General features: G+C 43.1%; 1 protein-coding gene and 1 long non-coding RNA gene across 5 annotated transcripts; one reads left to right on the top strand and one right to left on the bottom strand.

The window, feature by feature from the left end:
* Positions 1-24,970: 24,970 nt before the first annotated feature.
* On the bottom strand, positions 24,971-40,466 carry LOC137423528 (uncharacterized). Its single transcript, XR_010983734.2, has 2 exons — positions 39,826-40,466; positions 24,971-26,924 (listed from the first exon to the last, which is right to left on the bottom strand). It is a non-coding gene; the product is annotated as an uncharacterized LOC137423528 (long non-coding RNA).
* Positions 40,467-40,477: 11 nt separating this feature from the next.
* DAB1 (DAB adaptor protein 1) lies at positions 40,478-137,833 on the top strand. 4 transcript variants are annotated; one of them, XM_068110765.2, is made up of 12 exons: positions 40,478-40,692; positions 42,963-43,102; positions 44,595-44,693; positions 79,889-80,020; positions 80,801-80,974; positions 104,330-104,389; positions 114,112-114,174; positions 133,363-133,573; positions 133,816-134,108; positions 134,876-135,059; positions 135,252-135,397; positions 135,635-137,833. In XM_068110765.2, exons 1-12 carry the CDS (start codon positions 40,545-40,547, stop codon positions 135,683-135,685), a joined length of 1,701 nt encoding a protein of 566 aa, XP_067966866.2. In that variant the 5' UTR covers positions 40,478-40,544; the 3' UTR covers positions 135,686-137,833. The 4 variants fall into 4 exon arrangements, with proteins under 4 accessions (XP_067966866.2, XP_067966874.2, XP_067966880.2 ...); XM_068110779.2 differs by lacking the exon at positions 40,478-40,692 and adding an exon at positions 40,955-41,252; XM_068110773.2 differs by lacking the exon at positions 104,330-104,389.
* The last annotated feature ends 6,346 nt before the right edge of the window (positions 137,834-144,179 follow it).

Raw genomic sequence — 144,179 nt, 5'->3', positions numbered from 1 at the left:
GTTTCAAAACTTTTGACAGAAAGGGTAGGTTGGAGATGGGTCTGAAGTTGTTTAGGGTGTCAGGGTTTAGACCAGGTTTTTTTAGAATGGGGGTAACAGCAGCAATTTTGAGGGAAGGTGGGACGATGCCTGTAGACAGGGAGGAGTTTATTGTTGCAATGATAAGTGGAGAGAGAGCAGGGAGGGAGGCTTTGACAAAGCTGGAGGGGATGGGGTCAAGAGTGCAGGTGGCAGTTTTCATTCCTATGAGGAGTTCAGAGAGGTCAGTAGGGGAGATTGGGGAGAACCGAGACAGGGGATGGCAGGACAAGGGGGGGCAGGTGGTTGGAGGGGGAGCGGGTGCGGCGGTGGTCAAGCTGTTGTAGATGTTGTCAATTTTGCGTTGGAAGAAAGAGAGGAAGGAGATGCAGTTGTCTACTGTGAATGACTGGGTGGTGGTGTTCAGGGGGCGGAGGAGTTTGTTTATTGTCGAGAAGAGTGCTTTTGGGTTTTCGGAGCCAGAGTGGATAATTTGAGAGTAGTAGGCAGAGCGGGCGCGGGAGAGGGCATCTTTGTAGTGTTGTAGGTGGTCCTTGTAGGCTTGGGAGTGAACTGTGAGACCCGTTTTATTGCGGAGTCTTTCAAGTTGGCGAGCACGAGTTTTCATCAGGTGGAGTTCAGGGGTAAACCAGGGAGCAGAATGGGTGAAAGAAACTGTTTTGGTTTTTACAGGCGCAAGCTGGTCAAGGCAGGAGGAGAGAGTGTGGTTGTAGTAGTCAGTGAGGTCGGAAGGGGTGTGGAGGTCAATGAAGGGAGAAGTGGACATTTTTTCAGAGAGGGTGGATGAGAATGAGGTAGGTGAAAGAGCGTTTAGCTTACGGAAGTTGATTGTGCGATAATGCCTTGGTGTTGGGGCGGGGATGTTGATGGTCAGAGTGATGGCTAAGTGGTCAGAGAGGGTGAGGTCGGAGCCATAGAGATGGTGCAAATTTAATCCAGTGGAGCAGACAAGGTCCAAAATGTGACCACGGATATGGGTAGGAAAGTCGACATGTTGAGTGAGGTTAAAGCAGGTGAGTAAATCAGTGAAGTCAGTGGTTATTGTGGAGTCAGTGGAGTCCATGTGGATATTGAAATCACCAAGGAGGAGGATTGAGGGGGAGAGGGAACATAGCTGGGTCAGAAAGTAGGAGAAGTCAGACAGGAATGATGGGTGTGGTTTGGGGAGGGCGGTAGACGACAGCCATGACTGACTGCGTGTGACCATAGAGTTTTAAAGCCAGGTGTTCAAATGATGGAGCAGATGAGATGGAGATGAGGTTGGTCTTGATGTCTTGACGGTGGATAACGGCAATTCCACCACCTCGGCCCTCCGAGCGTGGTTTATTGACGTAGGAATATCCATTGGGTGTGGTGAGGTTAAGTGTGTAGTAGTCCAGTGGTTGTTGCCAGGTCTCAGTGAGTCAGAGAAAGTCCAGTTTATTATCCAGGATGTATTCGTTCAGGATGAGGCATTTGTTGTTGAGGGACCGGGTGTTGAACAGGGTGAGCTTGATGTTGTTTTGAACAGCAGGGATGAATTCAGGTGATTTAGCCAGGGTTCGTAGGCAGGAGGTGCGATCGTGTGCGTTGCTGTGACCAGGTGCGCTGGGACGAAGAGTGAGAGTGCGCTGAGCCGACCAGAGGACGGGGATGGAGTGACCTGATTGCAAATAAACAAACTTACGACCGGAGCCACGGTGAATGTACCTGGGTCGTCGGAGGAGTCCATTTGATTTAATGGCAGAGATGCATGATGGGGTGGAGCGGGGTACCGAGCAGAAGAAGCCCTGCGGCGGAGTACCTCAGAGCCATGCCAGGCAGGAGCGAAGGGACGAGTACGAGGCCAAGGTCGAGGAGGCAAAGCGGCAAACGCAGTGGCAAACGACTGCAGCCGCTAATGAAGACCACAGCGGCAAACAGCCACCGCCGCAAACAACGGGAGCGGGCCTGAGGAAATAGTGGAGGAGCCGGGCAGGCGAAGCCAGGAGCAGAGCCGGGACCGAGCAGAGGGCAGACCCAACGGTCAAAAATCCGCCACGACCACCAGAAAAGCAAACTATGTACAATGGCCCAGTCGGAGAAGCGGCGAACAAGTAACGCCAGCGTCCTCTCCAGACCGGACCAAGCGGAAAGGGAAGTTAACCAAATGGGGCAGCAGATAGAGGGGGTCAGAATGGGGGTAGAAACCAACTGGATGCTCACAGGGAGGAAATGGAGCAGATGAGGGTGGCATCTGGGCAGGAGATGCAAGTGATGGGAGAGGAGATCAGAAGAGGGGTGAGTGAGGAGGTCGGAGGAGTGCGCGAGGAGGTGAGGCACTGTAAGGAGCACATGGAGAAGGAGGTGAGAAAGGGGACTGTAAAATTGCAAGGGGGCATAGAGGACCTGACGCAGGAGGTGGAACAGCTGACGGAGGGACAAAAAGAACTAACGGACCAGGTAAAGAAGAACACAGCGGTAATAGGAGGTTTAAAAGCGACACAAAATGACCTAAAAAATGACTTGGTAGCGACGAAGAGGGAATGTCAGATGGTACGTGAGGGACTGACGAGGTTGGACGAGGTGATAGAGGTAATGGAAACGAAGGACCGCAGGTGAGGACGCACATGGAAACGGTCAAGGTAGCCTTAGAGGATGAGCTTGAGGAGACGTACCGGGGAATAAAAGAGGTGAAGCAGCAATTAGAAGAAGTGGAAGAAGGGGTGAGCGAAATTAAGAAGCGACGGGAGAGGGGATAAGAAAGAGATAAAAGAGGAAATAAAAGAATTGGTCCGAAGTCTGTGTTCGGATCGTGATGATGTGCTCATTAACCGGATGAGGGATTCGCAGGTGATGGAGGAGAAGCGAAGAGGAAGAGGACCCGGTGTAAGTGGTGACCAGTATGGTCGTGCGTATGATGCGCCAGGGGATTTAATGAGCTTGGGGGTCGAGATGGACCCGGGTGTTCGTGAGAGGCCATTTGTGAAGTGTTATTTTCGTAATTTTTTCTATAATACATCTATTATTTGCAGGTGAAGTGGAAATTTAATGATGGCTGGTAATTCAACGGACGAGGAGCGCAAATGGATTTTGAAACAGTACTGGAAGACAGAGAATAGTGAACGTGTGCGAGAGCAGTGGCGAGAAACATTTGCAACGTCTCCACCGATGAGGCTCACGATTTACCGGATACGTGACAAATTTGAGAGGACGGGGTCTATCCACAACTCGCCGAAGATGTGGTCGACCAGTCACCGTGACAACGCCAGAGAATGCAATGCAAGTCGCCCTGGCATTTACCCAGAGCCCTCAGAAATCGAAAACAGGGCATCATCTGAATTGGGTATTGAACGCAGATCGTTGGGTCGTTTGATGCACCGTGCAGGACTGAAAATGTATGTGCCACGATTGATACATGGTTTATTAGAGGATGACTCGGATCGGCGTTTACAATTTTGCGAAGCCATCCTGAACGAGGAACGAGAGGGTGACAGCATTCTGCGCAAAATCGTATGGTCCGATGAAGCAAACTTTAAGCTATCGGGTGCCGTTAATCGGCACAATTGTGTGTACTACGCAACTGAAAACCCTAAAGTCAGGATTGAGCAACAGCTCAATCAACCTGGGGTGACAGTGTGGGCTGCCTGTTCTGCAAAGGTGTCGTTGGACCTATCATTCTGCACAGGACTGTCGATCAACACGTGTATCTGAACATGCTGACGGATACAATCATACCACAGGTACGCGAACAACAGCAGCAGGACGACTTCTACTTTCAGCAGCATGGGGCGCCACCGCACTTCACACTCACTGTGCGTGCGCTACTTGACAAAGAATTTCCCAACAGGTGGATTGGACGTCGGGGAGCCGTTGACTGGCCACCACGTTCGCCGGATCTCACCCCTATGGACTTCTTTTTCTGGGGATGTGTAAAAGACAGGGTTTTCGCACGCAAGCCACGTTCTGTTGATGCCATGATTCAGTTCATATGGGAGGCTTGCCAGGAAATTGATGCTGATAAAGACCTTTGTGCCAGAGTGTGCATGGGTGTCCACACTCGACTAGTGGAGTGTGTGAATGCCGGGGGCAAACAGTTTGAACATTTGAGGGATTAATATGTTTATTATTGATATGTTTATTATTGATATGTTATTATTGATATGCTTGTATAATCAATAAAATACGTTTTGTGCGCACGTTTTGTTTTTCATTACTGTATACCTACTTTTGCAGCCCCCTGTATATATATATATATATATATATATATATATATATATATATATTATACACACACACACACACACACACACACACACACACACACACACACACACACACACACACACACACACACACACACTCACGTGAAAAAGTAAGTACACCCCATGCAAAGTTTTGACTTTTCCAACATATTTCAACATACAGCTATTTGATCTTCATTTCAAAAATATTGATAGATGAAGGTGATATAATATAACAAATATCATGAATCATTTACATTTTGTAGTCCATTGTATAATTTAAATAAACATAAATGCAAATTTTGCATGTGGAAAAAGTAAGTACTCATATGGAGTATGCCTTTTATATTAATGATATAATTCATAATGACGCACTGCTAGATGGCTCCCCTAGAGCTTTGCAGGCAAGGCGGACATGCATGGCGATGACGTTCGCTCATTATGTTGGAGAACCAGATTACAGATACCAATTAGTAACTCCCAACCGCATCCAGGTCGACTCCATATGATGAGTGGATACCAGAGATAATGTTACCGTGTGGCAGGCGGGTGCTTATCGCTCCCAGTAAGGTGCAGCAGCAGCTGCATGGGACACCTTGCTGGCGGTTCCCCACTGATGATATGAAGGTCGCAGAATGACTGATATTTAAAAAACCAAAAGGTTTTCAGAGTTACAAGTGTATGGAAGGCTCACTGCGTTGCCCTGATGAAGCCCCAACAAGGGCAAAACCAGGTCGGTAACTGTGAGTTTTGCACGCACTTGTGACAGTATCTGAATTTATAATCCATAATGATGCACTGCTATATGGCTCCCCTGGAGCTTTGCAGGCAATGCGGACATGCATGGCAATGAGGTCATGACGTTCGCTCATTAGGTTGGAGAACCAGATTACAGATACCAATATATATTATATATGTATATATATATATATCTATATATATATATATATATATATATATATATATATATATATATATATATATATATATATATATATATATATATATATATATATATATATATACATATATACATATATACATATATACATATATACATATATATACATATATATATATATATTATATATATATATATATATATATATATATATATATATATATATTATATATACACACACACACATACATACTGGCGGGGTCACACGTGGGAATCCCACGGGCATGGATGTGTGTGACATTTCGACATATTGAGTTAGATGCTGCACCTGCACATTCAGTTATATAAAATGGTTACTGGCAATTGATCACATCCACAAATGATGTAATCCACACAATTTATGTACTTTACATAACGTTAATAGGAATACATCGCCGTGTAGATGGGAAATACAGTTTGTTTGAAATAAATCACAAAATATCAGAAGAAAGTTTTAAAATTTTAGAACTATTCTCACTCAGAGTTAAACATCACCGTAATATTATGCGGTTGCTTCAACGTTTTCGGTGAATTATATGTCATTCCCATCTACACGGGCATGTATTCCTATTAACGTTATGTAAAGTACATAAATTGTGTGGATTACATCATTTGTGGATGTGATCAATAATTGCCAGTAACCATTTTATATAACTGAATGTGCAGGCGCAGCATCTAACTCAATATGTCGAAATGTCACACACATCCATGCCCGTGGGATTCCACCCGTGGGAATCCCACGGCATGGATGTGTGTGACGAATTTTAAATATATGTCGACCTGTTATTTTAGGCGGTGTATTTTCGTTTATCATCATGGCGCGATTTAAAAAAATATATCTCTGCATTTCCTCTCCAATACCTCCTCACACTTTACACACACACCGGCCCATGTTTACATATACACACACACACACACATATACACCCACACACATATACACATACACACACACGTACATCGACACACATGCACACACACACACACACACACACACACATATACACATATGCAAATATGTATACACATATGTATCCACATATACACATATATGCACATTATACACATATATACATCTCCACACACACACACACACACACACACACACACACACACACACACACACACACACACACACACACACACACACACACGACGGATCCGTTGATTTAGGACTCAAGACTCATGACAGAGAGAAAGAACAACTGATATATTTATTTGATTCGTCAAACACACAAGCTTGGTGGAAAGCAAAATGCTTAAAACGGAGGCCCACAATGACTTGGATTCCAACAAGATGCTCTGAAATAATTCGGTCAAGCTTTCATTTTATAAAGGGAATATTGGGGTGTGGTTTTAGCTCTCGAGACAAAGGAAAGACAGAGTAGTCTTCAAGGTCATTCATGGGTCAAACAACATGTTGACGACTTTCCAGAGTCCTGGTTTTTGGGGGGAAAGTTCAGCAGGTCGTAAAAATTGTCAAACATGAAAATTGATCTAACAGTTTCAACGGGGACTGGAAAAGATAGGTTGGTCTTCACAGAGGGATTATATCATCAGGGTCTGGATTTACAAAGCATATAACTTTTTATAACAAGTTTCCAAAGGAATATTTAGACAGTAAGAGAACATGCCATCACAGTAACTTAATTCTTTAACAGGAAATATAATGGATAAGGTTTACAAAGCAACATATACAAATTAGTTATTTTTGGTAATTGAGCAACATCTTTAGCCTAATACTGGGATAACAGGTTTCCAAAGAACATGAAAGTATTATGAGTATACAGAAATCAATCAAAAACAGAACATATATTTGTTTATACTTGGTAATTGGTAAACATTGAAAACACAGGGGGGGTGGGGGGGGGGGAGGGGGACATCAAAGCCCCACATACCGCCCTTTTGGATCTAAGATACAAATGTTATCTACGAGCCAATCAGAGGCCTTTATTAGGAAGACAGTCAATGAAAAACCAAAACCGAACCGAAAGACCACGCGAATGCGGCCCCAGTGGGCATGCCCCGTACCCAAAGCACCTCGCATAGCACCCAGCAGGACGATTCGCGTGTGTGTGTGTGTGCGTGTGTTAAGTGTGCTGGCCATAGAGACATGGCTATCCAATAGCGCGTCGGATCCACAACGAAGGCGACTGGTTCAGCAGGGGTCCACACCTGAGAGGATCTCCCGGCTCACCCTTTGGCCTCGAAGGTGCAACCGAGACCCCTCCCTAGCTGGAGCTCGCCCAAGCATCACCAGGTGCAGTCCTTGTAGATCTTTGGCGCTCAGTCGATATTCATGTCCATAAAGCCTTGAATGTGCGTTCTGCCGGGGAGTACATATCAACGTCAGTATCAAGTGGCTTAGACCTGCGGCCTAGACGGCCAGCGGTCAGAGCCTTACATTCCATAAAAAAAGAGAGAAACTTCCTTTAAGTAGTCGTTTGCGTCTGCATGCGACATGTTGGGATCCAGGATAATCGGCTTCCTGGCAGGCTGGCCCAGCAATGCATCTGGGTCCGGAGCCGAGTCAAAATCCAGGGCTGGGACAGCAAGGGTTGAACTGCTGTGAGCTCATGAGACATAAGTGACAAGAGAATTACTAGACTGGGGCTGTGAAGACCAAAGCAAGTCCACATCCGGATCCAAATTCAATTTTTCAGTATAATCAAAATCATTTTCAAAATCGTTATTGGCAACATTAAAAATGGAAGAACATTCTTCAGACGCGGAGATCTCATCATTGCTGCTCAGTGACTCGTTCGGGTCATCGTTCCAGGGTCCGCAGTCCACAGTCACGTCGTCAGCCGGAGGTTCATTTGGGTCCATGGTCAGCTTGATCCATCATGGCCCCTTCCGGTGTTGTCTTCTGCATTGTCCATCCTGTGGAACATTTACTCACACATGCAAGGACTAAATCCTTGATTAGTATTCCTAGCCCGCCTGCCCCACCAATTGGCATTTAGTTACCTCATCTCTATTCATATCTGCATTTCCTGCGTCATGTCTGGAAATTCAAATGTTATTTTTACTTTCCCCAATTTCCGAAAATACCTTCCTTTCTGGACAATAATTCAATTGATGTGATTCCAGCGTACCTGGTGGAGTTCTGCTCACCTGGTCTGCAGAGCCGTGATCCAATCTGCACCAGCCCCAACCTGTGTTGTAGCAACCTAGCACAATTTGTTAAATAAAAGCCACAACTTTCCATTCGTCGTCACACTCTTCCCAGTGCTGTCAGTCAGCTGTCAGTGCAGGCCAACCACCAACACTTCCTTATCACTAAGACAGCATTTCACAACCACTTTCCCTTATACCCTGCCTTACCATCAACTTTTTACAACCCTTTGTCCTTCCTTCTTCACACTCCCTCCCGAACCTTGCCTCCAGACACAACTCACATGAGTCTCGAAGGCCAACTCTGCCATCCTCATGCAGACATCAGTATCTCACTTCCCCCGTTACTCTTTTGGCATCGCAATGCTCTTAAACAAACGGCTTTAACAACACCTGTTACAGTGAATATATTTCCCTGCTCCCTCCCCTTACTCAGGAGCCATCATTTTGATAAAATCATTTGAGATAGAATCATTTGAGAACACGTCCCAATGGCAATCCATTCTGCTCAGCCTTGCGTGCTCCTAACATAACACTGGATTCCAACCTACTTCTGTGAAACTGCAACCCCCAACCACATGGGGTGCCAGCCACCCAGATCCCCAGCAACGCAACCCAACCCCAACACAAGACCTCCACCACGAACAACACCGTCAGGTTGTGATCGACATCCCACATCACTGCAATCGACATCCCACTCATGTCCCCGACAACCTCGGTCTTGGGGGGAGACGGTCGCAGTGCGTGGCATTCCCCTCACGTCACCTACGCCGCCCTCGTTCCCCGGTCCACACAACAGCAGCCCCCAGTGCCCATCAAAAAGTGCCCACTCCACAACCCACAATTTTTTCGGGGCACACACCTGCCTCTTTGAAATCCATGTTTCAGAAATATAACTCCATGGCCTGCTAGACGACCAGACAGACACAGGGACACACATCGGTGAGTTATCGCCGGCATTCTCAACCAACTCCCTATTCCTGCCCTAATTTTGGTGGTATATGTTGACAATCTGTGCGTCCTATCCTTTGGTTGGCGGCCCTTCCTGTCCGCCCTTGCGTTGCCCCGAGCAACGTCAGTGTCCGCCCTTTGGTGGCCTCCAAATTCTTTATCTCTTTATCTATTTATCTCTCCAAATTCTTCCAAATTCTTTATCACCGAACCCGCGGATGTGAGGACACCTCGCGTTTTCCAAATTCCCTACAAGAATTCCCTACAAGGTTGTTTCAGCCTCTGGCCCAATGGCTGTCCCAATATCCCAATGTAAATCCCATACAAATTGTTTCAACTCGACTTTAAATGACAACGACTTTTTCCACCAACACACCACCATTAACCTACCCCTATTATTTATTTATTTTCGTAAATAAACAAATAATAAAAATAACCTGGTCTATTTATAAAAATAGTGGAAATAAATATTGAAAATAAAAATAAAATAATACAATAGTTCTCATATGTCTTACCGTCTGGTCAATTTTCCTCACCCACTGTGATTTACTCAAAATATCCACCAATATCCACCACAATTTCCAATTCCCTCTACCTACTTTTAAGCTACTCTACCGGGTATTCGTGAAGGGGGTCCATCTTTCCCAACCACTTCCTTCACACCTGCTACTTCACGTTGTCCACCATACTCACTCCACAACCCTCTAAGATTCCTCTAAGATTTGTCCATAAACCTCAGAGATACACACAACCTGTATCAAAGTACCCCGAACAACCCACAACCAATATCAACCACTGAAGCCGCCTTCCCGACTCCAGGCAGCCACACACAGCCACATACATCTCCACCCACGTCACATAAGACAACAGACAACAAGACAACAGGTGTGTCCACCACACAGAAACCTTTGGCAATGCAACAACCGAACTCCCAGACAACCAACAACAAAACATCCAATCCATCTCCATGGCTCACCAAGCAGCTCAATGTCCCTGTCTATCTCTTTTTTCCATCTACACTGTTTACAGCGAGTCCCATTCATTTTTTAAGTCACATCACATTAACCACATGGACCCAGAGCATATGTAATAACCACTCAAACTTAATCCAGCTTCACATCCCGATTTCCCAAAAACCTCGTTAAACTTCACCCCCATTCTGGAAAAACCCTGGACTAAACCCTGACACCCTAAATAACTTCAGACCCATCTCCAACCTACCCTTTCTGTCAAAAGTTTGGAACGTGCTGTGGCCACTCAACTCAAACATCACCTCTCTGCCAATAACCTGTATGAAACATTCCAATCCGGATTCCGCTCCAACCACAGTACTGAAACTGCTCTCCTCAAAATCACCAACGACCTTCTCTCCTCTGACGCTGGCAACCTCAACATTCTCATCCTCCTCGACCTCAGCGCCGCCTTTGACACCATCGATCACACCATCCTTGACCAGCTTGCGCCTATAAAAAACCCAAATCAGTTTCTTTCACCCATTCTGCCCCCTGGTTTACCCCTGAACTCCGCCTGATGAAAACTCGTGCTTGCCAACTTGAAAGACTCCGCAATAAAACAGGTCTCACAATTCACTCCCAAGCCTACAAGGACCACCTACAGCACTACAAAGATGCCCCCTTCCGCTCCGCCTGCTACTCTCAAATTATCCACTCTGGCTCCGGAAAACCCAAAAGCACTCTTCTCTACAATAAACAAACTAAATAAACAAACAAATAAATAAACAAACTCTACAACGTGACCAAACAACCTCAAATACAACTACGAACAAACTCCTCAGCGCCCTGGATACCACCACCAGTCCTTCACAGTAGAAACTGCATTTCCTTCCTTTCATTCATCCAAAGCAAAATTGACAGCATCTACAACAACTTAATCACCACAAGTCGCTCCCCCTCAAGGTGTCCCCCAAGGTTCAGTTCTTGGCCCCCTCCTCTTCATCCTGTACCTATCCCCCCTCGGTCACTTAATCCGTCGTGCACCATGGCCAATGCACCATGGTCTCCAATTCCACTGCTTCACCGATGACATCCAGCTTTTCATCTCCACCAAATTGTGCTCCACCGCCACCCACTCTATCCTGACAAACTGCATAACTGAAATAAAATTGTGGCTTCAAATCAACTTCCTCAAACTTAACTATGATAAATCTGAAATAATCATCATTGGCCCAAAATTACTCACCAAATCCACCCATAACTTTGCCCTCAACATCGACGGTTTCCCAGTATCCACATCCACTCACAACCGGAATCTTGGCACCATCTTTGACCAAACCCTCTCCTTCGACAAATACACCAAACAGATCACAAAGACAGCCTTCTCTATGTTTCACCCTCGATAATCATCAATAATCACCAAACCTCAATAATCCAATACGGTCAGAACTCCGCTGCCCGTCTACTCACCCATTCCCGGACCCGTGACCACATCACCCCCGTCATTATAATCTTCACTGGCTCCCCAATTCCCCAGAGAATCCAGTACAAAATCCTCCTCTTGACCTACAAAGCCCTCCATAACTTGGCCCCATCCTACCTGACTGACCTCCTCTCCAGACACACTGTAACTCACAGACAGACAGACAGATAACAGAGGCGTATCACAAGCCCCAGCAAAGGACATCACCTATTCACAGTATTTATATGCCAACCTATATCTGGAGCCTCACAAGGCAAAAAAATCGGACAGGTTCACTGCATTCCACGCAACTGCAGCCTCACGCACACGTGACGAACACGAACCACACGGGGTGCCATGCTTCACCATGCAGCCCGATCTCTATTTGGTGCGCGCCCCAAAATCGGCAAGTTATGATAACCCACAATGCACCTGGGCACCCACCCTCTTCAAGAAGGTACCAACCCTTTTGATACCACGACTTGGACCATGCTACTTGCATCTCCTCACACCCTCTCAAATGTCCTCCATGTAACGTGAATAACCCCAGAGCTCGATCAAACTCATCACTGTACTCACTCAGCACGATTAAATTAAGTTCCCGGCAAACTGTACCGGACGCTTCCGGTCGGCACCAGAAATCTGTTTATTTCCTGAGTCCCCTGAATCACCTATTAAGACGTCCACCACAACAACTTACAAATTTCAGAAATCGATATTCTTCTATCCACAAATTACGTCCACAATTTCAGTTTTAACCAACAATATATTTCCTTTTTCCTGATTTAAGTCCTATATCCTGCCGTTGAATCAAATAACCCAGTAGATTGACTCAGCCTGTCGTCCTTCCAAGGTTTTTAGTGAACTAACTCTGACCTCATTCCCATGCGTATCTCGAACAAAGGTCAAATGAACTTCAAAAAGGTCAAATTTCAAACGAAGAAAGGTGCATCTTGCCTCTGCAAGAACTCCCGCCAAAATCCCACAGCCTCTCTTGGGAGGCGTGCTCTACCATCTCCGTGCCTGGAACAATATCCTCCCAGGTACACACAATCCGCTCCCAGGCTTCGTTACACACCTGACCACCGCACACCTTGGCACAAGCCACACCACATACCGACAGTTGAAACCTCGACCGTCCTCCTTCCATGGATGAGCATTCTACCACATTATATTTTCCAATCCACCACGTCTCCAAAGTTTCCTCCATCCGCCTGTGAGGCAGCTTGTCCCGCATAATCTGCCCTCAGACCCATATGCATTTTGATAACTTAATCTTACCACCATCGCTCGAATGCAAAGCCAAAAGGTCTTCATCCGGCGCATCGATCAACACAAATGCATCGATGCATCTTCCAGCCGCCACTCCGCATCACATCCGCACCGTGGTCTTGCAAATGCCATTCCCTATTTCATACCCTCTAGACAACCTCATTTACCTCATTCAGAGAGACCTCATCCACACTGTACCTCATTTACTGTAGATAGGATTTCCAGTTGACACCGGAAATTCATTACTGCCCTAAAATCCTGCATCCGACCACGCCAAACGTCTCATTTTATATACCTCGCGTTACATTACATTTATTCTTTTCCAGTCCCCCTTATAATTCCATCTTAAACAATGTATTCCTTATTACAATGCATGGCATGTCGCAGGCGCCCACCATTCTGACATGGCGTTAGCATACCGCATTAAAGACAAGAACGTCTGACCCGAACGTCCGACATCCAGCGTCCGACATTCAGCAAAGTCGCAATGACCAACAATGCATCTGGGCACACATCCTCCGAGCAACCTCATAGCAGTATTCTCCCCCTGTGCGGGACACATCCCCTCTGAGAGTAGGCAAGTTATCACCGGCACTCTGAGCAAATCCCATGCCCCGAACCCAATTCAACAAACTCAAAACCCCTGCTCTTATTTCCCATCCAACAACAACTACCACAACAACTGCCCAAAACCGAGAGCCCCCCATACAGCGCACACGTGACTCGCGGCTCGCTTGGCTCCAGCCCGAGTGCGCAATAACTATACCCAAACTTCCATGGAGCCGCACGGCGGAAACCACAGGTTCGTACCACACTTTAATTAAACGAACATCGCCAGGATCCTCGGATAGACGCTAAAATCGACATACACACGTCAATGACGAATACACAATACACACGACAAAAATCCGATTTAAATTCAGAGATCGCCGATCGACCTGGCACAACCAACTCAACGCGATGACGTCATGATGTTTTTTTGGTTCGTGCGCACTTTCGTGCTTCCACACAAATCCCAACACTCCCGCCTCGCAGTTTCCTGCGAGGGCTGTTGCCGCGGCAACCAGACTGCACGCCGCTCTATTCGCGTTCACGGCGGGGTTTACCTCGCGTCGGGACGTGAGTCTTTTCAAATGAGTTTGGCACCTGCCAAACAGTCAGCTGTCAAAACATTGAGCTGTCAAAACATTCAGCTGTCAAAACATTCAGCTGTCAAAACAGTCAGCTGTCAATCAGCTGGTCATTAACTCATCCCTAGCTCGTAATCATCGCAAAAAACAGGATCTCTGACCCTTGACCTCTCTGACCCAAAATGCACTACATGACATCATCATCATCATCATCATCACCCCTGAGATAACATCATCCTAAAGGTGAGCTGCCTCAGGGATACACCAATACACGAGTCGCCAATACACAATATAATCGTTGATTGCATCCTCTCCTGTCACACTCTGTACCTGTTGCACACCTTACCAGCGGCCTCTCACGAACACCCGGATCTACACCAACCATGCACCTCCCAACTGAAACTCCCAGACAAAACTCCCATGTCTCCCGATGCAACGCATTTGAATCATACCACGTGACTGACAAACCGGCTCGCATTTCATGCGTTTCCTTATATCCGACCAACTTGACACTAACCACGTACATTCAGAGCATCTTGTGCAACAATCCACATTCATTTATATATCTCACTTCATTCAAAGGAAAAAGAGGGATTTTTGGGACAAGGGGAGGAAAGGGGTGAGAAGGGTGAGGCAGGGGAAGGTGGGGTCAAGGGGGGGGGGCTCGCTGCGCAGGGGGGGTGTTGCCTGAAGCCCCGGGACAGAGCTTAGGGCTTGGAGGGTAGGGTAGGGGATCGATCTACCTAACCTTTCCACGGGGTCTTGATCTTCAACGAGCGGCATTAGTCGCGCGTTGGCTTACCTATCTATCTTGTTCCTTACTCCTTATTCCCGCCTTGTCCTGCAGTATATCCTGCAATTAGTTTGCCTGCTTCCTCAGGCCATCGAGAGGCTCGCCCGCCTCACAGCCCTCTAGCCTAACTCCAGAGGTTCGCCTGCCTCATCTCAGCTCTCTATGTGCTAACCGTATCTTACCTGTCCAGGTAACCGCCAGGTAACCAGGCAACCTTACTCCTTATTCCCGAGAGATCTCTCCCCGCATATAGCCGCCTAATCAGAGATCTCTCCCGCATATATGCTCCCTTTATATGCTAACCGTACCTTACTTTTGCCGGCGTCCTTACGACGCTTCTAACCTTACTTTACGAAACCAATCTATTCCTTATCCTCGGCGCCCTCTTGGGGCACCTTACTCCCGTCCCGTAACGTTACCCGACGAATCCTATAAACAGCCAGTTCCTCCGGATCCCAAAAACGGCTCGTTCTTAAATTTTGTTCGAGGATCAGGCTCGAGCAGGGAACGGGCAAACGGCACCGAGCGACAGAGTGAGTTCCAATTTAGCCTAAAATCCCAGTCTATAACAAAATAAACCCAAGGCTCACCTCACCCAGACCGATCAAACCAGCTGGTGTTTTTTCCCACTCACTCGCACCTGGAGCCGCGTCCCGAGTCTGCCGGAGCTGACTCCTGCCTGGCTCGCCATTTGACGGATCCGTTGATTTAGGACTCAAGACTCATGATTGAGAGAAGGAACAACTGAGATATTTATTTGATTCATCAAACACACAAGCTTGTGGAAAGCAAAATGCATAAAACTGAGGCCCACAAGGACCAGGATTCCAACAAGATGCTCTGAAATAATTCGATCAAGCTTTCATTTTATAAAGGGAATATTGGGGTGTGGTTTTAGCTCTCGAGACAAAGGAAAGACAGAGTAGTCTCCAAGGTCATTCATGGATCAAACAACATGTTGACGACTTTCCAGAGTCCTGGTTTTTGGGGGGAAAGTTCAGCAGGTCGTAAAAAATGTCAAACATGAAAAGTGATCTAACAGTTTCAACGGGGACTGGAAAAGATAGGTTGGTCTTCACAGAGGGATTATATCATCAGGGTCTGGACTTACAAAGCATATAACTTTTTATAACAAGTTTCCAAAGGAATATTTCGACAGTAAGAGAACATGCCATCACAGTAACTTAATTCTTTAACAGGAAATATAATGGATAAGGTTTACAAAGCAACATATACAAATTAGTTATTTTTGGTAATTGAGCAACATCTTTAGCCTAATACTGGGATAACAGGTTTCCAAAGAACATGAAAGTATTATGAGTATACAGAAATCAATCAAAAACAGAACATATATTTGTTTATACTTGGTAATTGGTAAACATTGAAAACAAAGGGGGGGAGGGGGACATCAAAGCCCCACACACATACACATACACATACACATACACATACACAAAAACAGACACACAAACACATGTACACACACACACGTACACACACACACGTACACACACACACACACATACACACACACACGTACACATGTCCCACATGTATATATCCCACATCCCACATGTATATACATGTTTAAAGTGTATGTGCCCTTCCCCCCTCCCCCGCCCGGCAACGCTGGGTACTTCTGCTGGTAACTAATAAAATAAAAATGAAGAAATATCTCTCGGTTTCATGAAACTCGGTGGAATTGGATGAAATTCACTCGGTGAATTCACTCGGTGTATTCGGTTCGGCTCGGTTCACTCGGTTTAAAGAAAAAGTGATAATGTCGACATGTTGCTGTCTGTGTCATGTTGGGCGGTGTTTGATACTTGTTGGCTGTTGGGTGGTGTTGGGCGGTGATATGGTGTATTTTAAAAAATATATCTCTGCATTTTCCCGCGTTGCTGACACCGAGTCGTTCTTCATCGACTGTGTCATTCATTTTGGAAATGGAAGTTTCCACGCAACGCATGAATTGTCACGAGTCAAGAGGAAGTGTCTCGTCATCATCAAATGACAAATATATTACATTGTGAAAATTAAAGATTTCAAATAAACCTATTTAAAGTGTATGCGCAAATAACTAATAAATAAAGAAACGAAGAAATATCTCTCAGTAATTTCCTGAACCATATTTTACTTCCGGCTAATAATGTTGAATGAAATAAAAACGAAGAAATATATGTCGTTTTGTGACGACTGTCATCAAAAGTAAACGGTGAATTCACTCGGTTTATTCGGTTCGGCTCGGTTCACTCAGTTTAAAGAAAAAGCGATAATGTCGACATGTTGCCGTCTGTCATGTTGGGCGGTGTATGATAAATGTTGGGTGGTGTATGATACATATTGGGCGGTTGTTGGCGGTTGGGCGGTGGGCGGTGATATGGTGTATTTTTTAAAATATATCTCTGCATTTTCCCACGTTGCTGACACCGAGTCCAAAACCATCGATAAAAATGAAATCAGATGGTGAGTTAGATTGGAGATAAAGGCGTGAGAGAGACTCAATGGCCTTGAAGTTACAGGCCTTTGAGAATTCATTTCGTTCTATAAATGGCAACTTTCATCGGATTTTCTTCCCGTTTTTTTTCAACCGAGTCTAAAACTATGTTAGCGACTGTGAAAAATGAAATGATATATCGAATTTGATTTGAAATAAGACGGAGAGAGAGCAAGACACCACGGGCCTACAAAACAGGCCTCAAAGCTATGCGAGTTAATAAAATGGTGGATATTTGTTTATATGAAGCGAAGCCTCTCCTAGAATGGGTGGAGCTATGGGTGGAGCTACTCTGCAAACCGAGTAAGCCACACCCCGGACAGACGCCTAACAGACAGACGGACAGAATCATCTACGGCTATTATAATATAGATACACATATATATATATATATATATATATATATATATATATATATATATATATATATATATATACATATATATACATATATGTATGACATATGCTGATGATGCAGAAGACCTGCCTGAGTTCGAAGACTGGTGTCACCAGAGAGGAGAAGACATTCCCAACTTTCAGTACTGGGCAACTGTGCTGGAACTAGAGATGTTGGTACTGGTCTACGTGCATTCTCTGCGGCAGGCTTCATTCACGATGTACCTTGATGCCCTGACGGAACTGGTCCCATGGTCCCCTGGTTCCATGCCTTAGACCACACACACTATACCAGGTGGGACATGTGTTCACCTGAGGGACATGGTTGCACTCCCAATGAAGCACCCAGATGTAGCCAGAGAATTCAGGGCTGGCAACTTCACTGTACAGAAGATGAAGAAGGTGTTCTCTTCGATCCCAATCGACCAGGCGCATGAACAGAATAACGCCTGCATCAAAGGAGATGGTGGAGCAGTCGGCCTCACTGACAACCCAAGTGCCCTGCGGCGTTGGATGATTGCCGGGCCAGAAGTTGCCAGGGCCATAGAAGAGTTCCAAGATGGCCATCAACACTGGGGGAGGCGAGAGGACACACGTCATCACGACCAGACACCAAGTGTGCAGACCTCTTTCGCCAAGGATGTCCGCGCCCTTGTCAGCATCATAGAAGAGCTTGGCAACCCCTTTGAGGAAGAGAGCATGGATCTGGTTGTCCTTGACACAAAGGAAATTGCAGGTCCTGCTGCAGTTGAGACTCAGGAATGTGAAGAAGATTGGCCAAGAGCAGTTCCAGGCTTTCACCAGAGAATGCCTGGTGGAAAGGACCAAGCCAATTGATGATGCAATTCGTCGGAACAAGCTGAAGGTGTCATTTTGGAAAATGGCTGCCACAGCCATCAGGGGCTGAGTTTGAGATGGCCCAATATCCAAATCTGTTCATAATAGGATAGTCTACTAGTGTGCCAAATTTGATGCTTTCCTCACAAAATGCACAATTGTTATGCTAAGTTGCCCCACTATATATATATATATATTTTTGATACGCAATATATATATATGTATATATATATATATATATATATATATATATATATATATATATATATATATATATATATATATATATATATATATATATATATATATGTATATATATATATATATATATATATATATATATATATATATATATATATATATATATATATATATATATATATATTGCGTATCAAAAAAAAGGTAATCCGAATTCAAGGGGTTAATATGCAAAGGTTATTTATTTTGACAATTTACATGTGGTTTACTAATTAAGAGGAGATCCTCAGCTTTCCATTGATACCTTCCATGCATCATTGCTGTCACACATGACCGAGTACATGTTCATTGAAAATGACAAGTTCAAATCGCATTTTGACAAGTTTGGTTAATCGATGCAAGTCAGGATAATTGGTGCAAAATAAACGTCAAATGTGAACTTTTCTCAGGAATGATTGGCCTTTATGCACCCGCACCTTCAACATGTCCACCTCCCCTTTCAACACAAAGCTCACAGCGGTGGAGCAGGCCCTGAACTGCTCGTCTCACCATAGTCGGGTCGGTGCGCAAAGCATCCACTTCATGTCGAATACGGCCCTGCAATTCGTCAAGATCACGGGGAGGAGTTACGAACACCTTGTTCTTTAAATGTCCCCAAAGGAAATAATCACATGGTGTGAGGTCAGGTGATCTTGGCGGCCATTCCACTGCATGGTTGAGGGCGATGACTCGGTCTCCAAAGAGTTCCCTCAGTCGATCTCGGACAGCGATAAGACGATGTGCTGGGGCGCCGTCATGGGCCCACCAGAGATATCTGAAGACACCACGAACCTGTCGCTCAAAGTTCTCCACCAGCTGCGGTAAAACTTCATCATTGATCATCTGCAGATACCTGTTACCATTGACATTCCTTTGAAAGAAAAATGGTCCGATCACCTGACCACTTCCACAAAGTCCCAACCAAACAGTCCACTTTTGTCGAGTCATGTTGGTGTCAAAATTAAATTCTGGGGGTTGTCCTGTCGGTGCATATTCAAGAACATTATGGGTATTGACCTTGCCATCCATGGCGAAAGCAGCTTCGTCGCCGATAACGAGATACCGCAGGAAATTGACATCTGCTTCACAACGTGCTGTCAACCATCTGGCAAGCACCAGCATCCTGGCAAAATCCCCTGGCGTAAGTTGATGCCGGATGTGAACCTGATATGGATGTTGGTGGAGGTCCAGTTTTGTGATTCGGTTGAATGTTGCCGTAGGCAATCCCGTCCCATTTCGTCTTGCGCTGGTATCCCTCGGATGCTCCAAAACTTGCTGCCTTACTGCTGCAATGTTCATTTCCGATCGCCCAGTGCGCCTCCGACCAGAATTCTCCTTGTTGCGGTTGAGGCTAGTGCCATGCTCTTGGTATTTTCTAACATTCGCCCAGATGGTTTTGGCTGCTGGAGGCTCCCGTTCTGGGAAACGTTCCCTGAACGCATCACGAGTTCGCTGCAAACTTGCAGTTTGGTGTAAGCGTCGTTACTGAGGAATGGGCATATTTTAGCTGAGAATAATGACTGTATCTGAGCTGCTGTGTTGTCATGATTTACACCAATCATAATACAAACAATTATTTTGCACAAATGTATTTGTTGTGTTTGTGTATTTTATACGTATTTTATATTTTAAATGTATTTTATAGGCAATTTAGGTTGAAGATTCAGGTTGAATGTTTTTTTTTTCAAGAAAGAACCCCTCAGCACATACATAGGGGAGGGGTAGGTGCAGACTGGAAATTTGGGATGATTACACCTCACCACCACGTAATTCAAAACACCTCACCACCACGTAATTCAAAACACTTCACCACCAAGTAATTTAAAACACCTCACAGCCATAAAACATGTAATAAAAACACCTCACCAACACAAAATTAAAAACACCTCACAGTCAATAAAACACATAATAAAAACACCTCACAGCCATAAAACACATAATAAAAACACCCCACAGCCATAAAACATGAAATAAAAACACCTCACAGCCATAAAACATGAAATAAAAACACCTCACTGCCATAAAACACATAATAAAAACACCTCACAGCCATAACACACGTAATAAAAACACCTCACAGCCATAACACACGTAATAAAAACACCTCACAGCCATAAAACATGTAATAAAAACACCTCACAGCCATAAAACACATAATAAAAACACCTCACCACCACGAAATTAAAAACACCTCACAGTCAATAAAACACATAATAAAAACACCTCACAGCCATAAAACACGTAATAAAAACACCTCACAGCCACAAAATGAAAAACACCTCACAGCCATAAAACACGTAATAAAAACACCTCACAGCCACAAAAGTAAAAAGACCTCACCACCAAGTAATTCAAAACACCTCACCACCAAGTAATTCAAAAAAAGTCACCACCATGTGATTTAAAAACACCTCACCACCATGTGATTTAAAAACACCTCACCACCATGTGATTTAAAAACACCTCAGCACCACATCATTTAAAAACACCTCACCACCACATAATTCAAAATACCTCACCACCACGTGATTCAAAACCACCACAACGTTATTAAAAACACTTCACAACCACGGAAACAAAAGTTTGAGGGAGTCGTTAAATGACAACACAGACACTGCCCAGATGTGTCGATATCTATCTATAATTCCAGTAATCTCTGTGTGTCTGTGTGTGTGTGTGTGTGTGTGTGTTTGTCTGTGACCGCTGTTTCTCGACAACCACGGGTCCGATATACTTGAAACTTGCCAGGTATATTGCTGGGGACCTGAGGATGTGCCTTTTCAAGGTTTCATATTAATCGGAGAAGTAGTTACCGAGCTATGGCGATTTAGCCGTTCGCCGTTCGCTTTGGCTTTGCGAATGGACCAAACCATTTCATGTAAATAGAGGGGGGGGGGGTTCTACCGTACTCGCAAGCCGTTCGCTTTGGCTTTGCGAATGGACCAAACCATTTCATGTAAATAGAGGGGGGGGGGGGGTTCTGTGGTCGTTACTGCCACGTGGTTTCAAAGTTTTTTTTTGTTGTTGTTGTTTGCACGCATGTTTTTTTGCACCCACGTACGGGCACGCCCTAGTATAGATAAATGACTGCACCCGAGTTGCTGTTTTGTCATGGTTTAAACCTGTTAACCTGTTCAGTCATTTATCTATATATCTACATATCTGGGCAGTGTCTGTTGTCACCGAACTACTCCCTGAAACTTTTGTTTCCATGCTTGTGAAGTGTTTTTAATAACGTGGTGGTGGTTTTAAATTATGTGGTGGTGAGGTGTTTTGAATTACTTGGTGGTGAGGTGTTTTAAATTACGTGGTGGTGAGGTGTTTGAATTAAATGGTGGTAAGGTGTTTTGAATTTATGTGGTGGTGAGGTGTTTTGGATTACGTGGTGGTGAGGTCTTTTGAATTTGGTGGGGGTGAGGTGTTTTAAATTACGTGGTGGTGAGGTGTTTTAAATTTGGTGGGGGTGAGGTGTTTTAAATTATGTGGTGGTGAAGTGTTTTAAATTACGTGGGGGTGAGGTGTTTTGAATTACTTGGTGGTGAGGTGTTTTAAATTACGTGGTGGTGAGGTGTTTGAATTAAATGGTGGTAAGGTGTTTTGAATTTATGTGGTGGTGAGGTGTTTTGAATTATGTGGTGGTGAGGTGTTTTGAATTACGTGGTGGTGTGTTGTTTTGATTTACATGGTGTTAAGGTGTTCTGAATTACATGGGGGTGAGGTGTTTTGGATTACGTGGTGGTGAGGTGTTTTAAATTTGGTGGGGGTGAGGTGTTTTAAATTACATGGTGGTGAGGTGTTTTAAATTTGGTGGGGGTGAGGTGTTTTAAATTACGTGGTGGTGAAGTGTTTTAAATTACGTGGGGGTGAGGTATTTTAAATTACATGGGGGTGATGTGTTTTGAATTACGTGGTGGTGAGGTATTTTAAATGACTTGGTGGTGAGGTGTTTTGAATTACGTGGTGGTGAGGTGTAATCGTCCCAAACTTCCAGTCTGCACCTACCCCTCCCGTATGTATGTGCTGAGGGGTTCTTTTTTTGAATTTTATATATTTTTTCAACCTAAATTGCGTATTAAAATGTAATATCACAAACACCACAAATAAATTTGTGCAAAATAATTGTTTGTATTATGATTGGTGTAAATCATGACAACACAGCAACTCAGGTACAGTCATTATCCTCAGCTAAAATAAGCCCATTCCTCAGTAACGATGCGTGGTTGTTGTGTATAAAGGTCAAAGGTCATTCCCGTTAGTTATTCCATATACCACACGTAGCCAATCATAGATTTCTTCCTTGTTCAGAAGTTAGATTAAGGCTGTGTCTTCCATTAATTAACACTCCATTGCACCAAATTCAAACAAGGTAGATTCCCTTCATGTTCCCCTTTCATCAATTGCCAACTGCATTGAGTGGTTTGCTGCATTCTGCCGCTGCTGTGGGGTTGTGGTTGTTTTCGCTGCAAGACTCCATTAGCCACGAGGTCATCTCGGAGCCGAAGGTGGGAGGAGTCAGCCCAGCGCCGGGAACAAGGCGTGGCCTTGCCAACGCCTCCTCTAAGGGCGGGATCGGTGAGCCCTCGCGACCAATCAGGGCCGAGGCGAGCTCACCGATGGGCGTGTCCTGGAGGCCGGCGGCTTGATCGCCCGAGGCGTTATATAAGCGGGCGCGAAAGCCTTTGCGTTAGAGAGAGAAACGGGAGGGAGTTCAAGAGAGTTCAAGAGAGTCCTGAGAGTTGCGTGAGAGAAACGGCAGAGCAGAGAGAGAGAACTCGTCACGTCGACCCCCCCCCCCAGCAGCTTTGACTCCACCAAGCAGCGTTGGCTCCACCAGCAGCTTTGACTCCACCAAGCAGCGTTGGCTCCACCAGGCAGCTTTAACTCGACCGGCGGAGCTCGTCCCGCGGCAGCTCGCACGACCGCAGCTTGGGCGTTGACGGCGGTGCCGACCGTGGCCACGGAGGAACGGAGCTGCCGCTCCCGGCCCGACCAGTACACAGTTCCCGTGGTCCTCCCTCTCCCTCCAGCCATCCACCTCCTGCATTCGTTCCTGCCATCATTCCCCGTGTAAGTGTGCTCATTGTCTGTCTTTGTCTTGTCCTTGGGGTTAAGTAAGACTGATATATATAAGCTAATCATTGCACTGTGTCTCCTGGCTCCTTTCTGTCGTTATTTTCTTATCCTTCTTTCTCCTTGGTTATTTTGATGATTTGTAAATAATAATAATAAATTAGATTTCTTCTTCCTACCTTGCCTTTCTTTCCCTTACATCCGTCGTCATTGTGATTTCCCTCATTGGACACCTGTGGCACGACTTGGCCAACGTTTCAGGATCGGGTTTAGTCTTTGCTAAATGACTCGAACTTCGGGTTGCTAAAAACCGTTCGGCAACTAGACCATCCAAACCGGGGTTCGAGCGGGAGTCCCTGCCTTGCTCGCATTCAGGAGTGGCACTCAGGTCCTTGGGACTTTTTGTGGACCAAATACCCTGGCTGCTCCCGACCGGGAGGAGCGTTGGGACGCCCAGGACACACGTCGGTCAGTCGCGGACAAGGGGACTAATCCCCCCTTCTTAAGGGGAGAAGGCTGACGGAGAGATCCGCAACAATATATATATATATATATATATATATATATATATATATATATATATATATATATATATATATATATATGTATATATATATATATATATATATATATATATATATATATATATATATATATATATATATATATATATGTATGTATGTATATATATATATATATATATATATATATATATATATATATATATATATATACACATACATACATATATTGTTACGGTTATACGCCGCCCTTCTTCCCCTTACCAAGGGGGGATTAATCCCCTTGTTCTTTCTGGGCTTGACGGAACCGAGACTTGCAACGTCCCTTCCGGGCAAACGCAAAGTTGGGTCTCGGGACCAAACCTCGCTCGTACCTAATTCCTTGTGCCGCCACGGAAGCGAGGAAACAAGCCTTGCACGAGCCACGTGAGGTTTGAGTACGCTGAGCGAATTGAGTACCACGTGGTCCGTGCAGTCTTAGTTAGTGGAACCCGATTTGAGCGGTTCGATTCGTACCACGCTTAGCCAATGAAGAAACCACAGAAACGATCGAATGGAAGAAAGGAAGAACACAGGTTTAATTATTTCCACATGTATGAACAATGATCGGGGACGCAGAGACACAGGGCAGCACTTAATCAATCTGATCTTATTCCCGGGACTCGGGTCCGTCACACTCACAAAGGGAATTGCAGATGGGTAGATTTTCAGCCAACGTGTCGACGTGGTCGTCCAGAGACAGCCCCTGTCCGGCTCTCCAGGGTCCCAGCATGTCCCATGAAGATGGCAGCAGGCGATGGCAGGCACCTCGTGGCGTGTCTCCCGAACAATGCAGCCGATGAGGTGGAACGGTAAATGTGAGACTCTCAGCGCAGCTGGCGATTACACAGCCGTTTTTCACTCGTGCGTCTTAATTCACTGCATAGCAAATGGCCTCAAACCCAAACGAGCGTCACTCATTAATAGCGCGTCTTTCAGTTCATGCACGTCTGGCTGCGCCCGCGTATCTTTTACAGTTCTCTGACACTGACAACTCCTCTTCCTCGATCCCTCCAAGTTGGTTAGTGCATGCGAGTTCTCCCTGGGCAAATCCTTTGTTCATCAGCGAGAGTCCTTCTCTCTCATCAGCGAGTCCTTTCGAGCAGTCCTTTCACCAATCCTTTTCGCGCGAGTCCTTTCGAGGGCTTTGTGCAGCGGGTTATATAGCTATGCCCCCGAACCTTCTGGAACCCCCTCGAACTTTCTTACCACGCTCTGTGACGCAATGCCGCCGCCACCACCTCTGAGCCCTGATTGGCGGCTCGTGCTTACCGTCAGCGCTTCTGCCGCTCCGCCTTCGGCTCCGCCCCGACCTTCCTAGCCTGTCTCATGTTAACTCGCCCAAAATGAACCAAAGTTAGCGCAAAGGGGCATGAGGCTAGGGTAGCTGGAAAGTCGGTAGAAGTAGGGCCTATTCTCCTGGCTCTACTCAATGCAGAACTAACAATGGAAAAGGACTAAGCTTACAAATACTAAGACATAACTATACTATCGCGAGGCTACATGTTGCTTGTGTGACTAACTATGAGGGGGAAATTTTAACCTTTATTAAACTCACTGTACAAACTCAAAACCACAACACTGCCCCTCTCCCTCGTCAGACTCGTCCCCGAGTCAAACCTACAAAAACTGGAACGACCGGTTTTGAGAAAGATCTCGGACTAACTTTTAATTACATGTGACATACAGATGTGGTTCCCCCTAACATTTACTCTAACCCGTGTGTGCGACAGTTTTACAACACTAAATATGTCTCACCCACTGCGTTGAGTCGCTAACTAACAGACTCACGCCCACAATTAACCGAATTGTGGAATGGTTTTCAAACTAAACATAAAGCCGGTGGGCAGCATTTTTATATACAAGCACAAAACCTAACCTTATTTACAGTTCTACGACCCAGGACCTGTCCTTTTTGGAAAGAAGATTGGAGGGGAGAGAAAGCACAGCAAAGCACAAATACACATTTCAAAAGTCAATTCACATTTTTGCTGCTGGTGTCTTGCATCTTCTATCTTCTGTGTGCACATATCGAACCGGCAAGTCCCCGGACCGGCATACAGGCCATTCCTGCTCTTCAGGGCCACATAAACTTACAATCTTCTAGTCCCGAGCACACAATAATAAAGATACACAAAAACTGTGTTTATTTATTTGCCAGCAGGGCCAACCCTATGTGGTCCAACTGCGTGACATTGATGCCACTCAAAACAAGTGGTCCGAAGATGCAAGGTGAGTTTGCAGCAAAATGCTACACAGGTGAGGTGTAAGGCCACAAAATCTGTGGGCCATGAGTGTAATATGTGCAGCAAAGTTACAATAAAGGATACGGCAGCAAAGTGCCACGCAGTTCAGCTGCACAGATGTAGCAAAGTGCAGCAGGGTTGCTGCACAGATGTAGCAAGGTGCATCTGCACATGAATGCTGCACAGGTCGATGGTGCTGCACAGTTCCACCTCCAAAATGGTCCTGGGGGGGGAGGAGAGACAAAGCATGACCAGCAAAGCGGAAAGGGCACAAAGGTACACAGCAATACAAGGTAATGCAGCATGAGGGGCACGGAAGAGCGAGCAGAGCAAGCTCATCCCTAACCGTTCGTACCCCCCAACGTCAGCTTACATTACCCTGGCCATTCCTTGTATTTACAAATTCAAATTTGTCTCTGCGTCTTGTCTCCCATATCCCCCTCTAAACGAAATTCGTCTCCCAATCCCTCCCAGGAAGGAAGGAATGGAACAAACACAATGTCCCATTACGTCATGTTGTGTCTTGCTCACTCAACAGTTCACTTGATCTTGGTGCGGTGCTTCATCCTCCTTGGTGAATGGATGTGGATGGCGCGAAGGGAATTCTCTCATCCTAAATACTCTACTGACATTTACTCATTTTAAATACCCAGGGTTATAGCCTGCCAATCGGCCATCTTTAAACTATGTGGTTCTAAAAACCGAATTCCCATTGCCCACCTGTGATGGCATCCAAATTTGGGTCTCACTCCCCAATTTTTCACTCTGTGCCCTTGCACAATTTAGGGGCTGGGTCATGTGGCTCCACTAGCAGGTCCAACTCCCTGCGCACCTCCGCCACTGAAGTCGCCACCTGAGCTTACCTGCTCCTGCGACTACCTAAACTGGGGAAGGCCCCTCCTGGCACTTTATCCCCTGATGCCCTCCTTGGCATTGGGCTACCTGGGTCCTTCCCTTGGATCCTCGGGCCCCACTGAACAACTCACAACTACTCTGACTGGCTCCCAGAGCCTACATGCGGCCTCACCTGGCTGACAAACTACCAGTGCCAGAGTGCCCCAGTAACCACACACACCAATTAAGCCACACGCCCAGCCATTTCACCGACTCATGCACCCAACCAAAGCACTACTTGCCGCTACCTGCACCACAAGTGTCAATATCCAAACAATTTACCTAAGCCCTCTACCTGACTTTACACTACCCCCCCCCCCCCCGGGCTTTCGCGAATGGGTTCCACTCTCCCCCCCATTCAGTCCTTCGCACCAAGCATTCCACACCATTTATTCGCACACCAATTATTTCACACACCCTTTGTCTCGCACACCTTTTGTGCTCCCACACCATTTTCCATACACTTCAAACACAATTCCATTTGTCTCAATACAAATTCTCAAACCCACAGCATCATCAATCTATCTGCTTTTCCCCTAATACTCGTGCTTCCCCGTCATCCCATTAAACTAAGCACACCCTTTGTCATTAACATCCATCTAATCTCTCTACGTCCCCTCTACAGTACAAATGTCACTACTTAAATCTTTTGTCTTCTACTGTCATCTAATTTCCTATCAATTATCCTAGCCATCCCTCGGCTAGCTTCGGTGCCCCATGGAGGTATCCATCGCTGGCCCAACATGTGCCTGTCACTGCCATCCCCCTCTAATGCTCATGAGCCCAGAGTGAGGAATGGTAAAACTACCATTGCTACATGCAGGGTACCATTCCCCAACACTATTGCCATTCATCCACTACACTGGATCCTCTTTGTGCGGAAATACGTCGTCACAGCTCGGCTTCGAAAAGCCGAGCGATTCATGCGGGTGTTTAGTCTGCTGTAGGTTGGGTCCGTCTGTTTTCGATCCAGGGGAGGAGGCATGGAAGGGCCGAGGTGCAGCGGCCCATCCCTGCACGGGGCCTCACGGTCCCACGCACGATGGCCCAACCGCCCACGGTCGGAGCACCGCACCTGCCAGGGGGCGCGGCCCCGAACTCTCCTACCTCCCCTTGAACCTTGCCGATCACCTTTCCCGCCATGGCGCGGCACCAACCATACAGGGCGGGGGCCGGCGCGAATCGTGCATGTCGGTCCTTGTGACACGGCCGTGGCATCGATCCCCGCCGGTCCCTGCCGCACCCAACTCACCGAGGGCTCACGTCGGCTATCCATCACGCTAAACGCACTCCTGCACACTCTGTACAACACGCTCTGGTGTGCATTCTCTCTCACTCTCCTCGGCCATCACACACTCTTTTTCCATACACCCTTCTCGTGCACATTCCGTCATACACTCGCACTCTGGTGCACACTTTTCTCTCGCATGTGCGCCATTCGCCCTCATACACCGCACCATGGACCTTCCATGACCGCCCGGGTTTCGTCTCGATCCCAAGCACGCCAAAACCCTTTTCCCGCCAAACACACTCCCACTCACCTTAGGGACCTCCTTCTCCGGCAGCAGCACCTGCAAACTTTTATTGGGGTTAGCAAGCACGGCATCACGGTGCAAATGCAGACTATGTGCAAATCCCATTTCTTCCCTCTGTGCTCTATCCTCTATTTCGGCCATCTCTTTGGCCCCAATCATTTCTTCTTCAATTTGAATTATTTCTTTTTCTAGCTCAACGACCGCCGGCACGCATAAAATTTCCTTGTCCAATTCGGCGGCCGTCGGCTCTTTTACACCCCGTGTCGCGATTTCTATCCCCTCAGTCAATTTAGCTGTGCTCTGCTCGACCTCGCTCTCCACGCGTTCCTCACATCGCGTTACCTCATTGCGTACCAATGCGACCTCCTCGCTCAACCCGAGCCCAATGTCCTCCCACATTTCTTTTATTCCCCGGATGTATTTGTCACCCATTTCGTTCAATTGGCCACCCATTTTCCTTTCCAATTTTCCCATGTTACATCTTGCTTCGTCCCTCATTTCTTTCAATTTATTTTCTTGGGTGTCCATTTTGCCATTCAGTCGATCCCCCTCCATTTTTATGGATGCCTGTATTTGCGCCATAAATAATTGCATGTACCGTGGCACCGCGGGCTCCGCTTCCATCGCCATGTGGCCGCCATTTTCTACCCCTGCTGCCGGCCCTTCTTCTGCTTCCTCCTCTTCTACCAATTCTTCCCATGGGTCCTGGGTCATTAATTCCTCCTCTTCATTTACCTCATCTTCTACCGCCACCGGCATTCGACTGTCTTGACTAGCCATGGTACAAACTTAAAATTTTGGTTTTTTAAAAACTAAATTTCGTCCACTCGCAATTTCAAGTGCGTGAAGTGCACTCCAGATCCAATCCTCCACGACACCAATTGTTATGGCCAATATGTAAAATTGGTGTCCAAAATTTTGTCTAAAAATTTTGTCCCAGGTTCCAAATCCCCACTCCTGAATGCCAATTGTTACGGTTCTATGCCACCCTTCTTCCCCTTACCAAGGGGGGATTAATCCCCTTGTTCTTTCTGGGCTTGACAGAACCGAGACTTGCAACGTCCCTTCCGGGCAAACGCAAAGTAGGGACTCAGGACCAAATCTCGCTCGTACCTAATTCCTTGCGCCGCCACGGAAGCGAGGAAACAAGCCTCGCACGAGCCACGTGAGGTTTGAGTATGCCGAGTGGATTGAGTACCACGTGGTCCGTGCAGTCTTAGTTAGTGGAACCCGATTTGAGCGGTGCTATTCGTACCACGCTTAGCCAATGAAGAAACCACAGAAATGATTGAATGGAAGAAAGGAAGAACACAGGTTTAATTATTCCCACACATATGTACAATGATCGGGGACGCAGAGACACAGGGCAGCACTTAATCAATCTTATCTTATTCCCCGGACTCGGGCCCGTCACACTCACAAAGGGAATTGCAGATGGGTAGATGTTCAGCCAACGCGTCGACGTGGTCATCCAGAGACGGCCCCCGTCCGGCTCTCCACGGTCCCAGCACGTCCTGCGGAGATGGCAGCAGGTGATGGCAGGAACCTCGTGGCGTGTCTCCCGAACAACGCAGCCATTGAGGTGTAACGGTAAATGTGGGACTCTCAGCGCGGTTGGCGATTACACAGCCGTTTTTCACTCGTGCGTCTTAATGCACTGCATAACGATCGGCCTCAAACTCAACCGAGCGTCACTCATTAATAGCACGTCTTTCAGTTCATGGGCATTTGGCTGCGCCCGCGTATCTTTCACAATTCTCTGATGCTGACAACTCCTCTTCCTCGATCCCTCCAAGTTGGTTAGTGTGCGTGAGTTCTCCCTGGGCAAATCCTTTGTTCATCAGCGAGAGTCCTTCTCTCATCAGTGAGTCCTTTCGAGCAGTCCTTTTCGGGCAGTCCTTTCACCAATCCTTTTTGCGCGAGTCCTTTCGAGGGCTTTGTGCAGCGGGTTATATAGCTACGCCCCGGAACCTTCTGGAACCCCCTCGAACCTTCTTACCACGCCCTGTGATGAAACGCAAGGCCACCACCTTTGAGCCCTGATTGGCGGCTCGTGCTTACCGTCAGCGCTTCTGCCGCTCCGCCTTCGGCTCCGCCCCGACCTTCCTAGCCTGCCTCGTGTTAACTCGCCCAAAATGAACCAAAGTTAGCACAAAGGGGCATGAGGCATGGGTAGCTGGAAAGTCGGTAGAAGTAGGGCCTATTCTCCTGGCTCTACTCAATGCAGAACTAACAATGGAAAAGGACTAAGCTTAGAAATACGAAGACATAACTATACTATCCCGAGGCTACATGTTGCTTGTGTGACTAACTATGAGGGGGAAATTTTAACCTTTATTAAACTCACTGTACAAACTCAAAACCGCAACAATATATATATATATATATATATGTATATATATATATATATATATATATATATATATATATATATATATATATATATATACATATATATATATGTATATATACACTGTATATATACTGTAAATATATATATATATATAAATAAAAAATATATAATGGCTGGTTTATGCAGCAGGAAAGAATACATAAAATAACAGATTTGGAAAAGGATTTTAAATAGCCCACATGGACGCTGGAGAGGCAACTATGGTGGTTTGAGGCATGGAGGAGGATAATGTGGAGGCATTAACAGACTAATCTGAGGTGCACAGCACATTCAGGGGGTTATTAAAGGTAAATAGCCAGAATGAGACATCTTAACAGGACACACCTGACCACTGTATGTATGCTATATACATTCTCTTTGTGGATCGCAACGAGTTTGCATGTCCTCCCAAATTGCTTATATTGCATCTATTATTTCCAATGCAGGTAATAATTTGAAGCCTAATTGGATGATATAACACAGTCGAGTGGATGTTATGACAAGCTTGTCGTTGCTCTTTTTTATTTTCTTTGGACAGGAAAAAATAAATAAACAGTGCAGAACATATATTGTATACTGTATTCAGACGCCAGTACTGCAGTGGGTGCCAGAAAACAAGCCACATCACCTATTGCTGCATGCATTTTGACCAACAGGAAATGCCTGTCACACATGAACCTGTTTGTTGTGCACAAAACACGTCTGGGAGCAGCCAGGCACAATTTAAATAAAAAAACCGCTTCTGGCTACAAAGTTCCTTAGGCTCGGAATTGTGGAGACCAAATACTTTTGTCAATTTCAACTTATTTCTTAGAGAAAATTGTGAATTATTTGAAAAAAGTGCAAGGGTGCCAATAATTTTGACCACGACATATATATATATATACAGTGCATTCAGAAAGTATTCAGACCCCTTCACATTTTTCACATTTTGTTATGTTGCAGCCTTATGCTGAAATCGTTTAAATTCATTTTTTCCCTCATCAATCTACACTCAATACCCCATAATGACAAAGAGAAAACAGGATTTTAGAAAGTTTTGCAAATTTATTAAAAATAAAAAACAGAAATATCACATTGACATAAGTATTCAGACCCTTTGCTATGACACTTGAAATTTAGCTCAGGTGCCTCCCATTTCTCTTGATCATCTTTGAGATGTTTCTCCACCTTGATTGGAGCCCACCTGTGGTAAATTCAATTGATTGGACATGATTTGGAAAGGCACACACCTGTCTATATAAGGTCTCACAGCTGACAATACATATCAGAGCAAAAACCAAGCCATGAGGTCGAAGGAACTGCCTGCAGAGCTCAGAGACAGGAATGTGTCGAGGCACAGATCTGGGGAAGCCTACGAAAAAATCTCTGCTGCATTGAGGGTTCCCAAGAGCACAGTCGCCTCCATAATTCTTAAATGGAAGAAGTTTGGAACAACCAGGACTCTTCCCAGAGCTGGCCGCCCGGCTAAACTGAGCAATCGGGGGAGAAGGACCTTGGTAAGAGAGGTGACCAAGAACCCAATGGTCACTCTGGCTGAGCTGCAGAGATCCTGTGTGGAGATGGGAGAAACTTCCAGAAGGACAACCATCACTGCAACACTCCACCGATCTGGGCTTTATGGCAGAGTGGCCAGACGGAAGCCTCTCCTCAGTGAAAGACACATGAAAGCCTGGTTGGAGTGAGTTTGCAAAAAAGCACCTAAAGGACTCTCAGACTGTGAGAAACAAGATTCTGTGGTCTGATGAAACCAAGATTGAACTGTTTGGCTTCCGTGGGGGTGAGCCACAATATGTTTCTACTGATATTATTTAATGATATCATATTATCGAGTGTGTAAGGAAAGTTATAAATATTTAATAATACATTAAATCCTATTGCGAGTAAAGTTGGGATAAGTGATGTTGCATTGATGGGTTGATTGACTGCCTGGACGCAACTGAGGTTGTGGATCGACTGATTTACCATCAATTGATGTGGATCCATGATCGAGGTTGTGGATCCGCCGTTTGGAGAGGTCCTGGGCTGAAAGGATTGAAACCTCGAGGAACAACGGTGCCCAGCTGATGATCCATGCAGTCGGGAAACGAGTCAATTGCTTACAGGTTAAGGCTTTTGCTTTAGGTGGAGAAACTATGTTTGAGGTTTACAATTTAAATAAAGTTGAATATGGGATGTTGTGAAATTAACATAATTTACAACAATCCTTTAAATTATTTATATTTAAGTTTAGGAACAACCGATACTGTACAATTAATTAAGTGTGTGTGTGTGTGTGTGTGTGTGTGTGTGTGTGTGTGTGTGTGTGTGTGTGTGTGTGTGTGTGTGTGTGAATAAAAGAGAGATAGAATTGTGAGGAACAGAAATGAAAAAACGAGGTGTGTGTGTGTGTGTGTGTGTGTGTGTGTGTGTGTGTGTGTGTGTGTGTGTGTGTGTGCGTGCGTTACATCCACTGCCACTGTACTAACAGGAAATCCTACCAACCCGACTCCTATCATCCATGGATATTTCTCATATTCCCTTTATGTCCCTGGGACCAATTTGCATTTAGGAAGACCACAATTATGGTTAACCATTTTGAAATTGCCACTCTTTCGTCTTAATACTGAACACACCACACACAGCACGTGCACAATGAGCCTCGTTGAGCATTCTTAAGCAATTCAGAAAGTCCCGCGTTCACAGATATGATACGTGATATTCCCGACTCAATCGTTTGTTGAGTTCTGGAGAAAAGACAGAGCAGCTGCTTCCATATAATTGTTTTAATGAAAACTTGAGTTCTGTAGTGATTTCGTGCAGAATGCACCATATGTCAAGCGATGGCAAGAGATATTTACATTAATGTCAGAGCAAATGATATTGATGCACTTCCACTGAATCAAGTGCCACAAATACTCAAGAGAGTGTCTTGAAAAGTACCATTTTTCATTGGTTCAAGAGGCCATTTAAATAGTCTAAGTATGTTCTGTACTGCAGTTGTTTGGACAAAAAAAAAATTCAGGACAATCACCATCATCATTGTGTGTGCTGCAAGTGGCGACTGGTTTGCATCGTTGCTGGGAAGGTGGGCTGTGGCATGCCTCCTGTGAGGTATCTTTTAATTTGTTTCGGGTACATGCTGGCCATAACTCGCCTACTCACCGTGAAAAACACTGTGGGATCTTTGTCGTTCATCAACAATTTATTGGTCTTGGACTGTTTGTTGAGAGGCTGGAGTCACCCATTCGAATACCAGGGCCATTGTAGTCGATTCGGCTTGCATCGAAGCGGCCAAACAAAGTCATCATGGTGATGTCATCAGCCACTTGATTTTGGAGAGGTACGACAAGGTATTTAACGCAGGAAGAGGTCAATAGGCCCATCAAGTCTGCGCAATTACACCAAAATTTCCGTACCCCCCTATCCCCACTACTTCCAGATACCTATCCAACTCAATTTTAAAACCATCTACTTGACTGTACTGTCACTATCCTTACAGGTGGACCATTCCACGCATTCACCACTCCCTGAGTGAAAGACTCCTGCTTCACCACCATCCTAACTTTCCTCTTAAATGGTGACCCCCTTGTCCTGCCCTGCCCTCTCCTTTCTGCTGAAAAATTATTCTTCACCGATTTTGTCTTGACCCTCCATTATCGTAAGCATCATTATCAGATGCCCTCACAATCGCCTCCTTTCTAACATCTCTTCCATTCAGAAGCTCCTCATCGCTTAGCCGAGTTAGGCCCGTTCACCGATCGAGTCGCTCTCCGCTGCACCTTGTGTGGGACAACTGTGTCCTTCCTCAGATGTGGTGACCAAAACTGTGAAACTCTCCGATTCTCCAAGCGAAAGTCTCTCCAAACTCTCCGATTCTCCAAGCGGAAGACACTTGGAATCTTTTACATCCGCTAGCTAATGCTAGTAGGCTGGGACAGACCAGGCTTAATGTCCACACGAAGGACAATGCACTTTGTGATATAAATCACTGCAGCGAAGAACCAATTTGACAGTTTATGCTCGCGTCAGGAGTCTAACCCAGACTGGACAGCTCAAAGGTAAGTTTGATACCTCTGCACAATCCTGTTGGACATCCATTGTGTGCTAATGTCCTTGCAATTCACTTAATGGTACACTGATGTCTATTCATGTCTTTCTCCTGCATGTGATTTTTGTATTAGCTCCTCCAGGAACCATAGATCATTGGGAAAACAGCAAAACAGTCTAATGGGAATGAAAGGAATAGACGATGCAATGGCCGAAGGAATGAAGGTAAATGAAATGCATTTGAAGTTGTCGATCTGAACGCTAATCGCATGGCATCTGCTGAAGGGCTGGACCCTAGGGATGGGAATTACTTCATTCCAGGAGCAGCACGGCCTTACTGCAGAAGAACCTGATTGATGATGTAAGCTTTTGTAATCCTGCGCGACCATTGCAAACCCCATTTTGGGTGGTTGTTCATGATACTAAGAGATGGGATGTTGATGTCAGCTTTCACAATCCTCCATGACGATTGGAAATCATCTTTATGGGCAAAAGCATTTGTGCAAAATGGTACCCGTGGTAAAGTCCGTGACCTCTCGCCGATAATGACTGAATGTAGAAACGTGTCCAGGTCAATGTTTGAAATGCACTTTCTCTTTGGGATTTTTGTCTTCGATGATTTATGCTGATCTCTCTCTCGATCTCACATTGGTAATATCCCTGCGATTGAGGTACCGTGTCTGGGTTGTCTCTCGTTAGGTATCTGGAAGTAGTCGGGATGGGGGAGCAGCAATATGTTGGCATGATTGTGCAGACTTGGTGGGCCTATTGACCTCCTCCTTCATTAGATACCTTGTATTTCCTCTCTGACATCACCATGATGACTTTGAATGGCCACTTCTATGTAAGACGAATCAGCCACAATAGCCCTGGTATTCGAGCGGGTGACTCTAGCCTCTCAACGCCGCACCCAAGACCAATAAATTGTTGATGACTGACAAAGATCTCATGATTGCTTTCATGATGCTTAGGCGAGACAAGACCCAGATAAGTGTCCTGCAAGTCTGTTTGTCTGCCTACAACCGTCAGTTTATGAAAGAGGAACAACTTGATTCCAATTGGCCAGACGGAAGCCAAACAGTTCAATCTTGGTTTCATCATACCAAATAATCTTGTTTCTCACAGTTTGAGAGTCCTTTCGGTGCTTTTTTGCAACCTCCAACCGGGCGTTCATGTGTCTTTCACTGAGGAGAGGCCACTCCGTCTGGCCACTCTGCCATAAATGTGTCTCACTGAGGAGAGGTCTGGCCACCCTGCCATAAAGCCCAGATCGGTGGAGTGTTGCAGTGATGGTTGTCCTTCTGGAAGTTTCTCCCATCTCCACACAGGATCTCTGGAGCTCAGCCAGAGTGACCATCGGGTTCTTGGTCACCTCTCTTACCAAGGCCCTTCTCCCCTGATTGCTCAGTTTGGCCGGGCGGCCAGCTCTAGGAAGAGGCCTGGTTGTTCCAAACTTCTTCCATTTAAGAATTATGGAGGCCACTGTGCTCGAGGGAACCTTCAATGCAGCAGATATTTTTTGTAGGCTTCCCCAGATCTGTGCCTCGACACAATCCTGTCTCTGAGCTCTGCAGGCAGTTCCTTCGACCTCATGGCCTGGTTTTTGCTCTGATATGCATTGTCAGCTGTGAGATCTTATATAGACAGGTGTGTGCCTTTCCAAATCATGTCCAATCAATTGAATTTACCACAGGTGGACTCCAATCAAGGTGGAGAAACATCTCAAAGATGATCAAGAGAAATGGGAGGCACCTGAGCTAAATTTCAAGTGTCATGGCAAAGGGTCTGAATACTTATGTCAATGTGATATTTCAGTTTTTTCTTTTTAATAAATTTGCAAAACTTTCTAAAATCCTGTTTTCTCTTTGTAATTATGGGGTATTGAGTGTAGATTGATGAGGGAAAAAATGAATTTAAACGATTTCAGCATAAGGCTGCAACATAACAAAATGTGAAAAAAGTGAAGGGGTCTGAATACTTTCTGACTGCACTGTGTGTGTATATATATATATATATATATATATATATATATATATATATATATATATATATATATATATACACCTCTTTTTAGCTCACCTGGATCGAAGTTCAGGTGAGCTTATGCGATGGTGCGTCGTCTGTCCGTCCGTCCGTAAACACTTGAAACTTCTTCTCTGAAACCGCTGATGGGATTGTGACCAAATTTGGCACAAGTTATATTTGTTGTGTTGTGACTAAAGTTTGTTCACGGCATGAAATAAACAATTTGGGATCTAAGGGGGTTTACCGGGGGTCAAAGTGCATCCAGGTTTGACCCCCCAAAATAGGTATTTGCTCTTTTCTCTGAAACTACATACACAATTTCAATGAAGCTTCACCACAACCTTTATCACCCGTCATGTACCAAATAGAAAGATTGGGGTCTGAGGAGGTATACAGGGTGGAGGGGGGGGGGGGGGGAATTTTTTTGGTATTTTTATTTTTGGGTACCCCCAAAATAGGTATTTTTTTGGTCTGTATGTTTAAAGTCTTAGGATTATGTTAGTATGATTCTACATGCTGCCTTGTCTTCTGGAAACCATTCAAATTGTTTTAAATACCTTTATTCAGTGCAGTATACGGTTTATTCTTCCAGGTGAGTGCTTGGAGTATGATTGCCCCGTGTTTATTTTAGAGTCTCTTTTGTCTAAATCGTTGTATCAGCTCTACCTATTAGGCATGAGAATATATATATACACTACTGGTCAAAAGTTTTGGAACACCTCAATGTTTCGAGTTTTTATTGAAATTTACGCAGTTTAATGTCTCAATGTAGTCTGAAATTAAGCATAGAACAAATAAACAATTGGAGATAAAAAATAAATCATGGAATCATTTTGTTTAACAAAATTTAATTTAAATTTTGGACTCAGCAAAGTAGCCACCTTTTGCAGATATAACCGCCGAACACACTCGTGGCATTCTTTCTACAATGGAAATCAAATATTGTTCGGGAAATTCTTCCCAACACTGTTGCAGAAGTTCCCACAAATGTGTTGCACTTGTAGGTTGCTTTGCTTTCACCCTTCTGTCCAGTTCTTCGCAAACCAGCTCGATGGGGTTTAAGTCTGGAGACTGTGCTGACCATTCCATGATTTGAAGCCTACCGTCTTTTTCTTTTCCTCGTCGGTAGTTTTGACATAGCATGGAGGTGTGTTTAGGGTCATTATCTTGCTGCAGGATGAAACCCTGACCAACAAGGCGTATACCAGATGGTATTGCATGGCGCTGCAAAATGCTGTGGTAGCCATTTTGGTTCAGGGTGCCAGTCACTTTGTGCAAGTCGCCGACTTTGGATCCAGCAAAAGAGCCCCAGACCATCACGCTTCCTCCTCAATGTTTGACAGTTGGTGTCACACACTGAGGAACCATCCTTTCGCCTACTCAACGGCGTACAAAAACTCTGCGTGATGAACAAAAGATTTCAAATTTTGATTCATCGGTCCATAAGACCTTCTTCCAGTCTTCAGTTGTCCACTGGCGGCGCTTCATGGCCCAGGCAAGCCTCTTTTTCTTATTTTTCCATCTTAGCAATGGCTTTCTTACTGCCACTCGACCTGTCAAACCTGCAGCTCGAAGTCTTCTCTTCACAGTTGAAACTGAGCCTTGCTTACTTCGACCAGTGTTAAGCTGTGCTTGAAGCTGTTGTCCTGTGAGCCACCTATCACGCAAGCTGTTGACTCTCAGAAACTTGTCTTCTGATTCTGTTGTGGCTTTGGGTCTGCCAGACCTCTTCCTGTCAGAGTTTCCTCCAGTTTCCAATATACTATGTCCTGCAGTGCAATTTTGTCCAAATAATGCTTCAGAGGGTGTAATAACAGTCTGTTCCAATACTGCTTTTATACAGACAGGGGGTTTGGAATCAAGTAATCAGCAGAGGTTGGGACACCTGTAGGAATTGTTTGTATAAACTTTCAAGGCTTAATTTACTTACATTGCTGCAGAACAGCTGAAAGTTGTTAATCCATTACTTGTTCTCTGAAGAAGACCTTTTTTACAATATAACTGTGCAATTTACATTATTTCCCCGTTTTTGCTAACCTAAACTTTTTTTTTAACCTCCAGCAGTTTACTGGTGACTTTTGTACCATTTCAGGTTATTCACTGGACTTGAATTGCTTAAATTTCAATAAAAACTGGAAAAATTGAGGTGTTCTAAAACTTTTGACCGGTAGTGTATATAATGTGTGTATGTCTTTGACAATCCTCTACTAAAAAGGAACAGACCTTTACGTTTTTCGCATGCCCCTTACCGTTCATCTTTTGCAGGTGTTCGTGAAAGAAAACGATGAAGGGCTGAAGCGTTTTTTCGTTTCTTTCTTTGTCCGGGGCAAGTACTCGAACAAACAAACGGAGAAGCCATGAAAGAGCCCGCTTTTTAATATTTCACCAACAAAGCCACAGCGGTCATGGAATCTGGAAATCCCCTGCCGCCACTGTTTGTGTCCCACCTGATATGGTGGTGAAAATGTCATGGTTGTGCAATGTGAGTCAGAAAGATGTTTTCCAGGTGCATATCTGAGCAACCACAGGTGTGTGTTAGAGCAAGCAATGGAGATTGGCTCGGTCGCACCACCGTCGCGATTCCTTCAGGTTTGATTTTAAACTTTGTCATATAATAATATAACAGCCACGCAGGTGCTCTGATCCAATATACCTGCACATCCCCCAGCAAGAGGCACCTTACCACGAGCGTGCAGGTCCGCAGCATCAATATCTCTGAAGCATCAATATCTCTGAAGCATCAATATCTCTGAAGCTGTTAATAAGCAAATCACAGGAACCCAGCCAGGTACAGGTGGGCAGTAGCAAGTGTCACACCGAGTACAGTACCACCTGTTGCTCCGGATACCTGCAGTCCTTACTTGTTCCCAGTTGTTCAGAAACGGTTTGCACAGCCCATGGCTCAGCACCAAGCACCGATAAAGCGGAATCGAGCACCCAGCACCCATGATCCGACACGTACCCATCGATGAGCACCATTAGCGATTGTGCATTGCGGGCCCGTTCGCAGGCGGTACCTGCGGCAGGTGTCAACGCCATGTCTAACGAGGCTGGACCGCAGCAACCTGCGGAGCTGCACCTGGGCCGAGTGAGCACCAAAAAGGAGAGACGGAAAGGTGAAAATGTTTCTGTGTAATGTTCACTCAATTCTTCTTGATGTCAATTACAAAGTCGCCCATGTTGGATATATTCATTCTTTTATTATTTATTATTTTTAGCATTTTTTTTTTCTTAAAGAAAAATTCTTTCTTTCATTCATTCGGAACGAGCTGACGGCCCAAAGCGGTTATAGACCAGTAGTTGTGTTATAAACGGCGGTGGACGGAAATTTTAGACTAATGTGAACTTCACCGAAGAATAACGCGACGTTTTGACGTCATAGATTAAGCGACGATTGTTCGTGTCGGTGATAAATATCGCGCACGTTATAATTACCTGCAGAGGTCCAAAGTCAGTTGGAAAGTGACGTAGCGCAGTGGGCGTGGCCAGAAAAGCGCAAGCGCGACACAGGTGTGCGGGTGAAGGTGGGAGAAAGGGCAGAGGAAAAGGTGCTGGAAGGAAAAGAAGAGGGTGTATAGGAAGAGGGTGTACAGGAAGAGGGTGAACAGGAAGAGGGTGAACATCCCAGGTGGCTTGTCCGCATCGAAAAAGCGAAAGGAATTCGATATGACGGGAGGTGAGCGATCCCATCGGAGTCCCAAAACGCAATTGCGGGATCTCGTTCCAATGAATTAATTAGTTATTTTTTACATTTGCTAGTGTGAATGTAAAATTTGATGTTCTTTACTTTTTAGGTGTAAAAAAGTTGTTTAACACCGAGATTAAAGTTTGTTTTGTTTAAAAAAGTTTTTCCGAATCCATCCCTCGATCCCAATTCCCTCCACATCCCAGAGTTCCTTGGCTTTTGAGCAAAGTGCGAGGCTATGTTTGGGATTTGGGAGAGTCAGTTATTCTTTCTGTCCTCGATGTCGATGTTGAACGATCGCTCATGTTTCCACATCCTCTTCCCATCGTTCCGTCCATGAAACTCTCGTGTTAACGATTACAGGAAAACCATATGGGGTTTGTACCGACGATGTTAGCCATAAAATGATGGAAGGAAACTCGGGAGTATAATATACGTATATGGCGTGGACGATGTGCAGTGCAAAATCCCAGGTACACGTTGAAAATGCAAATGATGTCGATTGAAAAGTCGGACAAAGACGACCTTTGATCTCGAGGTCACAGCCCTAACAATATGTATGTATCTACGTTGATCGTGTTCTACTATCTGTCTATGTGTCTGTCTGTCTCTCTGTCTGTTTGTCTCTGCCTCTGTCTATGCCTCTCTGTCTCTGTCTATGTCTCTGTTTCTATCTATCTGTCTTTGGCTCTGTCTATATCTTTGTCTTTGGCTCTGTCTATCTTTTGTCTTTGGCTCTGCATATCTCTTTGTCTTTGGTTCTGTCTATACATCCCTATCTATATCTCTCTCTGTATCTGTCTCTGCATATATCTCTCTGTGTCTGTCTCTGTATATAATCTATCTCTGTATATATCTATCTCTGTATCTGTCTATCTCTCTGAATCTGTCTATCTCTTTGACTCTGTCTAAATGTCTGTCTCTGTCTATACATCTGTCTCTGTCTATATGTCTCTGCTTCTGTTTATCTCTGTCTTTGGCTTTGTTTATACGTCTCTGTGTTTGGCTCTGTCTATATGTATCTGCCTTTGGCTCTGTCTATACGTCTCTGTCCCTGTCTATATCTCTCTCTGTTTCTGTCTCTATCTCTATCTCTGTCTGTCTCTCTGTCTGGATTTGTCTATCCCTTTCTGTCTGTCTCTGTCTCTCTCCCCAAGGCAATTTCTCTTGTGATCTTTGTTCATGGAGTTTCTTTGTCTGCTCTTTGTTTTTTTTGTTGTTTTTTTCCACCCTCTATTTTCTTCATGTGTTCTCTTTTGTAAAACCTGCCACCAATTCCACCATCTTGGCCGGCCTCTGTGCCCTTTATGACGTACCGTACTCGTACAGGTTTTCACCCAACGGAGTGTGCTGCTCGAATGATCAGGTTTTTTTTTTTTTTACCCAAGCTGTACCTCGGTCAGGATCGTAGTCTGTTGTGACGATCCTGTAGTTTTTTTTTTTTTTTTTTTTTTTTCCCTATTCCTATTTGTCGGTTACACTGGGTTAAATATCGTTGAATATATATGTGGAGCAGTGAAGCAAAAAGACTTGCATACAATATTTCTAACAAGGTTTGGCTGCGTTGTCTCCTGGGATCACGATCCGTTGGGTTCACCATGCTAATGCTTTATTCCCCACTACATCCTGATCTTTCAATATACCTCGCCCTCAAAGCCTCTTCTCATTCTGTCCATTGGCGTCCCACCATTAACCCCTCAGGCCATAACCGCAGTGAGCTGGCTCTCATCCATCGTTTCCGTGGTGATGGTGTGCGCTGCAAGGCCAAGCTCATTGGGGTCGAGTCTGTATCCTCAGCGCGGGGCGATCTTATGTGCCAGGATGCCATGCAGCACGCCAAGGTGGTACATTTTATCTATTCACTTTTTTTTATTATTTATTTATTTTTGCTTTGCTTCTCATCCAAAGCTCGTTCTATCTATTCCAACGCAAACCCCTCCAGACCGCCACGTCCCAAATCTGCCCACCTGCTCCCTGCCCGGAAGGCCCTCCTGACCCCAGCCACCCCTTCCTTCCCATACCTCTGAACATGTGCCTGTAGCCATGGCTTTATTGTCAAAATGTATTCCCGTGATGTTTATGTATGAGATGGCTATGGTCAATCAGTGGTAGTGATAAAGATACCACTGCATTAAAATATGGAGGATGTCATCAGGCCCATCAAGCCTGCTTAATGGTGCTAACCTATGGTTGTTTATCCATGCTCTGGTTTTGAAATGCTTTACATTGAGCAAGGCCAAGGAAGCATCACGTACTCTTTTTCAAGTCTTTAGTATGATGGAGCCTGGTTCGAACCGCCGACATCCCAGACCCGGAGCGGATGCTTTAACCATTCATTACCCCAATAATCTTGGTCCAGCGTTGTTCCGCTTTTCTTCATTTCTTGCTATGTGCCTGCTCCCTCCTTTTTTTTCGTTCACACATTCCCTCCTCCTACTCATTCCTTGTTTACTTGTCATAATTATATGCTACGCTTCATTCGTTTTGCCGGTTTGTCCCCTTTTTGCTTTATCTACCCTAATTTGCACTGTGCGTTATTGCTATTTTTTGTATGCAAAGTCGAGGCTCGTGGAAGAGCTAATGCCCTGAATGGATCAGGACGGAACAGGGCAAAAGGAACAGTTAAGAGAGGATAGGGATATCTACAGCAGATTTGAAGCACAAGATAGAGGGAGATGTGGACAAACAATGGGTGTTGGGGAGGACACATGGGGTGAAAAAGATGGATTACAGAAGCAAACTCTCGGGAGTGGAAAACCTGGAAATTTGGAAGGAGCTGGGCTTATTTTTTTAAATTATTATTATTATTTTTTGGTATATTTAGTCCAGGCTCATGTAAGAGCTAACACATATAACGTATAATAAAGGGAGCGGGAGACGAGGGGGAGAGAGACGAACGTGCAACAACAGTAGAGAACAGGGAAATCGGGAGATCTGTGGAAGGGAGAGGGTTGGGGTGGAGAAAACGGGATAAACAAGATGGACACCACAAGGACTTTCAGGAAGGAAAAAAGAAAAACAGGAAATTTTGTGTGGTCGTGTGCAAAACAATTTGATGATTCTCTGCTTTCCTGTATCTGCCATGCGTATGCTTTTTAAAAATAATACATTTTTAAAGCCAAATTGTTTACATATTTGTGCTTTATCAGGTTAAACAACAATGACTAAAACCTGAAATGACGGCCTGCAATGTGTGTCTGCAGATAGATCTGTTGTACACAACGTCTTTATTTGTGAAGTTTGTTTAAAGTGTCACTTTATATTGTTGTTTGTTTTATTGCTTTTAATATAATGTTATCGATATGTTGCTTATTAAGGTCTTTCTTTCGATAGACGATGGCGGCCATTGGGAGACACAAAAACCAACACAAGCAAAAAATCTGCATGTCCGTCTCGTTCTCCGGCATCCGGATATACGATGAGAAATCAGGGGTAAGGAAAGGAAGATGGTGGTAAACTCTGGGTCAATCGTATTCTTTCCTCGAATGATGATACAAGGCCCTGGGGCATGTTCATGTGCATATTAATTTATTTTAATCACACTTTTGTGTTATTTATCAATGGGCACTGAAGCAGACTTTGCCACACAAGTATCCTGTCTTCTCATAAAACAAAACAAGCCTGTTGTTGGCTTTTAAAACGGCTAAGGTGGCTGTCTTAAGATCTCAGGGTCTTGGTTTTGTATCTTTAAAAAAAAAAAAATTTGATATATGTGGGAGAATTACACGCTCAGACCAGGAATCGAACCAAGGTCCTCTGGAAAACGGTGCCAGTGCTGTGCCATCTGAGCTATCTGGGCGACCTTGACTGAGCATGCAATTTTCCCACACATATGATTGCCACTCTTTCCGTCGATGCTTCCGGGGCATTGGTACGGTTTTCCAGAGGACCTGGAGTACAGAGCAGTAGTCTAGAAGTACAGAGCACTGGTACTGTTTTCCAGAGGACCTGGAGTACAGAGCAGTAGTCTAGAAGTACAGAGCACTGGTACTGTTTTCCAGAGGACCTGGGTTCGATACCTGGTCTGGGCATGTAATTTTCCCACATATATCAATTTAATTATTTAATCCTGTTCATTAATCTAATTAATAAATCAAATAAAACAGAGTGGAATTTCCTTAAAGGTTTGGGGTAAGGTGATGCTTGTTTGAAATGCTGCGCTCTGTCCATGCTGCGGAGATGGGGAGGAGCATGGAATTTTAAACCGTTGATCATTCATATAACGTGATTTGTTACCATTAATATATATATTTATAACAAATGTGTGCACCCACGTCTATACGTTGTATGATGTCATAATTATGTAGAAGGTAAATAGATTGATTAACATTGATAGGTGTGCGTAGCTCTAGGCCAACCTGTCAGCCCAACAGATTGATTATATGATGTGACGTTGATGGGTGAAGCGGCCTTGTCTTGTGGCTGTTTCCATTTATATTGATGTGCAAAGTATTCTGCGAGGGAGAACCGAAAGTCATTTCAGCATCTGGAGCTTTTTACACGAGGGATGCAGAATGTAAAGACACTCCGTGCCGAGGGAAATCTCAGACAACTTGCGAATGAAATGGAGAGGTTCTAGTGAATTGTGTTAGGAATTGAAGAAGTAAGATGGCTGAGCATCTGGGAATTGACAACATGAAGAGGACAAACCCTGCGACGCTGGAGAGGGAACCGTGATGGAGGAGGCATGTGTATGGTCTGAAAAAAGGAACAGGATGAGTGATATACCTACCAGTCGTATCTCTAGCAGACCAATTTTCCATTGGCCTTGTTTGTTGCAAGACCTGAGAGTATTAACATGTTACATGTCTGTGCTCGCAACAAACGTTGCTTGACTGGAAGTAGTACATTTCCATGAATTCCCCAATCAGGACTAGATGGTATTCATAGAATACTTACCCTGCGTAGCAACTTGTTGCGAGCCAACTCTTCTGTTTTTGAGCATTTTTTTTTCTTTGATCCAATATGGCTGCCAGACCACGTGAGCAATGACATCATAAATTTATATTCTCTAATATAATTGTTGCATAGATCATGCTCAATAAATTTCAAACTGATCAGACTTGAGCGTTGTCCATGTCAAATTATGACGTCAAAATTACGACACTGACATCATCGTTAACACCTATTCGGCATGCGGAGTTCTTTACAATGAGCTACGTTTCAATTTTTTCCATGGAGCGGTTTTTGGAGATGTAGAGGTGCAACGTTTTTCAGTTTTTCCAGGATGGCGCCTGTACCACGTGACCTCTTACATCATGCTTGTCATTAAAATATTCTACAGGAGGAGGTGCTCCTGTGGTACAAATTTCATGTCCATCAGACTAACAGTGGCAGAGGAATTTATTTTTTCCATACTGATCAGATCAAGTGTTGTACTTGTGGAATTATGACATCATCAACATATCTTATTCCCCATGGGGAGTACTTGACAATGAGCCTTGTTTCAACGTTTTCCATTGAGCGGTTTGGGAGATAGAGGTGTAAAATTCTTCCAAGTTGGCATCTGTATCACGTGACCTATGACGTCATAATTATGAGTTTTTTAAAAATCTGCAGGCGGAGGCACTCCTATGGTAAAGGTTTGTCTCAATCAGACCAACAGTTGCCGAGAAAATTAATTTTAAAAATGCAGACACGTACGCCACACGTACGGACCCGAATGCCTAACCTTGCTTTTCGCTTCGTGAACGCAGGGTAATAATAGGCAAAGGAGTAGAGATAGGCAGTAAGGTTGCATTTTTGGGAATTAAACCAGGAAATGGTGACTGGAATAATGTGTGGATCTTGCAGGAGCTGAGGGATTTTGGCCTTCTTCAGTGCGAGTTGATAAACAATACAAAAATGCTATTTTGGAGCAGGAGGAGAAGCAGTTAAAAGAAAGATGGATACTTCAGACCTGTCTGCTATGGGAGAACAACAGGCCTTGGGCCTCTGTTCATCGCAGGAAATCCCAATCATGCTGAGTGCTTTGAATTACACGATCCAAGAGAGACACGTGTGATGTGGGGGCATCAGCCCATAGGGGACAGCAGTGCCCTGTAGGCTAGACAAGGAAGCTTGATCCAAGTTTGGGTGTTAAGGCCCGGCTGTCTCTATACAACAGCACCTCAATTTCATTCCTTGTGCATATTACAACTGGTTTTGTACAGCAATGGGCAAGAGAGGGCTAGTAATGTCTTCTTTCTGCCTCATCAATATCCTACTGGAATAAATCCTCAATGATGGTCTCAAAATATTTGGCAGTTTTAATTGGAAGAATAAAAAGCAGCCATTTTTTTCACAGACAACACAGACTTTATTTTACATCCATGGTCAGAACTTGTACACCTGGCATCTCTACAGGAAAGCACAACACATGTTATGGAATGAAAATTGGAAGCGAAACAAAGGTTGTGACTTTGGCATGTGTGTGTATTTATGCATGTTTGTATACCAAATATAAAGTTGCACGATCGTGTCTGAACGGAGTAAACGTCGTTACCACAGCACGTATAATACCGATTGATACCTCATTTAAGAGCTCTTGGGTCCGGCCAGTGCATGCTGTGATTTACAACTAGCGCTGTTCAGTCAATTCTGTCCAACATATAATTACCTTTTCGTCCATTTACTTCACCAAGACACCTTCGCAGTCTTAACCGTAATTATGTGGAATTGTGGTTAGGAAGGTACAGATGAGGACTTGAAGAAGAAAGGGTGAGTGGAGGACAGATAGTTGGAGTTGGGGGGGGGGGGGAATAATGGACAGAGTTTGGAATGGAGGGTTGATTTGTTTTTGGGGTCGGGAGGGGGGTTGTGGGATGGAGATGAAGAGGAGAGGGGTTGAGGACATAAAGTCACATTTTCCATTATGTGGAATATCTGCAGTTTCCTACTATTGTGCTGTCGAAGGACATTCCTATCAAGCTCCCTACATATTCCATGTTATCTGCTGGTATGTATAATATATACAGGTAGTGGACAAAAAATGGAAACTCCTGGCTAAATGAGGGAAACCAAGAAAGCAACGGCTTCCACACAGGCGTGGCCCATGTGTTAGCAAATGATATCCAAACTTGCTTGGTGTCATTTGTACAAGTGCAGCACAGACTTGATTGCCTATAATTATGGCTAGCATAGCTGAAAGGGGAGACTTTGGTGACTTTGAAAGAGGAGTGATGTTGGGTGCGTTCAGTGACAGACAGCTCAACTTGCTGAAGTTTCACAAGCAACTGTGTCCAAGGTGACGTCGGCATGGAACTCCGAGGGAAAGTCATCATCAGCAAAGAACAGCAGTGGGTGGAAGTGCATCCTCCAGGATTGTGATATCCATACATTAAGTTGAAGTGCAAGGCAAAGCAGGCGAGCAACTGCAGATCAATCGACTGTAAACTTCAATCTGGGGCATGAGCACCGGGATGACAGTTTATTGCTGGGTCGGGATTTTAACCCACACTAAAAACAGCAAAACCAGCACCAAAAGCGGCCTCCGACGCCCAAATAGACACAAACTTCAACTGATGTAATACTAGCTTGGATCGGTTCGCTGCACTCGCCTCACCACACGTCGTCGCCGCAAAGGCACGGGCTTGTTTTAACTGAGGATAATGACCTCGCTGAGTTCGAGTTGCAGTTATCATGATTTACATCAATCATAATACAAACATTTCTTTTGTACAAATTTATTTGTAATATTGGTGACATTATTTTTACTTGTAATCAAAAAAGGTCCAAGTGGTGTAAAGCTCTAAATGGTCAAGGGTCCAAGCTGTCTAATCAGTCTGAAGGGTGTAAGGGGTCTAAATGGTATTGAGGTCTAAGGGTGTTGAAAGGGACTTAAGGGGTGTAAATATTTAAAGGTTATAAAAGGCTGGAAGGGTGAAGAGATCTAAAGATGTCTAAATAATTGAAAGGGTCTTAAAGGTAAAAGTGGTCTTGGGGGGGGGGTCTTGGAGGGGGGTCTTGAGGGTCTTCAGGATATTGGAGTTTAATGGGTTTATGGGTCTTTGGGGTCTTTTAAGTATTTTGGGTCCTCTGGGTCTTTTGAATCTTTAAGGGTCTTCATGGTGTTTTTGGGTATTGGTGGTCTTAAAGGGTCGTCAAAGGTCTAAGGGATCTCGGTAGTCTAAAGGGTTGAAAGGTATATTCCAACAATCCGTAATTAATAGACGTATATATTTAATAGACTGGAAGCAACTTGTGTTCAAACAACCAGCATTAAAAGACATTTAATCACGGCTTCCTGGACGGACGGACGGACGGATGGACGGATGGACGGATGGACATATGGCTCCACGGGACGTTTTTTTCGGTTTTATATTTATATAGATATTTTGTTAATACTTTATCTATTTACTTTTCAACACATACTGTGATCTAAAAAGGTTGTTGCTGTGATTTTGCTTTGTTTTTTAACTTGTTGCCGTTATAATTTAAGATCTTCATTTAAGAAAGTTCTTTATAAAAGTTACAAAAGAGGGAAAATTGGTGGGGGAGTGGCAGAGGGGTCTGCGTGGTTGTTTGCCCCGCGACCCGTGCTGGCTCTCTTTGCCCCTGCATACCCATGCATTCCGGTATTATAGATGCACATGTACACACAAGGGTGGATTGGTGCACTTCATGCACCTCACCACATGTCACTGCAGAGTCATAGGCATATTTGACCATGCCTGCTTTCTCGGGGAGTGAGGGAAGGTGAGAAATAGTGGGTGTGGGTTCGTGAGGATGATGGTTGATCGGGAGTTGTGGGGGAATGGTGGAGGGGGTGGATGGGGTGAATGGTGCTGGGAGGGATGGTGGGGAAGGTCGACCAACTCTATTTTGTGCTCCGATTGAATATATACTGTATATCAGAAGTCAGAACCCAACACGTATAAATAAAAAGGAACTGAGCACCAATTTATATATTTTAAATGATCAGTTAGAGATGGATGGCAAAGACAACACCATATCAAAAACTGTATGGGAAAGATGAGCTGCCAGCCTTGTAGAGCAGGTGTACCCCCCAATACACCGCTGCACTTGGATTTCAGCCCGGGTTTTTACGTCACATATTTTCTTTCACCCATATCTCGATTTAATGAAGTCAAAGTAACAAAAATTTTTAGCACTGATGATGAAGACGTTTTGTTCACAAATAAAGATGCATGACCATATATGTTTGCTCCATTATTGTGTGTGTGTGTGTGTGTGTGTGTGTGTGTGTGTGTGTGTGTGTGTGTGTGTGTGTGTGTGTGTGTGTGTGTGTGTGTGTGTGTGTGTGTGTGTGTGTGTGTGTGTGTGTGTGTGTGTTTGTGTGTTTGTGTGTGTTTGTGCAGCGTCTGTCTTGTGTTGTGTTGTGTTGTCACTGAACTACTTTCTCAAACTATTGTGAAATCGTACCAAACTTCTGGTGTGCACATAACTCTCCCGTCGGTATGTCCTCAGGGTATTTAAAAAAAAAAAATTTGAATTTGTTTATTTATTTATTTAATTTTTTGGGGAGTTTTTTTTTTTTTCAACTTCAATTGTTTATAAAATGTGATATCACGTATATTACAAATACATTTGTGCAAAATAATTGTTTGAATTATGATTGGTTTAAACAATGACAAAACGGCAACGCGGGTACAGTCATTTATCTATATATACACATCTGTGCAGTGTCTGTGTTGTCATTTAACGACTCCCTCAAACTTTTGTTTCCGTGGTTTTTAATAACGTTGTGGTGGTTTTGAATTATGTGGTGGTGAGGTGTTTTTAAATGATGTGGTGGTGAGGTGTTTTGAATTACGTGGTGGTGAGGTGTTTTAATATCACATGGTGGTGAGGTGTTTTGAATTATGTGGTGGTGAGGTGTTTTAATTACGTGTTTTATGGCTGTGTGGTGTTTTTATTACGTGTTTTATGGCTGTGAGGTGTTTTTATTACGTGTTTTATGGCTGTGAGGTGTTTTTATTACGTGTTTTATGGCTGTGTGGTGTTTTTATTACGTGTTTTATGGCTGTGAGGTGTTTTTATTACGTGTTTTATGGCTGTGTGGTGTTTTTATTACGTGTTTTATGGCTGTGAGGTGTTTTTATTACGTGTTTTATGGCTGTGAGGTGTTTTTATTACGTGTTTTATGGCTGTGAGGTGTTTTTATTACGTGTTTTGTGGCTGTGTGGTGTTTTTATTACGTGTTTTATGGCTGTGAGGTGTTTTTATTACGTGTTTTATGGCTGTGAGGTGTTTTTATTATGTGTTTTATGGCTGTGAGGTGTTTTTATTATGTGTTTTATGGCTGTGAGGTGTTTTTATTACGTGTTTTATGGCTGTGAGGTGTTTTTATTACGTGTTTTATGGCTGTGAGTTGTTTTTATTACGTGTTTTATAGCTGTGAGGTGTTTTTATTATGTGTTTTATGGCTGTGTGGTGTTTTTATTACGTGTTTTATGGCTGTGAGGTGTTTTTATTACGTGTTTTATGGCTGTGTGGTGTTTTTATTACGTGTTTTATGGCTGTGAGGTGTTTTTATTACGTGTTTTATGGCTGTGAGGTGTTTTTATTACGTGTTTTATGGCTGTGAGGTGTTTTTACTATGTGTTTTATGGCTGTGAGGTGTTTTTATTACGTGTTTTATGGCTGTGAGGTGTTTTTATTACGTGTTTTATGGCTGTGAGTTGTTTTTATTACGTGTTTTATAGCTGTGAGGTGTTTTTATTACGTGTTTTATGGCTGTGAGGTGTTTGTATTACGTGTTTTATGGCTGTGTGGTGTTTTTATTACGTGTTTTGTGGCTGTGTGGTGTTTTTATTATGTGTTTTATGGCTGTGAGGTGTTTTTATGATGTGTTTTATGGCTGAGGTGTTTTTATGATGTGTTTTATGGCTGTGAGGTGTTTGTATTACGTGTTTTATGGCTGTGAGGTGTTTTTATTACGTGTTTTATGGCTGTGAGGTGTTTTTATTATGTGTTTTATGGCTGTGAGTTGTTTTTATTATGTGTTTTATGGCTGTGAGTTGTTTTTATTATGTGTTTTATGGCTGTGAGGTGTTTTTATGATGTGTTTTATGGCTGAGGTGTTTTTATGATGTGTTTTATGGCTGTGAGGTGTTTTTATTACGTGTTTTATGGCTGTGAGGTGTTTTTATTACGTGTTTTATGGCTGTGAGTTGTTTTTATTATGTGTTTTATGGCTGTGAGGTGTTTTTATTACGTGTTTTATGGCTGAGGTGTTTTTATTATGTGTTTTATGGCTGTGAGGTGTTTTTATTACGTGTTTTATGGCTGTGAGTTGTTTTTATTACGTGTTTTATGGCTGTGAGGTGTTTTTATTGTGTTTTATGGCTGTGAGGTGTTTTTATTACGTGTTTTATGGCTGTGTGGTGTTTTTATTACGTGTTTTGTGGCTGTGTGGTGTTTTTATTATGTGTTTTATGGCTGTGAGGTGTTTTTATTACGTGTTTTATGGCTGTGAGGTGTTTTTATTATGTGTTTTATGGCTGTGAGGTGTTTTTATTACGTGTTTTGTGGCTGTGAGGTGTTTTTATTACGTGTTTTATGGCTGAGGTGTTTTTAATTTTGTGGTGAGGTGTTTTTATTACGTGTTTTATGGCTGTGAGGTGTTTTTATTATGTTTTATGGCTGTGAGGTGTTTTTATTATGTGTTTTGTGGCTGAGGTGTTTTTATTGCGTGTTTTATGGCTGAGGTGTTTTTAATTTTGTGGTGAGGTGTTTTAATTACGTGTTTTGTGGCTGTGTGGTGTTTTTATTACGTGTTTTATGGCTGTGAGGTGTTTTTATTATGTGTTTTGTGGCTGTGTGGTGTTTTTATTACGTGTTTTATGGCTGTGAGGTGTTTTTATTACGTGTTTTATGGCTGTGAGGTGTTTTTATTACGTGTTTTGTGGCTGTGTGGTGTTTTTATTACGTGTTTTATGGCTGAGGTGTTTTTATTATGTGTTTTGTGGCTGTGTGGTGTTTTTATTATGTGTTTTATGGCTGTGTGGTGTTTTTATTACGTGTTTTGTGGCTGTGTGGTGTTTTTATTACGTGTTTTATGGCTGTGTGGTGTTTTTATTACGTGTTTTGTGGCTGTGTGGTGTTTTTATTATGTGTTTTATGGCTGTGTGGTGTTTTTATTACGTGTTCTGTGGCTGTGTGGTGTTTTTATTATGTGTTTTATGGCTGTGTGGTGTTTTTATTATGTGTTTTATGGCTGTGTGGTGTTTTTATTACGTGTTCTGTGGCTGTGTGGTGTTTTTATTACGTGTTTTGTGGCTGTGTGGTGTTTTTATTATGTGTTTTATGGCTGTGTGGTGTTTTTATTACGTGTTCTGTGGCTGTGTGGTGTTTTTATTACGTGTTTTATGGCTGTGAGGTGTTTTTATTATGTGTTTTATGGCTGTGTGGTGTTTTTATTACGTGTTTTATGGCTGTGTGGTGTTTTTATTACGTGTTTTGTGGCTGTGTGGTGTTTTTATTATGTGTTTTATGGCTGTGTGGTGTTTTTATTACGTGTTCTGTGGCTGTGTGGTGTTTTTATTATGTGTTTTATGGCTGTGAGGTGTTTTTATTATGTGTTTTATGGCTGTGAGGTGTTTTAATTACGTGTTTTATGGCTGTGAGGTGTTTTAATTACGTGTTTTATGGCTGTGTGGTGTTTTTATTATGTGTTTAATGGCTGTGAGGTGTTTTTATTGCGTGTTTTATGGCTGAGGTGTTTTTAATTTTGTGGTGAGGTGTTTTAATTACGTGTTTTGTGGCTGTGGTGTTTTTATTGTGTTTTATGGCTGTGAGGTGTTTTTATTACGTGTTTTATGGCTGTGGTGTTTTTATTACGTGTTTTATGGCTGTGAGGTGTTTTAACTACGTGTTTTGTGGCTGTGTGGTGTTTTTATTACGTGTTTTGTGGCTGTGTGGTGTTTTTATTATGTGTTTTATGGCTGTGTGGTGTTTTTATTACGTGTTCTGTGGCTGTGTGGTGTTTTTATTACGTGTTTTATGGCTGTGTGGTGTTTTTATTATGTGTTTAATGGCTGTGAGGTGTTTTTATTGCGTGTTTTATGGCTGAGGTGTTTTTAATTTTGTGGTGAGGTGTTTTAATTACGTGTTTTGTGGCTGTGGTGTTTTTATTATGTGTTTTATGGCTGTGAGGTGTTTTTATTACGTGTTTTATGGCTGTGGTGTTTTTATTACGTGTTTTATGGCTGTGAGGTGTTTTAACTACGTGTTTTGTGGCTGTGTGGTGTTTTTATTACGTGTTTTATGGCTGTGTGGTGTTTTTATTATGTGTTTTATGGCTGTGAGGTGTTTTTATTACGTGTTTTATGGCTGTGAGGTGTTTTTATTATGTGTTTTATGGCTGTGAGGTGTTTTTATTATGTGTTTTATGGCTGTGAGGTGTTTTTATTATGTGTTTTATGGCTGTGAGGTGTTTTTATTACGTGTTTTATGGCTGTGAGGTGTTTTTATTACGTGTTTTATGGCTGTGAGTTGTTTTTATTACGTGTTTTATAGCTGTGAGGTGTTTTTATTATGTGTTTTATGGCTGTGTGGTGTTTTTATTACGTGTTTTATGGCTGTGAGGTGTTTTTATTACGTGTTTTATGGCTGTGTGGTGTTTTTATTACGTGTTTTATGGCTGTGAGGTGTTTTTATTACGTGTTTTATGGCTGTGAGGTGTTTTTATTACGTGTTTTATGGCTGAGGTGTTTTTAATTTTGTGGTGAGGTGTTTTAATTACGTGTTTTGTGGCTGTGTGGTGTTTTTATTACGTGTTTTATGGCTGTGAGGTGTTTTTATTATGTGTTTTGTGGCTGTGTGGTGTTTTTATTACGTGTTTTATGGCTGTGAGGTGTTTTTATTACGTGTTTTATGGCTGTGAGGTGTTTTTATTACGTGTTTTGTGGCTGTGTGGTGTTTTTATTACGTGTTTTATGGCTGAGGTGTTTTTATTATGTGTTTTGTGGCTGTGTGGTGTTTTTATTATGTGTTTTATGGCTGTGTGGTGTTTTTATTACGTGTTTTGTGGCTGTGTGGTGTTTTTATTACGTGTTTTATGGCTGTGTGGTGTTTTTATTACGTGTTTTGTGGCTGTGTGGTGTTTTTATTATGTGTTTTATGGCTGTGTGGTGTTTTTATTACGTGTTCTGTGGCTGTGTGGTGTTTTTATTATGTGTTTTATGGCTGTGTGGTGTTTTTATTATGTGTTTTATGGCTGTGTGGTGTTTTTATTACGTGTTCTGTGGCTGTGTGGTGTTTTTATTACGTGTTTTGTGGCTGTGTGGTGTTTTTATTATGTGTTTTATGGCTGTGTGGTGTTTTTATTACGTGTTCTGTGGCTGTGTGGTGTTTTTATTACGTGTTTTATGGCTGTGAGGTGTTTTTATTATGTGTTTTATGGCTGTGTGGTGTTTTTATTACGTGTTTTATGGCTGTGTGGTGTTTTTATTACGTGTTTTGTGGCTGTGTGGTGTTTTTATTATGTGTTTTATGGCTGTGTGGTGTTTTTATTACGTGTTCTGTGGCTGTGTGGTGTTTTTATTATGTGTTTTATGGCTGTGAGGTGTTTTTATTATGTGTTTTATGGCTGTGAGGTGTTTTAATTACGTGTTTTATGGCTGTGAGGTGTTTTAATTACGTGTTTTATGGCTGTGTGGTGTTTTTATTATGTGTTTAATGGCTGTGAGGTGTTTTTATTGCGTGTTTTATGGCTGAGGTGTTTTTAATTTTGTGGTGAGGTGTTTTAATTACGTGTTTTGTGGCTGTGGTGTTTTTATTGTGTTTTATGGCTGTGAGGTGTTTTTATTACGTGTTTTATGGCTGTGGTGTTTTTATTACGTGTTTTATGGCTGTGAGGTGTTTTAACTACGTGTTTTGTGGCTGTGTGGTGTTTTTATTACGTGTTTTGTGGCTGTGTGGTGTTTTTATTATGTGTTTTATGGCTGTGTGGTGTTTTTATTACGTGTTCTGTGGCTGTGTGGTGTTTTTATTACGTGTTTTATGGCTGTGTGGTGTTTTTATTATGTGTTTAATGGCTGTGAGGTGTTTTTATTGCGTGTTTTATGGCTGAGGTGTTTTTAATTTTGTGGTGAGGTGTTTTAATTACGTGTTTTGTGGCTGTGGTGTTTTTATTATGTGTTTTATGGCTGTGAGGTGTTTTTATTACGTGTTTTATGGCTGTGGTGTTTTTATTACGTGTTTTATGGCTGTGAGGTGTTTTAACTACGTGTTTTGTGGCTGTGTGGTGTTTTTATTACGTGTTTTATGGCTGTGTGGTGTTTTTATTATGTGTTTTATGGCTGTGAGGTGTTTTTATTACGTGTTTTATGGCTGTGAGGTGTTTTTATTATGTGTTTTATGGCTGTGAGGTGTTTTTATTATGTGTTTTATGGCTGTGAGGTGTTTTTATTATGTGTTTTATGGCTGTGAGGTGTTTTTATTACGTGTTTTATGGCTGTGAGGTGTTTTTATTACGTGTTTTATGGCTGTGAGTTGTTTTTATTACGTGTTTTATAGCTGTGAGGTGTTTTTATTATGTGTTTTATGGCTGTGTGGTGTTTTTATTACGTGTTTTATGGCTGTGAGGTGTTTTTATTACGTGTTTTATGGCTGTGTGGTGTTTTTATTACGTGTTTTATGGCTGTGAGGTGTTTTTATTACGTGTTTTATGGCTGTGAGGTGTTTTTATTACGTGTTTTATGGCTGTGAGGTGTTTTTACTATGTGTTTTATGGCTGTGAGGTGTTTTTATTACGTGTTTTATGGCTGTGAGGTGTTTTTATTACGTGTTTTATGGCTGTGAGTTGTTTTTATTACGTGTTTTATAGCTGTGAGGTGTTTTTATTATGTGTTTTATGGCTGTGAGGTGTTTTTATTACGTGTTTTATGGCTGTGAGGTGTTTGTATTACGTGTTTTATGGCTGTGTGGTGTTTTTATTACGTGTTTTGTGGCTGTGTGGTGTTTTTATTATGTGTTTTATGGCTGTGAGGTGTTTTTATGATGTGTTTTATGGCTGAGGTGTTTTTATGATGTGTTTTATGGCTGTGAGGTGTTTTTATTATGTGTTTTATGGCTGTGAGTTGTTTTTATTATGTGTTTTATGGCTGTGAGTTGTTTTTATTATGTGTTTTATGGCTGTGAGGTGTTTTTATGATGTGTTTTATGGCTGAGGTGTTTTTATGATGTGTTTTATGGCTGTGAGGTGTTTTTATTACGTGTTTTATGGCTGTGAGGTGTTTTTATTATGTGTTTTATGGCTGTGAGGTGTTTTTATTACGTGTTTTATGGCTGTGAGGTGTTTTTATTATGTGTTTTATGGCTGTGAGGTGTTTTTATTACGTGTTTTATGGCTGTGAGTTGTTTTTATTACGTGTTTTATGGCTGTGAGGTGTTTTTATTGTGTTTTATGGCTGTGAGGTGTTTTTATTACGTGTTTTATGGCTGTGTGGTGTTTTTATTACGTGTTTTGTGGCTGTGTGGTGTTTTTATTATGTGTTTTATGGCTGTGAGGTGTTTTTATTACGTGTTTTATGGCTGTGAGGTGTTTTTATTATGTGTTTTATGGCTGTGAGGTGTTTTTATTACGTGTTTTGTGGCTGTGAGGTGTTTTTATTACGTGTTTTATGGCTGAGGTGTTTTTAATTTTGTGGTGAGGTGTTTTTATTACGTGTTTTATGGCTGTGAGGTGTTTTTATTATGTTTTATGGCTGTGAGGTGTTTTTATTATGTGTTTTGTGGCTGAGGTGTTTTTATTGCGTGTTTTATGGCTGAGGTGTTTTTAATTTTGTGGTGAGGTGTTTTAATTACGTGTTTTGTGGCTGTGTGGTGTTTTTATTACGTGTTTTATGGCTGTGAGGTGTTTTTATTATGTGTTTTGTGGCTGTGTGGTGTTTTTATTACGTGTTTTATGGCTGTGAGGTGTTTTTATTACGTGTTTTATGGCTGTGAGGTGTTTTTATTACGTGTTTTGTGGCTGTGTGGTGTTTTTATTACGTGTTTTATGGCTGTGAGGTGTTTTTATTATGTGTTTTATGGCTGTGAGGTGTTTTTATTACGTGTTTTGTGGCTGTGAGGTGTTTTTATTACGTGTTTTGTGGCTGTGTGGTGTTTTTATTACGTGTTTTATGGCTGTGAGGTGTTTTTATTATGTGTTTTATGGCTGTGAGGTGTTTTTATTACGTGTTTTATGGCTGTGTGGTGTTTTTATTACGTGTTTTATGGCTGTGAGGTGTTTTTATTATGTGTTTTATGGCTGTGAGGTGTTTTTATTACGTGTTTTGTGGCTGTGTGGTGTTTTTATTATGTGTTTTATGGCTGTGAGGTGTTTTTATTATGTGTTTTATGGCTGTGAGGTGTTTTAATTATGTGTTTTATGGCTGTGAGGTGTTTTAATTACGTGTTTTATGGCTGTGTGGTGTTTTTATTATGTGTTTAATGGCTGTGAGGTGTTTTTATTGCGTGTTTTATGGCTGAGGTGTTTTTAATTTTGTGGTGAGGTGTTTTAATTACGTGTTTTGTGGCTGTGTGGTGTTTTTATTACGTGTTTTATGGCTGTGAGGTGTTTTTATTATGTGTTTTGTGGCTGTGTGGTGTTTTTATTACGTGTTTTATGGCTGTGAGGTGTTTTTATTACGTGTTTTATGGCTGTGAGGTGTTTTTATTACGTGTTTTGTGGCTGTGTGGTGTTTTTATTGTGTTTTATGGCTGTGAGGTGTTTTTATTACGTGTTTTATGGCTGTGAGGTGTTTTTATTACGTGTTTTGTGGCTGTGTGGTGTTTTTATTGTGTTTTATGGCTGTGTGGTGTTTTTATTTCATGTTTTATGGCTGTGAGGTGTTTTTATTGTGTTTTATGGCTGTGAGGTGTTTTTATTACGTGTTTTATGGCTGTGGTGTTTTTATTACGTGTTTTATGGCTGTGAGGTGTTTTAACTACGTGTTTTGTGGCTGTGTGGTGTTTTTATTACGTGTTTTATGGCTGTGTGGTGTTTTTATTACGTGTTTTGTGGCTGTGTGGTGTTTTTATTATGTGTTTTATGGCTGTGTGGTGTTTTTATTACGTGTTCTGTGGCTGTGTGGTGTTTTTATTACGTGTTTTATGGCTGTGTGGTGTTTTTATTATGTGTTTAATGGCTGTGAGGTGTTTTTATTGCGTGTTTTATGGCTGAGGTGTTTTTAATTTTGTGGTGAGGTGTTTTAATTACGTGTTTTGTGGCTGTGGTGTTTTTATTATGTGTTTTATGGCTGTGAGGTGTTTTTATTACGTGTTTTATGGCTGTGGTGTTTTTATTACGTGTTTTATGGCTGTGAGGTGTTTTAACTACGTGTTTTGTGGCTGTGTGGTGTTTTTATTACGTGTTTTATGGCTGTGTGGTGTTTTTATTACGTGTTTTGTGGCTGTGTGGTGTTTTTATTATGTGTTTTATGGCTGTGAGGTGTTTTAATTACGTGTTTTATGGCTGTGAGGTGTTTTTATTACGTGTTTTATGGCTGTGAGGTGTTTTAATTACGTGTTTTGTGGCTGTGTGGTGTTTTTATTACGTGTTTTATGGCTGTGAGGTGTTTTTATTACGTGTTGTGGCTGTGTGGTGTTTTTATTACGTGTTTTATGGCTGTGAGGTGTTTTTATTACGTGTTTTATGGCTGTGAGGTGTTTTTATTATGTGTTTTATGGCTGTGAGGTGTTTTTATTATGTGTTTTATGGCTGTGAGGTGTTTTTATTATGTGTTTTATGGCTGTGAGGTGTTTTTATTACGTGTTTTATGGCTGTGAGGTGTTTTTATTATGTGTTTTATGGCTGTGAGGTGTTTTTATTATGTGTTTTATGGCTGTGAGGTGTTTTTATTATGTGTTTTATGGCTGTGAGGTGTTTTTATTATGTGTTTTATGGCTGTGAGGTGTTTTTATTATGTGTTTTATGGCTGTGAGGTGTTTTAATTACGTGTTTTATGGCTGTGAGGTGTTTTTATTATGTGTTTTATGGCTGTGAGGTGTTTTTATTACGTGTTTTATGGCTGTGTGGTGTTTTTATTACGTGTTTTGTGGCTGTGTGGTGTTTTTATTATGTGTTTTATGGCTGTGAGGTGTTTTTATTATGTGTTTTATGGCTGTGAGGTGTTTTTATTACGTGTTTTATGGCTGTGAGGTGTTTTTATTACGTGTTTTATGGCTGTGAGGTGTTTTTATTACGTGTTTTATGGCTGTGAGGTGTTTTTATTATGTGTTTTATGGCTGTGAGGTGTTTTTATTACGTGTTTTGTGGCTGTGAGGTGTTTTTATTACGTGTTTTATGGCTGAGGTGTTTTTAATTTTGTGGTGAGGTGTTTTTATTACGTGTTTTATGGCTGTGAGGTGTTTTTATTATGTGTTTTATGGCTGTGAGGTGTTTTTATTACGTGTTTTGTGGCTGTGAGGTGTTTTTATTACGTGTGTTATGGCTGAGGTGTTTTTCATTTTGTGGTGAGGTGTTTTAATTACGTGTTTTGTGGCTGTGTGGTGTTTTTATTACGTGTTTTATGGCTGTGAGGTGTTTTTATTATGTGTTTTATGGCTGTGAGGTGTTTTTATTACGTGTTTTATGGCTGAGGTGTTTTTAATTTTGTGGTGGTGAGGTGTTTTAATTACGTGTTTTGTGGCTGTGTGGTGTTTTTATTATGTGTTTTATGGCTGTGAGGTGTTTTTATTACGTGTTTTATGGCTGTGAGGTGTTTTTATTACGTGTTTTATGGCTGTGAGGTGTTTTTATTACGTGTTTTATGGCTGTGAGGTGTTTTTATTACGTGTGTTATGGCTGAGGTGTTTTTCATTTTGTGGTGAGGTGTTTTAATTACGTGTTTTGTGGCTGTGTGGTGTTTTTATTACGTGTTTTATGGCTGTGAGGTGTTTTTATTATGTGTTTTATGGCTGTGAGGTGTTTTTATTACGTGTTTTATGGCTGAGGTGTTTTTAATTTTGTGGTGGTGAGGTGTTTTAATTACGTGTTTTGTGGTGGTGAGGTGTTTTTATTATGTGTTTTATGGCTGTGAGGTGTTTTTATTATGTGTTTTATGGCTGTGAGGTGTTTTTATTACGTGTTTTATGGCTGTGAGGTGTTTTTATTATGTGTTTTATGGCTGTGAGGTGTTTTTATTATGTGTTTTATGGCTGTGAGGTGTTTTTATTATGTGTTTTATGGCTGTGAGGTGTTTTTATTATGTGTTTTATGGCTGTGAGGTGTTTTTATTATGTGTTTTATGGCTGTGAGGTGTTTTAATTACGTGTTTTATGGCTGTGAGGTGTTTTTATTATGTGTTTTATGGCTGTGAGGTGTTTTTATTACGTGTTTTATGGCTGTGTGGTGTTTTTATTACGTGTTTTGTGGCTGTGTGGTGTTTTTATTATGTGTTTTATGGCTGTGAGGTGTTTTTATTACGTGTTTTATGGCTGTGAGGTGTTTTTATTACGTGTTTTATGGCTGTGAGGTGTTTTTATTACGTGTTTTATGGCTGTGAGGTGTTTTTATTACGTGTTTTATGGCTGTGAGGTGTTTTTATTATGTGTTTTATGGCTGTGAGGTGTTTTTATTACGTGTTTTGTGGCTGTGAGGTGTTTTTATTACGTGTTTTATGGCTGAGGTGTTTTTAATTTTGTGGTGAGGTGTTTTTATTACGTGTTTTATGGCTGTGAGGTGTTTTTATTATGTGTTTTATGGCTGTGAGGTGTTTTTATTACGTGTTTTGTGGCTGTGAGGTGTTTTTATTACGTGTGTTATGGCTGAGGTGTTTTTCATTTTGTGGTGAGGTGTTTTAATTACGTGTTTTGTGGCTGTGTGGTGTTTTTATTACGTGTTTTATGGCTGTGAGGTGTTTTTATTACGTGTTTTATGGCTGTGAGGTGTTTTTATTACGTGTTTTGTGGCTGTGTGGTGTTTTTATTACGTGTTTTGTGGCTGTGTGGTGTTTTTATTACGTGTTTTGTGGCTGTGTGGTGTTTTTATTACGTGTTTTATGGCTGTGAGGTGTTTAGTTACGTGTTTTATGGCTGTGAGGTGTTTTTATTATGTGTTTTATGGCTGTGAGGTGTTTTAATTACGTGTTTTATGGCTGTGTGGTGTTTTTATTATGTGTTTTATGGCTGTGAGGTGTTTTTATTGCGTGTTTTATGGCTGAGGTGTTTTTAATTTTGTTGTGAGGTGTTTTAATTACGTGTTTTGTGGCTGTGTGGTGTTTTTATTACGTGTTTTATGGCTGTGAGGTGTTTTAATTACGTGTTTTATGGCTGTGTGGTGTTTTTATTATGTGTTTTATGGCTGTGGTGTTTTTATTACGTGTTTTGTGGCTGTGTGGTGTTTTTATTACGTGTTTTATGGCTGTGTGGTGTTTTTATTACGTGTTTTGTGGCTGTGTGGTGTTTTTATTATGTGTTTTATGGCTGTGAGGTGTTTTAATTACGTGTTTTATGGCTGTGAGGTGTTTTTATTACGTGTTTTATGGCTGTGAGGTGTTTTAATTACGTGTTTTGTGGCTGTGAGGTGTTTTTATTACGTGTTTTGTCGCTGTGTGGTGTTTTTATTACGTGTTTTATGGCTGTGAGGTGTTTTTATTATGTGTTTTATGGCTGTGAGGTGTTTTTATTTCGTGTTTTATGGCTGTGAGGTGTTTTTATTACGTGTTTTATGGCTGTGAGGTGTTTTTATTACGTGTTTTATGGCTGTGAGGTGTTTTTATTACGTGTTTTATGGCTGTGAGGTGTTTTAATTACGTGTTTTATGGCTGTGAGGTGTTTTTATTACGTGTTTTATGGCTGAGGTGTTTTTATTACGTGTTTTATGGCTGTGAGGTGATTTTATTACGTGTTTTATGGCTGTGAGGTGTTTTTATTACGTGTTTTATGGCTGTGAGGTGTTTTAATTATGTGTTTTATGGCTGTGAGGTGTTTTTATTACGTGTTTTATGGCTGTGAGGTGTTTTTATTACGTGTTTTATGGCTGTGAGGTGTTTTAGTTAAGTGTTTTATGGCTGTGAGGTGTTTTTATTACGTGTTTTATGGCTGTGAGGTGTTTTTATTACGTGTTTTATGGCTGTGTGGTGTTTTTATTATGTGTTTTATGGCTGTGTGGTGTTTTTATTATGTGTTTTATGGCTGTGAGGTGTTTTAATTACGTGTTTTATGGCTGTGTGGTGTTTTTATTATGTGTTTTATGGCTGTGTGGTGTTATTATTACGTGTTTTATGGCTGTGAGGTGTTTTAATTACGTGTTTTATGGCTGTGAGGTGTTTTAATTACGTGTTTTATGGCTGTGAGGTGTTTTAATTACGTGTTTTATGGCTGTGTGGTGTTTTTATTATGTGTTTTATGGCTGTGAGGTGTTTTTATTACGTGTTTTATGGCTGTGAGGTGTTTTAGTTACGTGTTTTATGGCTGTGAGGTGTTTTAGTTACGTGTTTTATGGCTGTGAGGTGTTTTTATTACGTGTTTTATGGCTGTGAGGTGTTTTTATTACGTGTTTTATGGCTGTGTGGTGTTATTATTATGTGTTTTATGGCTGTGAGGTGTTTTAATTACGTGTTTTATGGCTGTGAGGTGTTTTTATTACGTGTTTTATGGCTGTGAGGTGTTTTTATTATGTGTTTTATGGCTGTGAGGTGTTTTTATTACGTGTTTTATGGCTGTGTGGTGTTTTTATTCTGTGTTTTATGGCTGTGAGGTGTTTTAGTTACGTGTTTTATGGCTGTGAGGTGTTTTTATTACGTGTTTTATGGCTGTGTGGTGTTTTTATTATGTGTTTTATGGCTGTGTGGTGTTTTAATTACGTGTTTTATGGCTGTGAGGTGTTTTTATTATGTGTTTTATGGCTGTGAGGTGTTTTTATTACGTGTTTTATGGCTGTGAGGTGTTTTTATTGTGTTTTATGGCTGTGAGGTGTTTTTATTATGTGTTTTATGGCTGTGAGGTGTTTTTATTATGTGTTTTATGGCTGTGAGGTGTTTTTATTATGTGTTTTATGGCTGAGGTGTTTTTATTACGTGTTTTATGGCCGAGGTGTTTTTATTATGTTTTATGGCTGTGAGGTGTTTTTATTACGTGTTTTATGGCTGTGTGGTGTTATGTGTTTTATGGCTGTGTGGTGTTTTTATTACGTGTTTTATGGCTGTGAGGTGTTTTTATTACGTGTTTTATGGCTGTGTGGTGTTTTTATTATGTGTTTTATGGCTGTGTGGTGTTTTTATTACGTGTTTTATGGCTGTGAGGTGATTTATTACGTGTTTTATGGCTGTGTGGTGTTTTTATTACGTGTTTTATGGCTGTGAGGTGTTTTTATTACGTGCTTTATGGCTGTGTGGTGTTTTTATTATGTGCTTTATGGCTGTGGTGTTTTTATTACGTGTTTTATGGCTGTGAGGTGTTTTTATTATGTGCTTTATGGCTGTGGTGTTTTTATTACGTGTTTTATGGCTGTGAGGTGTTTTTATTATGTGTTTTATGGCTGTGGTGTTTTTATTACGTGTTTTATGGCTGTGTGGTGTTTTTATTATGTGCTTTATGGCTGTGAGGTGTTTTTATTATGTGCTTTATGGCTGTGGTGTTTTTATTACGTGTTTTATGGCTGTGAGGTGTTTTTATTACGTGTTTTATGGCTGTGAGGTGTTTTTATTACGTGTTTTATAGCTGTGAGGTGTTTTTATTATGTGTTTTATGGCTGTGAGGTGTTTTTATTACGTGTTTTATGGCTGTGAGGTGTTTTTATTACGTGTTTTATGGCTGTGAGGTGTTTTTAATTTTGTGGTGGTGAGGTGTTTTTATTACGTGTTTTATGGCTGTGAGGTGATTTTAATTTCGTGGTGGTGAGGTGTTTTTATTACGTGTGTTATGGCTGTGAGGTGTTTTTATTACGTGTTTTATGGCTGTGAAGTGTTTTTAATTTCGTTGTGGTGAGGTGTTTTTATTATGTGTTTTATGGCTGTGAGGTGTTTTTATTACGTGCTTGATGGCTGTGAGGCGTTTTCAATTTCGTGGTGGTGAGGTGTTTTTATTACGTGTTTTATGGTGGTGAGGTATTTTGAATTATGTGGTGGTGAGGTGTTTTGAATTATGTGGTGGTGAGGTGTTTTGAATTATGTGGTGGTGCGGTGTTTTGAATTACGTGGTGGTGAGGTGTAATCATCGCAAACTTCCAGTCTGCACCCACCCCTCCCCTATGTGTGTGCTGAGGGGTTCTTTCTTGAAAAAAAAACATTCAACCTAAATCTTCAACCTAAATTGCCTATAAAAATGTAATATCACAAACACAACAAATACATTTGTGCAAAGTAATTGTTTGTATTATGATTGGTGAAAATCATGATAACACAGCAACTCAGGTACAGTCATTAGCCTCAGCTAAAATAAGCCCTTTCCTCAGTATCGACGCTTGGTGAGGCGAGCGCAGCGAGCTGAGCCAAGCTAATATATATATATATATATAGTGGGGCGGCTTAGCCCAAATATTCAAAAGAATTGTGCATTTTGTGAAACAAGCACCAAATTTGGCACAAATGTACATTAATATGTTGCGAACATTTTCAGATATTGGGCCACTTGAAATTCCGTAATTTTTTTTTTCACATTTTTTCAAATTTCGTAATTTCAAATTTTTCGGGTGACACCGTCACAATTTCGGTCTTCGAGGCCGGCCGATAGGCAAAGTGTGACCGGAAGGGACGAGGTTCTCCTGACCACGTGGCCCTCGATCTGGGAAGCGAGAGGCGTTCCATTAGTGGACGTGCCCCTCACGCCCGACTTTTGGGCGGCCCCGGCAGGCCGTTTGTTTTGACGTTCCGTGACAGGCCCCGCACTCCCACCTCCGGGCCGACCGGAAGCTTGTGCTGAGTACATCATACCTGAACAACTCAGTGAGGCAGAACACAGCAGTGCACACCAGGGTGACCCCTTCAGTGCATAAACCAATTAACCTGTCCACTGCAGGGCATATAGAAATGAAGTTATTTTCTGCATATAATAATAATATAAGTTCAGTTCTATATAACAATTTCTGTTATCACCACTACCACTACAACTACCACTGCTACAAGCTTTGTCTGGAATTTTGTGGACTAACAGACAAACAGACATACAGACAAGCTGGGATCAAAACATTACCTCCTTCCACCATTGAGTGTAGAGGTAAACATCATGGAAATTATATCATGCCCTAGATTTAATTCATGCTTACCCATGTATTTGCTTCACTGGTTCACAAGGTCTTTTGCATACATGTAATTCAGACTCTCGTCTTCATTGCTGACCACACAATGTTCGCAACATATTAATGTACATTTGTGCCAAATTTGGTGCTTGTATCACAAAATGCACAATTCTTTTGAATATTTGGGCTAAGCCGCCCCACTATATCGGCCGGCCTCGAAGACCGAAATTGTGACGGTGTCACCCGAAAAATTTGAAATTACGAAATTTGAAAAAATTTGAAAAAAAAAATTACGGAATTTAAAGTGGCCCAATATCTGAAAATGTTCGCAACATATTAATGTACATTTGTGCCAAATTTGGTGCTTGTATCACAAAATGCACAACAGGTTTGCTATGCTGCTACACTAATATATATATACAGTATATGTATATATATATATATATATATATATATATATATATATATACATATATATATACATATATATATATATATATATATATATATATATATATATATATATATATATATATATATATATATATATATACATGTATATAAAAAAATTTTTTTTTTAATTATTAGTATTATATAAATTATTCATACCGGTATTATGGATACCCAAGTTTACTGACCATGGGTGACATACCTTTGTATTGCCACATGGAATTGGCCATTCGATTCTACTATTGCCACATAGGCCTACAATATGTGGGTGTACAGATCGATAATACACTCTAATTGGCGTTGTGAGTGTATTTGTCTTTTGAGTATGTGGTTATTGCCTGTCATGGTTTTGCCTGCCAGTTAATTACTTGTTTATTTCGAAGTTTTACTGCTTGCAAAGGAGTAATCTATTTCATTCAAATTCCTTGCCTCTAGTAACTGAAGAGGAAAGACTCCCAATAGAAACAAAAAAAAAAAAAAAACGATCTTGGTTTCAGCTTTGGTAAAATTTGGTTAGACTTAGACGACAAGAATAGTCTAAGAGCAAACAAGATATAACTCTTCAGAGTAACTGTTATCTCTACAATCTGCATGGATGTGAAACCTGAACTCTGAATGGAGGAGTCAAGTGTTCCTGAAGATTTAAAGACCTTCACTTTCTGCAGAAGCATTAACCCACCATGAGCTGCAACAACAACACAATGTAGTTCAAAACAATGCTTTTCTACATTGGAGAGGGGATTACATGACTTGGCCATGTTCCAATGAGCAAGTAGCCTCACTACCGCTCCCCTTCAAGGCATGGGTCAAGGGAGATGAAAGTGAAACTACCTACAAGAAGGATGGATGGCTGAGCCCACATCATCGTGTTGACGGTAAAATTCCAAACCCGCCTGCAGGCAACATGGCTGCAACCTTGATGCCTCGCCTTGTGGATAAGAACACGATAAAGAAACTGTGGGTCCTGTGCTTAAATTTAAATATTAAGTATTTGTGCACATTACGTATACCATGTGTGTATATATATATATATATATATATATATATATATATATATATATATATATATATATATATATATATATATATATATATATATATATATATTGTTGTGGATCTCTACGTCGGCCTTCTTCCCCTTAAGAAGGGGGGATTAGTCCCCTTGTTCATGACTGACCGACGTGAGTCCTGACGCTGCACAGCTCCCTCCGGAGAGGCAGGAGCGCAACCCCGTTCGCGACCGCGGACAGATGTTAATTGCCGAGCGGTTTAGCAACCGCGGCACGAACTATTAACAAGAACTGACCCGATTCTTATTCGTTGGCCAAATCGTGCCACAGGTGTCCAATGGGGAAATCACTAAAGCAACCGGACGAGCATGAAGAAGAACAACAAAGGTAGGAAATACAAATATAATTTATTCCTAATATTTACACAAATCAAAGGAACCAAGGAGAAGGAAGGATAATAAAATAATTGACAGAAGGAGGGAAGGACCAGAAGACACAGTGCAAATACTAACTTATCTAAACAGGCTTAACTTATACCCCAGGACAAGACAAAAGACAGACTATGGTCAGACTTACACGGGGATGATGACAGGAATGGCAGGAAGGAGAGGAAGGTTGAGCAGGAGAAGGGTCGGGCCGGGAGTGAGCAGCCACCGCCCCTCCGCGGCGTGTTCGCATGGCGGCGTCGCTTTGTAGCCGCGGCCGAAAACCGCTTTCGACGCTCAAAGCTGCTGTGGCCAAAACTGCTGTTGGTTCAGCAATCAAAGCGGCTGTGGTTCAGAAATCAAAGCTGTTGTGGTTCAGCTCCGGTGCTCCTATCTCCCTCCTCAACTCAGCTCAGGTGGGGTGCGTCGCGTGCTCTCCAAGAGCTCATCTCATGTATCTCATCTGGGTGGGGGCGTACCGCCGCGGGTTATATAGGCCACACCCTCGAACCTTCGCGAACCTCCCCGATTGTTCTCTTTCTGCCCTCTCAAGCCAAACCCCTGAGCCTTGGTTGGTCGCTCGGGCTCTCCTGGCTCCACCCTTTGATGACGAGGTGGAGACACGCCTTTCTTCTCCGAGCTGACCGCGTGCTCAATGGAGGCAATTGCAGTTGGCAATTGAGGCTTCGCACTAGACAGGGGATTCTACCTTATTTCAATTTGATGCAATGCAGTGTCAACTAGTGGGAACAGAGCCTTCAACTACATAACATAAGGAGATAACTATGTAAGAGGGTATATGATTGGCTACGTGTATGTATATGGAGTAACTAGGAGGACGACCTATTACCTTTACACACGGAGGGTGATATTTACAACAATTCTCATTACACTTACAGCAATACAAAAAAAACACAGGATTCTCAAATCCGCAACACTGCACCCTCATCCTCTAGGTACGTGCTCGGGCCTATAAAACTTTACCTTTAGTGTGATGCATAGGTGTAGTTCCCTCTACATTTAACCTGACCCTGAGTGTGACAGTTTTAAAACACAAATAAGTATGTCCCCCTGCTACATTGCATCCTGCCTAACAGATTTACGCCCACAGCTAACCGAATTGCGGAATTGTCTTCAAACTATACATGAATGGTGGGGAGCATTATTTACAATTGACGCTGATATTTACAAAACGCAACCCAGGACCTGTGATTGTTCTTTTGGGGGGGGGGGGGCAGCCTGCTCTGCATCGATGCACCAGCACCAATAATCAGCACCATAAAGCACCAAAAAACGCACCGGAGTGCACAGTCACCACAGTTCAAACAAAAATAAACAAACCCCTTTGTGCTGGTCTTCCTCTTCAGCTCCCTCTGCTGGCCATTGTTCTTCTAGATGTTGTCTTTCTTTGTCTTCTTGTTTTTTTTTTTTTGTTTTTTTTTTGTATACAAGATCGAGGCTCGTGAAATCGAGGCTCGTCCCTACCGTACGCCCCCCACATGTGACCTACACTACACCCCCTTGCCCCTCCCCGGCCTATTTGCAATAATAAAAAGCACAAACGTGTCCGTTTTCTATTTATGGCCCACAGGGGCCGACTATGAGTGGTTCACCTGTGTGGCATAGGTGCTACGTCACCGAGGTCCGCAAGCAAGATCCTGGGCCATCGTGGCAGGTTCCAGCAGAGGGGCCATGCCCCAACCCGTGGGGTCCATAAGTGGTGCTCAGCCACAGACATGTGGTCCATAAGTGGTGCGTGGATGCAGGCAGCTGTTTGCAAGGATTCGGGCACACAATGGCGGACTCCCGCACGCTCCCCTCGGTGCCCAGAGAGCACAGTCCTCGGGTGGGAGACATGGGAACAGAAGACAGGTGAGCGAGGGGTAAGGTCACAAGGGTACACATCAAAACAGGTAATGCAGAACGAGGTGCGTACGGAGAGCGAAGTGAGAAAGCTCATCCCTACCGTACGCCCCCCCACATGTGACCTACACTACACCCCCTTGCCCCTCCCCGTATTTACAAAAACCTACACATTTACAAATTCGTCACTACTGTCTCGTCTTCCCTATATTTCCCCTATACCAAATTCGTCACCACAATCCCTCTAATCCAAAATTTGCCATCACCAATTCATCATCAATCCTCATAAGGAGGGAGACATGGAACATCAGCACAATGTCACACCCACGTCATGATGCGTCTCACAATCCAAACATTTGCACAGAACAATAATCAAACCATGGCATGGTGTGGAGCACCGTCGTTACCTCAGGTGAGTGGATGTAGATGGTGCGAGGAGATTCTTAATCCTAACTATCCTCTAAATGACTTTAATACACTTTACACTACCCGGGGTCTTTCCCTGCCAATCCATTGGCAATCTTAGTCTATGCGGTTTTAAGAACCAAATTCCCATTGACCAAACTGTGGTGCTTCATCAATTTGGGGTCTCACTCCCCCGATTCAACTCCCTGTGCCTTTGCACAATTTCAGGACTGGGTCGTGTGGCTCTCCCAGCAGGTCTACTCACCTGCACACCTCCACCACTGCAGTTGCCTCTGAGCTTACCTGCTCCTTACCCTAACCTATCTACCTGGGGAAGGCCCTCTGGCGCTTACCCCACTTGGTGCCCTCTCTGGCACTGGGCTACCCGGGTCCGTCCTCCTCCTGTGTTGCAGTTCCTTGTGTTTGTTTTGTATAAAGATTTGAGTCAAAGACCCACATTATTATTGTTACAATTGTGCTAGTTGTGGGATGGTTGAATCGAGACCAAAGCAAAAATGAAGTACGTATTTGCATGTAGAAGTTTATTTTTATTTATCTTGCTATAATTCACCAAATGTCCGTCTGTCCGTCCTGTTTGTCTGTCTGTTCGTCCGTCCTTCCGTCCTTCCGTTCCCAGGTATTGCAAAAACGGCTGAACCGATCGCAACGAAATTTTGGGTGGGTAATCCAGGGACACCCTGGTGTAAAATAGGCCATATTGTTTTTCCAATTTCAGCTTTGGTCTCCAGCAATTTCAGGTTTGGACTCCCGCCTAACGTTATTGTCCCGGGTACCGCACAAACGGCTGCACCGATCGCAACGATACACCTCCATGCCCGTGGGATTCCCACGGGTGACCCCACTCGTTTATTAATTGCAGGTTTGCTCTATGGAGCTCCATCAAGGCTCTTCATGCATGCACAGCAGAATGAGGGGGTATTAGATCAACAATTTCAATGGGGGAAAATGAGGTGAATGGATGCCACATGGCTTGGTTGCAAGTTTGTGTATCTCTTGTCCCAAGAAGAGGAATTGTAATGGGAAGAACCGGATCGGTGGGTGTAGAAAAAACAACAACAAAAAAACAACTCAGGAGTGGAAATTGAAGAGATCTTGAGGTGATGGTGGGGTAGCAGATTTGAAATCGTATAAAGAAGAGCTTGAGCCAATAGACTCAGGAAGGCAGGTTCCCCAGGTGAGAAACGTCGGTTGTGAAAATTTAGGAGATACGCATCCAGTTTGTACTTTGAGAGCTTAGCAAGGAAACTGTTTCTGGCCGAAGTGTGTGACCTGGAGGAGCAAGGGCTGGGCGAAGGTGAAAGGACAGGAGAAACATTACCACAATAGCCGATGACGCACTGCAAGGCCACCAAACAACTTATGGTGACCAAGAAGCAGACGCTGGGATTATGCTTCCTAATGCAAGATTCAATTGAAACTGATGGCCTTGGATTCCAACCGCCTTGAGGGGGAGGGAAGCTTGGAGTGTAGCTGCACCAGGCCACAGTGGGGAGCCGTATTCCATGCCATTCCAGATGAAGGCTTTGTAGAACAGTGTATGCCGAGGACTGACGTGACCCTGTAGACTGTAGAGAATTCAATTGTGGCAGCCAGTTTGATATGTAATCTGCCAAAAAAAACTTGTTATTGCTTCTGGTGAGGCCCTGGAGCTCCAGAGATTGTACTTCTCCCAGAGCTTGAGCACACAAATGTATTGAGGGTGGGGGTAGGTGTTCGGTTCTTTATGTAGGGCAAGGTGTAAATAGAGGTTTTTCTTGCACTGAAAGACATGTTCCAGGTAGATAACGAGTTGCTGATTTTATGCAGATCAGTGGAATGATGCTCCACACTTTGTCTGTGGCAGAGGGTTGTGGACCTATCGTGCACAGGATAGCCATTTTCAAAGTGAGACAAAGGATTTTCAAGGATTATGTTGTTCACATGTATCAAGCACAGGATCGATCCTATAACATGTATCTCGAGGGACCCCGGCCTATAGAGATTGAGCATAGAAACCAAAGCAAGTGTGCAGGAAATATGACGGCCAGTCAGGAAGGAACCCCGTGGACACCGTTCATTGACAGTTTGGAAACCATGTTGAGTTGTCAGACAGAATCGAACTCAAGAGAGATGTCGGGTGGTGCAGCATTGACCTACTGTTCGAGACTGACTGCATCCATCTATTTTTGACACACAAGAAGCAGCATGTCGAAGGTGAAATGTGTTCGGTGGAAGCCAAACTGAGGGTCGAAGACCAGATTTGTAAAAAAAAAAAAAAATATACATATATATATATATATATATATATATATATATATATATATATATATAGTTCTGGTGCAATTATCGATTGTATTACTTTATTTATGAAATGTTTAGCCGCCATTGCCATTAGTGCTGCAGGTTGCACGAATTACCAGCTAGCTGGCTTTTCCTGCAACTGCCTTGGTTTCTACAAATGCTGACAGCAATGGAATAGAATGGAGTGGGAAGATGCAAATCTTTCGGTTGCCAATGTTGCTGTCGGTGTTCATCCCGTTATATATCTACAGTGATCACCATACATCTTCTTGAGTGACTTTATTTCATTATTTCGCCTTCATAGGCTACAAAAAATGTGGAATCTCCATTTGTTTCTCACTGATTGGGTAATGCAATTATTTTTTTCTTGCTTTGGTTTTTTTTTTTTTTCCGTGGCTTGGATACACCAGTGACAATGGGGGTGTGCGGAGCATGAGATATTTCATTCGATTTATTTATTTATTTATTTATAATGAAATGTTATCTCAGCTCATTGAGCAGAGCACTAACCTCAGCTGTTCTGCTAGCCCCTAAAGAGCACCGGCTCAATAACCCAAAGAACTGGGTTTTCTTGTTAATGTTTCTCCTCTTCCGTTAGCATTGGAGATAAATCATTTCTTCCCCCCATGGGTTTCCTTGGTTCCCGGTACCCTTTGACCTGCATCTCGTGGTAACGGCTTGGAAAATGATTACCTTGCCTGCAATGCATAGCTGAGATAAAATATTACTTAACCATAATGGTAAGGTAAATTACTAGGTCGTTGTATATTAACATAGCCTGTTAAAATTAATTATTTGGGGAAATTCCAGATAGTCTGGTAACTAATGCTTACTGTTATGGCTCTCACCATTTGTTTATTAATAATGATGATAATAATGATAATATTAATTAACGAATTTTTTAATTGCTTTAATGACCTACATGACATGCCAAGTATGTTTAATTATAGGGGTCACCTTTCCGCGTGTTACATCGTGGGGACAGGAGCATCATGTGATGACAGGTGCTTGAAGAATGTGTGATCAAACATCCAGCCTTGAAGGGGAACGTAATTGTCACAGGAGTGTAGGTATGATATAACCACCTGAGCTGTCGGTTAATACACCACCAAAATGGCTGTGAAATGAAGTTTTATTTATTTTATTTCCTTTACTTCATTTCATAAGAATGGGTGCAATGTAAATAAGAATTTGGTGTTTGTGTGTTTCTGTGTGTGTTGTTGTTATCTCCACATGTGGGTGGGATTTAGGAGGTGGAACGGAGTCCACCCAGATCTCGAAGTATCCACCTCCGTTTCGATAAGGGGGCCACGATTCATGGACCAAGCTGTGGAGTAATTTTTTTTTTTTCTCTAAGTTTTGTTCCGAGGGCTCTTTTCCAGATCGTCACCGAGCTCCAGATAACTTCCAACTGCAGTTCGTTTGTAGCAATATTCACAGAGAAGGTTTTTAAGATATCAATGAGGTTCTTCTTCATCATTTCCCCCATTTCAACTATCACTTGTATAATTTTGGTGTTCTTCAGCTTCCAATATATTTTCACTTCATTTTTGTGAGGGTTTTGTATTTGGTCATTTTTGTGATTTTTCCATTGTTTAGGCCAAAATTGCAAAACACAACTAGCAATGTCTTTTCTTTTTTGTACTTAAGTACCAGTCGCAGTGCTTTTTCTGCGATCTAGCGTATCCAGTCGCAGTGCTTTTTCTGTGATCTAGCATATCCAGTCGCAGTGCTTTTTCTGTGATCGCACACGGTTAATGGAATAAAGTCGTGCATGAACATTACTTCCTTGTTTTTAATCGCTTTTGGTTTGTTTCCACCATTTTTCTCTGGAACTGCGATATTGAAAGTTATGCAGATGTGCCAATGTATTACTCTACATACCTTGTTGTGTCTTTGGGTGTACAGCTGTTCTGACAGGAGTTTTTTACATCCCGATAAGAGGTGGCTTGTGCTTTGTGTTTCTACCTTGCAGAACCTACACCTGTTCAATTGACTCGGTCCCGCCATCTTATTAAAGCCATTCCCGTAGTGTCCCTGGTCTTGGGTATTTATAATGATGAATTCTCCATCACAGTTGAGCTTTTCTCTTCTTACCCATTCCAATGAGTCTGTTAGTTACAGGCAGGGTGATTCATTAATGTGAATGCCATCCTTCTGATGGACGTTAAACTGGGCATCCCATCTGCCAGCATAGTTGGCGGACATTAAAGATCCCACGGTGTCCTTCACGAAGAGGAGGTGAACTATTGCCGGCACCATCAATAAATTACAAATCCCTGCTCCAGGTACTTGTTCGAGGAATTTGAGCATCAGTCCTAGCCAGCCTGTTCATGAAGGACTTGGACCAAAATCTTCTCTTGGCCAACACCACAATAATGTGTGAATAATTGTGGTTGTTGAGGAAGAAAATATTTCAAATATGAGTGCCGTAAAAATCGCTAGCATGCTGTGCTCTTGTGACTACCCATTTTGGGTAGAGATATCGTAACGTATAAAGCCGTGTTATGTTCAAAATCCTCCGTTGTTCGGTGTAAATCTTACATGAGCACTGGGAATAAAATGGCTCAACTTTAGTGTGCTTGGTGTTCTGTGCCAGGTGGTAAATTCTCACCTGCAATTTTCAGGCCTATGCAATTGTTACTTGTTGAGATGCCTTGTGTGTTTGATGTATGGTATGTAATCTGAGAAACTGATTATACAGGAATACTGTAATGAGCATCGTCCATGATTAGGTAGTGTTGCATTACATCCCACACTCCTCCCTACACCCGGTTGTGTGTGTGTCCCCTAAACCGATTGAACTGCAGTTGTAAAAAAACACTTTCGGTTGGAACACATACCTGTTACAGAGGGCCTTCGTGAATTATTCATGTTTTGTATCTTTGCACTGTTTTATAACCCTGCTGTTTTGGATATGATCTTGTGGGGTTGTGCAAGTTGTACCTTACATCAAAGGTATGTTTTTATAAAATAGAAACAATCCATTTTAGGTGATTGTCGGCTTTTGTTTATTGTTTTAAGGAGGCTGGTTGTGATTGTTTTGCATAATAATTTTATGGGTGTATTATTGGTTTGCATGTTTATTTTGGGGGATGGTTGGGGTTGATGGATGGGTTGTATGATTCTTTTGGGATTAGTGTTTGACGTTTGGGTATTTGCTTTCAGGTTAAACCTTCCTTTTGGTTTGAGGGTACTTATTTAGACCGGAACTCAATAAAGCAACTAATGATCATAATTACTGCCATTATTGCTTTTGTTGGTCTATTTTGTTGTCCCTTTGTTTTATTTTACTCTATTAATTAAGTTTTAAAAGTTTATATTTTTTATTACCCTCGCCAGAGGAAAGGGTATTGCATTTGAGTCCGTTTGTTTGTTTGTCTGTTACTTGCCAAAATAGATTCCGGCAAGTATGTTGGTTGGTTTGTCTGTCTGTGTCTGTTTGTCTGTCTTTGTGTGCAGTACTACATCTGCATTGGTACACATGGCATCGCCATACTTTACACACATATGCCTTGCCCTGGAATAGACTGTGCCCAATGTTTAACTCTCTAAGCCCAAGGTCAAGCTCAAGGTCACCCAAAACGTGAAAACAGGGGGGTCGAGTTTTCATTTAAAATATATTTCAAACCACTATAACTCTAAAAGTACAAGAGATATGCATACACTTAGTTACTGACATATAGAAAGTCACATACGATATTTCATTTGGCACCATGGCCTTTGACATTGAGTGACCTTGAAAGGTCAAACTCCTACCCTTTCACCCCGTCCCAAAAAATTGTTTTTTAAACTAATAACTCTGTCAAACATTATCCGATTCCCTTCTAACCAACACTAAAATGTTCATTATTCAATTCCCAAAATATAACATGTGGCATCATAAAATGGTCAACAATGCTTAGTTTTAGTTATTTTTTGGGGGTCAAAGGTCAGGGGGGCAAGTTTTCATTGAAAATATATTTCAAACCACTATAACTCTGAAAGGACAAGAGATATGCATACACTTAGTTACCTTCCATTGCTTAGCGTATTGTACATATGTATATATACATGTATAGATTTCCCGCCATTTTGATCCAAAATGGCCGATAAAAAAGTACATTCTGGCAAGTCCTCGGTCTCTGACCGATTTTTCATTTGCTTGTTTGTCTGTTTGTCCGCACAGAATAAATATGATTTTCTCTGCAACCGTTGGTCCGATTGACAGTAAATTTTCACCATCGGTACAACTCCACCTGTAGAATTTTTTAATGATAATTATGACATCATAGGTCACGTGGTTCAGCCGCCATCTTGGAAAAATCGAAAAACATTGCACCTCCATATCTCGGAAAGTGCTGAATAGAAAAAATTGACATGGCTCATTGTAAAGAACTCTCAATGGGGAATAAAATGTTAATAATGTCATAGGTGCCTCCATTATGACGTAATAATTAAAGTACAAAACTTCATTCAATCGAGATGAAATTTCTTGAGCGCCATGTCGGCATAAACTGGTGGAGAAAAAATAAAATAATGTCATCGGTCACATGGTTCGGCTGCCATCCTGGAAAAACCAAAACGCTTTGCACCTCTATCTCCAAAAGCGCTGAATAGAAAAAATTGAGACGGCTCATTGTAAAGAACTCTCCATGGGGAATAAAATATGTAAATGATGATGTCATAGGTGCCTCCATTTTGACGCCATAATTCGACAAGTACAAAACTTCATCCAATCAAGATGAAATTTATTGAGCATAATCTAGGAATAAATTAATTTAGGGAAAAAAAATAATGATGTCATCGGTCACGTGGTTCGGCCGCCATATTTGTTTTAACAAAAGCCTTAAAAACCACTGAAAATGCATCCTGGCGAGGGTTTGCAATCTGATTGCTCTTTTTCTTGTTTTTAATGTTTTTAAAATTGTTTTTGTTTTTATTTATTTATTTTACATCTAGTTTTTGTTGTATTTACTGTATCGATTTTGTTCCCTAGAGAAGTAGGGTTATGTGTGTGTGTGTTGTGCTTATCAAAAGGTGGGACAGGTTGGTGCATGGGACCCCCATCATATTTGCTCATCTTGGTGAAGTTGGTGTTTTCAGGACGACCAATAATGTAATTGTGCATCTTCATGAAAGGTTCTGTTGTCATTAGTAAGCTGTGATAAGGACAGGGGTTTCACTTTGAGGAACAAAGGGATTTAGAAGTGCTGTGCATTTGATCTGAAAACTGCCCAGTGCTTGATAATAAAATGTAACGGTCTCTTGTTGTCAGAGTTCCACTTCCTGCCACCTCTATTTTTAAGCATGAGACGTTTCACCCCGTCGGTCCTCGTCCCATTTTACACGCCAGTCCCATTATCCGTATTTTCACTTATTTTCCACTTTTTGTGTTTTTTTGCTTTTGTAGTTTTGATCCATCATTGTGACGTTTTACTCGATAAACAATTTCTGAATTGTCATCTCACGGTAGCAAATTTGATGTTCTCCTTATCGCTCTCTCCTTCCCCAAATTGTGCTAGTATTGTGGATTTGGGCCTTAAGATTTAAAAAATAACTAGAGCAGTGTGACTGTCGCCAATATGCCTCTGCATAGTCCCACAATGGGTAGATGTCCTCGTTCACTGTCCTAAAAATAAACAAGTTTGACTTAAATACCTTCAGCTGTTTTCAATTATCACATTTTCACCAGCCATGACAGGGTTCACATCGATCGGTGAAGTGGTTTCAGAGAAGGAATTTTTTTAAATATTGGCTTTCAAGCTAATATGGCTGCCACACCACGTGACGTATAACCTTTTAAAATGTACACTCTGCATATGTATGTGTCTGGGATCACATTTGTGAAGTTTCGTGTTGATCGGATAAGGTTCGTTTTTCCATTCAAGATGGCTGTCAAACCACGTGACCTATGACGACATCATTTTTCAAACGATATGTAACAATGGTGTTAGATGATATTTGGAAAATTTAGCATCAATAGGGTAAGTGGTTTAAGAGATATAATTATTTAATATTTTCTTTCAATCCAATATGGCTGCCACACCATGTGTCCAATGATATTGTCGTGATCAAATTTTAATCACCATGCCTCGTCAACGACATGTAAAGTTTTGAGTCGATCAATTTGGTGGTTTGGCAGAAGATGTTTTTTTTACAGGTTTTAGGTTAAATCCAATATGGCCGTCAAACGATGTGACCTATGTCATAAATTTAATATTTTAATACAAATGGGTCACAGATCATGTGCGTGCAATTTCAGATTTTTAGGATTAAAACATTTTTGGCTGGTATTCCACTTCACCTATGATGTCATCATTATCATGCTTTTGTTCCCCACTGGGAGTACTTGACGGTTACAAGTTTCAAATTTTTTCCATTCAGCGGTTTCCGAGAAATATTTTTAAAACTTTTTTTTGTTTGTTTTTGTATACTGAATCGAGGCTCGTGAAAGAGCTGACATTTACTTCACAAACAAATCAACCAGACAAACAAAATATATAAAAAGAGGGAGCGGAAGACAAGAGAAGGGGAATCGCACAAACACTTGAGAGCACACAACATTTAAGAGCAGGGAGATGTGTGGGAGGGAGAGGGCTTGGGTGGAGGACGCGTGGGGAGGGGGGGGGGGGGGGGTGGGAGAAGTATATATAACACAAGGACACCAAGGACTTCCAGGACAGAAGTTGGTATTTCAAAAAAGTGGAATTGGGGTGAAATTAGCGGGGATAGATAATAATAAACGCATATTTGCGTTTAATCCAAGATAGCTGCTATACCACGTGACCTATGACGTCATAATTATCATAAAAACATTCTGCATGGGTGTCACTCCTACCCTGAAAGTTTTGTCTCAATCGGACATATTGCTGAGAAAAACGAGGTTTAGCCCGTACGGACGGACGGACAACCCAAAAACATAATGCCTGCGGCCACCTTCGGGGGGCGGAGGCATAAAAAGTAGACATTGTAGGATGTGTACATATGTGAGCATGTCCACTTGTAGCAATTTTCACATTTGTTTTGGCGATTGAACCGAAACGTCATGTTCTCCAGGGCTATTTTGATTTATCTTGCCCCCAGTTGATCGAGTACGAGCATCCTGTTCACAAGATTTCTTTCATTGCACGAGACGTCACCGATCATCGAGCGTTTGGTTACATCTGTGGCGCAGATGGACATCATCGGTTTTATGCCATCAAAACGGCCAATGCAGTGAGCTTTTATTTATTTAAATTGTCATTTGATTCGATTTCTTCCTACTTTGTCCAATGTACCATTTTCTATTTTTCCTGAATTTTATGGACTGTTCATGAAATTGTATTTGGATTTAAGAATCAATAAAATTTATAGTTTCTGATAGTTTGGCTGCAAGACCCCCTGCCTTTGGTTAGTGAAATGATCTGTAATTGGGTATCCCTTCTATTGACGAGTATTATTTATTTTTGTTTCATTATTTATTTATTTATTTTCCTGATGTGCCTTCGGATTAATGTAAGACCTGGGCTCTCACTACTATCTAGAGCATTCATTCTGTTAATTAGTGGTACATTAAACATGTTTATTTATTAAACACTACTATACTCTGTTTAACCACTAAACATATGTATGAGCTGGAATACTGCCACCACCCTATCACCTCCAGTGTTAACACCAGTCGCAGCACCACCACTAAAAGCACACATTGCCACACACTACAGCATCCGTTGCCAGTACAACATGCAGCAGAACTGTATAAGCAGTAACTACATCAGCCTCACTGTAATTATCAATAGCAATTCTACCGCCACTGTGGCCACTTGCCATTCGCACCTGTGTATATCAAGTTATGGGTTGGCAGGATCGCCTTGAGGTACGTGCATTTGCCTCTGGGCTGTCTTGCCTGGATTAGAATCTTGGCCCAGCTATAAATCCAGCCAACCAATTATTATTGTATCAAATTGAAGTTTTTCGACATTATTTTAATTTTATTTTTTTATTTCTTGGACTGCACAGGCAGAGTCGATCGTTTTGGACCTACGGGACCTTTTCCTTCTCATCTTTAAGCTGAAGAAGAAGGAGTCTGTTGAAGTGAAGCACCAGCAGCAGCAACAACAACAACAACAACAACAACCACAACAGCACCAAGAGCCACAGCAGCAAACAGAGGAAGGACTGTCAGATAAGCAGGTTAATTTGCTGTACAAGTGTTCTTTGCCGTTCCTCATTGGTTCTTTTCCTGCTTGTTGTCCTCCGTCGCACCGCAGAGCGAAAGGGGGACTATGGTATGGTTTTCCCAAGCGTGCGTCCGTGTGCGTGCGTGCGTGCGTGCGTGCATGCGTAAGCGAAGGAGCGAATTATAATTTGGTGTGTGGGTGCAACCCACGTCAAAATCCAAGATGGCCGCCGCCATGTATGTCTGAACCTTGTGAGCGGAATATCTTGAAAAATAAGCGAAGTACCAACTTCTAATCTGGTGTGTGGGTGTATCTATGCATAAGGAAGAAAGCTATTGAAAATTGGGTCGCCACGTCAAAATCCAAGATGGCCGCCTTGCGTCTTCCACTTTGTCAACTCACATCACTTCATCGACGGGGGGGGGGGCCTAGGCTAAACGCTTGTTTATTTTACTTCATTTTATTTTGTACAGTACAAAGTTTTGTTCCGTGCAAACCCCCAATCAGTTTTGCTTATATAGAATGCTGCTTGAACTGCTAAATGTGTCCTTCAGGACTGACATGCTTGTAAAGTCGTTTTTGTCATGTCCGAGAGCGAGATGAGGCATTTTTATTATTTTTAATACAAAACAGATTTGAAAAAAAAACAACCTGTCGTGAGGTACCAAACTTTGAGGATTGGTGGAGGATTGAGGGCATCACCTGAAGCACGTGGAGTTTGGGGCATCAAACGATGCACTTCAGAAGATCAACATGGAAGTCATTCAATTGCTTCACTGCAGTCTGGAAAAAACAGATTTAGCATCGTGCATCTCAAACACCAAAACACATGCTAAAGGCAATTGTATCTTTTTTTTCTTTTTTTTTCTTTATTTTTTTGTAGACAAGATCGAGGCTCGTGTAAGAGCGAACATTAATCACAAAAAAAAACGGAACCACAAAACATACAATAAAGGGAGCGGGAGACAAGATGGGGAAAGAGGGAAGCACACAAGTACAACAGCAGAGAACAGGGACATCGGGAGATCTTTGGGAGGGAGAGGGCTTGGGGGGGGGAAGAGGCATGGGAAGAGGGGGGGTGGGTGGGAGTGGTATAAAACACATGGGCACTGCTAGGAATTCCAGGAAAGAAGTCGGTATTTCAAAAAGGTGGATCTGGGGTGAATTAATGGGGGTAGAAAAGATCAAGATTTTGGAAGGGGGAAGATAAGAGATGGTGGTGAACAGCTGTTTTCAAGACCTTTGAGGGAGGAAAGGGATTGAAGGAGTTTGTTTCAGAGGTGGGAGAAAAGAGGAATGAAAGCGTGAAGGTGAGCAGAGAGCCTAGATTTTGACAATTTCACCAGAAGAGGGTTGCTGGTAGATCTTAAGTGACTTGAAGGAATATTTGGGGGACAGAGCACATGTAGAGCTGGGGGAGCTAGGCCGGATAGGAGTCTGTAGAAGACAGAAAGCCCACCTACCTGCCTGCAGTGAGTGAGTGAGTGAAAGGCCCTCACAATCGGCGTCATCGCGGGAGATTCCAATGATTCTGAAAGCTTTGGTTTCAACAGCGTGAAGCCGAGCTAGGTGTGAGTTAGGAGCACCAGCCCAGAGGGGAGAGCAGTATTCCATTGAGCTGCAGATGAAAGCTTTGTATGTGGTGAGGAGATCAGGTGTGCCAAGGAAGGACTTCACATGATGAGGATGCCCAGTGGGCGACTGGCATTGGAGGCCAGCTTGGAAATGTGGTTTTCCCAGGAAAGGTCATAGCAAATCATGAGACCCAAAAGCTTGAGTGACAGAACTTCTTGGAGAGGATTGTTGAGAAAGTAGATGGGAGGGTTGTCCAGTCGGTCTTTTCGGAGAGACATAGAAAGAGTGTAAGATTTGTCAGGATTGAAAAGCATGTTCCACTTGTTTTGACCAGTCTGATTTTGTCCAGTTCTGCAGAGAGTGAGGAGGCTGTAGACTGCTGATTTGAGAGATGCAGAATGGAGCGGCAGAGAGTGGAGTCATCAGCAAAGAGATAGAGAGGATTTACCAGAGTCAGAGAGATCATTGATGAAGACCAGAAAAAGAACAGGGCCCAGAACACTGCCTTGGGGAACTCCAACCTGAACAGGAAGGGGAAATGATAGAAATTGATTCAGGGTCACACGTTGACTACGATCAGAGAGGAAGTCCACAAGCCCTGCGTGGAGATTTACATGGATACCATAGGAGGAGAGTTTGGTGAGCAGAGCGGGGTGCCAGACCGTACCGAAGGCACATGATATGTCAGGGGAGACAGCTCTGATTTCCTGTTTGGCATTGAGGACCTCTGTCCATCATTGAGGCAGCAGAAGCAGCATGTCCAGAGTAGAGTGACCTGGTCTGAAACCAAATTGATCATCAGAGATCAAGCCATTGGAGAGGAGGAAGGATATGAAAGCCGAAGCAGTGATGGATTCCATGACTTTGCTGATAATTGGGAGCAGGCTGATTGGTCTGTAGTTGCAAGGATCTGCTTTTGCACCTTTTTTGTGTAAAGCGGTAATGTTGGCTGATTTCCAAACTGATGGCAGATGTCCTTGAGCAAAAGAGCGGGTAAAGAGAATAGGAGAGGGTGTGAAAGAGCGGCAGAGCAGGATTTTAGGACCCGTGGACTGATGCCGTCTGGTCCAGTTGCAGAATCAGAGTCGAGGTTTGACAGAAACTTCTCCACCCTGTCAGGAGAATAGGACACAGAGTCCAAGAGCAGCTGGGTACGACTGGATACGGTGGGTACAGAGAGGGATGGGTTTGGTACACCAGATTTAGAGGCAAACACAGAATTGAGGCATTCGGCTTTGTCACGTGCGGTGTCAACTGTGTAGCCATTTGAGGTAAGAGAGGGGATGGAGGGGAAACAAACACCAGAAACAGATTTGACCAGACACCACCAGGATTTGGAGGAAGGAGACAGGTTTGAGAGTTCATTCTTGAGAGTAGAAAGATGGTGCTTCCTGGCTCTCCTGAGGGTAGTCGCACACTTTTTCCGGGCTTTGTGAAAGGAAATGGGATTTCCTTCCATTGGATTTGCCTTCCAGGAGGCGAAGGCAAGTTGTTTCAGGGCAACTGCCTTGCCACATGATTCCGTGTACCATGGACTGAAGGAAGGGTATGAAAACTAATAAATACCATAGATAATATGACATTATATCGTAGATTCAGTATCTACGGATAATGAAACCTCGAATCTAGTAATACAAGCCTTGGTGCATAGCCATGTTGCTTGAACGCTTGTTGCTACCCAGTTGAGCGCAAAAGGCTCTGCTTCGATTTCCATTATTTTATTTATTAATTATATAATTTCGATTTATTTATCCATAAGGTTGGCTCTTGTGTGTAATGCAAGTCTATAAGCTCTTCCATCACCTCTGTCAATTTGGGAGAACAAAACATCTCAGACAAGCTCAGTTAACCTTTGCTGCACGCAATGAAACATTGCGTGCCGGTGGTTTTGGAGTAATTTTATTATTATAGTTGATATGTTCATCGTCGAATCCAAAGTATGTATGCTCTGCTTGAGAGAACAGTGAACAGTGAAGATAATTTTGTTCACTATTACTAATTGTCTGCAAAATGCAATACCTCCCCTCAGCACACCCCCTCCCTTGCCCTCCCCCGCTCCCCCAGCTCCATTCCCCCCAGACCCCCGAGGTCGAGCCGCTTTCATTTTCTCTCCCCCACGTCCACACTCACTCGCTCTCTACTATTCAGAGCACAATTGATGTATGACCGTCTTGGTCTGCTTGCATAACCCTTTCATCTATTGCTGTCGGAACACGCAGCCCATGCAAAAAGGGAGCCTGCGTTACGTGGGAGCTACTTCTTCTTTTAAAATTGTTAAATATTTTATTATTTTAATGATTGAATGCATTGCTTGATCTGCTATATTTTCACATTGTGGCCTGGATTACTGATTCTCAAAATGAGTTTGTCATCCCCTTTGAGACTGCATTCGGCTCGGGCCACTGTTGTCGCATTGTTGAAAACCCATGGGGTTCGAGTAGATGATGGAATGTATTAATCACATGGTGCTTTGTTTGTGTTCAACAAAAGGTGGGCGGTCCGCTTCGAAAGTCCGCTTATCCGCTTATCCGCTGCAGCGGACTAACGTTTTCGAAGCGGATAAGCGAATCGGAACAACCCCCGGAAACCGAAGCGGGTAAGCGGACTACCGAAAAATTAAAGCGCATCGCGATTCGCCAAATCAGCTGTTAGCCTGAGCCGTTACTCTAGAATTGTGAATATTTATTTAAGTGAATAATAAGTGAAAACTGAATATTTTATTGGACGCTAGAGCGGCAATAACGTCAAGATGAAGAGATTTCTGACTCTCCAGCCCAGCTGCAGTGCCAGGGACAGGCACACGAGCGACGCAAACCAGCAGTCCCAGCACAGCGACATCCACAACCCGGCGGTCAACATGATGGGGGACGTGAAGGACAGTCAGGAGATCTGCGCCCTGACCCCTCAGCTCGCGCGCAGCGAGAGCAGGATGTCGCTGGACTCAATCGAGTCGGCTGAGATCAACGTGACAATGGACACAGACAATTCCAGCCTCAGCCAGAAGTGGAGGCACATCGCCCCCTTCTTCAAGGTCGTGGACAGCAAGGCCACGTGCACCAAGTGCTCAAAGACACTCAAAGCCCAGCCCGGATCAAACTTGAAGGTGCACTACCAGAGGTACCACGATGCCCAGCACAACGACCTCAAGGCGGCCCTCGACGGCGGCAGCAGACGCGTATTTTCAGATACAAATCTGAAATTATTTGACATTTGTTTTATAACTTTTCTTTTACTTCAGGTTCAGCCACCTCTTCGTGGACATGGACCTTTTGATGGCCACGGCGCTGCACCCTCAGCACAAGCTCGCCACGGTCAGGGCCATCTGCAGGAGGCAGAACAACGACGCCATCTGCGACCTGGTGAGGGACAAACTCATCAGGGACCTGCTCGCCCTCGTCCTGCCTGACGAGCACCTGGACCCTGCCCCCCAGCAGGGACCCCAGCCCGGCTCGAGCAGTACGGACTACCTGTTCGCCATGGAGGAGGGGCAGCAGGAGGAGAACCTCGAGGAGATGATCAGGGAAGAGGTCAACAACTGGTCGAGGAAGCCGCTGAGGGGGAAACCGGGGCTCTCGCCCAATCTCTTCCCGCTCGAGTTCCGTGATGCTTGGGTAACTCTATTTCTCAGGCATAACACGCCGCTCCCGAGCTCTGCCTCGGTTGAGCGCGTGTTCAGCTACGGGTCGGACATCCTCAGGCCTAAGAGGTCGGCCCTGGCTGCACCGAACTTCGAGGCCCTCGTCTTCATGAAGGGCAACCTCCAAATCCTCAAGAAGGCCCACGAGGTGGAGGAGGAAGACGAGGACTAGTCAACAGACTGCTAGTCTGTTGACTAGTAGACTCTCTTGTCAAAGAAAGGACGGGCAAATTGATTTTTCTTTAATGTAACTTGCATATATTAAAATTATATTTAAATTAACTGTAGAGTAGAGTAGAGTCGAGTGGAAAACTTTATTTCAATAAATTTTGAAAAATTTTTATTTAAATAAAAATGTATATTTTTGATCTTAAAAGCTTTGTTTGTCTTTGTAGTAGTTAGAAATGGCTATTTAGGCTTAAAAAGCATTAAATTCCCTTTAGAAACGTCAAAAATCGCTTTAAAAACGTCGAAGCGCTTTAAAAAAATCGAATATAAGCGGATAACCGGTAAGCGGACTAAGATTTTCGGCCGCTGAAGCGGATAAGCGAATCGGACTACACGGGCTGGCGGAGCGGGTAAGCGGACTTAAAATTTTCCGAATCGCGCCCACCTTTATCAACACCAACTGCAACTTTGTTTATCTTGAACTCGCAAAAGGTTCCCCAGTATAAATCTATGGTATGTTTGACCTCATATTGGGCCTACCTTTGCATCATGGAGGCTAAAGTAAAGAATGTCGGACGGAGTCGTGGGTAGTCTCGAAGTCGTCTCTACCTCCAGTTCAATACTAAGTGGTTAGTCTCTACCTACAGTTCCTCTTATCTCCTCTGGGGTCTCTGCTGTAGTCATTTCACCAAGCAGGATAAACGATGCCAAGCTGTCTTTCAGCTATTTGCTTTGGTTCTTCCTGGATGAATAAGATAGCTGTAAGGTCAGGCTGATGATTCGAGCTTTAATCACTCTGACAAATGGGGAATGCTTTAAATGTCAGTTATACTTTAGGAGTTGCCGAAGGCGAGAAGATGAGGCCATTTCGTTGGGTACAAAGCTTGTTTATTGTACAGAAATCTCCAGCAACTGCTCGCGAACGCAAGTCATAACGGCTTATATAAAACCAAAAACCCTCTTCGGAGGGCGTGGCTCCAACAGCCGCGTGTGCGTCACGACCACACAACCAACAGCCCGTGCGCGTGGGTTAGACCAAACATATGGTATTGGTAACCGTCACATGCGGATAAGATAACCGCGACATGTGAATAAGGTAACCGCTACATGCGCCCCCCCAGAAGGCACACCACGGGCGTGTACATAGTTCGCAGGCGCGCTCGGCAGTGCCGTGAAGGCTCGAGCAGGGCCCGGCCCCGGTACGCGCGAAAAAACGCCGCCGTGGGGTTGTCGACCGAGGGGCCGGTCAAGGCCTCGGGGGAGGCTGCCGAGGTTCCTCGCAGGCCTCCCGAGGATGTAGAGTAGGAGTCGTAGTTGCGCGAGTGGCGAGCAGCGGTAGCAGTTGTAGTTGCAGCAGTATGAGTTGCGGGATTGGCGAGCAGTGGTAGCAGTTGTAGTTGCAGCAGTATGAGTTGCGGGAGTGGTGAGCAGCAGTGCGCGCGAAGGTAATGAGGCTCCAGCACGCGCGAAGGTAACGAGACTCCAGTGCGCGGAGGTTACGAGCAGCAGTGCTCGGCCTGTGTGCGCGGAGGTTACGAGCAGTAGTGCTCGGCCTGTGTGCGCGGAGGTTACGAGCAGCAGTGCTCGGCCTGTGTGCGCGGAGGTTATGAGCAGCAGTGCTCGGCCTGTGTGCGCGAAGGTTACGAGCAGCAGTACTCGGCCTGTGCGCGCGGAGGTTACGAGCAGCAGTACTCGGCCTGTGTGCGTGAAGGTTACGAGCAGCAGTGCTCGGCCTGTGTGCACGGAGGTTACGAGCAGCCATGGTGACAACGCCTCGTAACGGCGTTCCTTCGGAGGGTCCCGGAGCAGGCTCGCTCCTCTAGTCGTAGAGGAGGAACCGAGTGCAGTGCGCGAACCACATGGCCGCTCGTCGTTGCTGAAACTCCGGCAGTTCGAGTTTAGGTCTTGTGGAAGAAATTGCGGTCGAAATACTGCCGTGTTCATGTGCAGCCCCCGAATACATTCGGGGGCGATGGGGTCACCAGTTTAGGAGTTGCCGAAGGCGAGAAGATGAGGCCATTTCGTTGGGTACAAAGCTTGTTTATTGTACAGAAATCTCCAGCAACTGCTCGCGAACGGAAGTCGTAACGGCTTATATAAAACCAAAAACCCTCTTCGGAGGGCGTGGCTCCAACAGCCGCGCGTGCGTCACGACCACACAACCAACAGCCCGTGTGCGTGGGTTAGACCAAACATATGGTATTGGTAACCGTCACATGCGGATAAGATAACCGCGACATGTGAATAAGGTAACCACTACAATACCTCATTTCCAGTTGTGCTTGATATGCTCCTTGTACACTGCCACCACATTTGGAAATGACTAGCCTTCCCATTGGATCACTTTACAAGAGCCTTACTTGGGTATGTATGAATCTTTAAGCAGCAATTTTTACTCCCGCCAGGGAGTAGTGCATTCGATCGTGTGTGTGTGTGTGTGTGTGTGTGTGTGTGTGTGTGTGTGTGTGTGTGTGTGTGTGTGTGTGTGTGTGTGTGTGTGTGTGTGTGTGTGTGTGTGTGTGTGTATGTGTATAAAAGAGAGAGATAGAATTTTGAGGAACAGAAATGAAAAAACGAGGTGTGTGTGTGTGTGTGTGTGTGTGTTCGTGAACAAGGTATCTGGAAAAGTTCTGAACGGATTTGGATGAAAGTTGGTGGGATGATTGCCCTTGGGATAAGGAAGAACTGATTCGTTTTTGGTGAGGCTCAGGATATTTATTCCGGATCCAGGAATTTTTTGAAGGATTTTTTACCATTGGAAGATGGGGCTCATTTTTTTGAACATTATCTTCTATATATTCTATATTTAACATTGTGATTTAAAAATAGTTTTCATATTTGTTGTAAATGTAGTTTAAACTCGTGGTTATGCGTTAGAGCTGTGTATTTTTTTTTATCAGCGTCTTCAATGTTCATTTTTAAAATTTATAATAGACATATTCTGTCATTTTAAAACCATTTCATAAAATTAGGTTTCCCCGTTTCATAAAATGTATCGTTTGATACGTATAATGCTTTAAAACTGTTTTTTTTTTTAACCTCAGAAGAGATATCAACATTTACCTCAGCGAATATCAATCGCGGTGTCAGTATTTGATGAACTTATAAAGATTTAGGTGAGTTATAAGTGTGACCAGCATGTGCACGGGATTCTTCCCATAAGAATGAGTGGTCGCATTAGCTTGTACGACTTAAAATGAGCGAGTTTTGTTTTGCCGTTTGGGCCAGTTTTACATGTTGTATCCCTAAGGAATGAAACGAACGTTTTCCTGGCTTACAGTTTTATTTGAAGTCACACATGCCTCAAAATACACTCACATATAGAATTGAACGCTGAATCCGAAAATGTAAGTGAAATTGCCTTGTTGTTTTTTTAACATTATCTTCTATATATTCTAAATATATATCTGTGCAGTGTCTGTCTTGTGTCGTCTTGTCTTGTGTTGTCACTGAACTACTCCGTCAAACTTTTGTGAAATCGTACTATTCGAACTTGACCCACGGTGGGAGTATGCGCTCTTCTGAGTGGCGTTCCAGTTGTATCTTGTGCTGCCATCTTTCGATGCTCCAACCAGACTGATTGGGAGATGTTCTTCCAACAATAACAACCTGTCCAGACATTCAATCGGAGGAATTGGTAAGAGGAAGGAAGGATAGGTGCCGCCACGTTAAATTGCACTTAGAGGCTAATTACATCATTACTTGGTCATGTTGTTAAGACTATTGGCCTGTAGTTACCAGTTTTGTATGTCAGTTTTTATTTAGCCTTGGGGAGTAAAGTTGGATGTTTTGAAACAAAATCGTATTTTGCAGCGAATAATGGCTCCAATAATTAATTTGTAATTACTGCTGGCATATTGATCAAATTGATCTTATTACCTTCACCACCGAAGGTGGATGGAGGTTATGTTTTCACCCCTGTCTGTTTGTTCCTTGCGAAAATCGAAGATTTTTCAAGTACTGTATATTGGTTGGTCTTGTGCGTTATTCTGTCTGTCAGTCGCTTACAGGTCACAATTTTCAACCGATCTTCACGAAACTCCACCAAATGGTAGGGTTGGTCATAAGCAAGAAGCCTATTGTTTTTGGCGGTCAAAAGGTTAAAAGGTCAACATAGGCCAAAGGTCAACTTTGTCAAATTTCTAAAATCCTCAATTTCCATCAGATTCACTTTAAATTTGAAGAGGACTTGCATATCTGGTCACTGAATTCAACCACCAAGTATTTTTGAGGTCAACATAGGCCAAAAGGTCAACATTGGCCAAATTTCTAAAATCCTCAATTTTCATCCAATTGACATTGAAATCTTAAAAGGATTTGCATACGAAGTCAATGAATTTGACCAATTATTTTTGAGGTCATCATAGCCCAACAACTTATTTTAGGGATTTCGCAAGTATCGTGCTGTGCATGACATATTTCTTGTTACCTGCAACATCTAAGATTTTTCAAGTACAGTGGAACCTTGACTTACGAGTTTAATTCGTTCCGTGACCGAGCTCGTAACTCAATTTGCTCGTATCTCAAATCAAATTTCCCCATTGAAATGCATTGAAATGCTATTAATCCGTTCCAGCCCGCCAAAAACCACACCAATTTTTTTTTAAATATACAGTATATATAAAAATATCTCGCGCTTTATATTTCACCTGTATGTAGCATACAAGTTGGCAGGATGGCCTGGACTGGAGGTACGCACACTTGACTCTGAAGTCTAAACTGTCCAGCCTGGGTTTGAATCCCGACCCAGCTATAACCTGTCATGGGTGAATCACAGGCAGGGTGATTCATCAATGTGTGTACCGCTAAACTGGGCGCCCCGTTTGCGTCCCATTAGTTGTTGGATGTTAAGGATCTCACCGTGTTTTCCACAAAGAGAAGGCGAGCTATCGCCGGCACTCTGAACAAGTTGTGGCCTGGCATGGCATGAACATGAAAACATGAACATGAACATGAAATGTTCGACATGAACATGAAATTTTCCGAAATAACCAAAATGCGAAAACTAAAATGCATCGCTATACGACAGAGATACGTACTGTACTTGAACGGCAAGATAACCACGTGACCAGAACCTACCTGGCGGCGTAAACTCGAAATAACCAAAATGCGAAAACTAAAATGCATCGCTATACGACAGAGATACGTACTGTACTTGAACGGCAAGATAACCACGTGACCAGAACCCACCTGGCGGCGTGAACTCGAAATAACCAAAATGCGAAAAAAAAAATGCAGCGCTGTACGACAGAGATACGTACTGTACTTGAACGGCAAGATAACCACGTGACCAGAACCCACCTGGCGGCGTGAACTCGAAATAACCAAAATGCGAAAAAAAAAATGCAGCGCTATACGACAGAGATACGTACTTGAACGGCAAGATAACCACGTGACCGGGTGGCGAAAGCTCGTAACTCGGATCTCGGCTCGCATCTCAAAGCAATAAACTGCCGGAGCGACGGCTCGTATCTCGAAAAACTCGTGAGTTGGGGCACTCGTAAGTCAAGGTTCCACTGTATATTGGTCAGTTGCGTTTGTTATTCTGTCTGTTTGTTTGTCACCAGCCTACAGGTCACAATTTTCAACCGATTTCCACGAAACTTCACCAAGTTGTAGAGGTCGTCACAATTGTGAAGCCTATTGATTGAGGTCAAAGGTCATCTGGAGGTCAAATTTCTAAAATCGCCATTTTGAATCCGATTGACTTGAAAATTGAACAGCATTTGTATATTGAATCACTAAATTGGAAAACCAACTATTTCTGAGGTCAAAAGGTCAAAGGTCAAACTTCCCAAATCATCAATTTTCATCTGAAAAATAATGAATTTTCATCCAATTGACTTGAAAATTTAAGAGCATTTGCATAGCGCCTCGCTGAATTTGGAAACCAACTATTTTGAGGTCAAAAGGTCAAACGTCAACACAAGGTAAAACTTCGAAAATCATCCATTTTCATTTGAAAAATCGTCACTTCTCATCCTATTAACCCGAGCTTTGATCGAGATCGTCAATTTTAATTTGGATGAAATGGACAATTTGATGGATCAATGGCATCCTTTTTGGATGGGGGGATAGGGTGGATTTTGTAAGTATCGTGCTCTGCATGACGTCTTGTTTGTTTGTGAACAAGATATCTCAAAAGGTTGTCGATGGATTCAAACAAAATTTGGCAGAGAGGTAGTGACAAGGACGAAATGATTCGATTTTGATGAATATCTAGATTCGGATCCAGCTCGTATAATGTTTTTAAGTGGTTCTTCACCATTGGGAGATAGGGCCAAAAACTATACGTTGCAGGATATCTCAAAGTTATGGACGGGTTTGGATAAAACTTGGTGGAGAGGTTGGGTGCGTGACAAGGTCAAATCGATTCGATCTTGGTGAAGATCTGAATATGGAGTCGGATATGAGAATTAATTTTTTAAGTAATTCTTCACCATTGAGTGATTGGGCTAAAACCGATGCATAGCAGGATATCTCAAAAAGTTATGGATGGACTTGGACGAAACTTGGTGTACCGGTTGGGTGTGTGACAAGGACTAATCGATTCGATTTTGGTGAAGATCTGAATATGGATTCGGATACGAGAATGACTTAAAATTTTTAAGTCATTCTTCAGTCTTCACCATTGAGAGATCGGGCGAAAAGCGATATATTACATGATATTTAAAAAAAGCTACGGACGAGTTATGACTAAACTTCGTGGACGAGTTGGTTCGGTGACGAGAACAAGCGATTCGATTTTGGTTCATGTCTGATTCTAGTTCCGGTCTATCAGTGGATACAAAACATTAACTTTTCAGCTTGGTAAAGTTTTGCGCTCTACCGAGTGCCGTTCTTCTTGTAAATAGGATTGTCATTCTTGTTTGCTTTTTGTCATCAATTAATTATCAGTCATCATCCCTGTCAGGTGTGATGATGGGGAATCCTACACACATCTAGCTTGTCTATCTCAGCAGCACTATCATCTTGTAATGGACCGGTCATGCAAGGCCTACTCTGCTAACTTCCTACCATTCAAAAGGTAGTGGCACCACTCGTTGCATTCCGCAGTCAGGTCATACCAGTCATCTTCCAACCGAAAGAGCCACCGTCTGATCAGTCCTTCTGATCGGACGATCGGATCGGATCTGATCGGATCGGACGTCCGGACGTCTGATCAGTCCTTCCAACGTTGCTAGGGATGACCCCTCTTATGACTGCCAATGCTGAGCTCATCAACCAAGGTTTGCTTGGCCAAGGGAAGGGCCTGCATGCAGCAGGTACGTCCTAACCAGCAAAGTCTGCTGCAACATGTAATCTCAATGGACTCAGACTTTGTGATGTCGAGCACTTCATTGTTGGATTTCATACGCCACCACTTAAAGTAAAGGGTTTGTCGAAGGAATCGTTGATGGAAATGTGTCAATTTCCTGAGATGCTGTATACCAGGGTCACCCAGGCTTCATAGCCATGCAGCAGTGCTGGAAGGACTAAGGCTCGGAGCTTCGTCCAAGTGGAAATTCCATTCGGCTCCCTCACACGGAATTTGAGAAAGTGGGAAATGCCTCAAGCCCCGGCGATTCTAGGTTGAATGGCAAGGTCTATGCGGGCATCATTCGACATAATTCCTAGATTGGTGACGTCTGAAACTGACCTCAGCATAGTCACCTGCTGTGATCTCAGGAGGCATGTCAAATTGCTGGTGGAGAACTACAATTTTATCTATGCTGATGGCAAGACCCCATTCCTGGCATGCAGTATTTAAACTGTTAGCGAGGAGCTGTAGATGAGTCGCGTTGCATCTAGCAAAGGCTACATCATCTGCGTAGAGGAGTTAATCTATCATGGAGGTCATGGTGCTGTGTGTGCACAAAAGGCGGAGATCGAATAAATTGCCATCAATGCAATGGGATATGGTAATATGGTATGTCCTTTTAGTACTTACAATATTTTTGATCAGTGGGATAACATTTACAGATACTTTTTTTTCTTTCTTGTAAAACTATACTGGATTAAGGAATGAGAAAACAGCTTGACTAATTTTCCACTGTCACAGGCATTATTTATTTATTTATATATTTTAAATGTGCTGTTTTGGTGATTATTTGGGATTCATTTGCATTCTGTTTCAATATTTCAGGAATGTCTCATTATTCTCAGCCTGTGTGTTCAGTTCACCACTGGATAAAGGCCTTCATTGGTTTGAATGGTGGTGGGGGGTGCACAGCATATCTGTTAAGTGGCGAGAGAGCTTGGCCAGGAATTTAGCATTTGTTCAGTGTCCCGGCGATAACTCACCTGCTCTTTGCGCAAGACACCTTTTGGATCTTTAACGTACATCAATGACCAGTGCTTGCAGATGAGTCGTCAGACAGTATCGCTAAATACCAGGGTGACAATTTATAGCTGGTTCGAGATTCAAACCCAGGAAAGACAGCTCCTTGACATATGTATACTTCTAGGCTATCCTGCCAGCCTGTAAGGCCTTTGCTGTATCTGGAAGGAAATTGTATAGGATATGTGGCCCAGGCCAATGATATTGCAAAAACAATGTGGTAAGGAACAGGGTAAGGCAGGTATAGGCCTGTTGAGTAATATCCCAGCGAGATTGGTTAGTGATTGAATAGTTAACGTCAACATTTACACAAGAACAGCCCAGGGATTTACCAATAGCTGAAAGTATCTATCAAGGAGGTGAGGAATGTATGTTGGAGGAGATCCAGGTAGGAGTGGAGAAAGTTAAGAAAGCTAAGAGAAGATATGGCTCCAGGACCACATCGTATGCATCCTAGTGTATTGAGGGACATGTCGGAGCAGATAAGCGGACATCTTTAACAGCTCATTGGAGCCACGACAGGTACCGGTGGGTTAGAGAGTAGCAAAAGTAATGCTGTTATCTAAGAAAGGCTCCACAGAATTGGGGAAACTATAAACCTGTTAGCTTGCCTTCTGTTATGGGGAAGGTGAGACTTTAATGAAGGAATGAATAGAGAACCATTTTAATAAATTCAAGGTAATTAGTACGAATTATTCAAGTGACTTCATGATTAACTAATTTTTTGGAGTTCTATGAAGCAGATAATTGGGTTTATGAGGAGAGTGCAGTGGATGTAGTATATCTATACTTTGATGGAATTTGATGAGGTACCACATCGGAGGTTACTCCACCATCCACAAATGTAGCTCCACTCCAACGCAGGTGGCAACCGACTCCTGAAGGAGCAGCAGGACATTGCACAGCGCCAAATACCAAATGCTTATCCGAGGTGCTGAATAGACCCTCAACATTTGATTCTGCTAGTATTAACCTGGTACTGGACTACCCTGTGTGGCCCAAAATAGCTAATCCACCTGTTATGGCCGAATTTTGAGCAAGTGGTCAAGCTCGTTCACAATGTGAAAGCACCAGGATTCGATGGAATACCGCCTGAGGTGTTCAAGAACAGACCACTTGCCCTCAAACTGAGACGTTTGAGGCTTTTCCTCAACATCTGGAAATCGGAGACAATGCCCCAAGACTTGAGGGATGCCATCATCCTGCCACTCTCCAAGCAGGAGGGCTCCAAGATAGACTACAATGCTTGCAGGGAGACTTATATCCTATCATTTGCGGGCAAGGTGCTCTCCAAGCTGATGTTCACCTTTACGAACAGCATTATCCAAAATTTGCAGAGCGGCTTCAGGCCTGGCAGGGAAATCACAAACATGATCTTGACATGAGGCAGAACCAAGAAAAATGAAGTGAACATCAGAAAGATTTATTCACAGCCTTCGTGGAGCTGACAAAACAATTTGATTCAGTCAACAGGTATGCTTTGTGCCAGCTTCTCAAGAAGTTCAGGTGCCCAGAGAAGTTTACTGCCATTGTCAGAAAGCTCCACCATGGAATGCAGGGGTGCGTGCTCGTTGATAGTGACCTAGCACCTGCCTTTGACGTCACTATCGGTGTAAAGCAATGCTGTCATGTTTCCGCTGTTCTGCATTTTTGTTAGGAATCCTCTGACTGTTCCGCACCAATGGGAAGCATTTTAATCTGTGCAGGCCACAAGCATCCTCATAAATACCTATCGCTCTCACTAAGGAACTTCTGTATTCCTGATGACTGCGACCTGGTGGCCCACTCTGTGGGGTACCTTCACAACATCGTGGATCACTTTTTCAAATGCAATAACGTGTTTCAGTTCGACCATCTGTATCCCGAAGGCTAAGATACTTCGTCCGTTGCCAGGTCGGCTGCGCAGAAATGTCCCGATCACCATTAATGATGCAACTCTCAAGACTCTTGACACGTTTCCATACATTGGCGGTGCCATATCATGAGGCCACCATCGGTGCCGAAGTCACAACTCGGATTCAAGCTGCAAATTCGGCCTTTGGGGATCTCAAGGTTCAGGTCTTTGATAACCAGAACCTTGCTGTTTGTACAAAGGTCACTGTTTACAAAGGTATTGTCCTTCCCGATAGATTCCATCACTTTTGCAGTTGAGACATGGACCACGTACTGCAGGCACATTAAGCGGCTTGAAAACATTTCACGAGTGAAAACTGAAGACTGCTGCTTGCAAAAGCAGGGTCCGCAGCTTTGAAGAGGACAGCTTTCGTCAATACGAAGAGGGGAACGAGGCCAGGCACCACCACTACAGCAACCCTGGCCCTCAATAACCATTTTGGTAGAATGAGGGGCGGTCGAATGTGTCTGTCAAGGGTTGGGCCTCTTGACCAACCTCAAGGTTCACTGCCGCTAATTAACTAGCTCACCTCACCTTCCCCAACATAGTGATGATTGGCACCATCGTCGTCTCGATGGACAGATAGTAGTGGGGTACTATCAGGGATCAGTACTGAGACCATTATTATTCATAATTTACATCAATGATTTGGATAGTGAGGTTAAGAGTTTGCTTTTTTTAAAATTTGCAGATGACACAAAGCTTGGAAGTCAAGAACATAGCAGGTCAGAGGAGAGGAGGTGATGAGGTTCAGGAAAGTCTTGACACTTTAATAGATTGGGCAAACGATTGGCAGATGCAGTTAAACATAAATAAATGGAAGGTGTTGGGGATAGGTAGGAATAATCAAAATATGGATTACATGATGCAAGGGACAATCTTGGAGCGTGTCACATAGGAAAGGTATAAGGGGTTCTACTATATACGGGATAAGCAGACAGCACAGTGGCAGGCCCCGATCGGTAAAGCTAAGAGGGTTTAAGTTGTATTTGCAGGGGAGCTAGACTAAGCTATGAGGATCGGCTGAAGGAGACAGGACTTTGTACATTAGAAAGGAGGGAATTTGATTGAGATGTTGAAGATAACGAGGAGTATAATTAAAGAGAGTGCACAAGAGTTTTTCAGCAGAATAGACAGTGATAGACCAGAGGCCCTAGCCTGAGAGTAGAGGAGGAGAGTTTGGACGGTGTTAACGCAGTGGTCTTTCACCGAGTAGTTAATGCATGGAATGGTCTCCCTGGAAAGGTCGTGCCAGCAGAAAGTGTAGATGGGTTCAAGTTGGAATTTGATGGGTATATACCAGCACTGAAGATAGAGGAGTACAGGGATATTGGCAGGACTTGTAGCAAAAACATCAAAACACCCAAAATTATTCATATTAATTATTTAATTAAAAACAACTTTTTGTTTAAATATTATTTTGTTTGCAAATCTGGCACTAACCCTAACCCCGCCCACCCCCCCCCCCCCCAAACAGCCCACTCCTCTATTGACATTGCATCTGTGGAATGGGACGGACTTGTTTGGTCTGGTGTTGGTGTAACACAGGCATGGTGGACCAAATGGGAGGCTCCTCCATCAAAGTTCCTTGTTAAGGTGCATGTACCCTTCCTGTGGGTTGAGCTTTTGCTTGGAACTTCCTACACCATCCACTGACAAAATAATTCTCGGACTCCATAACTTTCCATAACGGTATGCACATTCGTCTGAGCTGTCAAACTTGGAGTTGAACGTGTCGACCAAGCTTTCCAGTGTCGTCCTGATGTTTGTGGACGTTAAAGATCCCATCACAGAGTAGGTGAGTACTTGCCAGCAGCCTGAATAAATTCCAAATTCCTGCACCTGCTTCCTGTGTCAGTGTTGACCCATCCAGTATTGTAACCTTAGCCAATAATCTGCTCGGCAGAACCGTCCCTCTGTGTAGATCATGGCACACGAATCGTAAATTTGAAGGCGCTTGTTGTGAGAATGATAGCTGACGATGTCGGGGCATTGTTTTTTTGGCCACCACCTGATGCTGGGAGTTACGTCAGGCTTTTCTTCAAGCTGTAAGGAATTTTCTTATAAATATGTTTTGCATCAGGAGATAAATCATCAAAATCCTTGGAAGTGTCTCTTTGTATGAACGCCCGTTGCAGGCTATGCTGCGGCTTTCATGCAGTCGCTCGTCTACCCTAATAGCAGATCAGAGTGTAAGCTGTAGTGAGGTGATGTAATTGCAATCCATCTACAAATTGAGGTCGTCGCAAACCTTGTCCTCAAAATTACTTTGTGATCACGGCATTTCACACAAAAGGCGCACGCTATACCCCGGCTTCTGCCCCTCAACTCCCACCATTTTCCGTCTTTGTCCTGTCGTGTTTCTGCTGACATTAGCAACTGTGTTCAGATCATTGGAAGAATTCTTAACACTCGTATATAATTTAACATGTAATGCGTACTATATTATAAAATTAATGGCGACGTATCTGCGGCCCCTTTTTTTCCGGGTTTCCATTGCAATCCTTCATCCGACTTCTTCCTGTTCACAAATTGCTGCAATTTCTCCCTCGGTATGCAAAATATATGATGATTACGCATTCTGCCTGAAACGTTATCTCCAACTGTTCAAGGGCGTCTTCCTTCACAGTCCATGCTCTGTCTAGCCTGGGTTTTATTCTAGGCCCAGCTATAAACTATCCTGTTTAATTTACAGGTCTTCTTTTTTTCTTTTTTTTCGCCACCCTGCCCTCTTTTCCCCTCTATTATATCCTCTTGTTTAACACTCCGCATGGCCTTAAATTTTTCTCTTTATTCTTACTATTTCACCTTGCCCCTGCCTGCACCAGCCTGCCAAAGAGGAGGACGATCCAATTTATCAGGTACCACAATATTGGGAGACTTCCGCATGTATGATGTTTGGCACAGGGTTGCAATCTTCTGTTATTGCTGTGGGAGATGCTTTGTTTTCGTTAGCGGATATATTGGATCATTATGCGGAAGCACTAGCTATATTGAAGCAAGGCTTAATAATCCCAAATTTGTGGAAGTCGTTATTATTTTTTCCTTTTGACATGATGTTGTGGAATTGGCCTTTTGACGCTCGAAGATTTTTATTTTAATGCAAACTTCAATATGCTTGTGGAAATGTTGGATGATGGTGGCTCCGAAAGGTTGATGCGCTCGCAGCGGGTCCACGGTAAGACTGGCAGGTGAGGTCTCATTTGGTGGATGGAGACTAAAATGGACGCGTTACATTGTGTTCATCGGACCGCAGGTGGACAAACGATGGATGATGTTTTTCTTCCGCTCCCCTCATGGATTTTACTCCATTATAAACATGAACGGCATGTGGGTGGCGATGCATGGAAAATGTTTTGCCTCGAGGTGTATTCATCGGCATCGCAATGCCGAAGCAAATAGGGTGGCCAATCCTTTAATGGAGTCCCTGATGTCTTGGTGCCATGAATGAAGGACAATTTTCCAAGAATGATGAAATCCATCGTGCACGTTCTCGTGCACCCAAACGTAGATCCTTCACTCTTGTGCCACGCAACACAATCGCCAGAATCATTTTGCGTGACGGACCTGATGATTCATAATCGCTGCGAGGTTCACGAGGAATGACCAAACTAAATATCAAATGGAAGTTATACAAGCGTGTAATTAAACCAGCATCCTTCGCATCGGTTTCTCGTGATTCTACCTCCCCTTTGCATGTATGGCCGCACGTGCTCACATTAGCGCAATGACAGATTGCCTCGACAAAGAAAATTTCTGTGACCCAATTACAACCGTCTCAAAACCCAGTCTTAATTGATTCATTGGTTTATGAAGTCAGGTGGAGAATGAAAAAAATGAGGAAGGCCCGGCTGGGGCTGGTAGAGGAACGGTGGCTTGGGTGCTTTTGTCTAGTCTAGTGCATCCATGCAATGTTAAGACTATAAACGATTTGTTTTCTGAAGAACACAGTCGTTAACCATTCAACCTTGGTTTTGGTAATCAAACGTGACACCCTTGTAATACAAGGTAGACGTCACTTTTGCGGCCCTGTGCTCTTTCTGGCGTTGAGAGAAGCGCATGGACCCAGAGAGATGTCAAATTTGTTCACAATGGTTCAATGCATTTTGATTATTTGAAAAATTCACCCTTTCACCGTTTATTACGTGCAGTTGAAATCCGTTTATTGAAATGGGATTGCCCATCAATCGTGCTTATCGATGAGGTATAGGGATCGATGATGCCAATCGATGATCTATAAGGGATCAATAATGTTAGGAAAAGCATTTGCTCATCACATCTGTCACCAGCAGTGATTGCGATTCGCTAAATGTAATCCTAAATACACAAGATTTATTGTATCATGTAGAGGTTCACGCATGTTTCCACAAACTGAAGCGAGTACAAGAATAATTTAGTCTTATGGGGATTGACATGTTTGTTGTTCCCTTTTCCCATCTGAACATTAGCCCAAAATGCAAGGATCTTATTTCAAAATCCACTGTCGTGTTGGTTTCCTTATAGTTACCTATGTGTAAAATTAATGTCAAAGCACTTCCGAGGCTCGATAGTAACCTTTCTCTGCACGTACTATATGTACAGGATCCTCCACAAGCCTTAGGTCATTGTTGGGGGGTGGGGGAGAAACCCCAAAAATGAATTGACATTGCCTCAGGGCCTAAAGGTCAATATAGAGTGCTATCAATTGGTTTGGTTGCCTTTCTGTAGTATAATCACCTGCTTTGAATTAAATCTCGTGGCAGCTATACCACCGAACCTCTCCATTTGTCAGCCTTGATATGTGTGAAGTGCAGAATGGAAGGGGGAAGGCATCCACTTGTTTGTCTGTTCAATTTATGGCACTGGCATCTTCCGGTCTGTCCTGTCTGTATCACCGGTCCATCGCCAGTTTTTTTTTTTTTTTTTTTTTTCCCCCCGTCTGTGGAACCAAACTGTCACCCCGGTCCTTTCCGTATGTGGCACCGGTCGGTCGCCCTGGTCTGTTGGACCGGTCAGTCACTCTATCCTATCCTGCCATACTTTGTGGCACCGGTCCATCACCCTGGTCTGTTGGACTGGTCATTTGCTCTATCCTGTCCTGCCATAATTTGTGGCACTGGCCCGTCACCCCAAACTGTCCTGTCTGTGGCAAAGGTCCATCGCCCCAGTATGTCCCGTCTGTGGTACCATTCCATTGCACGAGTCTTTTCCCTCGGTGGCACCAGTCCTTTCCATCTATGGCAGAGGTCCATCACCCCGGTCTGCCCCGTCTGTGGCACCAGTCCGTCACCCCAGTCTGCCCCGTCTGTGGCACCGGTCCGTCGCCCCGGGCTTTCCCGTCTGTGGCACCGGTCCGTCGCCCCGGTCTTTCCCGTCTGTGGCACCGGTCCGTCGCCCCGGTCTTTCCCGTCTGTGGCACCGGTCCGTTGCCCCGGTCTTTCCCGTCTGTGGCACCGGTCCGTTGCCCCGGTCTTTCCCGTCTGTGGCACTGGTCCGTTGCCCCGGTCTGTCCTTTCTGTGGCACCTGTCCATTTCCCCGGTCTATCCTTTCTGTGGCACTAGGCCGTCGCCCTGGTCTGTCCCATCTGTGGCATCGGTCCGTTGCCCCGGTCTGGCCTTTCTGTGGCACCGGGCCGTCGCCCTGGTCTGTCCCGTCGGTGGCACACGTCCGTCGCCCTGGTCTGTCCCGTCTGTGGCACTGGTCCGTTGCCACAGTCTGTCCCATCTGTGGTACCGTTCCGTCGCCCTGGTCTGTCCCGTCGGTGGCACACGTCCGTCGCCCTGGTCTGTCCCGTCTGTGGCACTGGTCCGTTGCCCCGGTCTGTCCTTTCTGTGGCACCTGTCCATTTCCCCGGTCTGACCTGTCTGTGGCACTGGTCCATCACCCTGGTCTGTTGGACCATTCAGTTGCTCTATCCTGTCCTGCCATAATTTGTGGCACTGGTCCGTCACTCCAAACTGTCCTGTCTTTGGCACAGTTCCGTCGCCCCGGTCTGTCCCATCTGTAGCACCGGTCCGTTGCCCTGTCCTGTCTCGTCTGTGGCACCGTTCCGTTGCCCTGTCCTGTCCCGTCTGTGGCACCGTTCCGTTGCCCTGGCCTGTCCCGTCTGTGGCACCGTTCCGTTGCCCTGGCCTGTCCCGTCTGTGGCACCGTTCCGTTGCCCCGGCCTGTCCCGTCTGTGGCACTGGTCCATTGCCCTGGTATGTCCCGTCGGTGGCACTGTTCCGTTTCCCCGGCCTGTCCCGTCTGTGGCACCGTTCCGTTGCCCCGGCCTGTCCCGTCTGTGGCACTGGTCCATTGCCCTGGTATGTCCCGTCGGTGGTACCGGTACATTGCCCGAGTCTTTTCCATCGGTGGGACTGGTCCATCACCCGGTCTGTCACGTCCGTGGCACCAGTCCGTTGCCCTGGTCTGACCGGTCATTCACCTGAGTGTGTTGGACCAGTCTGTCCTGTCTTGCCCATAATTTGTGGCACTGGTTTGTCGCCTGGTTTATTGGTTTATTCTTTCACCTCCACCATTCCCTCTCCCCACGTGACCTGACCTAAGCAAATGCATGTGCATTGCTTAATCTTTGTAAGCTCATATATAATATTGAATCGCAAAGTAATTTGTTTTCCAACGTGTCACATATATGATGCATTGAGGTGGTTGTTCCAAATAAAAGGTCCATCTGTATGATGTGCCTTCCTGTCCGGTAAGCCTGTTTATGTAAGCCACATATTATATAATTGAGGATGAGGCCTGCAAGTTGTTGGATGGGCTTTCTCACTGCACGATGATTACAATGGTTCGGCTTTCCAGATGCACGTGTTTTGTTTTTTATTTGAAAAAGTGTCAGAGACCTTTGTCTAATTCTGCACAAGACCCTTGTACGATATCCTGATTGCAGGTTATATTTATATCCCCCTTACCATAAAAATGCCAGCATCCACAATAAAAGTTGTAAGTGGAACAATACCACCCCTGCTTCTGCATTGTCCTGTCTAAGACGAAGTGATTTCCGTTTAATAATATTGAATTGTTTGTGCCTGGACAGAATGGCCAATCTCAACTGCAGGTTCATCAACCAGCATAGGCGTGTGCCCTGTTCCATGACTTTTGCAATAATGTTAATTCGAAAAATACTTTCTATTGTTATTAATTTATTGCCCCCTTATTGTCCCTCTCGTCCTGTTTTTTTTTTTTTTTCCTGTCATTTCTTTAAGTACATTATGTTTGAGCCCAGTCTTGAGGGCGAGGAAAACATATACCAGGTAAGTTGTTTGTCATGTACAATGGACCATAAATATACCCTGCACGCCTCATAGCATTTGTGCTCATATCATGGTGTTTGTGTCTTATGGTTCAGTATACCATGCAATGCATGAACTATGATTGTCATATATCATTTCCTTTGCTTTATTTATTTTTCTTGGGTTTTTTTTTTTGGGATCATTCACCATATTCCCAATATTCATTGTCACTACAGTTTTCATTCCATGCACAAATTAGCCTCTTGATTTTGAACGGAAGCCCATTTCATGTCAGGTAGATGACCTTGAGACATGAGGCTGATTGGGGTGTCCTTTTGTCGGATGTTTAATTTCACCGGGAAAAATGTGTCGAGGACAAATTACTGCTCAAGTCTAAGTGGGACATGATGGGGACGATGGAAGTCAGCCGGTGCATAGCCCGCTAACCTTTTCCTGCTCTTGAATCCTCTTCCCACCGTCATACCTCAGCCCCTTCAAAGCCTTTCTCCATTTGCCGCCCCAATCAATGTGTATCCTCTTGTTTGTTGTCCCTTTGCAGGTTCCTTCTAATCAGCTGAAAGATGGTATATATGACGTGCCCTCCGGCAAGCCTGCTGAGGTACGTCACTACTTTTCCTTTCCCCTTTTCAACACTGCAAACCACTTCTGTCAGTGCCGACTGTTCACACCTATATGTGGCGTTTGGAAGGATGATGTCCACGGATGAGATGATTCTAATTGCGCATTAACTTGTAAATCATGCAAAAGGGCCTTTCGGTCACTTCCTGCTTCTACGGCCACACTGCGTTTGGCAGTCACCGAGCTAATCTCTGCGTTTTGGTGGCCATTTTCGTTGTGCGTTCATAAATAATGTGGAGGGTGCGATTTATAGAGAAGGTGTTTGCAAGGAAAGAGCAAAGAAGCAGACGTAACGAGCACAATGGCGCTGATGGTGCATAAAAGCGGGCTTGGGTAAATAGACTGCCGCTCGTCAAAATTTATCGTTGACACTGCCGCTCGTCAAAATTTATCGTTGGATTCGCACTCGTGGAGGAAGCTGAAAGTATAATGATTTTCTCTAATTTGACTTTTCAATATCAGAAGGCTCCGATCATGCGACTGCAAAGCGCGTTTTGCTCTGGATTGGATTTCCTCAAGCAGCAAATTATCTGGCCCTGCCATGCTTTGTGAACAATGGCCTGCTTTTAGAAACTGGATCCTCAGCCTACATTTTCAAAGACTCGTTTCTTTCTTTATCCTTTTTTATATTTATTTTCTTAAATATTTCATCCTTTTATTATTATTTCTTACTTTTTTTTTTTTAATTCCTTCCCTTTTTCCTTTGATACAGAAAAGGGCAGCAAGGTTTTTGGTGGGATTAGAGGAAGGAATTAAGGATTCTTTTAAGCTAGAGGATGGCTGCGAGGCTATAAATGAAGGAACTGTGACTGATAACATGAATGGCCTGGCCAGTAGCAAAAAATGATTACAGCAAGGGAAACATTAACAATATTCAATACCAATGTTGGGAGTTTAAATAACTAGAAACACCTGCTCCCTCCCAGAGCAGCCTGGTGGATCTTGTGGGTCATCATCATCATCGGGAAAATGTATTTTTGAGTCGTGGTCTCGTAATGCCCTCTGTCTGCAGGGGTCATTAGACCACTTACATTGTATCACAATGAGAATTTTTTTTTTGTGTCCATGACCTGACTACCCCCTGGTATGTATGCCAAATCTAGTGGAGATTGGCCCTGCCATATGTTGTTTTTTTTGTTGTTTTTTTTCATCTATAATTTTCTTTATTAAGATGGAAGAGCTTAATGCTTTGTTCAGAACAGTCCTGCCAGGATAGTGCAGAGGTAGCACAGTGTAGTTTCGATTCCTGAACCTACTGTAACCTGTGGGATTGGTGCTTCATAGGCGGTATTTTTCATTACAATGCCGGATATTGGGATAGGTGTCTTGTCTGTGAGCAATAGTTTGTGGGTGAGCTTTATGCGAGTGTTATCACAGGCACCTTGGACAAATTCTTGCCAACTTTAATCCATCACCGGGCCTTGCAAGTTGCTTTGTGAACAACTTGGGCCAAAAATTTCCCCGTCCAACCCCATAAGGAAAGTCGAATAATTGGGGCTATTTATATGAGTGATAGTAGTAGAGATTATTAGCCCCCGTTGGACTGAGTCAGAAATGGGGGCTATGGATTGGGTCTCGTCCGTCCGTCCATCCGTCCCTCCATGCGCCCACAACCATATCTCGGAGATGTATGACCAATTTTGTTCATACTTGGCACAAAGACAATATATGACGGTACACCCATGCACATCATTTTGTTTTGCGTTGCGAACAAAGATGGCCAACTGGTGGCCATTGTAGTTGTAAAAAAACAAACAAAAAAAACAGAAGTTGAACATGTTGTCAACCATTTCTTGAATATGCATGGTTCGCTTTTGTTCAAACTTGACACAAGCAGAGTACATGATGGCATAACGTGCACCTCACTTTATTTTGCGATCTGATCAAAGATGGCCAACTGGTAGACCAGCGGCCATTTTAGTTGTAAAAAACAAAAAAACCCAACATTGACCACATCCTCAACCAGTTATCAAACATGCATTTACCAGTTTTGTTCAAACTTTGCACACATATTATGAATGACGGCTGTCATTTTTTTTTAGATCAGATTCAAGATGGCCGACTAGTGGCCTGGTTGGAAATTTGTTTGGAAAGTTAATATATAATCCATTTACTTGGTTGAAAAGTTAATATATAATTAATCGATTAACTTAGAACAAAAATTAATCCCCGTTTAATCATAATGGTGCCTGTTGTTCTGGGGTGGCGGAAGAAGAAGTAGGACCCAGAGCACTAATGTAGTGATTCCAATGGTAAGACAGCAGGAACCATTTATAATAGTGATGGGCATGGAAGGAGCCATACAAAATTTTATCGTCATACTTCTTGAAACAAGAGAAAAATGTATTTTAGAACACCGAGGGAGCACACAAACAACAATTACAAACTTAACGACAGTAGCAACAATAACAGCTGTGTTCTTTTTGGTGTGTTTTGCTTCATTTTCCATCCTCATTGAGACTAAGACGAGCATTATGCTTGTAGTGCAACATGCTGTCTTATGATTTAATCTATCAGGTAAGCGACGGGTAGGCATGGCTAGCAAGAACTGAAGAAGGCGTTCATGTCGCCTTTTTAGATGCATATTATTTCATAAAATGCCAAATCTCTGTGCTCCATGGCCTGCCAATGTGTGGTGTACATGTTAGCCCTAATAAACACATCTGGACCAATTTTGTCTCATCACTTTGGTTTTGGTGCTGTGTACTAGTCTTTGGTGTTCATGAGGATTCTAAAGGCGTGATGGCATTTTGATACTTTGAGAGTCGCAATCACCTATTTTGATAATTAAAATTGTGTTACTGATCATTTGTGGTCACCAGATACAATTATCTTTGCTTTGATGCTTTCCTTATTTTGTGAGAATCCATTCAAAAAGGAAATTTTATGGGACCGTCATCGTCATCATACCCTTTACAGACCGTCGATGGTGCCGTCGATGCTTGATCTTTGAGATGGTTATGCTGGACGGTTTGGTTACGCTGGGCAGTTTGCTGTTGTCTTACCAGTCGTCAGTCATGGCAGGAGTTTGCAGTTTGTTTGGGTTCCTGGTGATAACTCACCTACTCTTTGCAAATTACACTTTGGGATCCTTGACATCCATCAGCAATTAGTGGTGATGTGCAGGTCATCCAGCTTAACATCCTACTGATGGATGTTGCATCCAATGATGCATGTGAAACACCAGGATGACTGTTTGTTGCTGGGCCAGATTCAAACCCAGGCCAGACATCTGAAAGGCGACGATCATACCTCTCTGCTATCCTGCCAGCCCTTTTGTGGTGTTATTTAGTTGTCTAGTTTGATCAAGTCTTGTCGGACTTCTGCTCTGGTAATACTCATCATCAGATTACTCCAAACATCCCTATCCTGCAATGCTTCCTGAAGCTCTGATTGTAATTGTTACACTAGCGAGGTACCGATGCTATGCATGTGGGAGCTAAAAATCTCAAAAAAAAAATTGTTTTTAGAAATTTTGATGAAAACTCTACCCACTTTAGGACGTGAGCAGGGATGTGTAGGACGCGTGGTATGTGTTGCACCTTTGAGTGTTCAAAAGTAAATGGAAAATATGGAAAGTGTTTGCAGAACGACATTTTCGGATTTGCATTTGCAGTTTCACAAATGCGGAAACCATGAACCAATAAATTCTGCATTCCTGTGCCACTTTCAATTGAACATCAGGTATAGATAGCCGGTTGGTAAATGACTTGGGCAAAAAAACTTACTGCGACTGACCCCACCAGAGGGTGTGTAATGTACATGGCATTGGAATGTGAATCCGAAAATGTCATTTGCATACGGAAAAATTGCGGCATTTCATGGGTGTAAACGGAGAATCTCAAATGTATTGAGACATTGCCGAAGCCGCAAATGTGTTTGCACACAAAGATCGGTGTTGTATGGGTGGAAACGCAAAATCTCGATTGTATTGACATATTACCGAACCAGTGAATGTTTCCACATGTGGGAAATGGCGAAACTGCTAATGCTGAACCTGTGAATGAGTTTACATGCGGGGAGGGAGCAGTTTCGTATGGGTGGAAACTCAAAATCATAATTGTATTGAGAAATTTATGAAACCTCCCAAATCAACTTAGGACACCCGGTGGGACCCTAAAATGTTCCACAGAAAGTTTGGCAGGGCTGGCTCCTAAACTGAGGGAGTAGTTTGGGGACAGACGGACAGCACTCCTGCTTTATTAAATAGATTAAATTGTGTTGCTTTATTTTACCACCAACTAAGAACCCGGTGTTGCCCAGAGAAATTCAATGAAATACTCTGATAATTAAATTTGTGTTGTTGACACCAAATCATTACAACGTCAACATACGATCTTCACAATACATATTACTTGATTGCTCCTGGGAGAAAAAAAAAACCCATGCAGTGTATAAGTGCAAGACCCAATTCAACCTTCAATGCCAATTATCTGGTTTTATCTGAGGTCAACTTTTTTTTATCAAAACATAGCCCTCAACCTTCCTTTGGATGAAAGAGGAGGCCTGCAAAGTTTGGTCACACTGGTTCCTGCAGGGTCAAAATGCATAAACAAAGAAAAAGAAACAAACAAATTTTCTTTATCTATCTATAATTCCAGTAATCTCTGTGTGTATGTATGTATGTATGTCTGTATGTCTGTGACCGCTGTTTCTCGACAACCACGGGTCCGATATACTTTAAACTTGCCAGGTATATTGCTGGGGACCCGAGGATGTGCCTTTTCAAGGTTTCATATTAATCGGACAAGTAGTTACCGAGCTATGTCCAAAAAACGATTCAACCAATCAGAGAGCAGCGAGCTATCACGTGTGCCGAACGTGGCGAACAGACTCTGCCTCGGACGGCACATTTGAGAGCGTATTCATTTATTTCACGTTGGCAAACTATGTTGCCGCTATGTTGGCGTTAAACGATGTTTTAAAACTAATTAAAACTAATTTGCGATTCTTTCGCTTTCCTGCACGTTTGTGCATGCTATGGCGATTTCTTTACCAAACTCCGCAAGCCGTTCGCTTTGGACCAAACCATTTCATGTAAATAGAGGGGGGGGATTGTCACCGTACTCGCAAGCCGTTCGCTTTGGACCAAACCATTTCATGTAAATAGAGGGGGGGGGGGGATATAATTTTAGATATAGATATAGTACGGGCATGCCCTAGTATATTAAATAGCAGAGGACCCACCCTCTGAGTGGGTCAAATTTGTGCATTACTTGCTGAAAAAAGTAGTCTGTTTTGCAAAATGACTATAGATGTTTGTGTGGTGTGCACTTAAAAGGTTATAGATGGTCTTAAGGGTACATTCCAATAATAGTTAGTGTCTAAGGGGGTGGAAGGGTCTAATTTATTTCTCAAGGTCCAGGTGGTCTAAAGCTCTAAAGTCTAAATGGTCATGGGTTCAAGCTGTCTAATCTGTTTGAAGGGTGTAAGCTGTAAGGGATCTAAATGGTGTTAAGGTCAAATGGGTGCAAAGTGACTTAAGGGGTATAAAGGTCTAAAGGTCTAAAGGGTGAAGAGATCGAGAGGTGTCTTGTATTGAAAGGGTATTCAAGTCTTGTGTTGAAAGGGTATTCAAGGTCTTTGGGGTGTTCCTGGTCATTGAGGTCTTGAAGGGTCTTAATGTTGGCCTTAAGGGTCTTGGGGCTCATAGAGGTATTTGGAGTCTGAAGGGGTTTAATCTCTCAAGCATGTAAAAAGTCTTCTCTGAAGCATGTAAAGCAGGGTATTGGGTCCTTCAGGGTCTTTAAAGGCCGAGGTGGTGGATGAAAATAGCCTGAGGACCATCCCCGGGTCAGACTTGGTCAGTGTGCCAAATTTGGTGGTTGTCGGCCCAGCGGTCTTTGCAAAAAAACGCGAACAGACAGACTGCCTGTTCGTCATCGACAGACAGATGACGAATTCTATTTTTTAGATATTCACCACATTTCGGAACTCTAGTTTGGTTCCATAATTATCTAAGGAAAGGTTGTTTTTTTTTTCGTTGTTTTGTTGTAAAATATTTTTTCATTGCTTATTCACAAAGCATTGCCAACTGAGTTTTCCGTGGGCGGAATTAATCATTAGGCCCCCATATTTCCCCCACTTGCATTCGCTGCTCTTTAAGAGCTCCGTATAGCTCTACGCCTGTTGGCGCAATGCCTGGGAAAGGGGTGGTTGGGCGATGTGGGGAGCTCAGCCCTGACGCCCAGAGGTACTGTTTCCATTGCCAGGGCACGTGACTATATAAAATTTACATCTCGTGATACAGAAATGACCTAAGTGTTACTCAAAGATTGTGCTCACATTTTAACATCCAATTTGGGGGTGAGAGATTAATTAAGTTGAAAACATAATGATTTGTGCAGTGTGCTACCTTCTTCCAGTCGATGGATTTAATTGGGTACACACAATATATTGGTTTCTGTTTCTATGTAGATAGTTTTTAGTTGTTATGAAAAAGGAATAATGGGGTTCTTGGCTGATTTGGTTACACCATTTGTAACCTCAAATGCTTTAATTTGTGGATAGCTTTCAAATTTTATGGTTTTCTTCCTCTATGATGTTTGGTGTCATACCTTTTGATGTTTCATCCCTTTATTATTTTTCAGTTTAATCGATTCCTGATTCCCAGGTTTCGCCGTTGGTGTGCTTTCGGTAAAATCAAGAGCTGTTTGGCTTTCAACCTTTTTGAATGTGGATTCATTGACAGAGATTGCAAAAGTAGAAACCCCATTTGAGCAACTGCTTTTATTCCCACTTTTCTTTTCGTATGAGATCTATTTGAAGAGAGAGATGACAGGGTAAAGAGGCAATGAGCTTGACAGGTGGGCAACATTTGTACTTGACGAGTAGAAGAATGAATGCAAAGGAGGGGAGACTGTAACCTGCATGGAAGAGGATTGATTAGGTATGGTTAATGGGTGTAGAAAATATGAGGAAGGATTGGTGGATGACATCAAATGGAGGTGCAGTGCTTCCTTGAATCCCCTGGAGTGATATGTGGGATTGAACACCTTCGGTAATGCAATTCCGCAAATGTGAGGAAAAAAAGGAACAAAAGAGTGGTGGGCAAAATAATCCTGTATTTTAAAAATTGAAACAGTCAGGTGGGTTTGCGAGATTAACGTGTGTTGGATGGGCTAGGGAGGGTCAGAGCACAGAAAAGGGAACTAGACTAGAAGACATGTCATAGATGGGCTAGGGATTGTCAAAGCGCAGAGAAAAGGTAACTAGACTAGAAGACGTGTCTTAGATGGGCTAGGGAGGGTCAGAGCACAGAAGAGGGAACTAGACTAGAAGAGGCGTCATAGATGGGCTAGGGAGGGTCAGATCACAGAGAAAAGGGAACTAGGCTAGAAAACAAGTCATAGATGGGTTTGGGAGGGTCAGAGCGCAGATAAAAGGGAACTAGACTTGGAGGCGTCATAGATGGGCTAGGGAGGGTCAGAGCACAGAGAAAAGGGAACTAGACGAGAAGATGTCTTCGATAGGTTAGGGAGGCTCAGAGCACAGAAAAGGGAACTAGACTAGAAGACATGTCATAGATGGGCTAGGGATTGTCAAAGCGCAGAGAAAAGGTAACTAGACTTGAAGATGTGTCTTAGATGGGCTAGGAGGGTCAGAGCACAGAAAATGGAACTAGACTAGAAGACATGTCATAGATGGGCTAGGGATTGTCAGAGCGCAGAGAAAAGGTAACTAGACTTGAAGACATGTCATAGATGGTCTAGGGAGGGTCAGAGCCCAGAAAAGGGAACTAGACTAGAAGACATGTCATAGATGGGCTCGGGATTGTCAGAGCACAGAGAAAAGGGAACTAGACTTGGACATGTCATAGATGGTCTCGGGAGGGTCAGAGCGCAGCGAAAAGGGAACTAGACCTGTAGAGGTCTCATAGATTGGCTAGGGAGGGTCAGAGCGCAGAGAAAATGGGAACCAGACTTGAAGACGTGTCTTAGATGGGCTAGGGAGGGTCAGAGCGCAGAGAAAAGGGAACGAGACTTGAAGACGTGTCTTAGATGGGCTAGGGAAGGTCTTAGCGCAGAGAAAAGGGAACTAGACTAGAAGAGGCGTCATAGATGGGCTAGGGAGGGTCAGATCACAGAGAAAAGGGAACTAGGCTAGAAAACATGTCATAGATGGGTTTGGGAGGGTCAGAGCGCAGAGAAAAGGGAAATAGACTTGGAGGCGTCATAGATGGGCTAGGGAGGGTCAGAGCGCAGAGAAAAGGGAATTAGACTTGAAGACGTGTCTTAGATGGGCTAGGGAGGGTCAGAGCACAGAGAAAAGGGAACTAGACGAGAAGATGTCTTCGATAGGTTAGGGAGGCTCAGAGCACAGAAAAGGGAACTAGACTAAAAGATGTCTAAGATGGGCTCGGGAGGATTGGAACGCAGAGAAAAGGGAACTAGACTAGAAGATGTCTTCGATAGGTTCAGGAGGGTCAGAGCCCAGAGGAAAGGGAAATGGACTAGAAGAGAAGCCACAGATATATTTGCGATGCAAGAACAACAGGCCTTGCGCTTTGGCCTTATTGCAGGCAATTCTAATAATATTGAATGTTTCGGTTTCCAGGAGAGTCAGATGTGATATGGGGGACACCAGTCATTCGGGAAAACGCTATTCCATCGAGTTACAGATAAAAGCCTTGTAGACTGTTTGGTTTATCAAGGAATAGCTTTGGAGGCTGGTTTTGCTATATGGTTGGCCCAGGAGAGGTGTGGCTGATGGTTGATGGTGAGGCCTAGTGGATAGAGATTGAACATCTTTTTGTGATTGACCATGGGAACAGATAAGTGGGTTAGGTTGACTATTCCGGTGTGACCGGGTGAGACCGAGAACAAAATGTTGAGTTTGTTTGTCAGACCAACATCGAATCAATTCCACATGAGCAGTGTGAGACGCAGCTGCTGCTGTCATTGCCTCCTTTTTCTCATTCATGCGTGGACCATTCTGCATTTAACACACCAGTTGGTAGGGCTACTAGTTGGTAGTATTTGTATAGTTTATCGTTTTTAGCTTTGCAAAATTGACAAAAACAAACACCTTCCATTAATTTTATTCCAATTTCCTTTGTGGATCCATTATGATGTGCTCGTTGCCTCCAATCCTCCTCCCAATCCTCCCCTTCCCTCTTCCCCTCCGCTTTCCCGGCCTAATGTTGAAAAAATGTTGTCTTGATGAGTTTTTTTGAACATCAATGCACACTTGAGCTGCTTATCATTCAATTAATCCATTATTTTAAAAGGCCAATGGTTTATCTGGCACACGTACTGAATGCTCCCTGCGGCTTCCTACAGTTGGTAATGATTTGTACAATTGGTCATGGAGATGTGCATCCTTGGATCTTCGAAAATATAAAGATCTCTGTGGGGGGCAAATGGTGAATGTACATTGATACGTATGGCGTCACTGTGTATGAAAAGGATTCATTTGAATTTGAGCCTTAAAATCCGGCACAGATATGCAAAAGCGCAATTCTTGCATTTCCTTAGATTTTGTATCGTATTTTGATGTTGTATTCTGTGCGTTGTGTACATTTCCTGATCTTGGCATGAGGCTGCACATTTTTCAATTGCATTACTGCTTTAATTTTCTCCTGTGCTGCTTTGTTGTTGTTTGGTGACACCAGTATCACGTGTAGCCCTGTAACACTCATTCGCCACTCTCCCAATGCCTTATCCCCACTCACCTTATTTCCATCTCTTTTTCCTTTTGCAGGGTTTTGATCATCATAGCTTTTTTGGTGCCATCACCCCTCCACCTGACTTCACATCACTGGAGGTAATTCATTTAATTGCATTATAACTGGCTGAGTTATGGAAATATGCCTATAGACCAAGAGTGTTTCACATTATTGTACACCGCTCCTTTCCTATGCCGTTTCCCGGCGCTGCATGACGTCATTGCCAGGCACCGAAGGGGGCCTGGCGATGACGCGTGCTGAAAGGGAGTACTCGGTTTTCACTCCCGTTTCTTGCTTGCTTGCTTGCTTGCTTGCTTGTTTGTTTGTCCGGGCAATACCTCAGCCATCATTTGAGCGAGGAAGCTGATATTCGGACACAACAATGCCCAAGTGATTTGGCAGTAAAGGGTATTTTTGATTTGTTGATTAATCAAATAATGATTTAATTATTCGATTAATTGCTTAATTAATTATTTTTTTTAAAGTTCGATTCAGATGAAACGGTGGTGGTTTAGGTATTCTATTAGCCAATTGATTCATTACTTAATTATTTTACGATCATTATTGTTTTCTTTTTTTCATTATTAATCACTTATTTATTTTATTTCTCATCTGGGCAATTATATCTCAGGCACCTTTTGAGCTAGGAACCTGATATTTGGACCAAGTGATGTGGCTATAAAGGATATTTTTGATTTATTGATCGATCAATTTGATCGATTTATTATTTCTTTATTAATCCATGAATTTTTTTTTTCTTCGATTAATGACGTATTTATTTAATTTTCAAAAAGTTACAGCTTCGGATGAAACACCGGTTGAGGTATGCTATTAGCCAATTGTTGAAGAAATTACTTTACGATTGCTGTCGATTTTAATTATGCAATGAATCGATCAATTATTGTACACTTTTCCCTCCAAATACCGTCTCTGTGTGTTGCACGGTGGCATCGCCCAGCGCCAAAGGCACCCCGGCGATACTGCGCTGGAGGATGTTTCTTTATTTGGCATGGGTGCGGTGTACTTTGAATGTACCTGTACTTGTATCGTTTACTGTTCCAGCAAAGGTGAAGTAGGACAAATATTTTTGTCTCAAACATATGAATATGGATGGCACTGTCTATGGATGCTGAACCTTTAAGAGGCAAAATGTTCAACTTTGCAGGAAGGGTTGCGGATGGGGGCGAAGTTATCATAAGCTCATGGAGGCCTTGCAGGATGGCTCAGCGGTATTACACTTGTCTTTGATCTGACCTCTTTGGGTTCAATTCCTAACCTGACTGTAAAACTGTTATCAGTGTTTCACAAGCAGTGCAGTACATCGTAATGTGTGGCTGCAGTTGTCCCATCTGGTGGCATTAATTTGTGGATGTTGAACACCCCAAGGTGCCTTTCACAAAGGGTGGTCCCAGTGCATTGTGTACCCCCATTATTGCAGAAAATCACATTTCCTTCCTTGGCTACTGCTGAGAAGAGCAGTGATAAACTCCAGGATATTTTCTGCCTCGTAACTGCCTCGATGGAGCTGGTGTTTTGTAAAGAGCATGGACATTAACGGAAAACTCCTCGTCGAGCTTGCACATAGATTGCATAGAGAACAAAGTGTTTGGAATATGGACAAGTCGACATCATCTTTGGAATTTGAACCTGAAATCATAGCGTAAGAGAACAAATATTTCAACCACAGAAAATGTGTTATTGCTGAGGACACGCCATGGGATCTTCCGCATCCTTAATTGCGGGCACGTCAGCGGTACACCTGTGGTCGATGTATCAAATGTTTGTTTTGGTTGTTTAAAAAATCCTTCTGGATTCAAATTCAGGATTTGGAAAGATCAGAGGCATAATTATTGCAACATCGCTATCCCGTCCTTGTAGTCTTGCAAGGGAGCAAATTTCTCACCTTAATTGGCAAGATCATATTCACTCTGGCTTCCTAATATTTGTCTGGTTGATTTGTTTGTGAAATAAATGTTAGCTCTTTCACGAGCCTCGATTCAATATACAAAAAAAAAAAAAAAACTGTACTAATATTACTTTATAAAGTGATATTTCTTTTTCAAAACTGCTGCCACATTGTGGGAACCTCGATCACCTATTGTTTTTTCACATCACGAGTGATTTTTATTCGATATATTTTTTTAAAGCTCAGTTATATAGCTGTGTTTTGTTGTGCATTTTCATACCATAAGGCTTACAATGGCAAATCAAAGATGCAAATTTTTTGTCACTTTAAAAATACAAGATACAGACAAAACAACATCGAGGCTAATTGAAGACCTGATGATTTGAAGTAGAGTGAATAAAGAGAGACAGACAGACAGAGACAGACAGACAGAGACAGACAGACAGAGACAGACAGACAGAGACAGACAGACAGAGACAGACAGACAGAGACAGACAGACAGAGACAGACAGACAGACAGACCGAGAGAGACAGACCGAGAGAGACAGACCGAGAGAGACAGACCGAGAGAGACAGACCGAGAGAGACAGACCGAGAGAGACAGACCGAGAGACAGACCGAGAGACAGACCGAGAGACAGACCGAGACAGACAGAGACAGAGACAGAGACAGAGACAGACAGAGACAGAGACAGAGACAGAGACAGACAGAGACAGAGACAGAGACAGACAGAGACAGACAGACACACACAGAGACAGACACACACACAGACAGAGAGACAGACAGACAGACAGAGAGACAGACAGAGAGACAGACAGACACAGTTAGTGACTGACTTTTATATTTAAAACAGTAACAAACTAGAGTTCAGAGAGCACAAAGCTTTGATTTTGGTGCTGTGTACTTGTCTTTGGCGTTCATGAGGATTCTGAAGGCGTGATGGCATTTTGCTACTTTGAGATTCCACGCAGTCATGAAAAAAAAAAGAAAAAAAAAAGAGGGCATGGGAAGAGTCTTTTCAACTCTTTCTAAGTTGCGTTTCAGAGCAAGATCTACATTAATTTGTTTGTGAACCTTGCGTAACTGACGTGTTGTAATCACGTGGTGCTATGCACCGCCATATTTGTATGAATGCAGAATCTCCCACAATTATGCCCTCAGCGTATGAATATATTTTTCCAAGTCCTGCTGAACGGAAGGTTTTTGAAAGTGATAAAAAGGCGATTTGTATTCTATAATGTTCAAGTATATTTGATTGAAATAAAATAAAGATTTGAAAAGTTGTAAAAAAAAAAAAAAAAAAAAAAAATTAAATTCAGAAACTAATCGCAGTTAATGTCGCATCTTTTACATCACCTTATTTAACATGTTATTTTGTTCTTCATCCCTGTTTTTTGTGGCCTGTATGACCGATAAAACAGTAAGTTTCCTGTTTGGAATGATCAACTTTGTTTGACTGCAGACAGCCAGACAGACAGCCAGACAGGCAGACAGGGTAAAATCTATATTCTCACTCCTCTGCGCATGTGCAATCGGGATGAATTCACAGCCAAAGTACGGTCAAACTACAGGCTGACTTTTTCAGTTACAAATTCCCGGATAAAATCCTCAAATTGTGCTAACCAAGTGAGTGAAGCCGTTTAAGTGCCATTTATCAATAATTGTACTAATATGGTGGAACTTTGGCCCCATCCTCCTCAGTATACCCCAAATTCCCCTTTCCTGTCACCTCTTCCCCATCCTCCACCTTCCTATACTCTGATCTCCTTTCAATATTTCCCTTTCTCTTCTGTCCTCCTTTCCATCCGCTTCTCAATTTAACCTCACAACTTCCACACCAACACCAGCCCCCAATGCTTACATGTAATTATGCAATATCTCCTTAATTTCCTGTGGATAAAAAGGGGCCTTTATATTTTTTGCAAAAAATTATTTGATATAGCTAGTCCTGTTTGGGTGTGACAGTCAATAAATATTAAAAACTAGAAAGCATCTGAAAATGCAAAGTCTGCCCGCATCCGCTGTGAATGCAGAACTCTTCTTCTTCTACATGCTAAAAATGCCGGGAAAAGCTAAAAAAAAAAATATATATATATATATATGATGGATCCGTGACTTAGGACTCAAGACTCATGATTGAGAGAAGGAACAACTGAGATATTTATTTGATTCATCAAACACACAAGCTTGTGGAAAGCAAAATGCATAAAACTGAGGCCCACAAGGACCAGGATTCCAACATGATGCTCTAAAATAATTCGGTCGAGTTTCACTTTATAAAGGGAATATTGGGGTGTGGTTTTTAGCTCAAGACAAAGAGAAGGACGGAGTGGTCTTCGGTGTCACTCATGGGTCAACCATGTTGACGATTCTCTAGAAACCAGTTAATTGAGGGAAAGTTCAGCAAGTCGTTAAAATGTCAAACATGAAAAGTGATCTAGCACAGTTAAGGGGGACTGGGAAGATACGGTTTGGTCTTCCCAGAGTGAAGGATAATACCATCAGGGCCTGGCTTTTACAAGACATATAATTCTTTATAAGGATATAGTAAGTTCCAAAAGGATATTTCGACAGTAAGAGACATGCTATAAAAAGTCACACAAAGTATATCATCCTTGAGATACATGACAGGCAAAGTAAGTCTTTTAAAGGGAAAAGCAGGGTTTCAAAGGATCTAAAGGATATGATATTTTTAAGCAAAGCAAACATGGTTGGTTTATATTTGGTAATTGGTCAAACAATATAAGGACACAAGGGAGGCAGGGGTCTCAAGCCCCGCATATATATATATATATATATATATATATATATATATATATATATATATATATATATCAGTGACCTTGACCTTTTGACCTCAAAAGCAACAGGCTTCAGTGACCCAATATGCAAACGCTGCTCAAATTTCAAGTCAATCGGATGAAAAATAAAGATTTTATGCAACCTTGACCTTTGACCTTTTGACCAAATTATTAGCTTGTCTTCACCATATTCTCATAATAAAGCTTTGTTGAAAATTTGATGACAAAAGCTCAAATAGTAAAGTTGGGGGTCAAAACTCACCCCCCCCCCCCCCCCATCTCCCACTGCGTAGCGGACGGGCTAAAAATTTCAGCCCTGTCTTTTCAGAATAATCTAAAAGTATATCAGCACATGGAGCCCACTAAGTAACGAAAGTGAGTGATTACTGCCTCGATCTAAACACCCATGTGACCCCTAACATGCAATCATTCAAATATATGCCAGGAGAAATTAATCATAAGTTTCGCCTTGATTAGGAAGTCATCAGAATCGACTGAGTACATCACGGGTGATGAAGGTTGTGGTCAAGTGTCATTGAAATTGTGTGTAGTTTCAGAGAAAAGAGCAAATACCTATTTTGGGGGGCAACCCCCTCGTAGACCCTTTCAGGGCCAGATTTTTTAAATGCTGTAAACAATCTTTGGTACAACACGGGTGATGAAGGTAGTGGTCAAGTTTCATCCAAATGTTGTGTGTTGTTTCAGAGGAAAAAGCAAATTCCTATTTTGGGGGGTCAAACCTGGATCCTCCTTGACCCCCGGTAGACCCCCTCAGACCCTGACTTTTTTTAATGCTGTGAACAAACTCCAGTCACAACATACCAAATATCATTTTAGCGAAGTTTGGTCACATTCCCATCAGCGGTTTCAGAGAATAAGTTGCAAGTGTTTACGGACGGACGGACGGACGGACGGACGGACGGACGGACGGACGGACTGACGGACGGATGGACTGACGGACGGACTGATGAACACCGATAAGATCCCCGGAACTACATTCCAGGTGAGCTAAAAATGTACAATCCTAACCACCCCAATATTTTACCATATATATATATATATATATATATATATATATATATATATATATATATATATATAAAAATATATATATATATTGTTACGGACACGACTTAGATGTTGCTTGACCGAGCGGAATGGCCGCCGTGTTCGCACAAGTTACCCGATTACACTCGAACGTTGGCTGAATCGCGCTATGCTAAATCAATGAAGGAAAGGACACAACGGCTGGGATTAAGGCAACGACACAAGGGGTACAGTTCTCAAGACCTCCGGAGGAGGATATAATATTGGTTATGCAGAACGGCTAGATTACACGGCAAGAGGTAAAGCACAGCAAGATGGGCACTTAGACACAGTCTTATCTTATTCCCGACAGACCACAGACAAACGGGACAAGACTGACTCACACAGGGATTGATGGCAAGGAAGGGCAGGCAGTCGATAGCTCAAGGTGCACCTTGGCTCAGGGGCAGAATCGACCCGGTCCGGTCCCGAGATGCCGGGAGGTATTTCTCAGCGCTAGGAGGTGGCGTCCTTTCTTCTCCGTAGCTGAGGCGCATCTCACGTCACCTCCCTCTTCCTGCGCATGTCCAGCGGGGAGTGACACGCCCTCGGCTCGTTAGCTCCGCCCCAGATGGAATCGGTCCGCCGCCTCCATTGGGTGTGGGGGGGTTACCGGGCTCCGCCCTTGACGAGGAGCTGACAGCGAGCCCCTGCGTGGTAACCCCGTCGGAGCACATGTTCAATGGCGGCTAACCAAGCCGGAGTGAGGACGCGCACTCCCCGCGCCGCCGCCGCGCCGCCGCCGCTGTTGTTGTTGTTGGTGTTGTTGTTCCATGAGGAAGAGATGCGGGGAGGTATTGGGAGGTCCTAAACTTACTAATGGTGCCATACAATCACATTCTGGTGCAACGAAGAGTCAGAATTAATGGAAACGAGTCCTTAACTGACATAGACTAAGAATAACTAGCAAGATGTCCTATAGTTGTCTACGTGAGATGCGGTGAACCTGGGCACGACATTTAATGGGGGAAAAAGGGGAAGGTCGGTTCTACAGAGTGTTGTTTACAGAAAATGGGACTAGGGAATGGGGGATTGGGGATAGTTGGGAAGTATTGGGGAAATAGGGGAATATTTACAAGCGGATATGGATGGAGGCCAAATCCCATATCCGCAACAATATATATATATATATATATATACAGTGGAACCTTGACTTACGAGTGCCCCAACTTACGAGTTTTTCGAGATACGAGCCGTCGCTCCGGCAGTTTATTGCTTTGAGATGCGAGCCGAGATCCGAGTTACGAGCTTTCGCCACCCGGTCACGTGGTTATCTTGCCGTTCAAGTACGTATCTCTGTCATATAGCGCTGCATTTTTTTTTTCGCATTTTGGTTATTTCGAGTTCACGCCGCCAGGTAGGTTCTGGTCACGTGGTTATCTTGCCGTTCAAGTACAGTACGTATCTCTGTCGTATAGCGATGCATTTTAGTTTTCGCATTTTGGTTATTTCGAGTTCACGCCGCCAGGTAGGTTCTGGTCACGTGGTTATCTTGCCGTTCAAGTACAGTACGTATCTCTGTCGTATAGCGATGCATTTTAGTTTTCGCATTTTGGTTATTTCGAGTTCACGCCGCCAGGTGGGTTCTGGTCACGTGGTTATCTTGCCGTTCAAGTACAGTACGTATCTCTGTCGTATAGCGATGCATTTTAGTTTTCGCATTTTGGTTATTTCGAGTTTACGCCGCCAGGTAGGTTCTGGTCACGTGGTTATCTTGCCGTTCAAGTACAGTACGTATCTCTGTCGTATCGCGATGCATTTTAGTTTTCGCATTTTGGTTATTTCGGAAAATTTCATGTTCATGTCGAACATTTCATGTTCATGTTCATGTTTTCATGTTCATGCCATGCCAGGCCACAACTTGTTCAGAGTGCCGGCGATAGCTCGCCTTCTCTTTGTGGAAAACACGGTGAGATCCTTAACATCCAACAACTAATGGGACGCAAACGGGGCGCCCAGTTTAGCGGTACACACATTGATGAATCACCCTGCCTGTGATTCACCCATGACAGGTTATAGCTGGGTCGGGATTCAAACCCAGGCTGGACAGTTTAGACTTTAGAGTCAAGTGTGCGTACCTCCAGTCCAGGCCATCCTGCCAACTTGTATGCTGCATACAGGTGAAATATAAAGCGCGAGATATTTTTATATATACTGTATATTAAAAAAAAAATTGGTGTGGTTTTTGGCGGGCTGGAACGGATTAATAGCATTTCAATGCATTTTAATGGGGAAATTTGATTTGAGATACGAGCAATTTGAGTTACGAGCTCGCTCACGGAACGAATTAAACTCGTAAGTCAAGGTTCCACTGTATATATATATATATACACACACACACACACGTCGGAAAGGGAATAATAAAAATATTAAAACATTTGTGAGATGTTGCTGTAAGCTTGTGGATCGCGGGAGGTGATGTCACTGCCAGGAGAAAAAAGTTGGAGGAAGCGGCAGCGGTAGAGTGATTGGGTGAGTGGCCGGACGAGGTCTGCCTGGTGGAGGGTGCTCTGGTGGATCAGCCAGCCACTCTTGAGGGTTGCCTTTGGAGATGGAACTAGTTGGATGTGGGAGGAAGCCAGTGAGTGATGACTGCATTGGAGTAGGTAGCAGATGCGAGTTGCAGGGCCGAACAGACGTTGCTTCCCGCGCTTACGGGATCATCGTGTGTGTGAAGCTGTGAAACCGATAACTTTCGGAGGTTTACCTCAGGGTTCATTTTCCACTCATTTGATTGGTCTATAATTGCTGAAATAATTCAATTCAGCTAATAACTAGCACAAGGACTACTTAACGGTTGTTTACCCGAGCATCCCGACGACATTTATATATATATATACATACACACACAACCCCTGTGCTATTCTGGTCAAAAAGCTGTGTAATGTTACACAAGGTAAGCCCTTTACTGTTTCAAATCCTCCCTGGGTTCCTCCACAGCTGCAGACACTCACAAGTAGCATAAACATAAACTGACGTTCACACTTTAATTGTCTGCCAATATTCTTTGCAATTCGTGTAAAAGCGCACTGAAAGCTCTTGATTTCCCGCTCCTGCATGTTATTGTCATGCACAGGATAATTAAATCGCAATTGAAACATATTTTGAGGGTTTTGGAAACAGGCCCCTGGGTCCCCGAGTCGGTTAGCTCATTCATATTTGTGCCGACATAGAGCCATCCATGGGTTTAAGGGAAATGGGATACATACGTGTTGTGTGGGGTGAGGAGGGGGGGGGGGTGGGGTGTCTTCTTTCTCCTCTTATATGCCTTCCTATCCCCCACTCGATATCCTCCTCCTGTTCTTCCCTTCAAAACCCTCTATCCATGACCCCACTATATGTTCCTTTCCATTGCACGTTCGACACTATCAATTTGGATTCTTTTTCTTACCAGACACAGAATTAATTCATTTTATCTCTCTTCCAGCACATTACATACATTAGGAAACATCATATTGAATTCAATTCTACCACAAAGACTGTGCCTGCTTTACCCCACCTTTCATAAATCGCACGCAACCACCTTTATTAATCAACACACCTCACAGGAACCGTATCACCACAAAGGAAAAGAGCAAGAATGCTGTAGAGTTTGAATTCGCCTTGCGGGAACAGCTACAGAGCAGGAAAAGTTGTTACCGAGGACGATAGTGCTGTGAAAACAACAACCGAACGTTGACGTGTCGTTTCCAGCACCAGTGATTGACAGCAGAGGAAGGTGGTGCTTCTGGAATGCATAAATGGAGGCTCGCTGTTGCGGGTCAAAGGGGACAATCCGACCGTTACCTCCTGTGAATTTACCTCTAAAGACTCCACCTCCTGTGAATAATGACCCCAAAAGTCTCCACCCCAAGGAAGTGGCTTAAAAGGCTGAATGACAGAGCATTCCTGGGTCTTCAAACCACGCTGAGACTCCTGTTACACCAGAGGCAACTTGCCTGCCCCTGGAGAAAGGAGAAAGCTGCTGAGAGTCCAGTCCATGTTGGAGACGGGGCAGAGCATGCTGGAGACGGGTTGCGCTAAACGAGGGTCGAGAGGGCTGGCAGCAGCAGTCCCTGGCACGGGGCGAGGGCTTCAATCTGAGACGCACAACTTTGTTACTGTCCATAAATACCTCTCTCAATTTGTCTAGCTAAGTCTCACAAAGAGCTTGTTGCCTCAAGGTTGCTCACAAAGAGCAACCAGTGACTAAGAGCATCAACAACTCGCTCTTGTTCTACTTTTGTTATGCTGGCATGCTGACTCGCACCTCACATTTTCCTCGACCGCATACACCCACACTTCTACGTTATACCTCTTCCACTGATTGGCTCTGTAATTTAGCCGGCATGTACTTGACGGTTCCACTCGACTATACCTGATCAAGGTAGAAAAGTACGTATCGAGGGTACGAGCCCCAATTGACATTGCCAAACCACCGGAAAGGTAACGCTTGTGGTCGCGAGGAATGCGGCTAGGTTTGATGGTATCGATCGGCATTCGTGGTTGACGAGCAACCAGCCGGACCGCGGAGCTATCCTTGGCTGGTGGCCTCAGGGCCGGGAATTTGGGAACATTCTGAGAGGTTCCACTTCTGGTGAACCCAAACAACCTGGGTCCGTAACAATATATAACCTTTAGCCCTCTCAGCCTTGGGCTCTTTCTAACCGACGTATTCCAAACCTCATGATCCACATCCTAATTGTGTGTGGGATTAATTTGTTGACTCGCCCAAGTACGACGTTGAGTAGTTCATAAGTGTCTATATTATAAGGCGTTTAAATTTTTGGCTTTGCATTGGATAAAATGGCGTCTCTAAAACACCTATAATTTCATGCCACAAAGGCAATGGCCTAATCTTCAATAGATACCATGATATCTCTTTCAAAAAGAAAAACCCATATAGCTCATGAAATCGTGGAAAAACAGGAGCAAATAGTTGACAGGATGACAATGAATGGATGCACCATAGGGTGCAATAAAGCTTAGTAGTGGACCGTTTGAGAGACCATGAGGTGTGGATGCATGGGCAGGATTGAGAGACTATGAGGTGTGGGTGCATGGGCAGGATTGAGAGACCATGAGGTGTGGGTGCATGGGCAGGATTGAGACCATGAGGTGTGGGTGCATGGGCATGATTGAGAGACTGAGGTGTGGGTGCATAGGCAGGATTGAGACCATGAGGTGTGGGTGCATGGGCATGATTGAGACCATGAGGTGTGGGTGCATGGGCAGGATTGAGAGACCATGAGGTGTGGGTGCATGGGCAGGATTGAGACCATGAGGTGTGGGTGCATGGGCATGATTGAGAGACTATGAGGTGTGGGTGCATAGGCAGGATTGAGACCATGAGGTGTGGGTGCATGGGCAGGATTGAGACCATGAGGTGTGGGTGCATAGGCATGATTGAGAGACTATGAGGTGTGGGTGCATGGGCAGGATTGAGACTAGGAGGTGTGGGTGCATGGGCATGATTGAGACCATGAGGTGTGGGTGCATGGGCATGATTGAAACCATGAGGTGTGGGTGCATGGGCAGGATTGAGACCATGAGGTGTGGGTGCATGGGCATGATTGAGAGACTGAGGTGTGGGTGCATGGGCATGATTGAGAGACTATGAGGTGTGGGTGCATGGGCATGATTGAGAGACTATGAGGTGTGGGTGCATGGGCATGATTGAGAGACTATGAGGTGTGGGTGCATGGGCATGATTGAGAGACTATGAGGTGTGGGTGCATGGGCATGATTGAGAGACTATGAGGTGTGGGTGCATGGGAAGGAAAGAGACCATGAGGTGTGGGTGCATGGGCAGGAAAGAGACTATGAGGTGTGGGTGCATGGGCAGGAAAGAGACCATGAGGTGTGGGTGCATGGGCATGATTGAGACCATGAGGTGTGGGTGCAAGGGCAGGATTGAGAGACTATGAGGTGTGGGTGCATGGGAAGGATTGAGACAGGTGTGGGGCATGGGCAGGATTGAGAGACCATGAGGTGTGGGTGCATGGGCAGGATTGAGAGACCATGAGGTGTGGCTGCATGGGCAGGATTGAGAGACCATGAGGTGTGGCTGCATGGGCAGGATTGAGAGACCCTGAGTTGTGGGTGCACGGGCAGGATTGAGAGACCATGAGGTGTGGCTGCATGGGCAGGATTGAGAGACTGAGGTGTGGGTGCATGGGCAGGATTGAGAGACCATGAGGTGTGTGTGCATGGGCAGGATTGAGAGACTATGAGGTGTGGCTGCATGGGCAGGATTGAGAGACAGGTGTGGGTGCATGGGCAGGATTGAGAGACTATGAGGTGTGGATGCATGGGCAGGATTGAGAAACTGAGGTGTGGGTGCATGGGCAGGATTGAGAGACGATGACTATGAGATTATGAGATTATGAGACTATGAGGTGTGAGGTGTGAGAGCATGGTTAGGATTGAGAGACAATGAAGTGATGGTGCATGGTCAGGATTGAGAGACATGAGGTGTGGGAGCATGGGCAGGAAAGAGACCATGAGGTGTGGGTGCATGGGCAGGAAAGAGACCATGAGGTGTGGGTGCATGGGCAGGATTGAGAGACATGAGGTGTGAGTGGTGAGAGCATGATCAGGATTGAGAGACATGAGGTGTGGGAGCATGGGCAGGAAAGAGAGCCAATGAGGTGTGGGGGCATGGGCAGCAGAAATGAAGGCCTGCAGGGAAAAGCACAAGACAACAGACTTAGGAATACGGTTCCACAGGCAAGATCAAGAGGGGGGTGAATGAATGGTGGTGAACATCAAGTGTAGACTTGGGTAGTGGAATGAGTAAAGGGTTTCTGATCGAATGTGAATGGCCTGGAGGGACAGGTTTTTGGTGGAGCTGAAGGACCATGTAGAGCATGACAAGTATCGGGCCAGTAGGGTAGTTCAAGGCAACCAACCAACCTGCAAGTAAGGGAGACCATTGGGCTCAGCTTCCTGTTTAAGCAGTCTTGTACATCATGCTCTGAAAGAACGACAAGAGCGGCAGGAGCAGCAGTATGATGTCATCGGGAGGTTAGGTAGTGGGAGTGGGTGGATTCCTTGGAATAGTGGTGGTGAGCGAATTGTTGCTGTTCTTCAAAATTGCTGAATTGTTGAAATCTGCAAATTGATTTGAAGAAGCTTTTACGCCATGCAAGTTAAAATAACATCCCATTGCTTTTGTGCGCTGTTTTGCTTCCTTACACTTCCCATTCCCTTGGCATCTCCGGTCGTGCATCCCTGTCATGATGCAGACGCACGTAATTCCCTCTCGCTTTCCCTTCTCGCCACACATTATCAGCTTCAAGCTTTAAAAACGGTTTATTCTCGGTCGCACAACTTGCTCCTAATCGATTTGGTGTTGCTCATCTTTCGATATTTTGGTTTCGCTCATCCTTTTACAATCTCACGTAGCTCTCGCACTCGTTGGATCATTTTTTGGGAGTGTTGATGATTCTTGCTTGTACTTTACCCAGATTTGTGGTTTGGCCCATCCGACTGCTCATTGAAATGGTGGTGCATGTGCACAGTGGTGGTACTTTTGAGAACATTGTTTACACCAATTCCGCTACATAAAGAATGCCCTCCCTGCCCAATCATTCACATTTCATGTTTGCTGTGGATGAAAGATCCGTTTTATTACAATAATTTAAAAGGACAGGTAGAAAAGGGACATAGATGGACAAGATCGTCAGAGAGTGGTTAACACATGGAATGGTCTCCCTGGAAAGGTGTCGTGCCATTGGAGGGAGTGGATGGGTTTAAAAGGGAACTTCAACGCCACTCAGTAGAGCGCATACTCCCGCCGTGGGTTTAGTTGGAATAATACGTTTTGTTTAACATCCCCTCTCCCCAAAACAATAAATGAAAAAGAAAGTAGGCCCTAACTGTCAGAGCATTTATTTTGATATATCTCGGAATTGGAGGAGAAAAACATCATTTAAGAATAAGAATAAAAGCTTCAATGCAGTAAAACAGAAAAAATCTTTCCCAAAACAATTTCCAAAAAAAATTCCTGGATCCGGAATAATATCCTGAGCTTCACCAAAAACGAATCAATTCTTCCTTACCCCAAGGGCAATCATCCCACCAACTTTCATCCAAATCCGTTCAGAACTTTTCCAGATATCTTGTTCACGAACATACGAACATACGAACATACGAACACACGAACATACGAACACACACACACATGGACGGACACGATCGAATGCGTTACTCCCTAGCGGGAGTAATAAACCTGAAAATCGCAGAGCCAGAACCAGAATTATTTATTTGGTCTGGGAAGCCCATGCGAGGTTTCTTCTTCTTCAGCCTCTTACAACCCTGGGTGAATATGCGATCTTAAAAAAAAAAAAAGTTGGAATTTTGCCAAATCTGTTTTATTCGTTTATTAATATACCTCAGCCATTGACAAATCTGGTACTTAGTCTTTATAAGTTCATGAAATACTGACACTGCGAATGACTCGCTGAGCTAAATGTTGATATCTCTTCTGATGTAAAAAAAACAACAAAAAAAAACAGTTTTAAAGCATTATACGTATCAACCGATACATTTTATTAAACGGGGAAACCTAATACACACTTTGGAGGTTTTAAAATGACAGAATATGTCTTTATTATAAATAAAAAAAGAACATTGAAGACGACGCTGCTAAAAAAAATACACCGCTCTAACGCATAACCACGAGTTTAAACTACATTTACAACAAATATGAAAACTATTTTCATATCACAATGTTAAATATAGAATATATAGAAGATAATGTTTTAAAAAATGAGCCCTATCTTCCAATGGTAAAAAATTCCCAAAGAAATCCTGGATCCGGAATAATATCCTGAGCTTCACCAAAAACTAATCAATTCTTCCTTATCCCAAGGTCAATCATCCCACCAACTTTCATCCAAATCCGTTCAGAACTTTTCCAGATATCTTGTTCACGAACACACGAACACACACACGAACACACACACACGAACGCACACACGCACACACACACACACACACACGGACACGAGTGAATGCATTACTCCCTGGCGGGAGCAATTAGATAGGTACCTAGATGCATTAGAGGTAGAGAGGTATGGGGACACATTTTTGGCAGGATTTGTAGGTCACTTGTGTTTGGATGAGTGGTGGATACTGGCATTGGTGCAGCGTAGCCATGATGGGCCGAATGGCCACCTCATTCACCAAAGTTCCTTGTATGCAAGATGAGATTTGAGCACAAATTGAGAGAAAGTATCATTCTTAGATATGGAAAATAACGAGATGCCGTTGAGCCCAACACCTTGAGATATTGAATTGAAGGGAACCGGACAGAGATGGGGAGGCACATTCACTCTCCGGAGGAAACGGGGTGAGCTGATTGGACCCAAGCCAAAGGTGTGTTAGGTGATGGTGATGGTGATGGTGATGTAGTGCTCTTCACATTGCCTGGGTGACCATTCATTGTATTCGAGCAAACAAATGTCAAAATCCTTAAATAGGTTGAAAACGATCACAATACGTGTTGTGGTCGTTAATGTTTCCAAGAAATACTTCTGTGTGAAGTTTCTTATCCCCAAGCTTAAAAACAAACAAACTAGGGGATATTGTAGTCTGTCTGTCCATCCATCATGTTATCTCCTAAACAGTTGTGCAGAAATTCACCAAACTTGGTAGTTATGATACCCACATGACACGAAGGTGCGAGAGCAGTGGTATTTTGACCCCGTCCTCGAGGGCCCTTGGGTGGGATCAAAAGGTCATGTACCAAAAAATGAAATTACAGGCACATTTATAAACAGCTTTTCGTGAAACTTTGTATATGCAATCAACAGTAGGGGATGCATGAAGTATGTGACGATTCTTTGGATTTGACACCAGGGACTTTGGATATGATATTTGGTAATTCATAGTGGAACTTTTTACCATCTTTAAACTTTGCTTTGGGTGGGAAGTGTGAGGATTTTCAGTGGTGCGCCATCGATCTCACTCTCGTTTTTCTTATGCGAAGTCGATTTTTGGAGACTTCAACTGTGGACACTAATAGATGAACTATGGAGGGCCAGGGTTAAGTGAGGAACTAGTTGAGACATTGTTCCTCAGCTTCTTGCTGAGAGATGTCACTGAAACTTTGGGCCTTAAACTTCACGACCTATCCGTCTATCTCTCCATGCAGTCAGGCATGTAAGGCGGAAACGAGATGCCATTCAGGCTTATTCTCAGCCAGCCTTTCCAAGTCTTTCATCATAAGTGCGATGCATTCAGTCTGGCTTCAATCCCTCTCCCTTGGGGTCAATTCCCAAGCTTATTATGGAAATCTGATAAGTATATGCCCAGAATATGTCCATTTCCTCATGATGATGATCAGTGACGGGGCAATCGCTTTTTCCATACCTTTTTATTTACTTATTTATGAGACGTAATTGAATTGTCTGCAGAGATTACCGAATATCATTTACACTGGAAGTTCTAAGTTTTTGGTTGATTAGTCTGTTGGTCTTCCAGTTCCCCATCCCATGCAGCAGCCCTGATAGGATTGCTGTTAAATAATTTCATTTTCGTCTCATCCCTGATGACCTTGCATTTCAAATACACCACCTACAGGGTGCAAAGTGGGATGCTAATACTGTTATTGCTGCAGAAAATTTCTTTTTGTTTTCAGTTGTGGATAATGAAGAAAGGAATTTGCTCGGCAGACCATTCCTCGGTAATGTTGGCGCTTTGAGGTCGGTTTGACGTTACAAGTGACCCACGATAGGTTGATGCTGATGATGGGGCTCTAAAGATTTTATATTAAGCACTTTATCATGCTGATCAAGTCATAAAAGTAAAAACAAGTGGGTTTGTTTGACCATGCATTTCGGAATTTGGGTCAAGGTGCAAGTGCTTTGTTTGGGCAAATTTATCATGAACTAGCTGGCAAAGACCAGCGCTTCTCAACATTTATTAACTCAACTGGACTACAGTCAAGTTGAGTTCATCACATACTGAACCCGTCGTCGTCTGTCGTCTCGTCTGTCGTCTGTCTGTCTGTCGTCCGTTAACTTTTCGACGTTAACACTCCAGCGTCCACAAATATTAACCGATTCTGATCAAACTTGACATGCAGAATCCTTACCCCAAGGACCAGGTTGGTATTATATTTCAGCCCGATCCGTTGAAACATGGCGGACTTAGGCGACCATTTTGTTTTTGGTCATGAAAACGACGTTAACACTCTAGCGTCCACAAATATTAACAGATTTTGATCAAACTTAGAATGTTTAACCCTTACCACAAAAGGTAGGTTGCTATTGCATTCCAACCAGATCCATCACAAAATGGCCGCCATATTGTTTTCAGCTCCGAAACGACGTCAAGACTTTAACGTCCACAAATATTTATGGATTTTGATCAAACTTGGTGTGTGAGACTCTTACCACACAAGGTAGGTTGCTATCGCATGTCAACCCGATCTGTCACAAAATGGCCACCATAGGCCGGCATATTTTTTCAGCTCTGAAACGACGTTAACAATCTAGCATCCACATATATTGACGAATTTTCATCAAACTTGGCATGTGAGACCCGACCTACTTTGAAGTTGTCCAGTCAGTTCAGTTGAGTTCTGCTTCCCTGGAAGCTCTAATTTTTATTTCAGTTTCTGTGTGGACTGAGCAGTCGGGCATTCGGGCACCGACCGAGCGTCCAGGCCATCAAGGGTTACATATTTTTTTGAAAATTATTTTTAAAATGTTTCAAAAAATTTAAAGCTTATGTTTTAAAATATATTAACCATCTTCACATGTATTTTTTTTACTCCTCTTGTTGAGAAATAGTGTTCAATAGACGAGGGTGCGTATTGACTCGGTCGGTCCGAACGTCCCGCCCAAAGACCCCGTTTGCCCAAATGCCCAGAATCGGGTCAGTCCGCCCGTTTCTGGTTCACATTTTTGCGTTTGCTCGATCCTTACGTCACACTGATTCAACTTGTACCATGTCGATGTTTATTACGTTTTCATCACCCACGAGTCATTCGACTCCATGCTGGAAAAAGCCACATGAAGTTCCTGATCCATGCTCTGTCGACATGACCTTGTTGTTTTAGATAAGTGAGAATACAACAGTAGCTTGGTATTAATAAAAAACAGTGATGTTCTTTATTTTCCTCTAATTACGAAATGGAAGAGGGCACATTAGGCATTTTGTCACCGCGCACCCATTGCGAAGCACTGGCATGCAGGTACGCACACTCACCTCCAAGCGGCCTTCCCTGGATTCAAATCCCGACCCAGGTAATAAACGGTCACCCTGATGTTTCACAGGTAGGGAGATTCATCAATGTGGGTGCCTTACCTCGCATGGAAGTTAATTTGGCGTCACATCTGCCGGAATTAGTTGGTAGACGTTAAAGATCCCACGGTGTCCTCCATGAAGAGTAGGCAAGCAATCGACGGCACCCTGAACAAATTCCGAATTCATGCCCTAGCCATCAGCCAATTATGCTACCCCGCAGCCTTGTGCTGCGTACTAAAGAAAAAGATCACAAACTTTGACCTTTACATGTTTCACTTTATCATGTTTGGATATTTATTTTATTAAATTTTTTAATTTAAATTATTGTTATTTTAATTTTTTCCTGTTAACAGCCATTTCTTGATTGTGATAAATGCAGAAAGAAAAAGCGCATCTTATATGACCATGCATTTTGGCCTTGGGCCAAGATGCCCATGCGTTTGATCTTTTCATGGCTTTGAGTGACCACATGCGAGGCACTTTTGGTTTTTGGTGCGACACATCAGTTTTTCCAGGTGGTTAACTAGTTTATCTGCCATGTAAGCACGTGAACTGCGGCCTTCGATCAATGGGAGATGATTGACAAACTGTTTGGCACAGCTCTTTGAAAGTTGCAACATCTTCCAGAAAACAAGGGAGATTGCTTGTTGTAATTTGTCACCTTGGATTAGCTCCAGACATTGTTTTTTTAGGATACCAGAATTTGCGGTGTATTCATTCATTGGCTCAGCCCAAGAAAAGTTTGATTTTTGAAGTAGTAAATGAGCAGAAGGATAATTGAATAACAAATTTGTTTTTCTTCAAAGAAAAATAAGTTGAGCTGCTATGCATTTAAATACCAGTCGTTGCCCATAAACATGGTTGGCTCTTTCGAGACAATCGTAAATCCATTTCTTCCTCTTTTTTCCCCCCCTCCACATTTTTTTCCGACAATTTTTTGCATTAGCCCCATGCTCACTAACCCCCTGAACTCCTCCCCCTGCTTTTTATAAATGTTTGCTTTGCTGTTTAAAATGTCACCATCTACATTTCATTACCAACAAACTATTCTAACTGATAAAGTGAAATGTAAAGATTAATCAAGATAGATGGACAGAGCGATCTTGTTCTCCTGGCGAACCTGATGCAAAATTGGCAGGTTGTGACTTTGTACGAATGGATGCACTTTAAATAAATAAATATTGCAAGTGGAAAAGGTACTTTTTTATTTAATTTTATTTTTTAAACACTGCTCACTTGCATTAATCTCCTTGCAGGAGCAGTCACGTGATGCATTTGGAGCTGTGCCATTCAACACATTTCCCTCACCGGACCCAATAACATCGTTTGGGACGTCTCCAATGTCTCTTGGGATTTCTCCACGGCAACCAGAGCCCTCCCCATTACTTCTGGGAGACTTCTCACATCAAATTGCATCGTCACCTATACCACAGAGCAGCAGCAACGTTGCGCTCATGAATGCACTAGGTGTGTCCCTCTTGATTACTTTTTGATGCTTTTGCATTAATGTATAAACTGCTTGGTGTCCTATAGGGTCGAACCAATTTGTGTAGGTCATCAAACCTATTGTGGGTGTGGGGGTGTGGGGAATGGAAGAGATTACTGGTGACATGATTGGGAACATAATAGAGCAAACGCTGCAATCGCTCCACATTTGCAATCACATTTTTCCTATTCCTTATTTTCCCATTTTCCCGCTCCCTCTTCAGCCTCCATGACCCTTAGTCCAAGCCCATCTCCCAACCTCTGGCCACAGCAGGCCCAACAGCACCAGCAGGCCTATTTTCCAGGTTCATTTTCCCCAGAACAATCCTGGAAGCCAATTCAGGGAACCCTTGCTCCTTCCATAGCGTCTTCCTGGACACCTGCTCATTCTTCAGCCAACGTTTTAAGTCCGGGACTCAAACCTCAACCTCACAATATTCTGCCATCAGTCCATGGAGATATGAACATGCTGTCTGAAGAGGAAAAGCGGAGGAAAGCCAATCGAGATATGTTTAAGGTGATGGACTTTGTGGGCTTTAAAGCTAAATTGATGCAATATTCAATATGCGGATGTGCCATTGAATGGGTAGCTAGTTGTGACCCGCTTGGATGATTGTAGTTTGAGAAAATAGAAAATGTTTTTTATTAAAGGGAAATTTATATACAAGCACTATCAATCCACTAGCATTGAATTTTGTGTTAATAGCGCAAGTAGCAAAGCTGTAACTAGCATTTTCCTCGTGCTGTGGAACGACTTCTGGCACTTTAGTCAAGTGTAGGACAAGGACATTCAGAGATGTCGGTGTACTTTGGCATGACTGGCAAAGACAATTGTGAACAGACGAATCGATGCACTGGTATTTAAACCCGGATCCCAGCGTCATGAGCTTGTGTGCTAAGTTGGAATTGCCAAACTGACCAACCCAAGTGTTTCAAAACCAAGGATCTACCAATAGCAGTTGTTACCATAGAATGCAGAAGTATCCTTGCTTTTGAAGGCCAATGGCTATCTGTCGGCGGAGAGCTCGAACAATGAATGCGATGAACAGAACATTGATCGAGGTACGCTCACCACCGTGGGAAGCAAGGAGAAGCAGACGAAGGGGTGAAAGCTCAAAATGTCAGCGTCTCCTTGCTTCGCATGGCAGTTCGCATCGCCCGATCAATGTTCTTTTGCTTCCATCGATTTTTGTTGGTTCCATAGATTCTAACCTTTTTAACATTGGCTTGCAGCAATAATAGAAAATGTCTAATTGATAATTTTCGCCCGAAAAATATTTGCAGAATTTTCATCTGGCGCAACCACCAACCTCTGGTAAAGGTGCTCCACATGAGGGAGGACCCCTGGAAACCACTTCGGAGCGCTTCTCCCACTATTTCGCCGATCAAATTGGCATAGCGCAGCCATCCGATGATGCAGATGATTTTGAGATTGCGCAGTTAGCTGCAAAAGTGCCCACATTAACAGGTTGGTCCATCAAACATGTCGGTCACACACTGTTCAGTGTTTCATTCATTATTCCTTGTGGTGTGAATTTGTGAATCTATGACTCATTGCTATGGGACTACTGATTGTTGGTTTAAGTTTTAAACCAAAAAAAAATGTATTCGTTAATAATAAAGACATGCATTCTTCTAACCATCCCCTCATTGTTATCAGATTCCTCGTCGCCAGATAGTCAGCCGGCCAAGCAACAAGTCCCTGAGCCTCAGACCTTGCTGCTCAACCCCACTGCCTCACCTGTTCCAATTCCAGCACCTCGAACAAAATCCCAATCCTTCGATACACCAGTGGCTATACCTGCTGTAAGTTAGCATCATTTATTTCCAAAATTAAAACTTTGCTTTTATTGTTTTAGCAGTACGTCGCTATTGAGCAACCTCGAGTGTTGTAATGGGTTTTGGACGGTTTCATTTTAATTACTGGAATTGTAACTTAGGAGATTTGAACTAATCATTTCATGTTTCTGATAAAGCCGTTGCTCTTTGTTCTTTTAAATTTCATTAAAACATTTTTTTCACCCACCTTTTACTCATTCCTAGGCCCAAGTGAATGCGTTTGGCAACGACTGGTTTACCTCACAAAACAGCTAGGCCTACAGCCAGCCAACTCATCCAGACTTTGACCTTTTTGCTGAAAACAATAGCTGATGCCGAGTGAACGCTGCACAGCTGAAGGAAGCCTCTTGTGCTGTCTGCTTGAAACAAATTGTATGCCAAACCCCAGCAAAAAGGACCTGTTTCTTACGCCATCGCTGTCTTGTGATCTCACGTTTCCCTGACTTTCCAGGTCCAGCTGGGCCAATAGGCGTGAAGTTGTGGCTCGGACTTGCTGAGAAAAGACTTTTGATAAACTTGCCGTTCCCTTGACCCTAAACAAGGTGGACAGCGGCTCCTTTCATCGTCGTATTCCTCTCCTTGCAGTGGCGAATCCCACGAAGATGAATTGTGATCATTTTTTTTCTCACCAAATTCTACTTTGCAAATGCTTTTTCTTTCCACTTTATTTGTTGGAAACATTGTTGCGCTCTGCCCGTTCCAAGCATCTTTGTAAGGATGGTTAATTTTTGGTTGCATCACTCGATCGCACCATTGTTGGTGAGAATCGTTCTTTAATCCTGGCTGGAACAGAGAATTCTTCGCTGCTTGTGTCACCCTTGTATCTCTTTGCACTTTGCACAGATAGGCATACTCTTACTGATTGCCACAAATTATTTATTTCTTGTACTTTATTTTTCCTCTTGATTCTTTGCTCCCTTCAATTCGATTGTATTTCCCTCGCACACCTCGCTCCCAGAACCTACCACATTCCCGATTGCTTCTTTTTTTTATATATTTACTGTATTATTTTCCCTTTTCTTTCTAGTCTTCCACTTACAGGTGTCTCCATTTCACGTGACATGTTCTTGTCCTCATTGAACCGACACCAGCTCAAGCTGCCCTCACTGCCACCACCTGGAACTGGGTGAGCCTTTGCTATAACATCCTGAAAAATCTTCATTCGTTCCATTTTTATCTGTCCAGGTTTCCGTCTTTGCCTTATGGATTTCTGCAGTTTTACTGCTTTCCTCCATTGCTGATGGAGGAGTTTTTCCCCTCTGCTTAAATTACCGATAAGAAATGATGGAATCCTTGAGGTTTCTATCACATCTCGTGAGATATCGTAGGTTATTTCTGTAGGGTTTAATCTTGAGGTTCGATTTTAGACACAATCATCGACTTTGCTCCCATGTTTTGACGATGGACTCGTTGTACCTTCTTCTTGCCTGTTCTTGCCTTCCGATTGGTCTGGTCGAGGCATTAGGAATGGCCGAGAGCGCACCAGAGTCGGCAGCTTCGTTTTTCCACTTAGTGGCTACACTATTGTCAGAAGTCAGGGTTCTTTCGCTACAAAAGAGCTATGTTGTGGGATAGGAAGAGTTCCAGGCTTCGGCAAGTTTCTACAACTTCATTTTGGTTCGAGAATGACGAAGCCATGTTCGACATCTTGAAATTGCCTTGCATGGACATTGCAAGTTGTTGTTTGTTCGGTGGAATTTCACTGATGAGCTCAATCTTTCCAACCATGGAGCAAAATAACTTGTGCAAAGGGCTTTCTGAGGTCGATGCCTGATTTGGGCTGTTGTTGCTGGGATTGATGTACTGTGATATTGTGGAAATTTTTAGATGAGATTTTATTCTTTAAAATTGCAGTTGGTGAAAGCAAACGATTTGATGATGTTTAAAATGATTTCTCTTCCGGTTATGTCGGAGCTGATTTTGGTTTCTTACACAACGCATCAGGTGATGTCCATTCAGGTTGGGCCAAACCAGGTTACAGGTTATCAAAGTGTCTATGCAGTTTACATTTATTATTTCCGTGTCACGTGACAATACCAGCCTGAAAACCGATCCACCCAGCCAACACTCATTCCCACCTCGAACCGCTCTCCCTTCTTCCCTCTCCCACCAATCACCAACATTCCAACCTGAGCATCATGGAATGCATCACGAAGATTTGTATATTTATGGATTAATTTTCTCCAATTGTTTTCTTTTCTAAGAGTGTTGCACCAGATGTAATGATTTGGGGAATTGATTCTTGATCTATTTTGAATGTGAGACCTATCATGGGTTTGATTATTGGTTCCTGATTGTTTTGATGCTTGTCTTTTTGAGGTGCCGGTTCACTAAGTATCGAGTTTGTTGATTGGATTGAAGTTCCTGATTTTGTTTTTGGAGTAAAATAAAAACTGAATCCAATTTTCTTAGTTAAACCTCGGTGTGCATGTCGGCAATGTCAGTTGGTTCTTATGGTACAGTAAATGCAAACTATTTGTCCCAAGAGCTCTGAGATTGTTATAAGGTGTGAACTTTGTGATGGGATGTCAGCCAGTCTCGGCGAGAAATTATGGCTTTGAAGGCCTTTTCCCAGCTTACCTACAAATCCAGCGGCCACCGACACACCGCCACTGTTCCACCAAGGCTTCTGGTTGTGATCTGCCTTGGAAAGAATGGTGTTGCCTCAATCGGCTCTGAACGGGTGTGGGCAGATTCCATCACATGTTCTTCTGGGACCTTGCTGACTCGCCCGACTGCGAGTGTGGCCTCCCCGAGACTGCAGATCATCCTTGTGCAAGACCGCCCCAAAAATTGCCGAGAGTGAGGATGGCAAGAAGCGCAGAACCTGACCACAAGCAAGCTGAAAATGGCAAACTTCACATCGTAAACCAACAATTCACACACCACTCAAAGGAAGAAGGCCTTTTCAATCATCATTTTGCAGTAGATTCATTAGAAACGGTCTTTGAGAGATTTTGATAGAATGACAGACTTTTTGCAATTTAATCAATTTGATTCGTAGACAAATAATTGTTTAAATGAGATTATAAGGGTGTTCCAGCAGGATGCTACAGGGCTAGAACCTTTGAGCTTTCATAGTCTGTATTAGAATTGTCCCTGGCCAAGTTTTTGATTGGTGCTTCTTAGACTGGATGAAGCATCAATAAATGTGCTGTCTTCCTGGTGGGATTTTGAGCCAGGGTCCTTTCTGTCAGCATTGTTTGCTAATGGACATTATGAACGTCACACTTGATGAAGAGCAAGCGAGTCGGCACTGGCACCCGGCACTGGCACCAGACTGGTCCGACTTGCTGTGGAGCTAACGCCGGTCACCATGTAGTGGTGGTCCTCTCATTGTCTCAAAAGGACAGGCAATAGCTTCTCTGTCGGCTCAGAAATGATGTGCACACTTACATATGCAAGGAATTTTGATGCAGGTGGAGGCGATTCAGACCCTCAAGCCTATGCTATATCAACAACTAGCAGGAGTACCTGGCGTTGCCGGGTGAGGGGGGAGACTTGAGAGGGAGGGTTGAGGAAGGGAGTGGGGTGAGTGGAAGGGGATGGGGAAGGGAGTGGGAGGAAAAAGATATACCACGCATACATCTTTTGGGGGGGGGGCTTTGACAGGCCCCTCCGTTTGGGGGGGGGGAGGGAAGGAGGAAAAATTTACTCGTGCAGAGTGCTTTAACCTCAGTGTTGCCCAGGTAAAAAAGGAAATTGTAATACCCTCTGCAACCATCACCAGGTGGCACTACACGGTACACATTTACATGGAGAATTTACACCCTCTCCTGATCCCCCACACCCCCCGCAAGAGGCTGCAGCCACATAGCCTTGGTTACCCCCCAAACAAAGTTATATTTGTATTTTGTACCCCGAATAAAGTATAAAAGTGTTTATAGCTGGAGTACCCGGCATTGCTCAAGAGAAAAAGAAACATTAACATATTTGAAATGAGGGCAAATATAATGGAAAAGTAATTGCATCCAAATCAGAATCCACCACAAATGTCGAATCATAATTTCACCTTTTCGTTGAATATATGCTGGTGAATGTGCCGCTCATCACGTTTCAGTTAAGTGTGATGCCGAACAGGAAGAAGAAGAAGCCTGGCTACCAACTTCGTACACTTCCGGAATTGTTTGATTTATTTGTGTTCAAATGTCTTGTGATTTTGTATTTATTTATGCGAATGTGTACTTGTATATACCTGTTATTAATCAAAAAGGCTTCGGCACTATCGAGCGATTATTATTATTATTATTATTATTATTATTATTACTAGGGCGTGCCCGTACTATATATATATCTAAAATTATATCCCCCCCCTCTATTTACATGAAATGGTTTGGTCCATTCGCAAAGCCAAAGCGAACGGCTTGCGAGTACGGTGACTATCCCCCCCCCTCTATTTACATGAAATGGTTTGGTCCATTCGCAAAGCCAAAGCGAACGGCTTGCGAGTACGGTGACCATACCTTGGGAACCACTTGTCCGATTAATTTCAAACCTTGAAAAGGCACATCTTCGGGTCCCCAGGAATATACCTGGCAAGTTTCAAGTATATCGGACCGGTAGTTGTCGAGAAACAGCGGTCGCATACAGACAGACAGACAGACACACAGAGATTACTGGAATTATAGATAGATTATTATTATTTTAATCCCAAATTATTATTTTTAAACACTCCCAGGCACTCACTGATGAAACAAAGTTTTGACGAAGATCCGTTCAGCCATCTTTGAGAAAAATGGCGACACAGACAGACGAACAGCTCTTATATAGTAGATTCGATGTTTCATTTTGATTTCATTTCCTGGGATTGGAGGTATAATTGCCTCGAATTGAACTGAGTGGCCGGACGAGCCGAATTTAAAAACTGCTCGTGAGAAGATCGTCTTTGCACCTAAAATCTGAGATTTGTTTGGTGGAACGAGATAACAACTTAGTGATTTAATGATGGCTAATTAATTTATGACAAATCAGGATGCACAGTTTTGTAAATAATTGCTAGCATCACAAATGATACAGAAACTACATAATTGCCTACCTACCTACCAGGCCTGCCAATATGTACCCCACTTCCCCCCAATGCTTGTATACAAGTTGATACTTGTATACTATTTCTGCTGCCATTATCTTTCCAGGCAACCATTCCATGCATTAACTACTCCGAGTAAAAGATCCTTGCCTTAATACTTTACTAACTCTCCTCTTCTTTACTCTTAAATTGTAGCCCCTGGTCCAACCACTCAAGTCTGCTGAAAACCATTCTGCACATGCACACACCTCCTACCTTTTGCTCTCAGATTTTTTACGAGCAAAATTGAAGATTTTTCAAATATATTGGTTGGTATTGTGTGTTATTCTGTCTGTCAATCGCCTCCAGGTCACAATTTTAAACCGATCTTCACAAAACTTCCTGGTAGAGCTGGTCATACGGAAGAAACCTATTGATTTTGAGTTCAAAGGTCAAAGGTCATCTTGAGGTCTGATTCCTAAAATTCCCATATTTCATCCGATTGACTTGAAAAAATCGATTGAATCTCTCTGGCCTTGCCCCCCCTGCTCTCTCTGGGCTCTGTCCCCCAAATATTCCTACAGGTTCCACAAGATCTGCCTGCAACCCTCTTATGGTGGTTAAACTGCCATAATCAAGACTCTCTGCTCACCTTCACTCCTTCATTCCTCTTTTCTCCCGCCTCTGGAACAAACTCCCTCACTCTCTTCAACGCCAACTCCACCCTCCAGGTCTTTAAAACAGCTGTTCACCACCATCTCTTATCTTCCCCCATCCAAAACCTTGATCTTTTCTACCCCCAGTAATTTCACCCCAATTCCACTTTTTTGAAATACCAACTTCTGTCCTGGAAGTCCTTGGTGTCCTTGTGTTTTATACTTCTCCCACCCCCACCCTTCCCACGCCTCCTCCCCCCAAGCCCTCTCCCTCCCACACATCTCCCTGCCCTCAAATGTTATGTTTGTGTGCTTCCCCTTCTCTCCCCATCTTGTCTTCTGCTCCCTCTTTTTATATATCTTGTTTGTCTGGTTGATTTGTTTGTGAAATAAATGTTAGCTTTCACGAGCCTCGATTCAGTATACAAAAAAAAAAAAATCGAACAGTATTTGCATATTGAGTCACTAAATTGTGAAACCAACTTTTTATGGTCAAAGGTCAACTCAAGGTCAAACTTCCAAAATAATCACTTTTCATCCTGTTCACTTGGAATTCAAACTACAATTACATAGTGCATCACTGAATTGGGAAACCAACTAATTTTGAGGTCAAAGGTCAAATGTCAATTCAAGGTCAAATTTCTAAAATCTATTTTCATCTGAAAAATCATAAATTTTAATCCGATTGACCCAATCTTTGATTAAGATCGTCAATTATAATCTTAATGAAATTGGCAATTTGATGTATCCATGGAAACATTTTATTTTGGGGAGGGGTGGATTTTGCAAGTATCGTGCTCTGCATGACGTCTTCTTGTTTTGTTTTTTTCATTTGTATTTTGGATGGCTGCTCAGATTTTCATCCTTTTATGTGATCTATTAAATTATTCCTTTAATGTGGTCCAACAAGTTAAGATTACCCTATTATTCCTGTATGGATTGTTATAGTTCTTTCCTTGGAAATGTTTCACGTTTTTTCGCTTTGAAAATCATTTTCTCTTCAACCGTTTGTGCAACTAATTCGAAAATTTTAATATAGAAGCGACTACACATGGAGAATCTTTATCGATAACTATGATATCATAGGTGATGTTATATGGCAGCCACGTTGGATTAAAGGAAAAACTTTGGACCTCTCTGAAACCGCTGAACGAAGAAAATGGAAACTTGCCACATGTGAGGTACTCCATCTCCATCCCACTATTAATTTGGAATTGGTCACTTGCTTTGATACCAATTCAAATTTTTATTACGGCATCAAAAAGCTACATCTATTGAAAAAAACCCAACAACTTTCAAGTCTCGTACCTCGTCGCCATTAGAGCATTTAAATTGCATCATATGTGGCTATGAATGTGAATTGCTGCTCCCAGTTAGCCGGCTCGATGGCAGAAGACCCCATTTGCATTTTTGCCACCTTCATCCCTACCCCGTTTAGAATCCCATGTGGGAATGGGCAACTTTCTAGAGCGGAATAGTTTATTAACGATGATGTCATCGGTGCCCTGGTAGACGGCCATAATTGGTTTCGTCAAAATTCTTATCCGATCGAAATTTTTTGTAGATGATCTACTTAGAAATTTGTCGAGATTTCAATTGATGACGTCATCGGTGACATGGTTTGGCAGCCATATATTTTGAAAATTAAAAAGCTTAAACATCCTCTGAAATGGCTGAACAGATCGATGCATAACATTATGTACATATATGATTAATTACCCATGGGGGAAAAAGGTTTAACGGTAACGTCACCGGTGGCCTGGTAGCCATATTTGATTTTAGCTAAAACCTTTAAAAAGCTCCTCTCAAACCGATCAACTGATCGACACGAAACTTTAAGTACGTCATTGACTACCCATGGGGATACAAGTTTGATAACTAAAATTTCATCAGTCATGTGGCGTGGCAGCTATATTGGATTGAAGGGAAATCTTAAATATTTATCTGAAAACAACTTATCCTCTTGATGCAAAACTTTACTTGTATGATCCACTAACTTTAGGGTATATATCATTTGATATCTTCATGGAAGTGGTGTGGTTGTCATATTGGATAAAAAACAAACCTTATCCAATCAATGCAAAACTTCATAGATGTGATTGATTTCCTAGTTTGTTGGGTTTTACATTTATGACATCATAGGTCACAGGGTCTGGCAACAATATTGGATTGAAGCTAAAACCTTCTGTCAAACTCCTAAACCAATTGATGCAAATCTTTAAGTATCATCGATTACCCATGGGGATAGAAGTTTGATAACTAAAATGTCATTGGTTACATGATTTGGCAGCCATACTGGGCTGCAGGAAAAACTTTAAAAAAAAAAATTCTCTGAAGCAGCTCAACAAAAATAATTGAAACTTGATGAATGTGTCATCGACTCCCCATGGGGAACATAGTTTGATCACGATGATATCCTCACCGCAGGCAGGTAGGTGGTCTTTCTGTCTTCTACCGACTCCTCTCCGGCCTTGCACCCCCAGCTCTCTCTGTGCTCTGTCCCCCAAATATTCCTACAGGTCGCACAAGATCTGCCAGCAACCCTCTGATGGATGGATTACAAATCTCACACTCTTACTATGTCTCTCCGAAAAGATCGACTGGACAACCCTCCCATCTACTTTCTCAACAATCCTCTCCAAGAAGTTCTGTCGCTCAAGATTTTGGGTCTCACTATCTGCCATGATCTTTCTTGGGAAAACCACATTTCCAAGCTGGCCTCCAAAGCCAGTCGCCGACTGGGCATCCTCCGTCGTGCGAAGTCCTTCCTCGGCACACCTGAGCTCCTCACCACATACAAGGCTTTCATCCGCAGCTCAATGGAATACTGTTCTCCCCTATGGGCCGGTGCTCCTGCCTCACACCTAGCTCGGCTTCACGCTGTTGAAACCAAAGCTTTCAGAATTATTGGAATCTCCCGCGATGAAGCTATCTCTGAGGGCCTTTCACTCACTCACCGCAGGCAGGTAGGTGGTCTTTCTGTCTTCTACCGACTCCTCTCCGGCCTTGCACCCCCAGCTCTCTCTGTGCTCTGTCCCCCAAATATTCCTACAGGTCGCACAAGATCTGCCAGCAACCCTCTGATGGT

This window comes from Myxine glutinosa, chromosome 1 (genome assembly GCF_964187855.1).
Source record: "Myxine glutinosa chromosome 1, kmMyxGlut1.1, whole genome shotgun sequence".
Classification (NCBI taxonomy): domain Eukaryota; kingdom Metazoa; phylum Chordata; class Myxini; order Myxiniformes; family Myxinidae; genus Myxine; species Myxine glutinosa.
The sequence above is the reverse complement of the archived record's forward strand: the minus strand, read 5'-3'. Positions and strand labels throughout refer to the sequence as shown.

Coding starts and splice junctions, on each gene's coding strand:
- DAB1 (XM_068110765.2), top strand. CDS start 40,545: ATGAGCACCATTAGCGATTGTGCATTGCGGGCCCGTTCGCAGGCGGTA. Junction 43,103..44,594: donor ATGCCATGCAGCACGCCAAG/GTGGTACATTTT, acceptor TTCTTTCGATAG/ACGATGGCGGCCATTGGGAG. Junction 80,975..104,329: donor AAGGACTGTCAGATAAGCAG/GTTAATTTGCTG, acceptor GTCCCTTTGCAG/GTTCCTTCTAATCAGCTGAA.